This window comes from Diadema setosum, chromosome 8 (assembly GCF_964275005.1).
Source record: "Diadema setosum chromosome 8, eeDiaSeto1, whole genome shotgun sequence".
NCBI classification, from domain to species: domain Eukaryota; kingdom Metazoa; phylum Echinodermata; class Echinoidea; order Diadematoida; family Diadematidae; genus Diadema; species Diadema setosum.
This window is the reverse complement of record NC_092692.1, coordinates 10105286-10227181: the sequence shown is the minus strand read 5'-3', so window position 1 is coordinate 10227181 and position 121896 is coordinate 10105286. Positions and strand designations below refer to the sequence as shown.

General features: G+C 39.7%; 1 protein-coding gene across 1 annotated transcript; it reads right to left on the bottom strand.

Moving 5' to 3' along the window:
- Positions 1-220: 220 nt before the first annotated feature.
- On the bottom strand, positions 221-92541 carry LOC140231414 (E3 ubiquitin-protein ligase TRAF7-like). Its single transcript, XM_072311539.1, has 19 exons — positions 92433-92541; positions 85722-85797; positions 57071-57174; positions 49645-49740; positions 42334-42373; positions 41508-41688; positions 37158-37233; positions 36323-36409; positions 35014-35209; positions 17176-17217; positions 16016-16138; positions 7420-7472; positions 5989-6140; positions 5569-5608; positions 4411-4644; positions 3656-3775; positions 1908-2039; positions 1358-1477; positions 221-799 (listed from the first exon to the last, which is right to left on the bottom strand). Exons 1-19 carry the CDS (start codon positions 92526-92528, stop codon positions 788-790), a joined length of 1980 nt encoding a protein of 659 aa, XP_072167640.1. The 5' UTR covers positions 92529-92541; the 3' UTR covers positions 221-787.
- Positions 92542-121896: the final 29355 nt, after the last annotated feature.

Sequence of the window (121896 nt, the reverse complement as noted above, 5' to 3'; positions counted from 1 at the left end):
ATTAACATCACATTATTTCGTTCTGAAGTTACCTAAGACTTTCCACTACCTTTGGGTAAATGCTCGACAAAACTCTGGGGCAAAGCTCTCGGTCAATATCCTACAGATCAAACGTGGAGATTATCGGTGGGTGCAGGGGATCAGTAGAAGTCGTGGGCCGGCGGTGACCGATTATCGACACGCGACGAGTTGTTTCCATTTTCAGCATCAAAAAATATCTCTCTGCCAGCTATCGCTTTTTAATACGGGAATGCGCATCTATATTAAAATACCTTCCAACATACAAGCACAGCACACTTGCCGTGTTGCAAACACACTGCTCTGATCACTTCTTCACACACTAGCGCATATTCCAGGGGGCTGCCGTTCTACCATTCAAAGCAATATCAACCAAACTTTTGTATATCGCCTCAAGAGTGGTGAGATTTTTAAAATGTAAACTTCTGGGTGACAACACCCATGACATATAAAAGCCACTTTAGCCAATACATGCAGTGCCCTGATACACAGTGGTGATTGAAATGAACAGAATCTTTTCTATGCAATCTTCTAAAACTTGTCAACTTCTTTAAGGGTCTTTCATTTAGCTCCTGGGGGTAAAAAGAAAAAGCTCTCTTCATTTGTAGCCGTTGCTTCGTGAAGCAGTCATGTGACGACACCGGGTCACGAAATGTGACCAGGCGTCCATCATGGGCCATTTTCTTCTCTCTCGCATTCTTGTTTCATTCTTGCTTTGGCGGGGAACGATAAATTGATGGCGTAGGCTAGCAACTCTTGTGACAATATCTCACTGCCAAACCTGAAAGAAAAAGGTAAACACAAAAAATGTGTGGTATTAAAAGCACAAATACTTTTGAAATCACATTCGCAACAATATGATAAGCTGAAAGATGGTGCTCTTATTCTAAATCATAGTGCAGATAATTTGCAGGTCCATGAAAACATTCATTGGCAGATATTAGTCTAAAAATTGAATGCACGTGAGTTTATAAAAAAAAAAGAAACAATTTCAGAGGATGATATACACCTCACTTCGTGCACATTCAGAGCCAGCCAGCTTTTAGTCTGAAGAATTTGATTCACACAGCCTGCAGGCAAGTACAAATAATAACAATACCCTCACACAATTGGGTCCAACTGAATTAAAGAATCACTTTACAACAGACTTCAGATATTTTGAGTACTGTATAGCGAATATGCACAAAAACCCAAAAACGAAAACAAAAGAGTTCCTGAAACCTGATAGAAAGTTTGTTCTCTTGCAATGCAAATTTGGACTTGCATGAACTCTACAGTCGGAAATAGTAATTTAATTACCAGAACAGCACAAAACACAGAGGCTACTGTATTTTCTCACCTTGACAGAACTGTCCACGGCTCCGGAGAAAAGGCGCCCTCTTGAGACGGCCAGGCAGGCGACGCTGCCCTGGTGCCTAATGAGGGTCTGTGTGCAGATCATGTTCTCCATGTTCCAGACCTGCAAACCGACACACACACACACACACACAAAGTAGCCAATTTGACAGGTTATTCTACTGATCAGATATATGAGGTGTATTAACGGGAGATTCCATATTAAAGATAAACACATAAAACACAAAAACCATCCCCACTCTTTACTTGAAATAAACACTGGAGCAGTAGTGGTGTCCCACATGTCACTGAATTGAAGTTTGATGAAAAAAAAAAATGAATTACAATTTAGACATGCATTTTTTTTTTTTTTTTTTTAAACTATGACTTGTGATATAGGTTTCCACAAATACAGTGTAGTGATGTACACGATAATTCTCAGCTCCTGGCATTTCTTACTTCCTGAGAAGTAATGTCACCTCTTGATGTTATTGTGGTTTTTTTTTTTCTTTGTTGTTGTTGTAGTATAGAGAGAGGAGGCTGCTGTAACTTACACGTAGCGTCCTGTCGTAGGAAGCGCTGAAGACGCGGGTCATGCCGGGGGCACTGATGACGGCCAGCGCGTAGACCGTTCCAACGTGGCCGGTCAGGGTCTCCACCTGGCTGTAGTCATTCTTATCCCACACCTGCACAGTGCAAACGAGAGAGAATGCATATATGGACCCATGAGCTTAAGATGACATGGACTTTTAACACACAGACATTATACAACAGCTAAATAGAATGTAGCTATCCGATTGGTTGATTGCCAGTCACGTGACAATTAGTTAAAAGTTCCATGGCTGACATCACCCATTTCCATTGACTCCCGTGTTAAAGTCACAATTAACTCGAAGCTTTTGTTCCATCGAACGGCTCTGATGTCACAATAAACAAATTTTTGCCGCACCCACTCAACAAATACAAGTGTGTTTACAAGCGCGCACTTTTGTCACTCATTTTTGTCAACAACTTCAATCGATCAGCTAGCTTCGTGTACGTACACGTGTACATACAAAGTGACTGTGACTGTGTGGCTACTCATTCATCTTCCATGCCAAATGGTTGCCATTTCTGTGCTAAATTCAAGAATCTGTGTGGACCACATCTGTTGCTGTTTGAGGTGCTGTATAAAACAGACTCGTGCGATGGAACAAGATTTCACACTCAGCGAAAGATGGGGCACACTATTCAACTCCGCTTCGCCTCATTGAATAGAGCACCTCTATCTTTCACCTTGTGCAAAATCTTGCACCATCGCACTCGTGACCATTCACTATTTGTATAAAGTGCCACTGGTAATGACAGAGGTATCCTGTTTAAGGCTAGTCCCGCGTATACTCAAGCACGTGTCTATGGGAAATGCGTGTCGCAGCAAAATCAGTCAATCTACAATGGGTTAATAGCACGCAAAGCATCTATATTATTCCCATGTCATCTCTTGCAAATTTCTACACTGGGTTAAATTTTTCACCTGATTCCATCTGCCCTCATCATTGAAAAGTTTTTTTTCTTTGTACCAGTATGTTTGATTCTTTTTGTCATCTTTTCTGTTGACTGATCATGATAACATGGAATACAAACAGCATTGATTACTGCTGGAATTCAACAGTTTCAACAAAATCACTTACTATAGACTTTATTGAAGCTACAATAAATCTATACTGTATGGGTATTGCTGTAGAGCTAATACAAGTTTGTCTTATTTTGCTGAAGGAAGATGCACTTAAAGTGAAATTCTGCCAACACTCTCTCCTGTCAACAAAATACGATTTTTACCTTCGCCAAAGAAGGAGGTTACGTGATCATCGGCGTTGGTTTGTGTCTTTGCAAAATAACTCAAAAAGTTATGTATGGATCAAAATGAAACTTGCATAAAAAGTCGATATTGACATACGGAACACCTCATTCAATTTTGGCAGTGATCCTGGAATTTTTATGGATTTTTGAAGGATTTTTCATCTTTTGGCATATGAGGTCAACGAACTTGGGGTTCAAACTGTGCGTAATGAAGGTTTACATAGTTACGCGCCTTGCAATGATGTACTGTAAACAAAAGGCTTCTACTCTGGATGGGAAATTGCATGTGTGTAAGGGTGGAAATGAGTTGCTGGCTTGGCGGAGGTCTGCGCTTTCTGAGCGCTTTTCTAGTTTTTTAATTATTCTCTAGGTATCAGCACTTCACATATACAGAATCGTAAGAACGTGACAATTTCAGCACATCGTCATCTGGAATGTGCGCCTCCCCATCCCCATGACTCACGTGAATGCAGTTTTCGTAGGTGCCGGCGATGATGTGGTGGTTGGTGATGGCAATGGAGTACACACTGCCCCCGCTGGTCTGTAGGCTGTGAACGATCTCCAGAGTGTTCAGGTCCCACACCTAATGCCCATCGATTGGGAGTTGGAAGGGGGTTAAAAAACAATACAAGAGATGGCGTCACATTTCATTGAAGGCAGTCACTAAAACACAGCAAGGAGATCATATCTGCCTATCTGGTACGTAAACGGAAGTAGTACGGCACTGAATGAATTAATGTCATATGCATGTACATACATGTACATGTACTATCATTTAACTGTTGTCAACATTGCGATTTGAAAGACAATCAGATGATAATGACGTTCTAAATCAGCAGCAATTATATAAGAGATGATATCAAAAGCATTATTCTTTGTTTGATTGGTACATCCAACCAAATTTCCACAATCTGCCACTGGCAGAAACTGTCTACACAGATGGATCACAGAGACCCTCCTATTTACTGAAGTAGAGATAATGTGATGGCTGCAGGCACACAGGTGAATTTTTCTTTAAAGCACATCTGTAACATTATTTGCATGTCAGGAGATTTCATAAAGCTGCACATTTGATCACATAAGCAAAATATCCAGCTAAGAATTGGATAGAACGCAGGATCTTTAATGATTGCAATGTCTCATCAACTTCAATACCACAAAACTTCCAGCATATTAAGTATAGAAGGAAAATCTACCATACTCCTCATGTCAACACACCTTAATCGTCTGGTAGGAGCCACTGTAGAGGTAGTTGCCGTTGGCGACCAGCGCCCTGACCCAGTGGTTGAGTCCGGTCAGCTCCCTCTTGAGTTCGTGCGTGTGCAGGTCCCAGACCTTGATTACCTTGAGGGAACCACTGAACAGCATGTTGTTTGCTGCCACCAGGGTGCAAACCGGGTTCTCGTGGGCCTGAATTGTCTTTTCCTCCTCAAGAGCTTCAATGTTCCATACCTTGGGGGGGGGGGGGGGGGGGGGGGGGTAGCAAGGGGGGAAAACAGTTAAATCATTGCAGAAACTGACATTAACAAAAGCTAAAACAAAGATCAAGATATCATAATGGTACACGTAATGTGTGTCTAATCCATTACCAGGCCCTGTCACACAAACACATTTGTAAACTATCTACTGTAAAAGTGGAAATTTTCATGCATTCTGTGAAGCCAGATACTAGTGCAAAAATAAAAGCGTGCAAATATTTTTGCTCGCCATATGTTCCAGTAGTTGATTCCACCGAATAAAAAACACGCAAAACTCTTTTTGTTCGATTGAGCGCAAAAAATTAGTCCTGCAAAAATATCCACTTTTACGGTACTTGTTCTTGATTAGGACTCAGAAAATATTTCAGTGGCCGAGTCTATAGACATGTCAGAGACACTCAACATTTGAAGATTTGTGTTCAATTTTTTTTTTGCCACCACAGTCAGTCACAACATTTTAAACACACACACACACACACACAAAGAAGAAGAAAAGACTTTTAATAATGGAGAGAAATTTGTGAAAAGCTCAAATGGTGTGTGCTATTTTGTGCTAACACAGCTATACGATCTTTAAAATGGGATATCCTGACCAGTCTATAAACAAGCACTAATGAAATCAAAACATTTGTTTGTGCTTAGTCTCTTCCCTGTTCATCTGTACCTAAGCAATATATAATGTACGGCAATGATGCTTCTGTTAAAATCTCAAGATATTTCACAGCTCTCCACTATACTGTTCCATCATAATCATGAATACATGTTGTGACATTTCCTTAAAAAAAAAAAAGCAAAAACAAAACATAACAAAATTGTTTCCACAGGATCCTTACACAATATGTAACAACAATGTCTTCATAAACTTCACTTAAAATCTCAATTCAGACCCAAAACTTACCATGATGGTGCAGTCTGCAGATCCACTGTAGAGCCGATTCCTGGAGAAATGTTAAAAGAAAAATGAAATATGTTAAAGATGTGCCACAAAAATAAGCCATTTTGTTAACAAAAGTTTTGGCATAAGCAGCACGAAAACAGTAATCAATCAAAAATATCTAAGCTCTTGTGTGCCCAGATACTTTAACTTTACTATCCCTTTTCATCAGCATTTTTACTAATCCATACAAACTTAACCTAGTTGTAAAAGTACAAAGGTAAATCTCTATTTCATTGACAATTCGTTTTCAGACATCTGTGCTGTTTGTCAAAGAAGTATTTCGCCATGTGAACTAATCAGCGAAGTGCAGTTAGGATTATACAGCAAAATGGGAGAGTCCATGGAGGGATGGGTCGGTAAGTCTGATCTTGGGGAACCTACCCATGGGTGCAGAGGGCCAGGACGATCCCGTTGTGGCCCTCAAGCGTCTTCTGGCAGGTGTAGTTGGTGCAGGTGTCCCAGGCCTTGATGGTCTTGTCCGAGGACCCGCTGAAGAGCAGGTCGCCGTACACGCACAGGCACCACACTGGACCCTGGCGGCGAAAGAGGTCAAGGAGTCAGACAAGGTTAACAGTTTATTTAGCTTAGTAGAAGTAGGGACAGATTTCACTATTATGTTACTGTAGAAAAAGGTAAGCTTTGCAGATTGCATGTGTACATGAAAATATTTTTATTTCCGTAACCATGACAGTCCTCTACATTCCAATTTTCTTAATTTTCAGCCTGTAATAAAAAAGGTAGATAAATGATAATATGATGAAATCAAAGAAAATGAGGGGAGATTGATTGATTTACATCGAATGGCATGACAAAAATTCTTGGCAAACCATCCTCTTTCTCCTTTTCACTTCAGAAATTATGACACTGAATCATCACAGGACAGTTTGTTCCGTGAGTAGCTAGATCTCATTACCAAAAGGTTGGAGGTTTCTCCTCCATGAGAGGCAAAATATAAAGAACAAAAATATGCCCTATGGTGCCTCTCCAACATATTAATTTTTTAATTTAAACAGATCTAGAGGGGAAATCCATTAAATCTCTCTCCATTCTCCCAATCATTAAGAAAACAAAGAGCAAAACAGAAATGCATCAAATTAGACTGAAATACAACTTTATCTCAAGTTTCGTCTTCACATGATGAAGAGAAATTAATGCTCCACACGCAACTGAATGCGTGACTCCCACGGAAATGATGTTTGTAAACGTTCATTTCCTGGTACTAGACTTCGCTGGAAACTTGAATCCCATCTCAATTATTTACTCAATTTCATATCGCGCTCAAACAAATTTCAATTATATCATGACATTACGGACATCCTCCACATTGGTACAATCTTTTTCAAGGTTTCAGTCCAAACTGCTGATTATAATTCAGTGGGAATAGGCTAGAGCTTTTAAGAGGTAATTGTCTAGAATGTTCAGTTTTGACTGACACACTGCAGGAAGTTGAATATGCACTGGTACGATGATATCATTATTCATTCAAAAGGTCATCAAAGCATTTGTCAGGTTCTTTAAGGTGGATATTGTTACATACATGTACCAATAATTCCTCAGCAAGGTTTTGATATCGTTCGGGGAATCTTTACGATGAAAAGCAATTGGAATGTACAAACTTTGTGGTGAACTCTTGCATCAAAAAAATAACACATAGCTTGGTGATATGCACCAATTTTTGTTTCATCTTCACCCTAAATCATGGATCATAAGAGTACTCAGCTCTGAACGAAGAATCTTTTGAGAAAGACGTCATTGGGTGATCTCTTCTCGACTGGGAGGAAAAGATTAAACATTCACAGCATCTTTCTTTACCTGATGTCCCACAAAGGTCCCCTTGCACTTGTACACTTGCTGTGGATCGTACGCTGCAAAGAACAACAACGACAGGGTAAGATGATTTAGAAGAGAATGAAATACAATCAATCAAATCAATAAAACCTACACACACAAACAAGTTATCAAATATCCCATACTTTTTTTCGCTAGTACATGTACATGTATGCGTGCTGGCATGCTGGGCAGATATTTCAAAAACGCAATGCTGATCGAGAAAGTAAGATCTTAAAGGGAACCAAAACCCAAACAGCAATGTGGATTGAGTGAAAGCAGCAATATTGGTAGAATACATCAGTGAAAGTTTGAGGAAAATTGAACAATCGATGCAAAAGTTATGAATTTTTAACGTTTTGGTGTTGGAACCGCTGGATGAGGAGACTACTAGAGGTTATGACGTATGAGTGGACAACAATATAAAGACAATATAAAGAAAATTCCACAAAAATTCACTTTTCTAGCATTATGAATGAGCGCTTGACTAACCGCTTTTAAAAAGCAGGGGGAATAATTGCTACCCTTAACATATGTCAGGATCAAGTTGATGGAATGTGTAATTTTCATGAAAAATGAATTTTTGTGGAATTCCCTTTATATTTTCTTTATTTGGTTGTCCACTCATACGTCATAACCTCTAGTAGTCTCCTCATCCAGCGGTTCCAACACCAAAACTTTAAAAATTCATAACTTTTGCATCGATTGTTCAATTTTCCTCAAACTTTTACTAATGTGTTCTACTAATATTGCTGCTTTCACTCAATCCACATTGCTATTTGGATTTTGGTTCCCTTTAAAGAAGAAGTTGCTTTAATCACATCTTAAGACAAAACAGATACAGCAAGCTGAAGATGTATGTATAGAAAAAAAAAATGGTCATTTACCCCCTCAGCAGTCCAACAGTATGGGAGTGGTCAGAGGAAAGAGTTTATTATGCTGTTGAAATTGAGGAAAGTAGCATATCGCTTTATCACCTGGCAATTTGTAATGAGGGCATTGTACTCTTTAAAACCTCATCTAAACCAGTTTTACCTCCCATTGGGGTCTCAAAGGTGGTATTGTTGACACTACACACTTCTCCCTTTCTCCACAGACCAACTCCCTAAAGCCAGTCAGCAGAAATGATTCATGCCAATCGAAGGCGTCTTTTTAAAATCATGAGCGGGATGGGGGTTTTGACATACACGGTAACCGCGGCACAGTAATCCGATATGTCGTTGAACCCAATCTAGATCGGTCAGACGATAAACGGAGCAGAAAGAATGCTCCAAAGAAACAAAGTTTCTCTCTTTCTCCAGCGGAGAACATTGAGAGTATAACAGGAAGACATTACTGAGATGCACAGCTGATAATCTTTTCAGGTAGGAACCATGTACGTGGAGCAAAAAAAAAAAAAAAAAAATATGCATGTCTTCATCTTTCACATGAAGACGACATGACTAATGCCACTATGCAGGGAAGGAGAATATCGTGTAACGTGCCACGCTTTGCAACTTTTGCCAGATCTGTCGGTCGATAACGCAGTGATTTCTGCTGCAACGCATGTTAAGGGCACTCAGTGTTACCAAGTTCTTCTGGCCCTGGGCAGAGTGTGTGGATCAATAACATTTTCAATGATTTAAAAAGAAACACAAACAAACAAACAAACCATTGTCAAAATCTATATGATGAAAAGCAACTGCCAAAGGTGTAACCATTAGAAGTGAAGACTATCACTGCCAGCAAGTTCCCTCTTTCCATGTAGTTATACTCCATGAAATGTCACACAGGTTGAAAGTAAGATGCAAACTCGACAAAGACCATTCCAAGCAGGAGATAATGACCCAGTACAATGTACTATGCAACTTTCACTCAGTCAGTACCACCAGCTCAACATTGCTGTTTTGTTTATATCTTGATGTGAATTTGTTGTTACAACACCTCACACTATCTGCAATATATCAACTCTCCCTTGTAGACTTTGCAAATTTTGACTAAATCATGGTCTCTTTTGCCCAAAAAAGGAAAACAAAATGTGTTGAAAGCCTTGTTGGTACATGTACCTCTCAGCAGATATTCTACTTAGTCGATTAGGACAATAGCAACTGTGATGCAGACCATCACATTGATATTTTACCATCATTGTCATATATTTCACACTGTGAACATTTTTTCATACATATGTCATTCCAAGGAACTATTGCAAATAACTATGATCACACACATGTACTTTGGAAGATATATGAAATAACAAACAATTCTTTTTTTGAAATTTACAACAAGTGAAGTTCGGTCACTCGGCCCAGCAATAAAAACTTATGATTGCACAGAAATTTCCCCTCTTACACTAGACCTGCACAGGTATTTGGTTTTTTCCACCTGCGTTGCATTTGTAGCTGTTGTACACTACTCTTTACAGTATGTTTGTGGGTGTGACACTCGCAACATTCCACAGTAATGTGAATGGCCTCCAACACAAAATGTGAAATTTGATGATGGTGGGTAATACAGTACTTTTCAGGAGGCTTAACTCTTGGATTACTGCGGCTAAACAACTGAGGGAAATGAACCAAATGCCAGGTAATGTACTTATACAACGTGTTTACCAAAAGCAAAGACTGCCTGGATGTGGGGTGATTGACCTCTACAGAAAGGAGAGAGTTCATTGACCCACGGATACACAATGCAAAAAGGTCAATGAATTGGCAACATTTAGGTAACCTACAGTGTTAAGGGGTTTTTAAGGAAAAGAACCAATCAATAGACTGTCATACTGTATAACCCTAGAATCACTTTGAACAAAATGCATATATATATTCAATATTTCCCTATTGCAATTGTACTGCATGTTTACATACAACTGTACATACATGTACAATGTACATGTATGTTATAGGTAACAAAATGTGTCTCTGACAATACAGCACTAAGATATTGGAATTTACCAACTCTTATCATCTTTCTTCAGAATTCAGGAAAAAAAAAAAAATTTTTTTTCAAACTTTGCAAAAAAAAAAAAAAAAAGAGGTAAATTTTTTCATCTCTTCTTTGAGGTGAAAATGACTTGCATTTTTTATTTTTTTTGGTAATTTGCGAAATGCCCAAAACAGTAGGGCATCCCCATTCACATGCAAAAACAAAAAGGCATCAAAGCTGTGACTCATTTGAAATATCATCATCTGTACTTTGCACATGGTACAATAAAGCCATCAGGGTATTGAAGATGCTAATTCAACCAAGCATATCCAAAAAAAAAAAAAAAAAGGGGAAAAAATACCCCCATTCCCATATCACATTTCTGTCTCAAGATTCCAAGCAATTGTATACAGGAAAAACTCAGAATAAGATATTAGAGGGTACAAGTTGAGAATAGATACTCTGTGCAATTAATGTCAGATCCATTCCCGCAGGAAATCTATGAATGTGAAACTCGTATCGTGTAACGCAAGCAAATTCCTACTGCAACCGCAGAAACGTTATACACCCGAACTTTCTCAGTCTCCCCATTCCCCTCCGACTCAACATTATTTCAGACTAGTGTTTGTTTCTGAATTGTGGCAGAAATCCGACATGATCCCAGCGAGTTCAGGTAATTTCCCCCCTCCAAATGACTTATTCGCTTCTATTCTGGTCTCCTCCTAAAGGACACCATGCATTGAGAACTTGTTTCAAAGCTGATGGATGCACGACCTGCTGCAGAAGGAAAACAAAAAGTCCATTCATTGCCTACAATCTACAAAATTATGGCCTCAACTTTCTTTATCTACCTCTGTTTTTCCTTCTTATCATTACTTCTTCTTTTTTTTTGGGGGGGGGGGTTGTCATCACCTTTTCCTCCTCCTCCTTTTTCTACTTCTCCTCTTCACCTTCTCCTTCTTCTTCTCTTCCACCTTCTTTTTCCTTCTCTTTTCATTTTTTTTTCTTTTTTAAATGGGTAAGTTCATCTTGGAAGAGATTGTAAATTCACAACCCAACAAGTCATACATTGAAAGAGAACCCTGTTTTGCTTGGGACAGATGTTTAGAGAATGGTTTTATCACCACTATGAAATTCTGGAACTGTAATTGTAAAAGTTGAAATATTTGCAAAATTAAATGCGCCCAAAGTTCAGACAGATGAATTACTCTCAAGTTCTTTGCTATTATTGTAAATATTGTATTAATGAAAGTATGAAATTAATGGACAAATGCAAAACAAAACAAAACAAAACAATACAAAACAAAACATGTGTGCATTAATATTCTTATTTTAATTACTTCTTGTAAAGCACAAAAATATTAAATACAAGAAGTGTTCCATATTCCTGGCAGTGCATTAGCTTCATTGCACTTACTTTACAGTGAAGGTTACCCGCGCTCTTGAAAAGCCTTACCAGGGAAAAACAAACAAACAAACAAACAACAACAACAACAACAAAACTTGTGACTAGCTGCACGTATGCATGCAGTATAAGGAATACACCTTTCATGTGACATGCTATGAGACACGCTGCTGCAGTTGAATTGCCCAATTCACACCAACGCCTTAAACACCATTTTGGCAAAAAGCCCATTCCCACCTATTTCCTTTTTTTTTTTCAATTTTCACACGAAGAGTCAATCTCTCTTAAATCCATCCGTGAACCCTTTACAACCCAAGTTGGGTGTTTCTGTCTAAAAAGATTTTTTTAAAGTGGTCATAGTCCTGAGAGATCATCAAAGGTGATTGCCTTCTCTCAGTGACTCAGCAATTTTTCAAAAAACCAAACCCATAATAATGACCTTTGACCGATTTCCTTCCTTGCCTATCTTTTTTCTCTCCTAGATTTTTCCCCCTTCTCTCTCTCTCTCTCCCTTTTCCATGGAGTTCATGAGGAGCAAGCAATCACCCTTTTTTTCCCCAATCTGTGTCGGGTTTTTCGTCAGCTTCATGGTTGTCGCTTGTAATTAAAGTAGGTGGTGCCGAGCTAATCTAATCCATTATCACGCAATCACTTCACGCCAAATCTAATCAGCTTCAATTGTTCATTCAGCGCCAGATGATGAGTAGTTGAAGAATTTCTCTATAGGTGGGACACACATATAAAAAAAGAATGGAAGAATTGTTTTCCCCTCCCTCCCTTGTCCCATTCTCAACCCCTCCCTCTGAATAGAACATTCCACAGGGAACATGTGTCTTTTATGACAAGTTCAGCTTGTGCACCTACAAAGTGTAATTTGGAGCTATGTCAAACTATGATGTCACAACATAACTTTAATCTAATTCACCAAATCCTTTAGCACTCAGTTAAGCACTGTGCAGTTAACTGTATCTCTACATGCTGAGCCAAACAATCATTCCCAAGCAACAAGTAAAAAGTTCTTTACAAAAATCACAAATAACTTCAACTAAAGATATTTCAAAATTTTCTGTCAGAAAATGATTTCACAGAATTTTAAAAAATTACATGTACTTTCATATATTTTGACTCTCTGCTCTTAAATTTGCATTACAACAAATCTAGAGGATGCAAGAATGTCTCAGTACATCTAAACTAGTCTGGCACCACTCAAACTTATCTACAAATAAATGTAATTCAAGGCTTCCAATGAATTACCCACTTTATCAAAGTGCTTATTTCTGTAATGCTCTACCACCGTGCAAAAAGCATACTTAGTTATTACACTCTTCTGTAACTTTGAGAGAATGCAAGTATTACGTATGTTAGCCATGCCAGCCACGAAACGAAACTAAAGTCATGTCCTAATTATATTGCAACAAGTACATGTACAAGGGTCTCACATCTGACCCAGAAAAGGAAGAAATCCCTCAGAGTATGAGTCAAACTTGTTTTATCTCCAGTCTGGTCGTAGGGAAACATTTCCCTGACTGCAACACTACATGTACGTGAGCCATGTGGTGCGAGCAAACGGATTACATCACAGCGACTAATGATTTCATCCAGATACGATTACCCGACCAGTGCTCCCAATTTCGCCTGACAAGAGTTCAAGAAACAGCCTCGACACATGAAGGGGTGTGGTTCCGTTGAGGACTATGTGCTCGGTTACTTTGTGCACCAGTGCAGATTTTCTGCATTACTTGGAGGGTGTGACTACTTCACGCCAAATTACCAAGCTTTCAAACTCTTGCCATCTGTGGAACTCCCAGAGGCCCCACGGATGTTTCGCCTCATGGCAAAAACCATTTTAATTGTCTGACAGATCCATGGCCTCTCCACAAACATACTTGCAGCAGGGCTTTTGCATTTTATTTCACATATTATAAATACTTTAAAAAAATGACAATTAAAAGTTGACATTACCTTTCAGTTTAATTGTGCAAGTGCATTATTGAAAGTCTTTCAAACTGATCAAAAAAATGGAGCTTTTCCTTTCAAGAAAGAAGTCAGACCAAAATCTTGAAGCATCACTAGAATTCTTATCTTTAACTCAGTCTGTCTTCACGTCTACCCTAGATGACTGTCTTTGGTCTGAATCATTGAAGTTGTTGCCATGGCAACACAACGTATTGCATGCATCACGCTGTCTGACTGCCGTCTGAGTCACCTCTCCGTGAACTTCCCTCCAATCACAGCTGGGCCTTGAGTGGACCTGGCCTACATTGTATGCCAAGACTGCCTACTTGTCTGCTTCTACGTCAGCCCTGTTATAAAGCTGGTCCCAGCTATGGTAGGCTACAAATCCAGTTCTGTACTACAACCAAAATTTCCATCTTCCCGCTCTTTTCTCATTTTTCTCTCTCTCTCACTCACTGTATCTTCTCTATCTTTGAAACTACAATGCATGTATATCTCCCTTTTCTTCCTCTATTTCTCTATCTATCTATCTATCTATCTATCTATCTATCTATCCATCTACATCTATATCTTTCTCTCTATAATATATACAAACATCTACAGTGTACCTATCAATCCATCTACATGTATCTATCAATTTGTCTGCTTACTTATCTAACTGTCTTTCAATTTGCCTTGCTACAAATCATCCATCTAGGGTTTTTTTTTGTTTGTTTTTTGTTTGTTTGTTTGGTTTTTATTTTAACAAACTATCACATGTATGTGATAAATGGTTCTACTGAAGATTACATTCTGACAAACCCTTATAATCACGAAATGACACAAGCTCTACTTATCTAAGCTGAAACGGGCACAGGCCGATTGTTTTAACACATTTCTCATCATAAAATGATATATTCCCTGCTCTCCTTTTGAGATGACAAACATAACACATGACATATGATACACTTCATCTGTCAAAAGTCTATATACTGGTACTGATAGGTAACAAACAGTATAGGCTACAGACTCATGTGCTGCATATGACATCATCAGGCATAGTAAAAACACAAAAACAGATGACGAAGTCATTTGAGACTAGCAAATACCCCTTAATTCCGCACTTAAAATGGATTAATGTACAAATCTAATTGTTTGAAGGAGAGTTCAACATTTTTCTTCAAACAACTTCAAAACAGGAGAGGGGAGAAGATTGATGTCACTGCTTCAAATGCACGCACAAACACACATGATGAGTTGACATGGATCGGACAGGTCTCTGTGAATCAATGCAGGGATATATGTCTGAAACCGTCAAAACAAATGAACTAGGAGGACTTAAAGGGCAGATGAAGTGCAGTCACCCTGACCGATCTCAGGCGATGGGTGGTGCTTTAAACCCTTGCCAAAAACCTCATCACACCCTACACAATGCGGATTACAGGTTAGACGTGCTGGATCCACGCAGACCACATACTAGCAAACAGGGACTTTGGAAGGTCACTTTGGGGAACATCTGGGCAAAATAAGGGATCTTTTCTGACTGGAATTTGACAGGGAAGGCTCACCAGCGATGGACAAGAAAAACAGCGATGGACAACAAAAACAGGATGAAGCTGTGTCGGACCAGCCCCCAATATGTCCAGGGAAACTGCTGAGCTGTTTTTGAAGGAATTTGGGAGTAATCTAGGCCTTTCTATTTCTTTCTTTTGGTTCTCAGTGTGGGCACATGAACAACTGTGACAATAACAGGCATTAAGAGATGACACTACAATGTATGTCTTGACAGTGTCACATACCAAAACCGAAAGGTCATCAAAGAGTCATCATTCCCGTGCCGTGGGCTGTTGGCAATAATAGCATTTTGTGAAATATAAATGCCAAAATGAGTTAGCCATATCCTCCCTTCTGATTGGGCAATAAAAGCAATCCTGCCACTGTGTTGCTTGCATTACAACACAGGCCAAAATGATTATCACTAGAAAACAGGAAACTTGTTGTTGTGGCAAGAGAAATTGGCCACAATGGGTTTCTCACAGCTTTGCGTTTTAGCTATTTGAGTTCAAATGATGGCAACAGCATCTTGAAGGTAATAGATGTTCAGCAACCTGCAAACAACCATATTGTCATCAAGGAACATAAGTGCCTAACAATTCTTAGAGCATGATCAATGCACGTGGTGTTGATGGCCAACTAAAACCGTCAAACTAAGTTTTTCTCTAATGTTGCAAAAATTTAGCAAATTGGACAAGAACCATAAAAGATACTTGCATTCATCTCAGAAAATCATTACGCTTCTTTCTGACGAGAAGTGGAAAGCTGGATTTCTTTTGTTTCTCTCACCTCCAGCGGCTCCAGAGTTGAGCCTGGCGTTGATGACAGACAGTTCGTGGTTGACCATGGTGTAGTTACGGTCGTGGTCAATGAGCTCTTCCGAAATACTGCGCTGGTTTTCATCCAGCTCGACTGAAATGGCAGACAATGAGATAAAGATGATCATTCAACATATACTGTACATATACAACGGAACAGAACATACAGTATCACAGCCTTGTCTCAGATCCCCTAACTCTACATAATACTGGTAGCAGAGCAAGCAAAGTGCCACAGTCTTGTTGAGGTTTGTTAAACTAGTACAGAACAAAGATCTTTCACAATGTGCTGAACATATTGGTCCTGCAAGTACATGTACTTGAAAGGTGGGTTTGAATAATCATCTACAAATGTACATTTCATCAAAAGTACTTGTAGAGGATATGATTTTTTTCCCCCATTGGATCCTCTAGGATCTTCGGACTGAAGAATGGTCCGAGAAGTACTCAGCAAAGTCTCTAAAACCAGAATATCATACCAGATGCCTCTGCAGTCATATTGTGCAACATTTTTGTCCGGCGAAAGCCACTTTAGCTCCTTCTCTGTGGCTTCATGAGCAGTTTCAAAGGTACACATGCAAATTCTATATATAGATTGCCTCCATTCTACCAGGCAATACTGTACAGACCAAGATATTGAACTGTGCAGCAGGTGGTATTAAAGCCATTGGGAAGGTCATGGAGTATCTTCCCCACCGAGGGAGACTCTTGCACTGAGATGGGGTATTGAATCTTGAAGCCACTCAAGCAGCATGGGTGACATAGAGATCTCCACTCACTTTTCTTGAAAAACGCAATGGACTCGTTTGCTTCATTGCAGATAGTTTTATGTTTTTGGTGAAGTCTGGAGAGACTTTAACTGCGTTTGCTCATTTATGGTACTTCTCTATTCAAACTAAATCACTTTTGTATTTCTGTATGTACCTTCAAATGAAATAGGTGAGGCACAGTTGTGATTTTAATAACCAAAATCAGCTTTGTGATACAGCTCATAGAAATTCACGGTAAGAATAGCATAACAAATTATTTAAGTATGAGTTGAATCTTTCTGCTGGTGCAGTGTACTTCTATAAACCAATGAAGTGGTCACCGAGCTACATTCACACAAGATGCAGATACAGCAAAACTTACCAATGGACTTTTCCACTCGACTCATGTTGTCATCCAAGTAATCTGCAAAAGTGGAGTGAAAAGAAAAGTAAAAGATTGAATAGCTGAAATTTGCCTTTAGAATCTTTCGTCCAAGCAGGAAACTTTTTGATCACGTCATTGTGTATTAAGGGAAAACTCTGAGAGATCAGAAACTTTGATGTGGACTGTAACACAGAATTCTCTCATCTTCCAAACTGGAAATGGCGGTGTATTGTTTCACTTTGACCAGACAGAGGAACAGTCTTGTTCTCTCTGGCGAGATGGAATCTGAGGAGGAGGAGGAGGAGGACAACTCACTGCATCACAATCCCGTCTCACTTCTGGATTCTCACGGTGCTCAGAAGAGGAGCACTGATACCACAGCACAGATACCACAGCAGAATGAAATAACTTGGGAGTAGAAACACTCAATCAGAGAGCGATACAGTGACAACAGATCTGTTAATTTGAAACTCGCAGATACAATTTCTGTATGGAGATGAACATCTTTCTTGCTATACAGTTATTCAACAAAACATGGGTTGTGTATTAAGGTATCACATCTCACAAATGGCTTAACACTTGCTGGCAAAAACAGAAAAGGAGAATCCCCCTCCCCCCTCCCCCCCTCCCCCCCCCCCCAAAAAAAAAAAAAGAAAGAAAGAAAAGAAATTGACTGCCCTAATGGTGGAGCATGCTTCACGAATTAAAACATTCAGCCATGGAATCACAGTCTAAAAGATAGAAGGCCAAGAGAAGCATTGTCTACTCTGTGTATTTGAGATGGCAGACAGTGAAGGTGGTAGAGCTCTGTAGAGAAGTAAAAGTACAGTTTGCAGATAAAACATGACACAAAGCTCTGGAAAAAAGGTATATTTTGCATCATACAAATGTCTTTAAACCACTCGATCAATCCAACTCTAAGAAAACCAGGAACCCATGTATATGTTTAGCAGCATGTCTATGCCGACAGTCTTATTACATCTGGTTCACACCTGCACATACACACACTACAAAAATAAGTTAAAATGCTTCCTGATCACTTGAATAGATCTCACTATTAAAAGTGGAACAAAAAGGAAATGAAACATGTTGGTAAAGCACCAACCACCAAGATGGCTATGAATATGAAGGACTAGCATTATTATATTTGATTTTCAAAATGCAGCATGTCAGTGATAAACATGGTAGATGTTGATCTTTATTTGGATGTGTATACTAGTAGTTGTATGTGTCCAAATATCCAACGATGATACCTCCTTATGCAAATTTGCAAAATAATAGCAAAATCATATCAATTTCTTCTTGAATGACTTCTAAAATAAACTGGACAATAGTTTTAAACTCATCACATGGACTTCTTTTAACAATTCAGTGACATTCTGAAGAAAAAGAATAAGTTGCATGACAAATGAAAATAAATGTTTGAACTTCTCACCTACAAGCAAATATACACACTGAGACAAACTGATACAGAGCAAAAACGATCAAGTCTCTACCAGGATTTCAGCATGCCATTTTCAACAGTCCCTGTCATAATACACTCAGGGTGTACTCACCACGAACACAGTAAAGAAGCCACGAAAAATCACGAAAAGGGGGAGCAAAACTCAGGTAGACTCTGAGACGGAGAGGTCAGGGGAGAAACGATGAACGAAGCCTCACGTTCCCAGCCGATTTGAAAATCGCTTTCACGGGGGATACCTCCCGCCAGAAGAAAAAAAAAATAATAAAGTTGGGTCCTTAGCAACAGAGCCCTAGCAACGGGAAGACGGAGTGATGATGACGAATGGTGTGTGCGCGCATTAGTTGGTGCGCCGCAGATTGCTGCCTCTCGACGACCAATGCTACAAGCTCAGGTCGATGACACGAGCAATTATGCAAGGAGGCTGTCGATGCAAGATGGGATGACAATCAGAGGATCTCGCTCGGAGAGCGTGGACGACTTGTCACTGCCGATGCACTTTCACAGAATGATCCCGATCCAACAGACGGCAGCTATCGTCACTCACTCCAAAGAACTTCCAACGACACCCAAAAAAGGAAAAAAAAACTGAGAGAAAAAAACATATCCAGCCACGGCTTTCCCTGCCTACCACAAAGTCCGATGTCAGGGTTACATCCTCAATTTGCTGCCCCGCTGCGTCAACACACACACACACACACACACAAACACACACATCCACATGCAATTCCCAAGTGACAAAGTCGGCCTTCCAGAACGGATGAGATTGGGACCTGCCCCTCGCTCCTCTACAAGTTTTTGATGTTAACAGTCTCCAGAGCACACACACACAAAAAAAGATTGAGAAAAAGAGAGAGAAGGAGAAATTAAGAGAAACATAGGCGAGAAATCATGAGCATATATCTACTCCCAAGAACCAGCTGGCCGGAGAAAATACATTCCAATCAGAGGGCAAGAGAAACGTTTGTCAGAACTGCCAAATGTCCTTTTCGAAAACGGGCTAAGGGGAGAAGGTGGGGGGGGGGGGGGGGGCTTCTGCGCGAAGGGCGTAGACAAGCAGAGGGGATAATAAGTAAGGGAAGTGATAGATTAGCCTGTAATCAAGGAGGTACTCTTGATTAGAGCTCGAGGGATTTGGCATGAACAATAATGGGTGTGGACACCATTTCCCCTCTACTATCTCGGCCCTCTCTCTCTCTCTCTCCTCTCCCAATCTCTTTCCAGTTTTTATCTAACATTTTGGTTCATTTCAATGTTCTGCAACCCCTCTATGCCACCTCTGATTACTGCGGAAATTTGGGGTAGGCAGCCAGCATTGGTGGGGGGGGGGGGGGGGGGGAGCTCAGGAGATATTACTGATTCAGAGGAGGAACCCGATATCTATCTATGATACATGAGCCCAGCAAAAGTCTAGGTGTGCTCTCCCCAGCTAGCTGAGTATTCTTTCCTTACCAGTGTGACTCATACCTATTACTGCTATCCTTCCCTTCTTGCTTCATTCATTTATCTCTTTACCCTTTTGACAGGAAAATATATATCTTTCCAATCTAGTCAATCTAGTCATTCATTTCCATGAAGTCCTTCATGAAACAAGATGTATTCATACTAATCATGTGATAATATGTTACAAGAATATATCATTATTTTGATGTTTGTGTTATCTATGTATATTGTTTCGAAATGAAAATAAAAAATGAAAGAATGAATGAATACATTATATCTTATTTTTTCTCAAAAAATAATAATTACACATAGCAGTCAGCTCTTAAAAACTCATTACGAGACGAGTACAAACATCTTCTTTTTTTTTTTCAAGCAACATATGTACATGTACATGTGTATGTATTACATATGTAAGTGGCAAAACACATTGTGCTTCAGATTTGAACCTCTAACCTTCTGGCAGAGATTGCACTACAGTGATAAAAAGTACACAGCATGCATTTGAGAGAAAGAGAGAGAGAGAAAAAAAAAATGAAAGAGAGAGAAAGGAGAGACTGCCAGAATGATATACATGAAGAGAGAACATACTGTGAAACCTGACATTTCTGTGTGCATGAAATTTTTGCAAATATTGCTAGGAGCTACGATTCACATAAGTATTGTAAAATGCACGGAAAAGTTTTTGTTTTACATAATTCAGTACATGTAGCAAACTTGTAGTTTTTGCACATCAGCAATTTGCAAAAGTTTCATGCTGCGAAAAAGGCTGTCGGCTCCAATTCGTGTGAGTTTCATGCCGATATTCAAATGTTTCTGGTTTTACATTACAATGTAGTGTCACGGAGTTCAAGTGAGGTCCTTGAGTAATGATAATATATTGTGTTTGTTCCCCAAACTAACAAACTGCAGATGGCATCCTTTTAAGGTCTGGCCTAGCCACAATCATACACAAGTCCGAGTCACACCCCAAGAGTATCTGAGTGCGATCGCTGCGGATAGGGGGAAGTGTCCATCCTGGTGAAATTCAGCACGCCTCTCAATGCTCGGGCCACGAGAATGATCGACAGCTTCATGGCCACAGGGGGGCACGGATAGCCCCGCAGCTGATCCCTAGTCTACAACCTGTTGCCGCCCTACATCAGTCATGTCTTGCATGAACCCGTATCCCGTATGTACAGTCATACCGGAACCGAATTCATCCCCCAATTGGATTGGACGGGGCGATTAAAATCTCAATCTAAGTCGGACCACACATTTCACATACTATGGCAAGATTACATTCTTCACTCTGAAACTAATTAATTATTTATTTATTTATTCATTTTCACTGGCTCTTGTGAAAGGGAAACTGTCCCTTTCCATAAATACACTATGATTTACAAAAGCGGCATGTTCACTTCTGGGCGTGATTATCGCATCCCGAACTAAATTCAGCCCTTTGGACGCACCCATTAAAAAAAGAAAAAATCAGCAAATGAAAGAATCATGCTTGAAACTTGTTAATTTTCTGGCACATAATTTAGATTAACCTAGAATGACAATGTGACAAGCCTCATAGCATGATTTAATTTGATTCTTGCCACACACTGAACTTCAACTTTATCCCCCATTCATTTCCTAAAATTCAAAGATCTCCCTCGCAAGAAATTATTCCAACAAAAGCTACATCAGGAAAAGAGAGTCCCATTATACAACTTAACCTTTGTTGTTGTTGTTATTTTCTCGAGGAAAGGTTTGCTAAAGCTTGACAGCAGGGAATACATGTAAATATCGGGCATACACAAACACATTCTCAACTCCTCCCAAACGAGTTTAGCATCAGAGTTAATCACAAAGACAATTCAAAGCATTTTTGTTTTATTTCTACCTACCATGCATGCATATGAAAAAGAAGTACGTGTAGAAGTATGACCTTTGTTTTTCAGCCAGCAGTAAGAAATATACTACTCTTTTCCCTTACACTTTGATGAGAAAAAACAAAATCAAAATCACACAAATATTTTCATGAAATGTAATAGCACTACTCTATGATCAGTCTGATACATACAAAGTACACACACACACACACACACACACACACACACACACACACACGTTATACACACAGAAACATTTCTTGACTCATACATAATCCCAATGAAATATTTGAGGTTGCTTCATTGTCCAATATCCCACACATCAAAATGTGAAAAAAGATGATCTTATAGTAGCATCATGTGCTATAAATCATATTTTTTGGCAGGAAAAAAAAATTGGCACAGATATAAAATCACTGACACATCTCTGTGTACGGCAGACACCAAATTGGCAACCACAACCAAAGAGCATTCTCACACTTACTGGTGTCATTGACTTCACAACTTAAAAATCACCAGTGAAAAGTGCACTGTAAAGAATAATGGGTTCTTCTGTGTATCAAACCTACAAATGTAGATGTGCTTGTGTCTTCATTTCTTTTCTTTGGTGGGGGGGCATGGGGATAGGAAACAGAGTGGAAATTGGCAATTCACATTGCAAAAGTATGAAGTTCTACATTAGCTTGCCCTGATCATTTCATTTTTCTTTGGATTGATATCAAAATACCAATTGAGAAAGACATTGATATTTACATATGTCATAAAATGCTATAATCTCTAGAAAAAAAGCAAGATCACTTGGTGGAGAATTTCACTTTTGATGTCAAATTGTCCACAATAGTTTCAAACTTCTCTTTCAAAGTCATTGGTTGAGCTATCACAAAGTACTCTGTGCTGATCGCTTGTACAGTATTATTCAGAAAATTGCCTTCTGATGTACATCATTTTAAAGACAAACCAAGTCATTGACTGAACTGCCATCTACCGGTTAGATCCAGTCCAGTTCCTAGAATTATCCCAACTCTTTCATCCTTTTACGCAGATAGAGCCAGTGAAATCTTCGGATCCCATACATTGCCCTTTAATTCTCTGCCAGCGCTGAAACAGACCGCATAGCAGGAATTGATCGCTAATTAATGACAACCATCGATTGCAAAACACGCTCCAGGAAGCGGTGGCAGTGGTGTGTGTGAACAGAAGAGAGGGGAGGGGAGGGGGAGGGGGGAATTGGTGTCCTTACTCGGGTAGAGTTGGCCCCCATCGCTCCAGCGGCCGGGGTGTCGCGAGAGCGGAAAGGGTGGATTTAATTAAGTGCCTGTGAGAAAGCTCACGGCTGAAGGGAACACTGCCAAAATGGCAGCCATCTTGTCAACGACTCCAAGGCTACGAGGGGTATTAATGCAAAGAGGGGGGGGGGGGGAAATCAGGCTATCCAGGATAGGTGTGAGATTAGCAAATATTGGAAGGCAATTAATACCCTCATCATCAGAGGAGCGTCCCTTTTGTTCAGCTCGATCAAAAGTTAATGAATATTGTCAGCAGCTTCCTCACATAAGTTTGCATCAAGTGTCACAAAAAGAGACACATACTTTGTACTTGCTTTCCATGTTGTTCAGTGCTGATAACATGGTGCACTGGAGAATCATGAGACTGAATACCATTACCAACACTGTAAACTGCTTTTGTAAATACTTGCTTTTTGACAAATGGTACATTCCCTGACCTCAGGAATGTTTATCTCATTTGCATAATTAATCAACAAAAGGTCACCTCAAAAGCCTACTTTCAAAAGCTATTGACCTTTCATGCACATTCCATTCACAGAGTTTATCAATGGTAAGTAAGAGACAAAGCCTGCCTGACAGCGGGCTCTGTGGTTTGCCTGACAGCAAAAAGAAAAGTAAGACAAACCAAATGAATGGTTCGTCACTGAACTAGAGCCAGGATAATCTCTGAATCTATTAAAACTGTACATTTAATTGTTCAGTCTTCTGTACACTGCTTACCATCCTAGAAAAATTTTTTAACAGGCACATATTTCCTTTAACTCTTTCTCTTGGATATATACAATGTATGATGATTGCTCAAATTTTTAATACAAAAAGCACCTGAATGTGACATCTATTTGTACCTGAATGTTGATAAGTTTCAGAAATTTCTTTGTGAAAAAAAGAAAACAAAAAACCCACAGCAGACTAGAATAGCTTACAGTAGGTCTGCAGGGAAGAAAAAAAAAAACCATACAAACCTCTAAAACTTATTCAGTAAAAAAGGCACCGTGCTTTCATTTCTTTATGGATAAGATATCATATCAGAGAATTTTGGGTGCTGGTACACAGCCACTCTACCGCTGTTCACTCCCTCCACTTTTGCCAATCCTTCCTCAATCTTCGAACACTTAATTCCCTCATGTACACGCAGAGCTGCCGTCCATCTACAAATACTAAATTGTCCACACCCCTGGTCCTAATTGATTGCATAACGATGCTAGTCACACATGTACAGTCCAAATCTCTGCGTGTAATTTCATTCTCCAGGCGGTCTGAAAGACACTCAACAAACCAAGTGACACATACATTGTAACTGTGGGTTCGGCAGAGTGAGTAATTCATTTAGAATGATACATGAGTAGTTGCGCACGTGCGTAGACATCCTCCCCGATTCGTCAGGATCGTGGTGTGGAGACAAATTGCTCCCGCGGATTGCTACGAGAGTTTCCCGGAAAACAGGAGCTGACCACTAATTTGCATTAGAATGCCATGTTAGCCACTCCTTTGTGAAATCCTTTCTTAGGACCACTCCTTTGGGCTAGCTTAAGCAACGGGTGACGGGTCAAACCCCTCAGCTAATATGGCGCAATAGAAAGGTCCTGTACATAAGTTCATTAGAGATTCAACATTTTGATCTTCATTCCCCGCCTTCCCCCGCCCCCCTTCATCAGAAGTGCAATGACCTTTGGTGATTCTGGCATGAGTTAAAACCCTTTGATGACCTAAATATCTAAAGCAGATGTGAAATCTACACAGTGTAATGTCTCGCTGTATGAGTTCAGCCTCAAACAGTGCAAGAAACACTTGTGCCAGTTGACTCTGGAATCAATGTATCACTGCAAGGAAGAACATTCCCACATCTATAAAAACTATTTGTGAGCAAACACACCCTGTCAGAAAGACAGTGTATGGAAAAAAGTTTCAGCAAATGGGCACAAATCCAATATCGATGACAGAATAGGTCCCGTGCATGACCTACTTTTCTCTCATCAGGAAAAAATGGAAATAAAGTGCAAATATTCTGATAACATCAACAGAAAAGTATCACAAATACATTGTATGACCCTAAAAAAGAAAGAAAGAAAGAACACGTCAGAAGCATGCAACTCTCAGGATCAAAGTGCATACAATCACTGGCATCACGGCGGAACCTCCCAAACCATAAAACAGATCCGACCTTTCCCCCCGTTAATTAATTGCTAATTAATGAGACCGCTGCCGGGGGAGTCCTCGTACACGTTCCCGCTCCGCCGCCAACACCGCTCCTGCTTAATGAACTTGGCCGCATACACCCACCTTAGTCACCTCGTGCAGTCTTGCAGGGGGCGGCCCCAGCCGCAGTCACCGACATCAACGCTCATGCCTATTAAGGACTCTATTGATCTCTATCTGAATGCTTTGTGAAAAGCGTGTTCTCACCGGGCTTAACACTAATGTGTGAGTTCATGGGCCAATACGTGACAAAATCAACATCGGTGTTGTGAATGATTATATTGATTGAATATGTATAGTAGTACACTTTGTTGTCATCTGAGACTCAACAGGACCTTACATTACATTTATATGCAGAAAAATATTAAAACTCTCACCTGTATCTACATACATATATATGAATTTTACAAATATTTACACAGACATTTACCATCAAACTTTGATTCAACAAAGGATAATCATATCTTTGGCTGCCATTTTCTTTCATTTCATTGTTTATAAAGTCCTGCTTTCTAATGTATTCATTGTCTATAAAGTCCTGCTTTCTAATGTATTCATTTCAAGTTTACAAAAAAAAAAAAAAAAGTCTGCACCCGAAACTGATTTACCTGCCACAAGAATTTGTCTATGATTTTTTTTTTTCAAGTTTCTGAACATCATATTACTTGATCAAAGTTGTTCCCCTGCATAAAATTTTTTACATCAAAAGAAAAGTAAAATGTATGTGAAATGGAAGACTGAATACTGAGCGTATTTAGGAGACTGGAGTGTGAACAGACCCAGCAGGTACAGTGTTGCTGCTAATTGGGCCAGCGCCTTGTGAGTGAGACACTAATAGACTGGGATGCCTCTTAATGAGGCAGGGTTCTCACTTGTCAGCTTGTCTTAATTACTCTCAACGATTCTCCCAAAGTTGACATGGGACACATGGATGCACTATTCCTGAATCTCTGATGGAGGGGGAATGTCGCTTTTTAGCGACATCAACTCGTACCATAATGCAATATGTCAGTTTAAAGTTATTCAGTATCACATACAGATGTATACATGTACATGTATAATGTATATTAACACACACACACATAAAAGTATAACTCACAACATGAAACAAACAACACAGCCTGCCAAAATGAATCTGCCTCAACACATTTATGCAGCATTGTGCATCATTCTTAGGAAACAAAGCCCCCATCAACTGCTAATTACTGAACAAGGACATGCTATTCATCAAGTTTTATCAAATAAATTACAGTAAATAACATTAATTTTTCTAGAGAAAAGATTACAGACAACCTTGTACTGACTGATATATCTATCATTATTTGAATATTGAGGCTTCATGTTACTGCGCAGAAATTTGGACCACTTGAGCTGCAATATTTTGCCTGGGGTGTACCAAAAAACTGATCGAACAACATTTGTAATGACACAATTTAAATTCTACACTGATGAGATGGCTCCCTGAACATGACTTGCAAATTTTGCATCCAAGCCAGAAATATGGGGTGTATTTGTAGGTACAACTATGAAACCATGTCATCGTGCTCATCATTACCCTTAGCTCTCGATGCACTTTTCTCGGAAGGAAGTGCAATGGCGCGCAACCACAAGAGGGAGCCCTTTTTGTTTTCCACAGGGCTTCCAATCAAACCCCTGCCAGGATTGTAGCCAGTGCAGTTGACCTCTGTCTCTTCAAAAACCAATTTCTCTTTCCTCATCTGATTACCAGTATCTTCGTCAAAAAACAAACAAACAAACTTATCGCTATTATACAGGCACATCACAATTTCTGGGTATGCCACTGGGGGACACTTCACAGGGTGTGTGTTGCAAACAGCTAATTGCATGGGTGGGACTACTATAACTACAATTGTGCTAGTGTGTCACAGCCAGAGTATGCCGGCATGTTACACGCTTAAATGAGAATAATTGCGCTCAGCGCTGGGATTTCTGACTCATTCGAGTTAAATTATCTTTTGCCGGGAGCAACACAAATATTGGTTTGTCCCTCAAAGCCCATAGTCAAATCCTTTACTATCATTCTCATTTACCAATCATGCTAAGAATCTCTCGAGGGGATCGTGATTTGCATCCTGTGCAGCAGAGCGGGGAGTTCCAGGTCGGCATGCACCGCTCCCGACACGGTGCACATTCGCGCGAACTCTAGGCGTGGTGACCTGACTGGATTATACCGCGCTCGTGTCCACGGTGATGAGATTTTCAGCTTCGGTTGGCGAGAAACTCCCTGGAAGACCGGTGAATTTCCTGACACTGTCAATCACCTCATCGTCATTTGCGCCGCACATCGCAACATTATGTTTGATAATACTCCAAGGACCACACTTTCAAAATGTCACCGACATTCGGCATGATGAGTTCCAGATGATGTTGGGATAGGAGAGCACGATTTTGACACAGAAGTTTGACACTTATCACCAAACGAAAAAGTCATAAATGTGAACTCATTGTCCTGTCATGCTGAAGAATGTATTCTTGATTTGGATTGAAAAGAACTTGTGGGAATATGACGTGCTTAACAAAGTGGATGACTGTACTAAACAAAATATAAAAGTTGTTAGCAGTGTACACCATTTAATCACTTGTAAAATATCTCCTTAGGCTTGGGCACAGTGATTGAGTACATTAATGTCAAAAGAGATTTGTGGGATGAATTCAAACATATGTACAAACACCTTCATTTTCGTTTTCATTTTTTTTTCTCCACATGCCAACAGCAAATCACTTTATACCATGGGTTGTCTGACAATCTTCTTTTGACTGACAACCGCCATTTTCCTAAACCAGTCATTGCCTATTGTCTGTTCCTTGAAGCACACCTGAAGACAGTGCCTTGCACTGCAAAGGCTCACACACCATCAAAGGATGAGTGATTTTCATTATTCTGGAGGTTTATTAATCCAAAAATGATATAAGGTTCTTTATTCTGAAGGTTTTATATTCCCAAACACGTAAATTCTGTATACCTAGTGGTTCGTTATAATGCGAAAATAAAACAGGTTTCATTAATACGATGTATGAACATATGTGGGGTTATTCCAGAAGTTTGTTTCTCTAGAAATGTAAAGATGGTGAGTACTATCAAACCTTCAGAATTACGAACATTATTTCACTTCTTGATTAAAAAAAAGACCTTCAGAACAACGAACCCAACTTTACTCTGGGATTAACTTTGGAATTACAAACATTCTGAATAACAAACTGCAGCCTCAAAGGAGGCACTCTGTTGGAGCAGCGCCCCATATGCTGTGGGGGAGGGGGGGGGGAGAAGCAAGGAGGAAAAGCATCTTTCACACCTGCAACATTCATGAATCCAGTTCTCTAAATTAATTCCTACACAAATGTGCCAAACGCATCCTTTCCCTAATCTTGCCACGGCCGACACGGAGATGGAGAGGCTAAGCAAATCAAAGCAAATTTGGAATACCGGAGGGTTTACCCGCAAGTCGCCGGTTTCCATTTATAGTCCTCCCTCGGCTGCCCCAGATCGGACTAATCTTTCAAGATGGCACGCTGGCGCTAAAAATACACCGGATCAGCCGCCCCTACTATTATCACTGTATCTTATACACGCCAATTTTGGCGCTGTGGTAAGTCCGCCATCTACGAAGATTATAATACGATGCAGCAGCAGAGTGCTTCACTGACGTCTAAAAGTAACATGAACCATGGGTACTGTTTCAATTTGGTGTCAGTGCAAGTGCTACTTTCAAAATTTCCAGCTATGGAAAGTTGCAGCAGTATTATAAAAAAAAAAGAGAGGAAGTAATTATACAAGCAAATTTTTTTTGGTGTGTATAAAAAAGACAAGCAACAGAGCTACCACAATAATCTGACAGAACCTCAATGTGCAACGTAAGTCCTGTGTATGAGAAGCTGTAATGATGTTCGCTTGGAATGTGGGTCACATAGAAGTAACTTGGCTATCAGACCTGCCAGGAGTTGGTAATTAGAATGAACATACGAGTTGAAACGAGTTGACTGGTTCTAAATGTACAGTTGTTAATAAGTGTTACCACTGTTTGTTTGAATAAAAAAGAAAAACACACAAAAACCCCTCAAAACAAATGGGTGGATGCATGTAGTCACTGTTGAAACTGGGGAAGCATATATATATATATATATATATATATATATCATCGCTGGGGTGACAAGACCTTGTATCTGCAATTTTGGTGAAAATGACTTTTTTAGATTAATGGTCAAATAATGGGTTAAGTGATGTCCTGTCCAAGTGCGAACTGGCATGTCAAAGGAAAGGCTATCCCATTCGCTATGGTGCTTTGGCCGCCATGTTTTTTAGCTTTCCTGAACATCTGACATTTTGTAGATACGAAGTCTTGTCGCCCCAGCGACGATAAACATATATGTTGCCAAAGACAAACTGGACTTTGGTTTCAACGTGGTTTCCTCTTGATGGGGGAGGGAAGGATTAAGAGTATGGCAGTGTGGGAGAATTTCACCACCCCGTGGATGTCATGCCAACTGCATCATCTCCAGATAGGAGCTCACTGGCCGTAGAAACATGAAACTTTACAGCTCGTGGGCGAACGCATCAAGCGGTATCTCGACTCCCCATCTACTGCATGCTGTCGTGGCGTCTGTGGCGTGAACAGCAAAAGTCATGTCATCACCGCAACACTTATCTTTTTAAAATTGATGACTTCCAACATCGACTGAGCAGTTCACTTGCCTACTGCAGCTTGCATGACTACAGCTCTGTGCGGGCGGCCGAATTGGAGATTCGGTGCACACCACGTGGGCAGAAATGCGATTAGATGATATCAGATAAGCAGAAGTGAATGAGAAGTAAAAGAGACTTTTGAGAGAGGTCTTTAATATCACACAGATGCTTTTAGGGGGTAGGGGGACATGATAAATGACAGGGGTGAATTACGAGAGATCAAATTCAAGCTATTGGAAACAAAATTAGGAGTGAAAACATAATACAATAGATCAAAGAACGGACAAGCTTGAGGAAATGATGGGTTGCAGAGTGCATGCATGAGCGGTACAGCTAAAATGTTGAGAAATTCAAATTCATTGTGACAAGGTGAAGGTCAGAGAAATTAGAAGCATGTGCAAAAAGTGGAAATAAATTTTCTCTGGCCGAGGATTTGGGGTCAAATGAGACATGGAGTCTTTCCACCCTCTCAAATCGGAGATCAATCTTCACAAGTACAGCCAGTGGACACACTCACACACTCGAAAATTTGATGTTCTGAAGCATTATGACAAGGTTGACACACAGATCACTAAAATGAGGATTATATGAAGAATCAAAGACAGAATTCAAAGCAAGTGATGAATTGAGAACTCAGCACAACCATGCTTGAAGTGCAGAAATAACTTGAGAAAATATTTAGCAAAAGTCTTGTGCCACGGACAGAGGAGCAAATAACTCTGTAAGACTTTGAACAAATTTTGTGTGGCGGTATGACAGAAAGATCGGTAATTGTCATCAGTTTTACTGTGAAAACCTAATTATCTCATCAAGGTTGACAAGAGTGAATACACAGTGCTGACGCCCTGCCAAATTAAACTTAATTTGAATGAATAACCTGTGAAACAACAAAAAATCAGAAATATTACTAATACATGCAATCATGATTGAAAAACAGCTCATCTGTCATAGCTGTGTCTTATCTTTCACTACAAAGATGGAGGGCTGAAGATGACTTCTTGAGATTGTATCTTGCTGAAAATTTGGCAAAAAAACCCACAAAACTTTCTCTGGCAGACATCAGTAAATTTGTTCACATACAATTACTAAAATATGTGGTAGATAGACAGAAAGAAGGGGGAAGGGGAGGGGGAGAGGAGTGGGGGAGAGAGAGAAAGATCAGCGGATAATGGTAGATTTCCTGGTGTTCTCATCGACGACTTGCCAGCAAAGCTTCGAGCCCAGAACCCTTAAGACAGCATCAACTTTGTTAAGACAGGCTGGGAGCAGGAGCAGGGAGGGGAAGAAGAGAGTGAGTGAGGTAAGGGAGAGTATGACAAGCAGGCAAAGATACAGTGAGAGGAGGTGAGTGACAGACAGACAGACAGACACATACATGTAGGATGAGAGACAGATATATGAACAGAAGGAAGGAGAAATGCAAGAATGAAGCTTATCAACTCTCCCGGGCCCATTGTCTCACAGTTCTAATGCTATTAAACATAATATACAGGTAGTCTTGACTAATGGTACAACAGGCTTCAAAGAGAGAAAGTCTGCAAAGGCTCTGCCATGAATGAGAAGATTGCAATATCTGAGAACAGAAGGAGATATAAAAAAGAAATGAAAAAAAAAACAACCCAGAAAACATGGTCATCAAGGAAACAGCAAATTGCAAAATGTGACAAAAAGCTGAACAGTAAAGGTGGCTTTGAAGCAAAGAATGGATTGGATGAATATTAAGTGAGTGAGAGAGAGATAGAGACAGACAGACAGACATATAGAAAGACAGACAGAGAGAAAGAGAATACGGCAAACTAGGAATAATAGCAAGAAAGTCTCAGATGGAAAAATTTGCCGCTTCCAGATTGTGGCCTCTTTGAGCGTGTACATGAAGCTCTAAGACAAAATCAATTGATTTTGATCCCTGCTTGTTCTGTGGGGCATGCAAATTTGGCATTTCCTTCCAGCAACATGGACAGGGATTCAACCTCAGCAGGGCCAAACACCGACCCGATCCTCCCCCCCCCCCCAATTTAAAAGAAAAAGAAAGTTTGTAAAGGACAAAACAAATCTCTAAAGTCTCCTCTGTCAAGGCAACACAAAAAGAGAAAGAAAAAGATAGGGACAGACAGAGGCAGAGAGGGATCGGCTTGGAAGCCCCTCAATGATTGCCCCGAGCGATCAGAGATTAAAGAGGATTAGCGATATGACAGCAATCACTCTCGATATCTTTTAAACCCCCAAACCTGGCATCAAACTCCTGTTTCTGCTGCTTGCACTTGGAGAAAGACAGAAGAAAAGGAAACAAACTATAAAAGAAAATAAAATGAGTCTCTAATGCTCTTTGATATCAACTGCAAAAACACGCTTTCCTCCAGTTGAAACATAAACATGTGACAAGGTGTTATGCTTCGTCGTTCCAAAAGTTGAGCAAACTGCTGTGACAATAGTGTAACAACAACTGCTCAGCAGAAGTAAACAAACTGGCATATTGGTCACTGCTACGCATGGCACAAGTACAAATTGTGTCCTTAGTAACCAGAGCAGTGATAGTGTGAAAACTGGGCACACGCTATTGCATGCCGGCACTAGTTGAGAGATGAACCTGCCTTGAATAGCCTGCCAAACTCGGGCAAGCCAAGTTTCTGGAGAGAGGTCTTGAAATGATTTAAGCTACGATTCAAGTAGCATATTTACATACCATGGTAAGAAGTATGAATACTTTGAGGTTATAGGATGTCTATAAAGCAGCAGGAAGAAGAATTGTCCACTCAGTTGAGTGAGTTCCTACCAGAGAAACACTACATGACTTTGGTGGTTTGCATTATTTGATTGATGAAGGCAGATGTCACAGTTTTGGGGACAAAAATCACGGCTGAATGGCAGCTGCTGACCCCTTCCGAGAAATTTGCAGACATTTTTTTTTCTCAGCGCACAGAGTTTTAGCACTGCCGTGACATCAGCACTAACTTCCTCACATCCACTGCCACATCAGCGGCATTCCGAGTGAGCATTGCCCTCAATAATTTGTGGCCATCGTCACAGATTCTACCGCAAAGGTTTTGATCGTGCCCCCTCCCACCATGTCTCATTTTGAGTAGACAAGCTGTCGCCATAGGAACTCCACTACGCGGAAAATGGCTCTCACGGCATGACTACGCATGGCCTTGAAATAAAGCAGCTCCTGACGTAAATATGGGACCAAAGGTATCACCTGTTTCCCGCTAAAGCGGCTCCCCAGGATAATTCACCTCATTGCATTAATCCCCGTCTTTCTCCCTCCCACGGTTTAACATCATCTGCACAACCCATCCACTGTTTATTCTAGGGAAGACGTCAAAGATTCTCTTGCATCACAAATCCACCTCCCACCCACCATCCACAAATTTGCAAATAAAGTCTCTGCAAACTGCCTTTTCTCCGTTCTCTGGCCACCGCGGCCCCGTGGACGTCACGTCACGCACGCTCTGCCGAGTCCTTCACCGGGGACTGACGTGCCCCGACAGGTGAGAGCTGCGACGCAACACGTGGAGCTTTCCTCCAGTGGAGGGTAAGAAGGGTGCATGAAGGGGGCAACATGGAAGGTGGAGGAAGGGGGGGCAAAAGTGTGGGGGGGGGGGAGGAGGGGTTGTTCGAGGAGATCTTGGCACACTCCTTCATTGCACCTTGATGGGGGCGATTTAGAGTCCTGATAGCCTATTTCCTGAATTGCAGAGGGGGCAAAACAACCCGCTCTGCCAGAAAAGTGCTTTGACTGACAGCGGAGGATGCTTGCCGTCAAGAACATCACATTTTTTTTTCTTTCATGACATCAAAGTGAGAATGAAGCAATATGGGCACCAACAGCCATATGCCAAACAGATTAGTGTAGCCTGGTTGAATATCCCAACAAAAATATGTGCATTGACCTCACCGCTTGCTTGTAATTTTTGTCCACACAGAAAAATATTGTCACTTGTGTCAAATTTTCCCACAACATAGCACCAAAAAAAAAAAAAAAGGGAAGAAAAATCGCAGATGAAAATTCCTCGCCCAAAGGTTTAACAGCACAGAAAAACATGTGCTTTTATAATCACATCATCCTCATGGCAAATTTCTCATCAAAGATGATTTGCTTTAGAATGTTCCCAAGAGAGTCATTTCTGAAATATCTAATTTTCAATTTCCTCTTTAAGATATCTACTAGGACATCAGGGAACTTAATGGCACACATGCAATCCCATGTAAATGTCAAATAGGAAAAACATTCCATCCCTCTGATAAGACATAAATCAAGGTTCAGTGAATAAAAACGTCACAACTCGTGCATTTAAGATAGTCCACTACACTTTCTTGCAAAGAGCAGGACGCAACCATGATAGCACAGTTTGTCCCACGCAAACCGGGAAAAGGGGGCAAACACAACTAACCATTTACAGTCAGCCAGAAGCGGCTAGAAATACTTAGCTCAGGATATCAAAATGTGGCATGTCAATAATACAATTTTTAAGCATTTAATAAGGAAAGAATTCACAAAAGAGAGACTGCATGCTGAGCATGTTTAGAAAACCAGGAACATGACATCCAGACAATATAACAAGGAATTCAAGATGGAAACACATCCAAAGTTTCTCCGAGTTCTCTGTGGGCACCATTTTCTACATGTGCACAAACATCTTGATTTTTACCTTGGCTCTTTTGAATTTGGAAATATGACACAACAATTTTCATGCTTGCTATGCAACAATGACAGATGAGAAAGATATATGGGTGGACAGATCCACTGAACAGGCAAGTTGTTTGCTGCTAGCAAGATAGAAAGAGAGACAGACAGACAGACAGACATGCAAAGTGAGTAAACACGAATTATGGAAGTCCGACAGAAACTAGCAGATACGGAGTGAAGGAGGATCGGGAGACGGGACTCACTGATCTTCATCTCCATCGACTTCTCGAGGCGGTCCATGCGCTCGGAGAGCTTGCCCAGCATGGAGCGCAGGAAGCCAATCTCCTGGTCCTTCTGGTGGATTGTCATCTGGAGCTCGCGGATCTTGTCGTCGGAGGCGCCGAGGAACTCCTTGATGCTGTCGTAGGGGCACTGGCCCTGGGAGAGGTGCTCCATGACCTGGACGGACAGACAGAGAAAGATTCAAGGGATGGACAGAACGACAGATGAATGAATAGGCAATGGAGTACTCGGTATCAACGCATCCCAGCATATTTGCATTTCACTTTTGGTTCGTCAACAGGATAGGGAGTTGTTTTTGTACGTACGTAGATTAAGAACATAAGACAACAAAAGGTGGTTCGAGGTCATCGTCCTCGAAACCACTACGGGTTAAGGATTGATAAACTATCAAAAGAAGTTGAAAATGAGGGGGGAAAAGAGTGAAACCTGGCATGGGTAATAGGTGTAATAATTGTTCATTAGCCCCTGGATCAAAGCACATCATATACAGGGGGGAGGGAGATTATTCTTGCTAACTTCTGTGAGCCGTCATTGAAAACAAAGTCAAGGAAAGACGGTGGCCTCACGCAGCGGATTAACAAGACAATATGGGGAGAGTGACAGAACAAAGGGCGTAAAGTTATTAAAGCTCGCAGGGAAACGACTGCCAAGCCCCATGACACACACAGTCTGTCAATATCTGTCCCCATGTGAGCAGGGCCATCTAAAATTGACTGGAGATCAAGTTGAGAAATGAAAGAGCAGAATGATACATGCCTTAATTCACGGGGAGCCAGTGGGAGACCTAAATTTAGACCACATCATCAACGGACACGCCCCATCTGAGCTTTCGAAATCACTATTTATATGTACAACATTTTGTTAAGTATACTTAGCTTTATCATATAGGAATGCTATGTAATAAATTGCCTGTGCACATCACAAAATAATGCTTGACTTGTTTAAATTGACAAACAAAGTATTTGCTCAAAACATCCTCACACTCAATGACTAAGGGAGAGCCTGACATCAAGCGATCAATGATTCAATATGAACTTTGACATAAAGCGTGAAATCCCTATAGATGTGGCATGATGTGCTCAATGCTGCAATTAGCTGTGATCTGTGAAACCTTGAGCAATTTATAATTATTGGGTTTTTTTCTTCTCCATGCATGAAGGAAAATGAGTGTAAGCTCCACCCTCGAAACCTACACGTCATCCCCCTTATGACACACAAGAAGATGACAGAATGGGACCATATCGCCATGATGACAAACGGAAGACCTACCTGCTCTCGGGTGCCCACGAAGTGGCAGCCATACCGCTGGTGGTCGCATTTGCACAGGTTGCAATTCAAAAGATGGGACTCCAGTTCCTGCACAAATGAGTTGAAGAAGCACACACAAAAAATTGAGAATAATAACTTTGACAAGGAGACTTATACCAGCACATAAAGGAGAGTTTGATTTGGTTTCTCGAATAGAAATCTCCTTTCGCCACTCAGTATCTTATTGTTTTTTATGCTCAGAGTGATAGGTGTGAATGCAGGCACAGTAACAAAGAAAGGCACTGCATACATACTATGTATTAATGGCTGCTCTTGAAGTACAAACGTACATATGATTTTGAAATTTTCCCTCAAACTTATATGCATATATATATATTATCATATGTACAAAGTACATGTACCGGCACATGAATCAATCAATCCAGTACATTAGTTTCTACGTGGTAATGATAACATATACATTTTGTGAAACGCTTCAAATAGCAAATTTTACAAAAAGAAATAAGAAAATAAAGATAAATGCAGCAGGATGTCTGGCAAACGAAATCTTGATTCATCATGTACACACCGTCTTAATCTTAAATCTAAATGAGATATGAACTTACAAAGTAATACAAGCCCAGAGCTTACAACACTTACATAATACCAGTCCATGATGCGAGGTGATTTCTCCTTCACTCAGCAGCCAACTGGCTTTCTCAACAAACTCCTCCAACTTTATGACAAATACTTTCAGAGGCAGGGAAGGTCAGAGTTAATTTCTCTCACTGCCTATTACACAGTTCGTTTCAAGAATACAGTATTAGTCCGCGGTCCAATCCAATGATTTTCTTACCATCTTGAGCACGAGCGGGCAGTCAGGGTTATTCGGGCATCGGACACGGGCATAACCGCACTGTGACTCGTGGTCTCTATGGAAACGCAAAAACACAGACAAGATGTAAGTTGTAGACAAAGGGAATCCATCCGAGAGCAGATTTTTTTTCGCGGGGACAAGGGATCTAGAGCGTGAAAGAGATGGATCGGAATGAAGTAGGACATAATTAATGACGCGACCTGCCTGCGGAGCCGGGCGAGCGTTCCGAGGCGTGTGCCCGACCACACCCAAGCTGCAAGGTCAGAGTGGAATTGGTGTAGGCATTAATGGTAATCCAGCAAAACGACGGTCGGTTTGGATATCAAATAATGACCGCATCCCCATCACAGCAAACAGGAATGTGTATCTCAATCCTCTTTCTCTCTCTCACTCTCTCTGAAACAAATGCCCTCAGCTGATCGGGACACTCCGAACACACTGCTCATCGGATTCCGCTTGTTTTGACGTCGGGGTGAAAACTCTCTGCCCTTGAACGCAATGACCACGGATTACCTCGAGAGTCCCCACGGCTTTGGCGTTCGCGCTACCTATATCCCATGTTTGTAAGACCATTTTCTGGATGAAACACATCACAAGATAAACAGGACTTGCCAAGGGCAAGAACAGCAATGTACAATCATGACTTGTCATTGGCAGTTTTTAATCAGTGTTCATACTGATGAGGCAAACACTTCTCACATTGGACCCCAGGACAGAACATTTTTTTTTTTTTGAAACTGATAAGTCAACTCTTTTCTCACATCAGATTAGACTAAGAAATTGTAAAAATTGCACTTCCCCTTTTTCAGTTTCTGCTGTGAATAATTCCTAGAAGAAAAAAAATGAAGAAGAAGAATGAGGTGTCTAAGCCTTTAATCTTGAAGACAAACACATTAAGACAAATGTTGTTTTGTGAACGCTTGCAAAAGCATCAAAGCTTGACAATGCAAGGAATGACGCATAACCACGGAAATGTGGTGTAAGTGCACACACACACACAAAAAAAGAGTCACACAACATCCCAACATTCTTCATAAGAAAATGGAGTACATTTCTTCGAATTTTTCCATGTTTAAGCTCATCAACAAGTTCAGGGTTGATGACAGGATTTTTTTTTTGGAAAGTTATCACTCAAAGATTTTATTTGTTCACATTTGAAAACTCTGACGGGAGCTTTGTCCTGAGTAATGGGGTAGGGTGGGGGTAGGGGGGGGAGGGGTTAGGGGATGAACAGAGATTGGGGAAATATCAAAATAAATCTACACAGATTCCCGTAATGCTAATTTCCTACGATCTGAAGCTGGCATCTGTCAGGACAGGCGAGGGGGCTGTTGTAAGTGACTATCTCGACTTGAGAAGCCACTTCCTGTGTTGCAACAGTACTGCTTGTGTGTGTGTGTGTGTGTGTGTGTGTGAGTGTGTGTGTACGTGTGTGTGTGTTTGTGAGTGCGTATGCATGCGGTTGTGTAGATGTATATTTGTATTATCTGTGTGTATGCATATTACATGATTGTATGTATGTGATGAGTTTGAACATTTACAGTTGGGCAGCTAGCAAAGATGGTGTATGCTGAATATACATGTGGCAGTTCAGTTCTTTTCTCTCTTTTTTTTTGGGGGGGGGGGAGGGAAGTAGGTGGAATTTGGGGGTTATTTTTCACTTTGCCTTTCTTTTCATTGTCTTGTTTGGGTGTCAAGGGATTTTTTTTTTTTTTTGGGGGGGGGGAAGAAAAAACAGAGAAGAGTATTTAAGAGATAAAGCAAAAAGCACAGAAAAAAGGTGACATTGGATTATTATGAAGACCACTAATAAATGGTAAACCGAGAGACAAGAATTCCCTGGAAAAAGGGGCCACAGTTTAAGGAATGGAGCAACAACACAGCAAAATGTGATGTAAGAAAAAGAAGCATAGAGCATATGAAGTACAAATGGTAAAAGAGATGTACTGTATATTGATATTTACTATAAGAAGCTGTTAAACTGACGACAGGGTACAGAATAATGGAGTCGCCTCAAGAAAGGCGTGGATAGGACTAAAGGAAACGTAACTGCTTGATGACCAAGGGTAGCTTATGATTGGCGTCTGTGGCATGACCAGTCATTCACGCATATGTGATGTCCTTGTTGCCCAGGCAATAAATCAACACTTCTAAACCTAGCCTCGTCCAATATAATCACACTAATCCCCTTTCCACCAGTGGCCCATATTGTGCTCAAACTGACTACAAACAACACACCTTGATGTACTCAATGTTGCCAAAACTTATGCAAACTTTGATAGTCCTCTATCAATACAAAGTACTTGTTGGGGAAAAATGCATTAAATATGAAACATATTTTGCAGTCCCCAGTTGTTCATGTGTTAATTGAGGTTTAATCTTCTTATCTTCTAATCTCCTCCTTTTTTTTGGGGGGGGGGGAGGGGGAGGGGGAGGGTGAGGGGGACTGGGTTAACAAATGTTGCACTTACTGATAATTTGTAATTATGGGGCACCAAATGTGAAAGATATTAATTTCTATTTGCTTTGATAAATGTACTGTAAAAGTGGAAATTTTTGCGGTGTTGAAATTTTTGCGCATTTTGCACAACCAGAAACTAGCGTGAAAATAAAAGTATACAAATATTTTTGCCTGCTGCATGTTCCAGTATATGTGACGTCTTGATTCCATGGAATCAAAAACATGCGAAACTCTTCTCACTGGCCGAGCCAGAAAAATCAGTCGCACGAAAATATCCACTTTTACAGATAGTTCCCTTCTCAATAAAGTCAGTTTCCAGTAAAACTGTGCAACGCTGCCAACAAATTAATGGTCATATTACAAAATACTGACTGTTTATAACAATGCTGTGGATTAGTCCAGCAAAACACTGCACAGGCTTTTGTAAATGAACACATTCCTATTTCCTGATTTTTCATTGGTTTAAAAGTCTTTCTCTGTGTGTCCACTATTCAATTACACACACACACACACACACACACACACACACACACACATGCACACATCTCCTTAGTGTAACATACATTGTAAATGTCCCATGGCAGTGATCAGAAACAAGGATGAATCTACATCAAAGTCTATGAGTGGGCCTATGTTAGAGAGGAAGGAAATCACACAGACAAACAAAAACAAAGAATACAAAAACAAAATGGCGAGAGGGGAGAGCAGTGATGTAATAACCATGCTCTATCAGCACAAGAACTTGAAAGCGACGATGTCACACCGAGTTTCGCCAACAAATCCCGCTTCCGAATAATGGGAATTAATCAGAAGAGAGGGCTGATTGCTTAGAAACACATGGCCGAACTCGCAGAGGACGCGTGCGGCGGAGAATGGTCGTTAGGTTCAATCAAATATATGCCGGCCCACGGTACAATATACCGTAGCTGCCCCTGTGAGACCGAAGCGCAGGTTGCCGAGATGTACGTCACGCCTCCAACACTCTCCCTTCTCATGTACTCCAACTTCCTCCTTCCCTACCAAGCAGTTAATGTCTTTACCCATTTCTTCTCGCTCTCCCACACACACACATACAGACATAATCCAGCGATAAAAGTGAGCGAAATCCACACCAATGACCATTTCCCACAAGAAATGAACGACGTCTCCCACTATTTTACCCCGGCCGACAGAATAGGCAGCAAGATGAACTTCTAGACTGAGTTCAACGCATCAAATCCTGGAAAAATTTTGCTGCAGAAATCATTATGCTGTCATCAGTATCTTGGTAACACTGAATTTCAATGCAAATCTTACATCCAAAAAGAAATTGGATTGAACTGGTTCTTACTGTACTACTATACAAAGTTACATGATCAAATAACAGAAATTTGCTTTCTGGAAATTAATGGGCTAAGGCCTGGGGTCTGAAGCCATCAAGGTTTTTGAACACCTATGTTATGTTGTCTAGATTCATACACTGTATGCACTTGCATGCAGCACAGCATTCACAGCGATTCACACTGCAAGCTTGGCACTACACATGTACTGTACAGGTGAGCTGTTTGTTTTCACTCCAGCCTTGCTGGAAGTGACGTATACCTGATAATGAGAATACACTGGCATTGTACCGTGAACGTTTCTGAAAACATGGAAATTTTCGCAGTGTTGAATTTTTTGTGCATTTCGCGCAACCAGAAACTAGCGCAAAAATAAAAGCATGCAAATATTTTTGCTTGCCATATGTTCCAGTAGTTGACATCTCGATTCTGCGGAATTAAAAACATGCGAAACTTATCTTTACGCGGCCGAGTGCGAAAGATTAGTCACGCGAAAATATCCACTTTTACAGTAATGTCAAGGGGGCGGAGTCATAGACAGTAACTCACCTTCTCTCGCTGAAGCGGATGGTAAAAGGGCAACCCTCGGGGTCCACCTCATACTCGCCCGGGTTGGTGGTGCTCGGCTTACAGCCGTACATGCAGTGGATGAAGAGCTCCCCCACCTGCTCGTTGACCGCGATGTTGTTGACGACAACGGCCAGCTTCATGTTGTCCACCGGGCACTTTTCTGCATTGATGGGTGTGGTAGGGCGTGGTCAGTGGTCAAGGGGACAAGGGACAGAGCATCAGAGATGTAACAGAGGAATGAGAAGAGGCTTTACATTTTTTATGTGACACAGAAGATGTTACCACCTGAAGTGCTCACTTGTTATAAATTCCAGGTTAAAGAGCTTTCCCCATTCTCTCGTACTGTATGAGCTGAAATTTCCGCAGTGGTTTTATTTTCGCGAATTTCGCGAATCGCCTTTGAACCGCAAAAATAACAACACTAAAAAAAAACAACGCGCAAATAGTTACGTTCAGTTAGACCGTCGCAACCGCGAAATTAACAACAGCCTGAAATATCTCTGTTGTGAAGTAGCACATTTTCTTGCATTATGTTACGCCTGCTGATTCTTCTTTTCTAAGGAGATGAAACATATCTCCATCATCAATTCATGCTCATGAGTAAATACAAATCTCTATGTAACTGAAAGAAAAAGCAGTCATAGAGGAAGAATCATTATTTTCTCAAGTATTTTGTGCAATGAAACTACTATACTTGAATGTACATTTTTACAGTTTTACCAGGTCAGAATTCTACCACGAGAAGGGTAGGATTTAGCTATAATTGAACAAGTGTTAGTTCAGGAAATTGCAGCGTGGATCTTACCGAACTGTCGAGAAGTGACACACTTGCGGCAGTATGTATGCTGGAGGGGGTGAAGGAAGAAAAGATGAAACCAAGAGGAGTTAAATCAATAATAATAATAGTAACAGTAATAGTAGTAATATTAATAATAATAATAATGATAATAATAATAATAATAATAATAATAATAATAATAATAATAATAATAATAATAATAATAATAATAATAAGGATAATAATAATAATAATAATAATAATAATAATGATAATAATAATAATAATAATAATAATAATAATAATAATAATAATAATAACAATAATAATAATAAATTCACATCAACAATGGGAAATTCCATGTTCCACACTCTATGAGTATCTCATAAAACATAACAAAAAGAAAACGACAACACAAAGACAAAACCAAGACAACAAAAACAAAACCTTTGCCACTCCAGCATACCAGAACCGTTGATATTAAAGTTTAGCAAGCACACATGCAGAGTGAATTTAGGTTGTTGTCAAGGGGCTGTTTCATAAAGAATTTAAGTTGTTCAAGTTAAGATCAACTTAAAAGAATGGTATGCCAGTGATTTCCCTGTTCAGTTTTATTTGTCTTTCAGAATCCACTTCAAATTGCTATCATCAAAATCTCCAAAAGAAATCCTTGCTCACCTACAACGTATTCTACATTTAAAAAGTCTCAAAAAAAGGTTCATTTTCATAAGAAAGTTAGAACACCATTGAAGGCAAACACAGCATACCATAATTTCCAGTTGATCTTAATTTTCACAATCAACTTAGATTCTTTGTGAAATATCCCAAGGGATATCCTGTTAAAGCAGACCATGTTTGATAATTTTTCTCCTTTCGGATCAATAAACCTGTTTTTCTTCTCAGATCAGATGAAAGAGGTTTCGTATTGAATGTGAAGTTTTACAGCCAAGCCTCAGCTTGTCTCTTGATTTTTCCCATCACACACAAAAAAGTCACATGTTCTCTGGGAAAAAAAAAAAGGTCACATGTGTTCTCTGCAAAAAAGAATGTCCGGGTATGACATGTTAAACATAGACATCACGCAAACAAGTCAGCCCGTCCCCGCTGATAATCAAAACGAACCTAATTAGCATTGATGACAAATAGAAATTTCCTGCAGGAGGTGTTGGGGAGGCTGTTTTAACTCCTCCCCAGGGATTGTCCATTATTTCCACAAACGTCATTGGAAGACATTATTATTCCGAAAAGTGCAGGGAGTGGTTGAACAAGTCCATCTGCCCTGTATAGCTGTTACAATAGCACGATGACTTTTAAACATGTGACCTCCCAAAATGGGACTCCCCTAGTGGCCATCAGGCCATCAACATGAGACTCTCAGTGATAATAAAACGAAATCAAGAGATGATCTTGATAGCGCTTTTTCTTTCTTTTTTTCTTCTCCCTTTTTTTCTGTTGGTAAACATGTTTTGAGCGTTGGAGCGCAAATTTCAAGTCCAATATTTTTCAGCCACTGACTGCAGCCACGTTTCTTTGCTCTCAACCTTGCACGCACAACACTGACCCCTACATGTTTTCTTTTTGGAATACATCCATCGGTATGATAGAAACTGGAGGATACACTCACTTCACCTCAATTAGAGATATGTAATCATTCCCCTGGGAACCACGTCCTCATGCGTTTCATGAGTCGGTCCTTCATTCTCGGTGGTATGCAATGCAAGCGAATAACATGTCGCTATGCGATATCCGAGAGCCATCATTACTCTGTGACGCACAGGACACACCTTGTGGGAATATGAAGATGATGCCAATTGTACAACCTCCATTCTTTTCAGCCATTTTCTACTATTTTTTTTTTCTAATGCTCAGAGACATTTCATGTGATAATGCGCTAGATAAATATTGTGAATAATCATTTTTATTACTTTGCATAACAACTTCTTTTGGCTCTTTTCTCCTACTCTACAAGACTAGTATATTTTCCTATCTCTCTCTCTCTCTCTCCTGCTCTCTCTGTGACTCTTACTCTATCTGTCTATATATTCCTATCTCTCCTTTCCCAGTTCATTTTGTCTCTATTTATCAATTTTGAAATATTTCTATCTATCTCTCGTCCCCCTTCTCTTTCCCTCATTCTATCAAACATTGCTCATGACCGGACAGAAACCAGATACCCCCTGAGAGAGTTTGTTGCATTGAAATAAGTCTTTGTTTGTTGTTGTTTTTTCAATGTGCAACAAACTTTATGTTCATAAAGCTAGTGACTCAAAGTGACTGAGTAATAGAAGACATAGGACAACAACAAAATAAAAACTGATGGGGAGGGGGGACAGAAACAAGGCAAGACATGAAGAAATGATGCTATTGGGGCTTGGATGATGTGTTGACCTGCCTCCAAGCAAAAATTCATCGCTGATTTGCATCATCAATTCCCCGGTTAGAGCAGACCTGGAAGGGGAGGGGGCTTGGTTGGAGATTAAAGGGACGCCATAGTATTGGTTGAGGTAAATATTCAGCCTTTAACTTTTTTGCAAGACACTAATAGAAACCACTTTATGAAATGTTAAAGAGTTAACAATTCTAAAAGGAATTTAAGTTCATTTGATGAAAATTGGTATTTGAAATGGCTGAGATATCCAAAAACAAAGTAAAACAAAACGATTCTAATACCACCTTTTATTAGAATAGCTTTGTTTTGGATATCTCACCCATTTCAAAACCAATTTTCATTAAACTTTGAATTCCTCTTATAATTATGTGCTCTTTCATATTTCATAAGAGATTTCTCATCATCTCAGAAATCATCATAGAAAAAAAAAACCTTGGAAACCTGTAGCATCATCTAAACCGAAACTGTACCATCCCTTTAAAGCTAAAACTGGACATATAGAATGCATACATGTGTATTTCCCTGTCTTATTTGGTGCAGATTTTAACTGTTTTATAGGGTAGATATAGATCAATGTGTGCACATGAAAGTATTACTTTTGAGTACAGAAGCAAATCAAATCCATGTCAGCACACACATTCGAATGCATTGCTCAGGAATTCTCTCATAGTCAAATTTGTCTCTAAGCACACTACCCCATCAGTAAGAAAAGAATTTACAACCCTTTTGCAGTGCAATGACCACTTGAAATGTAATCATATTTGCTAATCAGTTAATATACTGTAAAACACAATATTTTCGCGGCATGAAATTTTCGCAAATTGGAGCCGACAGCCTTTTTCATGGCATTAAATTTTCGCGAGTTGCCTCTAACATTTAATGCACATAGTGTAGACAAGAACTTTCGCGTGCATTTTAATTTCACGAATGTTGGCTCTCGCGATATTTGCAAAATTAAAAACGCGCGCGAACATTCCTCATTCTACAGTATGACATTTCCAGTTCTACTGTTTTCTGTTGTCTTCTTCTGAGTATAAATATTACGACAACATTTAACGAGTAAAGACAGAAAACGAGTATTACACATGGCACAAAACGTGTAAGATATCATCATGCAAAGTAGAATGTGCCATAAAAGACTATGAGAAAAATATAGAGTGTCAACAGGTTATCAATGTTTAAATCCCATGGTGAATGAACAATCTACTTTGACCTGACACACATCCGAGACAAAGAGCATCACCATGAATGCTGTGCAAGCATTTCGCGTGACACTTGTGGACTCATTTTGTCCGTGGTCACGGTTAACTTTGGGCAAACGTCCAACATTTCCCTCGCGTACGTCTTCAGAGAACATACCACAATTCGTACAGGAAGAATGGTCAACTGGAACAAACAACATTAGACATTCTCGCTCACTCTCTCTCTCTCGTTAAATGATGTTTCATCAGTAAATTTATCGCAGGAGCCACAAAAGAAGAAGGAGTAGAGGGAAAAAAGGGGGATGTTCCTCTTTAGGATGGCGAGAGAATGAACGGATACAGAGAACAGACACATCTACCACTTTCTTTCAATTTTCTTTTGTCCGCCTGTCAGCTCTGATTTGGATTGAGCTGCTAAGCACACAGTTCCTGAACAGGCTGAAAACGATAAAGAGACGGTGCGTAAATTTGATCCAAATGGGTCAAAACTGGATCCAGCAGTTCCCGGTCGGCTCATGCTCCCGACTCCAGCAAAAGGAGAGGCAGCGAGGGATTTGGTTGTGCCCTAATATATTTCTCTGTGCTCCTATAACTTAAACAATATATATATATAAATATATATATATATATATATATATATATATATATATATATATATATATATATATATATATACATATATATTTAATTATATTCATTTTCTTGTTATCTATCATGTTTCCTTCTGTGTGCGGACACGGGGGTACATCACGGCTCAAGATCACTGGCCTATATCTAGGAATACCGAGGTCCAGTGGGATTGGTGAAACTTTCGAGGAGTTGTATAGCAGGAGGAAATGGGTGTGATGAGGAGGGTTTTCTGGAAAGGGCCTCCCCTAAAGTAATTCTTCTGTCCCCTTTGCCCCCTTGCTTACCAAGAAGCCACGTAGACACATGATATCCCGAATCACTCCATTCTATTATCATGCTACACATGAATGTGATTTGATGTCTTTGTCATCAGGCTTTGGAACAATACCACGGGAAAGGGCAAGACTGACTAACGGTGTATCACTGAGATGACATTTTTGGTCTACAACTTTTATGCATTTGTATATTTTCGGGTCTTTTTAATGTCTTGCTTTTGTAAACAGATAAAGAATGAACACTCAACAGGGATGCAATGGCATATGAATATGCAGTGCTAGGCCAGGTATCTATACTGCAGGTATGTACTTTGAAGCTGTTGACATATCCATGCACAAAGAGTTAATGCTTTTTTTGAGGAAAAAAAACCCAACATATTTCATGTATATCCAAAAATTTGAAGACACATCAAAGATATCTCATACATATATTAATTGCTAATCTATTCATCGATTCATCACACGTCTGATTATCACTTCATTTACTAGATTACTGCTTAATCTCTGATGAAACCATGCAATGAGAATGGTCAACATATCATGAAACAATATTGTTTCTTGTATATGAAAATAACATAATTATCTTTTGAATAATGATATACAAAAAAGGTTAAATTTACAATATCTATTTATTCTGCCTGGGCAAGATAGGTAAGAAATGTCATGTGATTTCAATAGACATGGCAATATTTCAACCAGATAGGTACACTGTATCTCCAAGTACTGCAAAATAGAGCAACTTTTATGATTCAAAAAAGCAGGTGACTTTATTAGCTAATCACATGGTATTTGGTCAAGGAACATCGTGGATTGAAAACACACTGTGATGCTGACTTCATTCTGCTGTGGTTTATAAGGGTTCTGCAGATGCAGTGCACAGGACAGTGTTGCATCTCACTATACCTCCACTCTGTGCATTCCTTCCCCCGTTTATTAAAGTCTTTCAGGGCCACCGTATGTCCCACTACGTTACTGACGCTATACACACAAACTGATCGCCAACAGCAGAGGAAGAGTTAATACCTTGCGGAATCAATATATGGAACTGAGAAAAGAAGGACAACGGTAGAGAAGGGACAAAAATAGCCTTGACTTTGCAGAGTATGTGAGTAAGAAGTGGAGCCCTGCTTCGTGGTCTCCGAAATAACTCTTTAATTCTTTACCCCATTTCCAGTGGGAACAGCTGTTAATTGCATCGATTAGGCAGACTCAACGTCTATCTTTTGTAATTAAATGTCCATGGGCAATAGAAACCAGGGAGTGTGTGTGTGTGTGTGGGGGGGGGGGGGGGGAGGGGTGAAGTATTTCATGGTGAGAGTTTACCTGTCTACTATGCACTCTCCTCCAAAGAGATTATTTCCTTTCCACAAAAACATTGTCGGCCAAAAATAAAAGACCGTGGCGTCAGCATGGTGCCTCATGGTTACTTCACTATATTAGAAACCTAGTATGCACTATCTGTTAAATGTTTTAGGTCAGCACGCTAAAAGGGCCTCTTTGTTTTTGAAACTGTTTGCCACAACAAAACTGCCCCGTTTGTCCAATTTTTGTACGACTAATTACGGAGCGCAGCACTCTCTTTTTGTCAGGTGATCAGTCCTGTCCGCGAATGTTCGCACTCAGGAAGAGCCATGATTGATGGTAATGAATGAGAATGTGAAAACCTTACCCAAGTAATGTAATAACATTCTGCCTTCACAGGGGGCTTGGGGCTCTCCTCCCTCATTATGCCAATATATATTTGTGGGACTGAGGGAGACCTTCACAGTATAACTTGATTTCAGTATCTGTTGGTCATCCTTCCAGGCCCCCTCCCCTCCCCCCCCCCCCAAAAAAAAGAATGTGACCATTCGCAAAGCTCAATCTCCTCTTCAATGCACAGTCAGAATTGGCCTTAGTTCAACATGGGATGAACTTTCTGTTTAATTTGTTTTCACCTATTAAAATTTTATAGATCTGTGCGAGCAAATAAATTGGTATATATTTAATATACCAGTAATATTTCACTTTCATGTATAATTGTAGTATTAATACCTAGTGCGTGTTGTTCACTCATTTTTCAGCATTCATTTTGGAGCTAGTGCTTCATGTTTTGTGTAGTTTTACTGTTTCAGCAGCAACACAAGTGCTGCATATTACTGGCCAAAAATATAATCAATCATTTCCATGAGACATTTTCTAGGGGCTATAAAATATTTTTTTTTGCCCACCAATTGCTCTTCTAATTGGACATGGTACACTGTATATTACACATGAGCTGTAAAAAGATACTTGAATCTCCTTCAAGGAATGTAAAGGTATTTGATAGGCTACTAGGATAGTAATGGCAGACTTCGCTTCACATGAGTGTGTGGCTGCACGTTCAAGTAACTTTTTTACAGGGTGTACTTGAACTTCTAAACTTTTATGCGAGTTTGCACCCCTTGATTTTGCTGCTCCTTGCAAATGGCTGCTCATATGCTATAACATGAGGGGTCTGTCTAGCGTCTCACATTACTCCGCGCAATGAATGTGCACCTCGCACATTGCAATGCTAATACCAGCACTAAGCTAGATGTGACAAATATGATAATCCCTTGAGGCTCGTGTTGGCCAGTGGTGGAAAAAGCATGTAAATTGCCCAAGAACACAAATTGGAGGTCACTTATAGTCGATGACTCTCGACACCAAGCCTCACACTAGCTAACTGAAATATGTCATAATTTTGAGGTCACCCTGCTAACACTGACAGATTTCAAGTTCAGTTTTATCGCTGGTGCTAGTGTCAAGACAGCACTAACATTAGCACTAGCACTAGCACCAAACAGTATTGAAAGATTTAACACTGCATATACACACTCACCCCACACTGGGTAATCACTGGGTCCTGGAAGACTGAGCGGCAGAGAAGGCAGAACAGGGTTCTGTTTGGGGGCTCCACAAAGACGAGGGCCTCACTCTGTGCATTGTGGGAAGGAATTGGAAAAAGAATAGAACACAGACATCGTGAGACATAGAAACACACATAGGCCTTGGATATTCCACGAAGTAAATTTTTTTTTTTCTTTTTAATTTCATCGCAATCAAAGAACCAACGGTTCTTGAGTATGAATGGGGCTAATGTTTAAATAGAGGTTAGGTTCGTATAGATTGTCTTTTCCTTCTAAAATCATGTGAAAGGAAATATCACAGGACATTTCCATGAAAGGTTTATACAAGAAATTCAATCTTTAAAGGACAAGTTCACCTTCAAACCTAAGGACTGAGAGAATGTAGCAATATTAGTAGATCACATCATTGAAAGTTTGAGGAAAATCGGACAATCCGTTCAAAAGTTATGAATTTTTGAAGTTTTTGTGCAGTCACCGCTGGATGAGAAGACTACTGCAGTGTATGATGTCACATGCGTACAACAATATAAGGAAAATATAAAGAGAATTTCACAAAATTTCATCTTTTGAAAAAAGCACACATTTCCTTGACTCGTTACTGACATATGTTATGAGAAAGAGGCAAGTCAAGTGCTCTTTTATTTTGCGAAAAAAGTGAAAATATGTTAAATTTTCTTTATATTTTCTTTATACTGTTGTACTCATATGACATCACGAGCCTTAGTAGTCTCCTCATCCAGCGGTTCCAACACAAAAATTTTAAAAATTCATAACTTTTGAGTCGATTGTCCAATTTTCCTCAAACTTTCACTTTCTCTCAATTCTTATGTTTATGAAGGTGAACTTGTCCTTTAAATATAAAGCCCCCTTTGGCTGTTTTGCAATAAGCTGAAAATGCTGAAGTCTTTTTAACTGAAATTTAATGACTTTTCTTTCACATCTTGCACACATTTCAAAGCCCCATATATGGCAGTTTCAAATGACTTGTGTGTGTACAATGTACAAGTTTTACAAGAAGTGTCAGATAAGTGTTTTTTCCTGATTTTCTCAGATAACATCCCTTTTGGTTATCATTAAGTATTCGAGATGAAAATAAACAATAAAAAACAAAAAAGGTTCAGTTCAAGATGTAAATTCATTTTAATACTGTATAAGTTTTCACATAAATTCATTCATAATACTACAAAGAATATTTTAAACAAAACATTAGCCCATTTAAAGCTTTATTTAGAGGATAAGAGCCTAAAATCTGATGGACAAAAATATTATGCATAGATAAGCATAATTAGCATAATATAGCACAGATTACCATATTTTTGAAAATCACAAAATCCACAGAAGACAATGCAGGATAGACAAATACAGCAGATACAGCAGAAAAAAAAATCACCATAAATACAATTTGCTTGTATCTTCCCACAAAAACATCTATTGTAAGATCTAAAGAAGACTATAGCACAGCTGACAATTATTGACCACGCTGCACAAAAACATTGAATACAGAAAACAAGATCAGTGATGTTACATATCAACTGGAATCTGTATCCATACAGAAGAGTAAAAAAAAAAAAAAAAAAAGAGTGGGGGGGGGGGGGTAGCATGGCATAAAAGTAAAAAAAAGGTGAACTTCTTCCAAAAGTTTGAAGGCATTAAATAAGAAATGACTACCTACATTGTAAATCCATTCCCAGAAATAGAGAAAGATAAGGAGAAGTACATGAATAGAATAAATAATGATCACAATAATGAACAGTAATAATCATATTCATTACAAAGATTACAATCACAATCATAATAATAAAATGTGACATGAAAAGAATTGACGATGAAACTGACTCTGTATTTATGAACTTTTCACATTCTTTTGATCATTTTAACAAATTTGACATTTACATTTGTCCCCAAAGCAGGCACACATGAATATAAAGACACAATTCAAGCACATACTGAAAAATAAAATGATTATGTGAAAATGTGGTATACTCTGCCATACTTTTTCAAAGGGTTGGATGTGTTGTGAAATCTAGTAATCTCTCTTAAAATGCATGTCTGATCTTGCACTTCCGTCTCACAACAATCTTAATCCCTGATATCTCTCAGAAGCCCAATTTTAATCCAGTACAAAACAAGAGCACTGGCATGAAATATGGGTTTTCATGTTTTTGACACTGAAACAGTGCTTTTATATAATTCCACAGAAAATTAATATTAATTTACATAACTATATAGAGGCAGATACTGTAAATGCGGGGTTTTTTTTTGGGGGGGGGGTTTGGCGGTTGTTTAATATTCGCGAATAGGCTCTTGACTGCGAAAATAACAACATGCAAATATTTGGTAACAAACATTCGCCACTCACACACTGTCCAGGGCCAGCACAATAGCACTGCAATATCAAGTGACTACCAGTAATATTACATTTTACAGACAGATATAATCCAATTTCAAGTGATGTTTTAACAAAACAATTTGTTTGAGAAGTCACTCTTTCTTCTGATTGTTTGTGTTATCATTTATTTTTTGCAATCATCATGATAATAATAAGATCAAACTTAAGAACTCCAGAAATGTCTGATCAACTGCCATTCTAAAAAATATTAGCATTTACAGTAGAGTGATAAACAAATAGGTGTAGGTCCTACATGCAAACACACTTGTACCTAGAAGTAAAATGATTATATCATACTGATGTTTCATAAGTAAGTTCATATACGCATATATTGCATACATATACATTTGTATAGTCATGCAACTTCAGTATTGAATGAATTATAGTGGCAAGGTATTGATGTCATCAACGGTTTTCGGTGCTGATGTTTACAAAACGTTTCTATGTAGTTTAATTCACAACGATATACATCCGTGTACAAACTTGTATATTCATGCAACTTAAACTAGTATTATAATAGCAACGGGTATTGATGTCATCAAAGATCTTTGGTGCTGATGTCTACAGAATGTTTTTATACGTGTACATTCATGTTAAATGGGATGGCTAGTAACTGATCAGTGGGAATCAGTGGGAAAGCTGGGTGATGATTGTTCCAATCCTTGTGGGATTCATTTAAGAGTATATTATGTATCTATTGTTGTGTGAAAATTATTTGCTTCAGAATGGTCTCATATATTCAAGTAATATGCAGTTTAATTGCCCCATCACTGTACAGGCATGCCAACCTGGAAACATTAAACTGCACATTACTTGAATATGAGACCATTTTGAAGCAAATAATTTTCACACAACAATAGATACATAATGTACTCTTAAATGAATCCCACAAGTATTGGAACAATCATCCCCCAGCATTCCCACTGATTCCCACTGATCACTTACTAGCCATCCCCTTTAATATATAATGTATACCCATATACAAATTTGTATCATGCAACTGCAGTAACTAGTAAAATACCTGTACCAGAATTTGTATATTCATGTACAAGGTGTAGCTTCGGTAGCAAGTAAATTATAGCAACAGGGTGTTGATTTCATCAAATATGCTGATGTCTGCAAAGGCTAATGAAATGCATAGACATTTCACATGCAGTTGTACAGGCTGTACACCCATTTCCCTAATCTAATGTATCACAACATTCATGGAATTGTGTCATACTAAAGTAAATGGATTAAACATGGATTCAAGATAGTCCTGGGTCCCGTTTCATAAAACTTGTTATCAGTAACAACTGCCACATTTCTATGAAAAAATTGCTATCAGCCAATCAGATGCACGGATTTCAGCAGCTCATAACATCTTGGTAACAAGTTTTATGAAATGGGGCCCTGATTGAAAAATGGTTTTTAAACAAAATTAGTTTGCATTACTCTACACACAACTGACAAAAATGCATGCAAATTACAATGTACTACACATGCAAATTGAATCTGCTTGCCACAAGACTTCAAGCACAGAATATTTTCCTGCAACACTAAATCGTACTGCTGCACAGTCACAGAAATACATGTAGCTGCTGCAAAGCACTAAGTGTTGTACATTTTCACTACTGTTTAAGCTGTTATTTTCGCGAGGGTTAATTTCTGCAAATTTTGCCAAGCACTCTTGCACTATGTGCTAGGGTAATAGTACACTTATGATAGCTTAAGTTTCCATTTGCGAAAACAACATCTCGCGAAAATGTCTGAGACCTCCTCATTCACGAAAATATCTGTACGTGAAAATAACAGCTTATACAGAAAGGAACACAGGCAGAGAACAGTACATCTGACCAACCATGACCCCAAAGAATACTTACTTCAATCGTCACTATGAGGCAGAAATGCCTTCACTTATATTACAAGGAATTTTAAAAACGCTAGAAACATCTTAAGGGCAATTCCGCAGTTAGGTGGACATGACATGGATAAAAGAAATGTGCCTCTTTACCTTACTCCTTGATTTAGGTATCAACTAATGCCATGGATGTTCATCAATCATTAAGGTCTTTCAAATTCAGTAGATTTTATTTTTCGTATTTATAGATTTCGCGAGATCTAAAACCATCATTTAAAATGTACATGTGGGACTGGGGATGCTAAAATTCACTTAAATGCAAATTACAGTGGGTTCCTTTGAAATATTTTCCTCAAAGTTTTGCTAAAGAGTAAAAGTAAATACTCCAGAAGTCATGTGACATTTTGTCAATTACAAAAGGGTGAAATGACCTGCGGAATTACTCCGGACAAATGTAACGTTACTAACCGTAACGTTACTAACCATGCTTTGGGGGGTCTAGCTAAGAAATTATTGGTCGAACTCCTAAAACATTGTGTAAACATTTGTCATGATGCAATAATGGAAATTTATGCAACACTTTGTTTGAAGTAACTTGAATTTTTGCACACTTTTTGTTATACAAGACATTGATTTTTTTGTCATGTCCTTTTTTCGTAACGTTACTAACCAGCCCTTTTAGTTGCCATAGCAATTCTAATATTTCTTGGATTGCATTCATTCTTTTCTGTACCATAAACCTGGGAGGGATGAACATGTTTTTGACATAATTTTGACTTAAAATGAATAAATTGTAATTTAGTAGTAAAAACAAATATCTAAATTTGTTCAAATGTAACGTTACTAACCGCGGAATTGCCCTTAAGCTTATTACTGTTTGTAATACAATGTAGTTGCAATGTGATTGATTTCATTGAATCATCAGTATAAACTATATATTTATAAAAACATTCAAGACAGCCTAAAATACCACCAAAATTACAGAAACACACCTCAAGGAATCCAAGAAATTTGATATTATTGCTGTGCACTGTCTCTTTTAAAGCCTATTGAATTCCTCCATAGATTCACTCATCAATTTGCCATTGAGTGACACGGAAACTACACATACAATGTACATGTACACTGGCAGACCAAACCTTGGGTGCAGAAGGTCGCTGTTGCAGGTGCAATCATACAAACAGAGAGAGAGAGACAGACAGACAGACGCATAGACAAGACAGCCGATGCTACAACGTACCTCTTCTTCTTCCAGGCTACCCATCCTGGGTGCCTTCAGCGGCAACACCGTGGGCCTGGCCACGCTACCCTTCCCCGGAGCGCAGCCGTCAGGTTTCCCACACAACTTCCTCCGCTGCTCCGACGCGAGAAATCCAAGGAAAGGGGGCAAACGAATGCCGGCATTGTTACATGGCCGCACTTGCCAAAATTTGTACACACATTGAGGGGGAGATACACTTGCTGCAGTCAGTCAGATAAACGACTGAATGACAAATCTTGATTAATAATGCCTCCTATTGTAGCAGTCTCACTCTCAACCAAACAGCTGTTTGTCAACTTTTTTTTTCTTGTCTTCTCTTTTTTCTTTTTTTTTGCACAGGAGAAAACAGGAAACACAGCAACGGAATGCAGACTGGGAAAATGTCATGCATGAATTTTACAGGAAACGTAAAAAGCGCTCGTTCGTGGAAGTTGGAGTAAGGCGAAAATGTGTAGCTGAGTAACTTCCCCCTCACTCACGCAGTAAACGCCGGCTCAAAGTCTGTTTACCACCGCCGTGGGAATGAGTGAATGAGTTTTCGGTACTTCTCCCTTTCTATTTTTTTTTTCCTTCCTGCGCCAAGTGGGTAAAGCTCAGAGGGGAAGTTACTCACCCATATTGCTACGACGCGTCGTCGGTATTTAGCGTGACGACGGCAACCACACGAGAGACCTCAGCCGGGAGGGAAATGGTGGGTAAAAACGCAAAGGAAAGGTGTCCGGTGAGTGACACAGAGGAACCATATAAGATATGCCTCACAAAACCGGGGCCAAATCAGCTGAAATTGGCTGAAATTGGAGTGGGTGGGAAGTACGCCGGTGACGGGAAAAAAAATAGAGAGGAAATAAGGCACCAATAAGTCAAATTCTTGACTGGGGCAAGTGCCAGCCAGAGGAAAAGGAGGAATTGTAGGAGCACCTGATTTTAAAACGGAACTGGAAGAGGGGATCACTTTAATTTCCTCAAGAGCTAAACTGAATTACAGCCAGATAAACACGCTCAGCGGCAAGTCTGCAAGCCAGAGTTCTGGGCAGGAGTTTGAGGATCGGGGGGGCTGTGGGAGAAGATATTTTGTCAAACGTGGTTGGTAGGACGCGCCAAGGCATCTATCATGAAGTGTGGAAGGTCCTACATGTGTGCATATATGAATTTTCAGAAGTGGTTCGAGTCATTATGTGTTCAAAATGTTCAAATCAAACCTAAAAAGTCTTCCGTATCTTAACTGATGATCATGAGAAAAAATAAATTTACAGAGCTGTGATCATTTCTTTGGTTGGTGAAAGCATCTGCGAAACATGCCGTAAAAGAACATTGCATTTTGCTGTTCTCATTATAGGTTTTGTCTTCTTTTTTTTTTCTTTTCTTTTCTTTTTTCTGCAAGGGAGGGGCCATTAGGGATAATGAACAGGTAAGTGCGGGGCAAACAAATTGCTAAATGAGAAACGATAATCGGTTGTGCCTTAAAAGTGGACCTTTGATTGACAAAAAGATCCCTCTCTAAATCCAGTGAACACCACTTGTCACAGGCCCTTTTAAAAAACAACACGACAAAAATAGTTTATAAAAAAGTAATGGGTACAGCTTACATTACTCATTGCTTTAATCTAAAAAAAAAAAAAAAAACTAGAAAAATATTGTTGGAAATCTAAAGGAATACTTGAATTTCTCACAGAATTATAAAAAAACAACAACAACACACACACACACAGTTTAGTAGATTGAGCAAAAATGTAAAACATGTGGATCTGGCACACTGGTACTCTTTGGATGATGCTTGGTAGAAAGTGGTTGTGTGTCGTTTTACCCAAGAGCCATTACCTCTGATGATATCTTCTGTGTAGGGGTGATGGGGGGGGGGGGGAGAGGAGATGGAGGGGAAGGGAGAAAAAAAGAGACTGGTATACTTACAGCACTGTCCATGTCTTCATTGTAGGACAGACTCGAAGGGCTGCGATTCTTGAAGCCGGGGGACGGAGGGCCCAGAGCGTTGTTGGCTAGATTCTCTCCCAAACCTGGAATTTTTGAGATAGAGAAAGACGGAGAAATTTTTTTAAGATCTGACAGGAGGATACAGCACTTGCTGAAACTGAAGGATTAGTCAAGTCAAAGTATGTTATAGAAGTGGTAGGAACAATTTGGAAAATTGGGCACATTGTTTTTAAAGAAGTCAAAAAAATCTTACATGGTTTCAAACATATTCAAAATGAAAAGACAATACATTAATAAATCCAACTAATAAAGCCTTTTGATTCAGAATCAGTGCATACAAGTCATATGAAAATGAATTGACATTTTATAGTATAATGATAGTTTATTGTAAACACAGATGCAGAACAGTAGCATTTAACAACTACACAATAAGGTCATACTTTCACGATACATTTTGATATCTAAGTATGGACTTTCCCCTACAATGTTCACACATTTACATGATATGTATGGATATTTCCTCTACAATATGCATCCACATGTGAAAACAAGCGAGAAAAGGGAGGCATAATATCTGTCTTGTAGGTTTTTTTGTCATCTGACAGAAAAGTCCTATTTGCAAGATACTGTAAGAATCATTCATCAATTATTTGTATTAGCATTTCCCCGGCACACAATGAACTCAAAATTTTCCCTGCTGCAAATGAATTCGCACACACTCACAATATATTTCTGCACAATATCCAACCCACCGCACTAACAGACAACCATACATGTAGTGAACATGCGTACTGTCTTCTCAAACATGGTCCACACTATGTATGAAATCACACAAGCAAATATTTTTATCAATATCAACCACACTAAGACATTATTTAGGGAAACTCACAGGAATTACTCTAATCATCATTCACATATAAACTTGATGGTCATTTTGATGCTACTGCTAGCATTTATACACAACATTTGAACGTTTACAGATGAGCCACAGAAAAAAAAAGTAAACCGATTATACAAAAAGTCGTTAGCAGCAACAGATTAGAATATGGATGAGACACAAATATTTCAACAATATCAAAATCACCATGATTTTTAAACCTATTGACAGCTAAAAGAAAAACAAAAATTAAACACTTAAGATACAAAGTCATGGCATCGGCAATTAGAAATATCTATGAGTCACAAACAATCTTATATCAAAATCATACAATCTGGATCTATTGGCAGATCTTACATGTATGCATTTGTCTTATCCAGGGTCAGAATTGTTGTAGTAGTAGATATTTTTTTTGTCTTTTTTTTAAAACAAAATCACTGAAAATCTGCTACATTGATGAGGCCTGCAAAAATAATTACCGAGTGACATGATACTATGAAATCTGAAATTGAAAGTCAGCTCCAACACCATGCTATTGACACACACACAGGTTAGCAAAGAAATGGAGAATACTTACAGCAGGTACATGTACAATCAAATTCAGTCAGTTACACAGTCGAGCACGGCCAATGCGACTCACAACACACGCATCAACTTGGCACCGGGCAACAACTCCCCCTCGCAACGTCTTGGCGTTTTACGTTTCAGTGCGAGTATTTTTTTTTCCTTCTCTCTCTCTATTTCTCCTCCACTTTCTATGCAGCGGTGAACCATGAGCAAACTACATAATTCCCATCCTATCAACGTTAATTATGCTAATCGCCGAAACACTAGGGCTAGATTTACTTCCCCCCTCTATTGTTAAAAAGCGCCGTGCCACTCGGTTAATGCACCACTGACATCATCCATACACATGGTTCACGCAACTCCCGTACTCGGTGACGAGGGGGAAAAAAAAAAGTCGTTTTTGTTTGGCCCGCTTCCAAGTATACCATGCATAATGCTAGGAACACGGTTGAGCTAGGGAAAGAGGATGCCAGGAAAAGACAAGGAAAAGTTACCAAAAGAGGACGGAAGGACTCCCCTCATCAAAATGGAAGACCCTCCTCTGTGCACTCGGCACAAAAAGAAAAAAAAAAGTATGTGAGAACACATTGGCATGCATGTGTGTGCGTATGTGTGTGTGTGTGTGTGTGTGTGTGTGTGTGTGTCATGGCACAAAATTGCCCATTTCAGCCAGATGAATGCTGTAGACATGTGTAATGAGAAATCAAGAGAGAGAGAGCACAAGCGCAGCTCCAGGATTTACGACAGGAAGGACAATATTAGAGGAGAGAAAAGACCCCCACGGTGGTTGCGTACATGACGGCCGATCTCACAGTCACGCTCGCGGCTCAAGCCCGCCAGATTTTCACAAGACGAGACAGATTATTGTCAATCGCGGTGAGAGCGAGCTCCCCGAGATATACACTCTTCCCTTTGCTCATCCCCGATCTCAAACCGCCTGATGAGATCAAAAGTTTTTTATCGATCCCTCAAACTCCCCAAGCATCTCTCGTAAAAAACAAGATCACATTCCTCCGCACACTCACGCAGGCCCGGTCATTCGCGGACCTGTCAGGGTGTTGTATCATGAATTGCACCCCTATTACTAAACTGCATCAGTTTACCACCCTATACTGAATATTAGGACAATCTTTACTACCAGTGGTTAATCCTCTGTATAAAAATAAAGTCCAATGTATTAACCATCACATTTGAATGGTCACCATTTCACTCAGGAATGCCATCTTATCAAGATCTGAAATAAGTTATTGCTTTATTAAGTCTAAAAATGCATCAGATTAACAGTAAAAAAAGAAAAAACACACACATAAAAAACTTCACTTAAATTTTATATTGAGAGAACATTCACATGTATATGATGGTGAAATGTCTTGTTTGAAAGTTTGAAAAAAAAGTCAACCGTACCTGAAAGGCAACCCATTTTATTCCCAGCAGTAAAGCGATCATTCCAAGACCATTCCAGAAGCAAAGGTTCTCCGAATGCACCAAACTGGGTTTCTATGACTGATCAGTTTAACAAACTGTGCAGGTGCTTACGAATATCAATAGTACATCATATTTGTAAGCATAGGTACATGTATTTTAACTTTTTTTTGTCATTGTCTGGACTTTTCCTTGGTTGATGTTGTTGTTGTTGTTCCTCAATCCTGTTACTTTATGACAGTACTCCATGATCTAAAAGGAAAATTGATCTCATTCTTCAAAGTGTAATGACTCCGATGACCTGTCTTTGCATGTAATGATACTCTCCACAACACTAATTTTTATCATCACTGAAGTCAATGTGTTTGTGTGTGTGTGTGCGTGTGTATGCGTGTGTATGTGTGTTTGTGTGTGATAAAGTGAGACCACTTAAGTCCCCTGTTAATCCCCTTATTGGTCCAACTGGCCTCGGACTAATACATGACAGATCACATGCCTAACAGCGGCGGCGGCAGCTAGGTCGCACCGGGCAAACACAAACAGTCCTCTAGCTGCACCGACCGGACCCGCTAAGGCACCGCGCGGGACCGCAGCCCGGCAGTGGGTCCCGGCAATAGCTGTGCGAGAAAAAAAGGGGTGTGGTGGGGGACATGATGTCATATGATTGGCGGGAGATCATCCACATTTCCTGTTTAACACCAATCCACCCCCTCACCAACAAATTCCCATCCCATAACCCCCCTCCATCATCCCCCCACCCATCTCACCCTCCCCTTCCTACAGTCATGTTTGCATTTCCATGGTAATTGTATTGGGCAGGGTGTGTTGCTATTAATCATGACGTATAATCTCATGTTGACACCAGAGTTGCATGCACCGCTTCGCAGGTGTTCCTTCTAAACCACAACAAAAATGGTACACCGATTTAGAGGTAAAGAAGATCTCACAAAACATTTACAACTTACTTTTTGCCTTTGGACTTTTAGGGGTAAGGAATAAAATTTTCATGTAATCATGTAATCATCACACAAAAGAATATATAGGGCTCAACATTAGTGGTGACCACTAAAAATTGAAGTTGGGCTGTGAAATTTCCAAAAAAGTTTATCTTTTGGTGGCCCAATAGAGCGACTACAAAATGTACAATTTGGATTGTCATGTTTCTTTTTATTTGGGGCCAATACATTTTTTTTTGTCACCAAAATTTCAGATCTAAAGATATTTATGTGTATATCGACTGAAGGTTCTGCTATTACCTAATCTTATTTATACAAAGAGTTGACTGTTAATACCACCTGACAGCCAGCTCCTTCAAGATGATAGCAATAAACTTGAAAATCAAAGTGCACTTAAGTACTCAATGTTAGAATATAGGCTTTAAAAAAAAGATAACTACCAGGTACTCCCTTTACAAGAGTCTTCAAGTCAATAACAAGTGATCAGAGCTCTTCAAAACCACAGTGATACACTTGAACCTTTAATGGAAATTTTTTTGCAAAAAAAAAAAATGTCTTGTCTGACAAATATGTTGATGTTTGGCGGAAGGTTCCAGGATGAAGAGTTCATTAAAAGTGATTCACACAAGAAAAGACCACAAGCCACTTCATTTGCCACAATATTGTCACTATCAACTCCTTGGTTAATTGCCGGCTTTGTGGCAATGTGCCTATGTGCAGTGAACATGATTTTCTTTATCATCTCTGTACTAATTGAAAGCACAATTAATTTCTCCTCTTCTTTATGGGGGTGGGGTCTTCTTTTTTTAAGTGTACAAAAAGCGCACATACAGTGTACTTGAATAGTGAATTAAATGCCATGATTTACCACATATATATGGGCATTAAGGTGTGAATTTTCTTCGATTTGTCTCCCTCTAACAAGGGAGACAAATTGAAGAAAATTCACGCCTCAACCTTCACCCCTCAACTTAATATTCTCTTGCTTTCATATATTGGCATTGTCAGAAAGAATTTGAATTTTGTCAATATGAGGAGATATGACTTTTCAGAACTAATTTCATGCATGTCACTTTAAGAAACCCAGAGAAAGGAACAGGGGACATGACTGGAAAGGAATGTGATAAAGGTGATGACTTTTGACAAGTTGAAGTGCTCAAAGAGACTTGGGCAAAGTTTTGTGCGTTCAGCTGAGAGTTGTTTGAAGCACTTGCAGAATTTCTGCACACATCCACCATGCCTACAGTGCGTATTACCAACACAAAAGCTTACCTTGTGAAAGCATGCCAGAAAGTTCATTGACTTTCCGGGTAGTGCAGCTTTCGACAAAGGTCAACTTTTTGGCTCGCGTACACGTAGGAACCCGCAAATCAGACGTTGCTACAGTGTCGCAATTTAGAAATGGGGGAAGGAAAAAATATCAGTACTCAAAAGAAAAGAAGTACATTCTCAACCTTTGTTTCGGCTTGTCAGACACAATTAGCAAAACATTGTATAGACCACGCTAATTGTAAACCACTTACAAGCTGTTTTTTAATTCCTTGCTGATGGTACTGACTGCACTTTTTTTTTTCTCCCCTCACATTTCTCAGAAACACGTCTGAATCCACTCAAGGGAATGTGGTGTGTAAAATGCTCCAACCGACACATGCAGGCTCTCGGGTGCTCTTATAGATCATGCCAAATTACTTCGGAAGGCATTTCTACTCAGAGTGGCATTTCAATACTCAATCAAAGCTTAATCAAATTACCTGAGCAAAATTTATGTAATTTTAGATATTATGAATGAATCAAAAATCAAAAGTTCATTTGCCTCTTGCTATTGTAGACATCCTGAAAGGGGGTCCATCACCAAATATATAATTATGTAAATATATAACATTATAATTCATGATATGTTTGTGAAGTCTATTAGTGTGTAGTCTTGAATTTACCAGATGTCTTTAACTGCCTTATATCCAAGGATGCCAACTGTGTAAACAGCATTACAGGATTCTGAGGGCTGATAAGGTGTGTTTTGGTAGAAAAACAGTATTTTTACCTTTCCTGGAATAGACATACATGTGAACGTGATAAAAGAAAAACATTATTTTCCACAAAACTTGAAGTATTTTTGGCAAAAAAAAAACAAAAAAAAAACAGTACAAAATACTGAAGGAAGGTAACAGAATTTCTGTAAATCCTACTTGCTTAACTGCAATGAAGTTTCAAAAGACAATTTTCTCAAAACCGTTCAAGAGTATACTTTGGGAAAACACAGTGGGCATAATTCTATTGATAGCCTAGAAATAAAAATATACCATATTTTGCAAATCAAATCAACATTTGATGGCTTTACATTGGTTATAGTAATGATGAGTCATCATATGAAATACTGGTGTTTTAGCATGTCAAGTAATAAACAGATAATTTCACTGAATAACAATGTCTACATTTTAAAGGTGACTTCGAAAATCTTTCCATCACATTGTCATGTTAAAATACACTTTTGTTCAGATCAGAGAAATCATGGCATTTAATAGCTACCACAGAATGCCATATGAATGAAGAGATAGAAAGCATGTAATCTGACGGAAATGTATTCTAATATATACAATCGCCACCAGTTCAGATAGGTCCTAGTTGTCCTTGACTTGACTTTCACACAAGTACAGCGGATCAGATTAATTCTGATTGATCTTCTCTTTTGAGGTTAGTACTCTCTTTTTGGTTGTTGAATTTGCTTTTTCCTCTTTAAAAGATGGAGAACACAAAAGATCACATGCTTGGCCATTTAGAAGGGGGAAAAATTAATAAGAAGGGAAACCCACATGCAGAAAACAAATTGGTTTGCACAATGGATACCTTCCTCCCTATCATCCTGCCATTGGTGTGCACAGAGATAACGGAGGGATATTCATGTCGAGTTTCAATCTCCTCATCTCAGATGGCAGAGGAAGTTACTGCCTCTGTGGGAGATGCTCAAACTTTTAGCCAATAGTCTTTTATCTGCTACTATCTGTCTGTTTGTCCGTTTCTGGCTGTTTCTGATGAGAATATCTGTTCTCCACCCCCCCCCCCCCCCCATCAGCCCACCTGCTAGGGATGACTGGAAACGTCCGTATCATGGGGAGGTGTCGAATAAACGCCAGTGAAGGTTCGAGCACAGCGGGAAGGGATGAACTTCGGGAAAACCACACAGTAACACAATAATGACAATTTCCAGTCATGCGGGTCACAAGAGTGGCAATTATACAGTCAAGTTTTCATTCTTTTCCCCTTGCTGTTTTTGTTTTAAGTCTCTGAATCACAGTTCCTACTTCGGGTCACTGAAGACACTGAATCAAGTGTTTCAAAGGAGGTAAAATCACCAGAGGTAGACAACACGCTGGGCCTTTCTGAATGAAATACCTCAATGTCTTGACAGTTTCCATGACAACACACTGGGCAACTTTAATGAAATACTGCCATTATGATCATCTCCATGGTAACTATTTTGTCTCCTTCCGATATCATCACCTAAAATGTGCCCTACTCGGCCAGCAGATAACTCGAGTTTGAAAAGTTCATAAAGTTGGCAACAGAGAGGCTCTTGTGTCCTAGCTGGCGAGATTGGTGAAACAGGACTCTATCAAGATGGAACACACTCTGAGAGCTGGTTTTCCAGCTACAGCTATTAAGAAATTGTAAGGACTACATAAAACTACTTGGTACCCAATTTTAAGATGTAATGTGGGTGATTCATCTACCTCCAGCTGTGTCAAAGCGTGAGCTTTACAAATATTGTATCTTTAAGTGGAGTGTTGTGCTACATTTCATGAGACACAGTTTCGCACTACCATCTTTCTGTATAGTGTTTGTCTGAACCAATAAATGTGAGCTTGATAGCTCGGTGCTGTATTGAATTCAATTCTTCACTTTACATGAGTACATGTGACCCTTGGTTGTTTTTCCATGTTCTGTTGGGAGTAAACTAAGCTTGAAGTTGAACCTGAAAATAGGCAATTTTTCACTTTGATGACTTGCTTTCACCATTTTTTTTCCTTTGTCTTTTTACAGTTCAGACTTAAACAAGGGGTAAAGAGGTAAAAGTGGGATTAACATTACAGGATATCAGGCATGATGACTTTTGGTCTCATCCTATTCCGATAAAAGTTTTACAACATCCCATTTCGCTTACGGTACTCGATTCAAAGAGCACTGCACGAATGGTTTTCATTCATGGTGAGAGCATGACTTCAATCTATATGCACGTGGCATGGTTTTAGCAACTGCTCCCAGGGGTGAAGGAGACAAAGCAAAACTGTGAAAAGTGGCGACAGTGTATCTTCATACATATAGCACCCTCCCAGTCCCGCATGTGTCACTGCATGCGCGTTTCTTGCTCGACACGCTCCGCTGACAATGTTGTTGATGGGGGGACCCCCTCGACTCATTAAAATGTGCCCTGAAAACTGTACGGTTGGGACACTCTTCCGGATCAAAACCAAACACTTTTAGCTCATGAATGTTAAAAGGCGCTCACTCTTTGTACCCCTTTTTGAGTGGCATGGTGAAGAGAGAACAAAACACTTCTCCAAGTTCCAGTCGCTGGGCTTGGTCCCGAGAGCTTAGCCGGGTGGGTGATATGACCCTTTCACCACTTACAGATAGGTTTCACCCTCATATTAAAAAATTTGTGTGCTCACGTTTTTGAGTGTTTTGTGTTTTTTTGTGCTTTTTTTTTTGCAAAACTTTCGGTCTTTTCTGCAGCATGAGCTGAATTTCCTTTAATAAACTATGCATGAGATGTTTACAACTCTCTGATACATGTATGGGGGGGGGGCACTAGAAAGTTGCCCTGAAGACCAATTCTTTTTTTTTTTTTTTTTTTGCTTGTTAGCTGATGAAACCCCAGAAGTGGCACCAGAAATATAAACTGACCCCCCCATCCCCCACTCCCCCCCCCCCCCAACACTTTCAAAATCGTGGCATCGGCTGTGGAGAAAACATATTAAAATTCCCCCCACAATGGGTAAAGGCTCACTGGAATGCAACCTTGACGATGCACGTATAAAATACAAGAAATTATGCACGTATAAAGCAAATGAGTCATTTCATTGGATTCCTTGCAATCTTGTCAAAAAAAAAAGGAAACATGATTCGTGGATCTCTGCATCACTAATACTCTATTTCAAACAAAATTAAGTTTTCAGAAATTTAACGGAAATTTCTTTTCATTGCTATCATTTGAAAGAGTCCCATGACTGAGTGACATTATGAAAAGCTCATTCAAGAAGCCATCTGCTGAAGTAAGCAGTGAGTAACTTTTGATCACTCTTCTCAGAAAATGGGAACCATTTGAAGGTTCACAATGTTTTGATTTCCCACCCACTTCTATTCATCATTGGGTGCTTGATAGATGCTAAAGTGGAAAATATGTTTATAAACTTGATGGGTGATTACAAGGCATTGGACTTTTGATGACAGTTATTCCACATATTTCCTTGGTGCAGTGATTCAATGCACAATAGATTTTTTCTGTCACATGGATGATAATTTTTTTCTGTGGTACGAAATCTGCACAGCGTGTTTGGAAGTTGCATGCAATCTGAACTCAAGTATTCTTAAAATGAAGTTTTACAAGCATCACTCATACATTTAGTGCAGTTTATTTCATTGTACTAATATCCCATCTATTAACCCAATTATTCCTGTGGGAATTGCTGCAGAAATCATCATTGTGATCAACATTACTGTAAAACAAGGAATGTTTGCGTGCATATTAACTTTGTGAATTTTGCAGGAGCCAAAATTTGCGAAATTAGAATGCATGTGAAAGTTCTTAAATGTCTACTCTATATGCATTAGGCGCGGTCAGACTGGCAAAAGAATCAAGAAGTTTAACATCGCTATTTTTAAGATCTCAAACTTTTGCCAGTGTGACCACAAACTTCCCACAAAACTTCGAACTCGAACTAGGGATATTTCCCTCACCCCCATCAAACTTCTCGATCTGTTTGCGGGTGGTGTCTCTGAAGTGCGAGGCCATTGTCATGTACAGATGTGCATTGTTACATCACAATCACTAGCCGTCGAACAGCACACTCTTTCTTCTTTCTTGCGCACGCGTATCAATGACCCAAACTTCACGATCTTAAACTTTTCGATCTTTTGCCAGTCTGACCACGGCTATTGAATGTTAGAGGCAACTCGCGAAAATTTCATGCCACGCAAAATATCGTGTTTGGCAGTAAAATTGGTAACTCTAGAGTTCCATTGCATACCTCCTGTTAGAAAAAAGATGAAATGTGACTTTGCATCACAAAACCAACAAAAAGTCGCACTTCCTGATTATACTCGAGTGTTCAAAATAGGTAAAACAAGTCAACCCATTCAAATTTTAGATTTTCATATTTTCTGAAAGAGCAATGCTTAATTCTTCTACATTATTCTTAAGTTTGGGACCATAGAACGAATGGGAATTTGCATTTTCAGCAGTTTTTCTCAAACACTTATTTTGTAGAATAGTGTGATTATGCCTTTTGGTTTCTCAAAAGTCCTCTACACACTCTTCACTTTCAAGTAACTTTTGACAGGACGATGCTACTGCTTCGAATGTTGGTATCAGTAATGGATAGGATGTGTTAATTGACCATGCTCAATTTCAGTTTGAGTGATGCCTCATTTTAAAGCTTAAAGTGCGCTCTTTAAGAATCTGCCCCTAAACTTAAAGGACAAGTTCACCTTCATTAACATAAAGATTGAGAGAATGTAGCAATATTAGTAGAACACATCATTAAAGTTTGAGGAAAGTCGGGCATTCCGTTCAAAAGTTATGAATTTTTGAAGTTTTTGCGCAGTCACCGCTGGATGAAGATAGAAGACTACTGCAGTGTATGATGTCACATGCGTATAACAATATAAGGAAAATATAAAGAGAATTTCACAAAATGTCATTTTTTGAAAAAAGTACACATTCCCTTGACTCGTTACTGACATATGTTATGGGTAATATTATTCCCATTGCCTTTAGAAAGAGGCAAGTCAAGTGCTCTTTTATTATGCGAAAAAAGTGAAAATATGTTGAATTTTCTTTACATTTTCTTTATACTCTTGTACTCATATGACATCACGAGCCTTAGTAGTCTCCTCATCCAGCAGTTCCGACACAAAAATTTTAAAAATTCATAACTTTTGCATCGATTGTCCAATTTTCCTCAAACTTTCACTGATGTGTTCTACAAATATTGTTGCATTCTCTCAATCCCTGTGTTTATGAAGGTGAACTTGTCCTTTAAAAAAAAAAATGTCTAGTGACTTTTTGTTGGTTTTGTGATGCAGAGTCACAAATGGAACTGGCAAATTTCATCACAACTGCACAAATACAGGGGAAAAAAACATACAAATTTTGCCATCTTGAGACAGGAAAATCAACTTTAATCATCTTGATGCATTGCCGATTTGAGGATCAGTTTTTACATCAATACAATTCTGAGGCTTTTTATAAGTCTGAAACTGAAAAACTACAATGGTATATAACCAGATGGACGGCTCATATGAGAAAGTTCCAATTCTACCCTATGAAAAACTGGCAATGAATGATAAAACAATACAGCATCAAACAGCAAACAGGTGGTTAATTCTGGACCCTTGATGGAGTCAGAATCTCGTGTTCATCTCAGAGAAGGAAGTTCGGATGAAGACTGCACTCTTGACCTGCACTGAGATATGCTTCAGGCATTTTATGCTCATTTTGATTTCTTGTCTCTCCTGTTTCATTTTTGATTTATTTCCTTTCATCTCATTTCAGTTCATTCCATTTCACCGAAGAAAAAGAACAAGGAAGGCTGTAAAACTAGAAAAAAAAAAGAAGAAGAAGAAAATAGATCTTAAAGACAGACAAAAAGGAAGATCATTCTTCCTAGGAGCAATTTTGAGGGGTTAAGGCGGGACAGCCCACTATTTCCGATTGGTAGCAGCACTACTGCCGCTGCGCTCAGTCACAAGCACGATTTGAAACAAGTTCCAGTTGCAATGGATTTTTGAGGATGACTAGAAATTCTTGATTTCACTTGTGGACGCGTCTCTGGTAGATCGGAGGCGACGATGACTGGCTTTGTTGAGAGATGTGCCAAGTTGCAAGCCAAAATACGAAACCGAAACAAATCCAGGATAACATCTCTGTCACAATCTTTCCCTCCGTTTCCCTTCATTCTCATTCTTTCTCCCTTTTTTACGCATTTGACTCTAATCCCACCTCCCCCTCCAGCAACATCCGCGCCACGTTGATCAGAGTTGCACACAAATTAATCTCACATTTTGAAACGTTCAGAGCGGATTGCGCGATAGAGTCGCGAGATTAATGCTTGATGCGAAAAGCCTGACACCAGAAGTGTGAATAAGTTCCTACCAGTGGATGGGCCATATCCCGTGCCTTTGTTCTGCGAGGGCGATATCAATCAAAATCGCCCCACCTCCAGGAAATCCAAGGGAACGGGCACGATGATGGGATGCATCTTGGTGAAATTCGCAGCACGTGTGGAGGGTGCTCATGCCAAGGCGTTCAGTTCACTACCCCCAGACCCTGTGTCTGTAAACGCTGCATCATTCTGCTACAGTTACTGATCAAAGCATTGTACTGGTCATCTCAATGAAAGGACAGAGTTGGATTTTGACAGGACATCACTTAAGTGATTATCTGACCATTTACATAATACAAGGTCTTGTCATCCCTGTGACGTTATGAAACTGTGCCTCTTGCTTGAAAGTTCTCAACATGAATCGAGGAAGGAACAAATATCAGGAAGATTGTATACTAAAGTCTTACAGTCTATAGATATAAACTACAGGATATAGATGCTAAGCATCTTTTAATATCACTGTTGTCTTTAAACTCTTCTTGTACTGCATCTGCCATAGTGATTTAGGAATGTACCTTCAAGGGAGTAGGGCCTTTATGATTTTCTTTAGACCTCAAAATTCTACATATGATTAGAGCATAATACTAGTAGTTTTTTTTATTTTTTATTTTTGATATGCACAGATTCTTTTGGGGTTGATCAACCTCAAGATATTTCATAATGCAGAGACTGAAGGTTAGAAAAACCTATTATAGAATGGGCTTTAGAATCTCTGTAATCTGATTGGTCAATTGTCATGCATTGATTTTTACTGATCCACACTGAGCCATGCGTCCAATAAAATCTGAACATATGACCATACATCCAGTAAAATCCGAATGCATGGTTCAAGTCTTGTATAGTGTTGTAGGTGTACCAGATGCATGATAGGGCAAATGGTTGTATTTCATGAATTTACGGGCTCATTTTATAACACAAATGATGCACAGGCCTATTTCGTGGATCAGTGAGAATTGGATGCTCTCATTTAACTTTGGAAGGGTCTAATACCCACGAGCGCAACGAGTGGGTTTAAACAATTCCAAAGTTAAACTTGCGCAGCCAATTCTCACCGATCCACTCTAAACCTGTGCATCATTTGTATACTAGCACACTTTAGCTGAACTCACTCTAACCTTACAAAAAGGGGGTGAAGTACATCATAAAATGGTCTGTACATTTTCCAAATTTTTTGTGCTGCAAATTTCATGTCCTCTTGCCCAAAACACACTGTGATGAGGAGGTTTATGCCACTTGCCTACACCATAAAAGCCCATGTCACTTGACCACGCCCTTTAACAGCAGAGTTTGCTAGTGATAAATTCATGGCTGCACCAACGGTCGGCACGGTTGCTCTCTACGTATCATGTAGACTCTTGAGTTGGCAACAATAATCCCATGGCGTTTACGTCGTTCTGCCTACTGCGCCTCTGCTGTCATAGTGATATTTCAAAGTCATTACCACTGTAAGTAAAGAATATAAACCTAGGAAAATAACATAACACAGCTCATTTACAAAATTAGAAATATACTTATCCAAGAAGGATCCCTTCAAAAGAATTGTCTTACAAAATGTTCAAATTGTTGCAATCATTTCTAGGATTTAGCAACTACTTAAAGAAAAACTCCTCTCCTCATAAAAACATCATTACTAAATCATTAAAATTCTAGAATAAGTCAATATGGATAAATTACTAATTTCCTTAAAAATTCAGTTAGAACAAAAAAAATTGCAAAAGATTTTTTTTTTTTTGGTGCAAATAAATGATAGAGCTGTACAGGCTACAATCATATAGTCACTCTGTAGAGATTTTACAATGTAGACTATACCCCGCGGTTGGCTTTACCCCGTAGAGAAGTAACCATGTTGCAACTATTCCCTTTAGAGACTATATATGCTCTGTAGAGACAACACCGTTTATAGACTATGCCCTCTAGTTACTATATCCTGCAGACTATACTATAATTATGTAGAGACTATACTCTGTAGATTATAGAAGACTTTACCCTGTGGACTTGAATTTGCACAGACTATACCCTTTACATACTATACCCTGCAGAGACTATTCCCTTCAATACTATGCCCTGTAGACCAACACTGTGAAGATTTTACCCTGTAGACTACACCGTGTAGACTATTCCCAGTATATCGTACTCTACAGACGATGCTACGTACAGTCTTTCCTATCCTGTAGGCTATACCCTCTAGACTATATCCAGAGGACTATACCCTCTTTCAAAAACCTTCAGGAGACTACATCTTGAACTGTTTACCTTGTTTAGAGATTATCAAACGCAATTCATTAAGGGTTGTTTTTCATTCTCAGCTTGTACAAAATGACATGACCTTGTTAAATGACTGGTTAGGATCAAATACCACATGACAATTAACATACAATCCATCCTTTAAAACAATGACATACACCGGCAGTTGCTCGTATTTTGCACGAGGTCGCTGAACACTACAAACAAATTCTCGATCTTCGTGAGATTAACTCGGCCATCAACCACAGTTACACCACACAGCCCGAGAGTGACAAGATATTTTGACTCTTGGCGGAAAAGGGAGTGGGCACGGGGCAAAGCTGTTTGTCTTTAGCGTACCAGGGAATCGGCATCCGCTGTGGAAAAATTCTGATGTGAACGTGAGTAATAACTCTAAAGGATTTTCCTTTCTTATGTGTGTATTCTTGTGTGTGTGTGTGTGTGTGTGCGTGTGTGCCTGTTTGTTTACAGACAGCAAATATGTTTTCCATCTCTGACATCTTTATTACATTGTGTGAGACTAGTCTGTGGAAACAGCCAGCCTCTCCCAAAACTCATAAAAAAGAAAAATACAATCAATCTCTTCTTCTTCTTCTTCGATCTTCTTCTACTTCGATCTTCTTCTTCGATCTTCTTCTTCTTCTTCTTCTTCTTCTTTCTCTACTTAGCCAGACAGCATTATGCAAAAAAAAAAAAGAGAAGAATGCCTTTAAGAATGTTGGAATGGTGCTTGCAGTAAGAGCAAGATTTTTTTTTCAGTGATTTCTCATGCAAATCTGCATTCCTTGCACAAGTCTGCCCATGATATGGTGATAACAAAATGGTACTTTCTGATTTTTTTTAAAAGTATTTAATACAAATTGCTCTTCAACGTACAGGGAGAAAGAAAAGTAAGGATGAGAAAGACGCTGAAACAGAATTTGGAGAACATGACACCTCAATGGGTCAAATGATGGGCCATGTGCCTGAAAAATCCTCCAAAACTCCCTCTCCACAGACCCCCAATTTCCCTGACAGAAGACGCCAATCTTAGTGGGTGGGGCTGTGATAATTTGACATTTCCCAGGGCTGTGCCAGCACCTGGCATCGACTGACTGCTGGTGGAGAAAGAGACAACTGGACAGACGGACAGACATGAGAGTATGTACATCCATCAAGTACAGCTGACAGACACACAAACAGGATAAGGAATGGATATTGGGAGTGGGTGGTGTGGAAGGAGGCACACATGTTGGAGTGGAAAAGATACACACAAAATTTATAGAATATCATAGCAACCTTAAAAGCTTATTTTCATTTTCATACTCTTGTCACACCTTGCACTCACACATTCTCTCTGAAATGCAGCATTCTCAAAGATTCTAACATCAAGATCCATTTGCAGACCTATTCAAACCTTTGCAGAACAACATCGGCAATAAAACACACCCATATAGCAGGTTTGATATAACATCCAATTGCCCATTTGCTCAGCACAGCTACAGCTCATTGTCCTGCAAGTGGTAAGAATGGGCTCTTATCCATTTTGAGGGTACTGTACATGTATATGCCATGGGAGAAACATCTATTGCAAAGCCCTGACAAGGTCTTGAGAAAATTACTATTCTCACGCACTAGCGTCTGTCCATCTTGGTACAACAACATCAACCACAAAAAATCCCTCAGCATCTCCAGTTACTTGATCGTTAATTTGTGGAGTCTTTATCTGATAAGTGACAGTAATTTGAATTCATGTGCCCCCCAAAATGAAGCAGTGCTCCAGGGTTACCAGGAAGAGGAGAAAGACGAAAAAGTTCCAAGAGCGAGCCTAGCCTCTTTAAAACTTTGGGTGAGTGGGAAACTTATCATGTGTGTCACTTCGGGACCAGGGGAGTGGGTAAAGGGGCACACATTTGAGGGTGACAGCGCCAGGAATTGGGTGTTAGAAAACTCGTTACGGGGCGGAAGGGCAAATTGTTCAAATGTCGCTTCCGCGGCTGGAAATTTCTCCTCCAACAGCCCCGGTTGGGAGGGCAAAGGGAGGAAACTGCTAAATTGTATTTCAGCGCCAGCTCCCTCCACACGCCAAGTTTTTTGGGGGTCCCCATCTGTGTCGGCAAAGTAATAGATGTTGACTGGGAAAAATTCACGAACAATGTTTCTTCACAGACAGAGGCAGTACGAGGCGTCCCTTCAAGATGTGTAGCTTATTCTCACGTCATCGGCAATCATCAATTTTTATCCCCCTCTTGTCTATCTGTCTTGAATGCTTGAATGACCTCATGTTAAGAAGTTTGAAAGCTTCAGCAGATTTTAGTAATATAATACCCCTTTCAGTAACCCTCCTGGCTCCGGCCAGGCCCCAGCTAAGTCGTAAAATGTTGAGTTTATGAATGGGTCGGGCCAAAGTGGTCCGCGCCAGGCACAGACTATTTTGTTGCTGCTGCAGCCTAGCACCAGGCACAGGCCAGGCTCGTGCCTGGTGCTGATCGAAGAGTTTATGAACAGTAGCAGCGCCAGGCTCGGGGCCAAAATTCCTTGCATGGTCAAAGGCCACAATTACCTGGCCATGCCTCTGCTGGAGTGCACGTTCAGTTACCATGGTAGTTATCCCTACTGAGCGCAATTTTTATTGCTTGGCGTGAGCCAATTTAGCTCGGGCCAGGAGCTGGCCAAAAGTGCATGAGTTACTGAAAAGGGTATGATTTGCTATTAAAAACCCTGAACCTTAGCACTGAAAGGATGACAATGTATCAAAATACACTCATTCAGAAGATGATATTAACTCTCCATTTTTCTGTTGATAAATTCAGGAATATTTGAGCCAATAAAACAAGAAAAATCCTCTCTGTATAGTTAGGAAATTTAGAAGAAAAAAAATTGAGTATCAATTTCACACCAACCTCTTTCCAACTTACAAAATCTTTTGAGGATTCTGAGTTGCTTTTCTTCGCCCACATGCAGCACCCATTCAAAGGATCAAATTTGTGACAATACCTAGATCCTGTTTTTGGCTCATCTGACAGTTATTCTCTGGTGATATTACCATTGTTTGGAATATACCACGCTCACACACATTGGGGCAAATGGAAGTGCACAGTTTCAAACAAGCGCTGTTGAAAGCTCTTAATTTCTATGGACCAAGAACTGAGCCTTACAGAGAGAGAGAGACCCTTTTTGTTAAAGGACTACATTTCATTCCCTCTGATTTATATCTGTTGATCTGTATTACCAAGCAACCATGTATGTTGGAAAAAGGAACCAGTGGGACTCAAACCTGTCATCTACTGCTTTCCGAGCAGCGACACTACCACCAGGGTATCCCTGGTTGCCGGCAGTGACACGATGAATATTACAGATCAGCAGTTGCGATCTTAACAAATTTCATTTGTAGAGGGAGACAAATTGAAGAAACTCACACCTGAACATCAACATTAATGACATATAATGTAGAATCATCATTTTGGATTATATTAAGAAATTGTTAAGTTTTGAAAAAAAATTGTATTCTTTATATTAAAAATTGAGTAAGGAGAGATTTTAATACATGGGTCTTGTTATCACCCCACGGACGATATGCACTTCCTTGTGAAAGAGCTACTGACTATCAATGAACTTTATATAAACCTCAAAACGCTATTAGCAAGAATACTTTGGCACAATGAACTGAAAGATGTACGCTGGTAAAGGGATATCATTTGTACTGACCATGGATGTGGTTTGTCATTGAATTAGCACATGCTTGCATTACCACTGCCACGACCTATGATCTTGGCTCAGTTTATATACTTCAGGTTTATTCTTTGCCACATAGTAGAGTGGTGCTGATATCTGTAATCACTGTCTTGTGTTTTTCTTTTCTATGATTGGTCCGTTAGGACAAAAACATTGCATTCACAAAAGGGGTTACCCCATCAACATAAAACAAATGAATACATAAATAAAACAATGAATGATGGAATGGATGAATAAATAAGTCATGCATGAATTTAAAAAAACAACAACAGATAAACACTGTATATAAATACACAAATGAATGAATAAACAGAAGAAACATAGAATTAAAACTTGAACTCAACAAATGCCAGTAGACCATACAACTTAAAGGACAAGTTCACCTTCATAAACATAAGGATTGACAGAATGCAGCAATATTAGTAGAACACATCATTGACAGTTTGAGGAAAATTGGACAATCGATGCAAAAGTTATGAATTTTTAAAATTTTTGTGTTGGAACCACTGGATGAAGAGACTACTAAGGCTCGTGATGTCACATGAGTACAACAGTATAAAGAAAATGTAAAGAAAATTCAACATATTTTTACTTTTTTCACATAATAAAAGAGCACTTGACTTCCCTCTTTCTAAAGGCAATGGGAATAATATTACCCATCAAAAGATGAAATTTTGTGAAATTCTCTTTATATTTTCCTTATATTATTGTACGCATGTGACATCATACACTGCAGTAGTCTTCTCATCCAGCGGTGACTGCACACAAACTTCAAAAATTCATAACTTTTGAACGGACTGTCTGATTTTCCTCAATCTTTCAATGATGTGTTCTACTAATATTGCTACATTCTCTCAATCCTTATGTTAATGAAGGTGAACTTGTCCTTTAACTCCTGGAACACTTCCCTTTATGCACTGCTCCCCCATTTCTGAAACGTATGTAATTCCCTGTGGTTTGGCTTGGCATTTGTCAGCCAACCTAACCAGATGTCATTGACTTGGCATTCCTTATTCTTTTAAATGAATTTCCTTATTGATTATAGCATTGTTGGTACTTTAAAGTGAAGGGTTTAAAACAAGGCTATGGTATTCTAAAAACAGGTGGCGAGACCCAACAAATGAAGCAACCATGGAAGGGCGCCCTCTCCTGTCTGCACGGTGGCAATCTTGAAGCAATCCAGGGTGGAGAACTCACTGGCTGGCTTGGTTAGCCACACAGGTGAGGTAAAATGGCCAAGTCATGTGGATGCTAGGCACAAACTCCCTACCCCTCCCTCACACTCATTTCCTGTTTAGAAAAAAAAAATATTAAAAACACCTTTTTCATTGTCATGCCGAGACCACATGAACAAACAAGAAAACATACCACAGCCGCATCGAGAATTCATCCCCGAGCATTTGCCGAAAAGCTTCATAAGATATGAAATCACTGCTCGCCACAAGATCCCGCCTAGAGCTCAGCACGGCAAATAGCTCTCATATGTGTAGAGGTGGGACATAAACATTCAAACACTTGTTCCAGGTTTAACGTCATGTGTTCTCTGAACATGTTTCCGTCACATCAAAATAGGTCTTCTGGTGAATTGTGGGAATTAAGTGACAGGAAGCGGGAGACGGGAAAAAAAATACAGGAATATGAGGAGGAACTCTTCACTTTGCTGTTTTCATTGGTGAGGGCGGTAATCGCACGATGAATCGAAATCTGCAAAGTCATGTTCTCATTTGAAGATTTATGATTAAATGGTGGACTTAATCAACAAACAAGAGGTCAGCTACAGTGTATGGTCTTCATGACCACAATCTGGTGGTAAGTATGCAAAGGAGAGTTCAAGTACATATTGTATTTTGTTCATTTTTTTTTTTTTGGGGGGGGGGGGGGAGCAGGGCGGGGTAAGTGTCACCTGAGGCTCCGCCCTGCTGTCCTCTGAAGATTACTCCAGACTTAGCAGAATATCAACACAATAACAAATATGCATGATATACATGCATTGTACCAGTAAACACATACTACAGCATACATTATGTGGAGCCACATATAAAAATGCATAAACACACACACACATATCAAAAGAAAAAAATAAAAACATGAACTCACACACAGGTATATACACTGACAAACACATGTACACACACTTGCAACTGCATACAAACATCTACACTATATACACAATACATTCAAAACATACACACGTACACACGTACCTGTACACATGTATACATATGAATGTACACACTGTCCCATATATATAAGATACATATAAATGCATATAACCACACATAAACACACATGCGCATACACACACAAACACAAAAACACTCCTACACTCTACTCACATTCCAAAAATATTAACATGGATTCACAATAAGCTCACTCAAAAATGTGAAAAATCTTATGCCTCTGATGGCAGTAACAGGTTGTGGTAATAAAATGTCATTGTTCGTCACACATATCAAAGAGGAGTAATCATACTGATATGGTGTCAAGTTGCCCTATTCTATACTTCATCTGTTATGACTATACCAACATTGAATCCATTCTTCTTCTTTCTTTTTTTTTTTAAGATTCAGTAATACTGCTAGCAAAGTAACCTGCTGAAGCAAAGGGTACTGAACAGATTATGAAAAAGTTTCATGCATAATACATACTGTATGCCCTTATAACTGTAACATCCCTAACTTAGGTTTTAATTTGGCCGCAATACCACAAACATTCACTACAGTATCAGATTAGAAGTATCAAACACCACATTCTAATGCTATTTTCTAAAGTGGTAAAGATGCATGTCTTTGAAGAACACATGATAAATAATTATTGTCTTTTTCTTTCCCTGCATTCTTAATCATCATCACACACAAGTGATGACATGGAGGCTCAGTGGTATGATGCATGAATCTCTTTGAATTGAAGGTCCTGGGTTCAATATCCAGTGGAGTGCCTATGTCCTTGCACAAATCATTCTTTTGCTCATGATCTCCCTCCTCTCAACCAAGATGTACAGATGGGTACCTTGGTGATGCTAAAGTGATAATGATGGGAAGACCCTTTAGTAGAGGCAACACTGGAAGGACTACCTTACATAAACAAGGCCAACCCTACATAAACAAGGCCAAGACCTAGAAAAATCACTAAGGTGTTTTTCAAATCATCAAAATCTGTTCATTAGGAGAGTAGCATAACATGATAATGTTTTGCTACAGTACCTTTCGATACCTGGCACATTAACACAACTGATTTCTCTTTTGCTCCTCCCCCTAGCAACTTGCCACGCCTCCATGTCTCCGCCCCCATCCTTCAATGCAAAGAATAGTTGTGTAAGACCACTTGGGACCGCATATTCATATCACCACGCAACTGGAACAATTTCCGCAGGCAATTTTGACGGGCAACTGCCTGCCTGTCTTCTTTCACAAATGACAGAAATGGGGGGGGGGGGTAAAAAAATACTGTCAGGTCTAATCACCAAGTCAGCAACCACTGGCAGTCTTCAAAGTCATTCAAAACAAACAAAACAAAATGCTTACACCATTCTTCAAAGCCAATCTTTCTCACCAGAGTGGGGAATGCAGTACAATTACGTGCAATGATGGGGGTGATGTGCTCTCTGCGATAAGGAGACGTGTCAGATCATATTAAGTGGGCCAGGACAAGCCTATGAGACTTCTGGCCTTCCCTCATAATTGTGGAGAAACCCTACACTTGAGAGGAGGGGGTGGAAGGGGGGGGGGGAGAAAGAAAAAGTGCAAGCCCACGTCTCCGGGGAGCGAAGAAGACAGCACATCAGGTCATAACAACTCCCCAACCTTGACTTTTGGTTTCAGCTTCAAGATTTTAATTGACATCTCTCTCTCTTTTTCTCTCATTCCCCCCCCCCCCCATCCCCTCTTTTGATCTTCTCGTTAGTTTGATAATGAGTTAGAGCTCCTTGTGGTCCCTGAGAAAAAAGATTATGGTATCCTTTTATGTCTTCAGAGCAGACGACCAAGGCTAATCCAGGGCAGTGGTAAAGAGCTAAGATTCATACAGGTTAAAGCACTGATTGATGACACAAAGACTGCGGCTCTCAAGCTCCTCTACAAAATAAAATGTCGTGTATAAGCTGTTATTTTTGCGTACAGATATTTTTTGTGAATGAGGAGGTCACAGACATTTTGGTGAGATGTTGTTTTTGCGATATGACACCCTGGCTATCATTAGTGCACTGATGCCTGTCAGTTCAAGACATCTTTTTCGCATGTTGTTAAATTTGCAGTCCAACAGTGATTCGCGAAATTCACGAAAATTAAACCCTCACAAAAGTAACAGCTTACAGTTCCAAGTTAAATCTAGCCTAGTTGGAGAGGAATGTTAGAATGATAAAATGCCCCCCAAATTTCCTCAATCATTAGGATTGGTGGTCACAACCGATATCGCTGCACAGTGAATACATGTAAAAGTCAAGATAGGGCTTCAGATCTTTCTGATTTCAAGTCACATTGTTACAAAACTTCTGGCATTCTGCGTGTCTTGCCTCATTTAACTCTGTTCATCACAGTCAACTTGATTGTTGTTCAGAAATGCAGTTCAATTGCACCATCCCTCCCCCTCCCCCCCCCCCATCATGTCCAGTAGACATCCTGCCATTGGATTATTCTTCTTCTTCTTCTTTAGAAGTGCATCCTTCATAGTTGAAGATCAGTGCATTGCAACTTGAGTGTCGGTTATTGAAATATGCTCTAATTACATATGTATGTATGGTTGCTTTCCTATTGTATTTACAGAACTGAGAAAATGAGATTGCAGTCATTTCACCATGATGCAAATTACCAAGAGAGTCTTTGGATGGGAGGAAGTCCCGTGGACCTTAATATCTGGGTGAAAAAAAAAAGGATGGTATTTGACAGTATAACATAATAAAACCAACCCCACAGTTTGATATAACAGGTAGTTATGGGATTTTTTTTAACTACAGTGGAAAATCAGTATAACGAGATTCTTGGGACCAAGACACTTCGTTCTTCATTATAGCAGATATTTTTCTATATCAGTACTAAATAAACAATAAAAAATGAAGGAAACAAATTCATTGGGACCCAAGAAATTACATGTAGTTTGTTATATAAGGGAGTTTGTTATATATCAGATCTCTTTATATCAAGTTTCCACGGTCTCAATTTCCTATCACGTTCGTCACTCACTGTTCATCACCTTGGTACTGGACGAACAGAATTCAACCCAATTCACATGTCGCAAACTCTGATCACGGCACCTGTAGGAAAAAAACTTTTTTGTGGATTGCATAAAGTCTGTCATATTCAGGCAAATGCAAGACTACTTGTTGATTTAATGCAATGATGAGCTACAGTTCCTTTTCAAAATACCCTTCCCTAATCTTTGCTACTTCAGACCCTTGGAATGCTGAAGAATAAACGCAGAGTGTAAATCATGGGGAGGCTTGAACCATGACAATATACTAAACAGTATCAGCCACAGTCACCTTAAAAAAAAAGACTGGTCTGCCAGTAAAAATAAGGGTCTCTGAAAATTTTGCAACTGAGATGAACTATTACAACCACAGGATTGCACTATTTTCCCAAAATTCTGCTAGTATGAAAAGTTGGGAAATGACTTGTGACCGCCAAGGACGTTTGGGACTTATCTGATAAACTGCGCATGTTCATACACACACACACAAAGTCGACTGTCGTAAATCTTCTGCATCATATCATCATATCAATGGCATCTGTGCAAACAATCTGCACGAGATTAAGGCACATCAGTCAGCAACTGAGTTCTACAAATCAGATTTCAACCCGCAAATCATAACTAGGAGTTGCCCGACTGTCACAATGTCAAACGCCATTAGCAGCCCAGTAGCACAAGCTGTGTCACGCAAAGACATCTGTCAGCCATACGACACACGGATCGTCCAGGTCACAGCGAGCATGCACTTTTTTCTCCAGGCCCTGATACAAGCATGTCCACCAAAGCACAATTTACATATCTAGCCACAGAACACAAATTTCAATCATTTGGTCCTTTATATCATTTTTATTAGCATTTTTTTTAACCTTTTTTACGTACCAATGTTTCAAAAAGGTAGAAAGAAAAAAAATCTTTCAAAGAGGTTCTTTCCTCAAATTCACAAAATTCTTCTGTTGAGATGTTTTCATTGCAACTGGTCGATGTAGGGCAATTTGTAAATAAGTTGCACAGATTCTTTGTTGTTAATACATATCTGTTTGTGCCACTTGCAACATTTTCAGAGACCTTAATATATCTGTTTTAACTTCCAACATTTTCAGAGACCCTTAATTTCTAGATTTTCAACAGATTCTTGCATTGCCGAGCCATTTTTGAGAACATTAAACATCCAGTTTCTCTCTTTAGTTTGCATTTTTTAATTCAATTTCTATCTGATATTGTGTGGATTTGATGAATCAAATATCCATCTCCAATATCTTTTTTCAAACATGAGATATCCAGTGATATTAAGAGGTGCAAATTTAATAAGAACCTTTTGCAGTAAAATTGACCCATGACCACACAAAAAACCCAACAAAACAACAACAACAAAAGACAAGATAAAGACTGCCACCACATACAATGTATACTGCATTCATGCAAAGTTAAGGGTATCCAATTCAAATACATATGTACACGCACGCACATGCATGTAGGCACACAGGCACGCATGCACACACATAGACACACACACACATAAACATAGTATGCACATATGCACACATCAACACAAACACACATGCATTCTCTTGGGTATTAACACAAATCTGTTTAACAAAACAAAAAATCATAAGGACACGGTGACTTCATACCAAGACTCTAAAAACACTGCCAAATCTTTTAACGAAAATCTTTCACACAAATTGCAGATGACACGGTCCTCGGGGACGGGAGATAAGCCATGGAACTGCCGAGGGTCTCGCACCCCTAAGGACTGGACTTTAGAGGGACTCGTGTGGATGGGTAAGGATTGGTTAATCCTGCGTGGTCTTGGAGGACCGGTACTGGTACGCCGCCTCAAATTACCTTCAACGTTGTCACCCTCCTGTCTCACGAGAGAGAGAAAGAGACATCTCCAAGATTCCTCTAGATGGTGCTCTTTTTTTTCCCCTTTTTTTCTATTTTTTTTTAGGGGGGGGGGTCAAACACGTCTCCCTTCTAAAATCTCTTGAGTTTACCACCATGCAACAGTCCTCTCTTTTCTTTAATGATTACTGTGTCATCATAATCAAGGTCCCACTGCATGTTACTACATGAATGATAAAACAACTATTCAACAATCCAGCCCAACTTGAACCCCTTCATTATTATTATATTGTTTTGTTTGGTTTTTTTTTGTGTGTGTGTGTGCGTTTTGTGTTTTTTTGTGTGTGTTTTTGGTTTTGTTTTTGTTTTTGTTTTGTTTTTTTTGCTCTTCAGTTCCAGCCTGATCAAGAATTTGGATATTTCTTCTTGGGGCTCATTACAGAAAGATGCTAGCACTTATCATTTAAATGCTATAGTTGAGGCTAGCTTAATTTAACAATGACTGAGACACTCACAGCTAATATATATTGTTAGAAAGTACAATTGCAGATACACTGTATCAGTTTTTTGTTTTGTTTGTTTGCTTTAGAGTTTTTGTTTTTGTTTTTTGCTTTTGGCCTGTGTTGATTGGTGTCTTGCTCAATTTTTCTTTTGCTTTGTGATTGTTTGCTCATTTTAATTTGTCTATTTCTTCTTCTTTATTTTGCATTGTAGTTCTTATGAACAGCACCAATTGGCTGGCCAGCATGTTTAGAATTTGGGACCTACCTTAATCGGGAAAAGAGCGAGAGTGAAACTTAATAAACGGTTCTGAAACAACCTTGGACGAAACCCAAGAAAGCAATACACACACACAAAACCCAATTTCACCGTCTGTCTGGGGAACTTTCAGGCCAATTTCTGAGTCTCTGGTGACTTTTGACAATTTGCTTTGGTTTGGACCAATCCATCAGAGTCTGATAAAAGAAATGAAGTTCAGATGGTCAGTACACAAATCTAGATGACTGGGCCAAACCGATATCATGTCCACATAATATGGTCAAATTTGTCACAAAATACACCCCGCATTCATTTCCTCTTGGACTGATATCTATTCTATCATTTTATCTCCTTCATCATTCCCTTCTCTTGCTATCTGTTTTATTATTCTTTATATGATATATATGTGTATATATATATATATATATGTATATATATATATATATATATATCATATATATATATATGTATATATATATATATATATATATATAATATATATATATATCGTCGCTGGGGTGACAAGACCTCGTATCTCAAAAATGTCAAAAAATTTTTTTTTAGCTTAATGGTCAAATAATGGGTCAAGTGATGTCTTGGCCAAATCCTAACTGCCTTACTCCAAAAATGAAGCCACCATGACATGTCAAAGTGAAGGCTTTCCCATTCACTATAGTGCTTTGGCCGCCATGTTTTTTCGCTCTCCTGAACATTTGACGATTTTGAGATACGAGGTTTTGTCACCCCAGCGACGATATACATATATATCTTTCCACAGCTTTTGTTTATTGTATTCTTTTCATATATCTTCTTTTTAGCTTTTTTATTTCTTATCTGTCTGCCTATTTTCTATCTATTTTCTATAATGTATCTGTCTACCATAACCTGCCTCAACTTTAGTTCTCAATCTCTACCTCTCACACACAGAAATAGACACAAATCAAATGAACACAACACATTAATCTCATTTTTAATTCAACATACATGCACACAAAAACTTAACATTTAACATAAATAGATAGATGCGTATGTATTGTATATACATATATTTGTATGTGTGTCTATTCGCATAAATATACATACATATGCCAGGGCTCCACACTAACTTTTATTTTTGGTGGCCCGAAGGCAAACATCCGACCTTTTTTGGTGGCCCGATCAGGCCACCAAATTCTTCATTTCTGAAATTTTGGTGGCCCGACTTGCATTTTTGGTGGCCCCGGGCCACCGGGCCACTGTTAGTGTCGAGCCCTGCATATGCACACTTCTATCTTATTCTCTTTCAGCCACATGCACACACACACACACATACATACACAAGTATGCATGTCAGGTTACGCATGTTTGTAATTCTAACAGACCTCTGCCCATGTTGAGATTCAAGATAAAAGTTCTCTTCACAAAGTGCAAGGCCGACAGACAGGAGGATCGCATTGTATGGCAAGCATTATTTCGGCAAATTAATGACTGACAATTTGCTTTATCGGATCAGATCAAACCGGGTTGCAGGTGGCATTTACAAAGAGCGCCGAGAGTTCGTTCGCTTCCCCCACGAGTTTCCAATCAAAACACGAACCAGAGAAACAGGACGGAGGGATGACGGACGATGGCCAAAACCGTGACAAAAAGAGAAATCGGATAAATGTCCAACATCTGCCTGCGACCTAGATAGAAACAAGTTTTGACATCACAATGTACGGGGACTGCCCATATTGACTTCATTCTGATAAGAATGAGGGGAGGGTGATTGGCCAACGAAGTAGGGTACAACCACGTGTACCCCCCACACACAGACACACATCTTCTTGGCAAATGAGCGTAAAATAAAGTCTGCGATCACCGACTCAAGATTGAAAGAGCTCAGCCTAGAGTTTCACAAGCCACTCAAATCTTCCTCCTACATATAGCATGGGGCAGAACACGTGCCACTGAAAACCTTCTAGTGTCAAAACCTGTTGTGACAGGCCATTATATACATTTTGTACTTGCTTGCACAACAACATTTAGGAATTTTGTGCCGAATCAAAACCGATCTTCTCGAACATTGGTGGTACCCATCATCAGCAGGGTGGGTATGAAGATACAGGAGAAGGGGAACTGTTTTAATTATTGTATACTGTAGCATAGCTTTCTCATCTATAAAGTATTATATCTTACAGCATCAGGGTCCATGAAATATCACATTCACACATAGAAAAATGAAGGGAGGATGATATCCCTCCATACTATCCACTGGGGCATCATGATCTGATAATGGAACAGAATCTGATACCAAAGCACCATAGTATGCAAATGAAACTTTGTGGAACCCACAAGTGGAGTGCTCACTGCTGAGAGCCACTATGCACGCATTTCTGAAAACAACAAAGACAAAAACAACATCATCATAAACAACAACTTCACATTATCATCATTACAATCATTGTTGTCGACGTCATCATCATCATCATCACTGTCATCATCATCACCATCACCATCATCATTACCATCGTTGTCGTTGTTATCGCCATCATTGTCATCATCATCAGTATCGTCATCATCGTCATCATCAAATGACAGCGGGCAGCACTAATCAAAATCACATCTAAAGCAGCATCACCTGCAACAGATTTCTCAAGACGCTGAGCACTGTGAAGTGGTTCGGAGGCTACGTGGTATACCTTTGTAGGCTGCTTGCTTACCTTGGTTGGGAATATTGATGGGTGCCGTCAGGGCAACAGTAGGGGCATTGGACGGTGAGGTCACACTCAGCAAATTCTACAAGGCAGGGGACGAAAAAGAGAGAGAAGAGAGGGGAATAAAAATCGCGGGGTTGTTGATATCATGATATCTTCTGGTAAGAATGGAAATGACAGACTGACAGAAAAAAAAACAACAATCAAAGAGAAAAAGAGAGAGAAAGAAAGACATAAACTGTCACAACATAATTGAGGTAACAAGAAGCATGACCTATTAAAGCCCCTTGCTAACATTTGCAGATAAACAAAACACAAGACAAGACAAAACAAAACAGCTTCAGTGCTTCAAAGTACAATGTAGTTCTAAAATGTGAGTTAGGGATAAAAATAACCAACGTGAAAATGTTAATTAGTATAATCAATATTAAGCAATGTTAAATATACAAAATGTGAATAACAGTTTTATCACAAATTGTTTTTAGAATAAACCATCATTGTAACGGTTTATTGAGAAAATTGGTGATATCTCCTATGATACATTTGTGGCTTTATTGTAAAATTTGTGTATGGTACAGTATTTTGTGATACAACTGAACTATACATACGACTCAAATGTGATTAGTCAAACATTTTTTGAAATCGCTACTCCCAATGTTGAATAGTGGCTTTAAAGGATAAGTGATGGATGGAAGATAATTCTATATAAATATGATGTCATTCCTGATCATTCATGGACACTCGTCCAGTAATCATCAGCTTGTACAACTATCTGTACAATTTCAACCAAATTCTCAGTAGTATTTCATTGTCTGCAGTGTTAGGGGCAATTTTACTTTCAAGAGTATTCCAGTGGACAGACAACAAGAAAACTGTAAAGATGCATTTGTTGAAAGAGATCTACAGAAAACATGGACTAGACTTTAGGATTTCTCTAGTGCAGGAATTTTGTGTGGAAAGATATAAAGAGGTAGAATGTAAACAAAGAGACCCAGGGGTCTCGTGCTCACCTGTATATCACAAGTTCACCTTCCATACATTCTGGCAGACTCTTAAACTACAGTATATAGTATTAACTTTATAGTTCTATCCCTTCTGGTTTGAGAGAAGGTCTTTAAAGATTCCTCTTTTTTTTTTGAGGGGGGGGGGGGGATTGGGCACAGCTAGAGAACCCCCCGGAAGCATGCTGCCATCAGCTCAGGTGAGTGAAAAAGGGATAAGATGATGATGGAAGGTAGAAATGATGGTTTTAGAAAAGTGGAAGGGGAGGAACTGGAGATGTGAAGAGAATACGAAGAGAGAGAGAGAAAAAAAAAAAGACAGGCTGAAGGAGAAAAGGTGTAGAGATGAAAAAAAAAAGAGACATATTCAAGGAGTGGAAAAGGAGGAGTTGGAGAAAGTTGTGAGAGAAAAAGAACTAGACAAGTACTCGGAGAGTGCAGACATCGACCAAGCAGCCCATTTCCTACAAAACATGCATGCTGAAAAATCGCACAATTTCCCAATGATAAAGAAGCCGTTGTTTACCTCATTAGCTAGTTTCCTGCATGCTATGCAGCACCTTCAGCAGCTAGCAGAGTACAACTGTATGTGCTTTAGTGCACGCCTGTGCAAACCTCAATTATGTGCGGCTTGAACTCCTAAGTTCATTGACCCTATTTGCCAAAAGATTGAAAAACCCTTCGAAAATTCATAAAAATTACCAGATCACTACAGAAATTTAATCATTCATCTCTTCCTTGTGTCATTTTCAACTTTTCCTGTAAGTTTCATTCAAATCCACTCACAACTTTGTGAGTTATTCTGCAAACAGTCAAACAAACAAACAAACAAATGCCGATAAAAACATATTAACCTTCTCGGCGGAGGTAAAAATGGAGATAAAAAAGATGGAAAGATGGAGAAATGAGAGAGAGAAGGCAGAAGAAATGAAAAGATTATAGTTGACAGAGATTGTGAGGGCAAAATAGGTGAGGGAGTGGGTCACACACATAAGAGGGTGTTGTATGGTCACTCCATGGGAGAACAGAAAAAGCTCAAATGGACTAATGCCGCAGATTTGTCAGCTGACCACACACCACTGGCAAGAGCCCCAAAGTTCTCCAACCATGGACTGAGTCAGAGGCAGGTTTGTGGCTAAACTTAGCAACTCTACATGGTTGAGGACAATCGGATTAAAGCTGGCCACACCTATCTCTTACATCTCCATGATATATCAATCCCCAATCACACACATGCATGTACAGTTAAACTCGCATAAGTCGATCTTCTCGGGACTGAGCAAAACACATCGACTTAGGCGAGTTTCGACTTGTGCGTAAGTCGAAAAAAATCGACTTACAGTTACACCACGCGTACATATGTATAATGTACATGTATGTTGTCTATACTCTGGAGCCGAGAGCTGGAGCGGAGTGCCCGATATTTGCCCGTCAGCAAGACACTTTATCCACATTGATGCAGGCCAGGGCTCCACACTAGCTTTTATTTTGATTGATTTTTTTTTTTTTTTTTGGTGGCCCGAAAAAAAAAACAAGCAAAACTAAATCGGTCCTACTAAACATAGAAAAATAAATATTAAGTATAACTGAAGTGATACAGGACGGTACCCACGTCTGAAATAAATAAATAAATAAAAAATTTAATCATCTTATACCGTTATTCTGAGTTCTAAGATTTAGCAAATAGGCTTATAAATCATTAAAGTTGATGCCTGTTTAGGTGGTCAAAATTTACGTTTGAAATGAGAAAGTGGGAGCATTTGCAGACATTTGTAAATATCCGATATTTGTTTTAGCATCGTAAAGAGCCGAAAGTTACCGTTGTTTATTTCTGATTGTAAAAGCAATCATCCACCATTTACAAGTATTTTAACACCTTCCGGAGCCGAATGTTACCATTAATCATTTTCAAAGGTAAAAACAAGCAACCGACATTCATTCTTTGATCTTACGGAGCTGAATATCATCCTTATTCATTTCCGAACGTGAAAGCAAACATGCGCTTTTAATTTTATCATCTGAGCCGAGTGTTATACTGTTAATCATTTCCAAATGTAAAAGAAACAATCTGTTACTTATTTTAGCATCGTACGGAGCAGAATATTACCGTTATTCGATCTCCAAATTCAAAAGCAAACACCCGACATTTATTTTATAATCGTAAGGAGCCGAATGTTACTGCTGTCCACTTCCGAAAGTGAAATGAATCATCTGACAATATCATTTCAGCATCGTAAGGAGCCGAATGTTATACTGTTTTTCATATTCGAACGTCAAGGCAGACATCCGACATTCACTTTACCATCAAACGCAGCTGAATGTTATTGTTATTCATTTCGAAATGTTAAATAGCAAATGTCTGATATTCATTTTAGCATCTTAATTATTGAGCAGAATGTTACTGCATCACTTCCGAACGTAAAAGCAATATCATCTGACATTTATCTTAGTATCTTCCGGAGCTGAATGTTATTGTCATTTACTTTCGAACGTAAAAGCGAACATCCGGCATTTATTTCATCATCGTTTTGAGTTGAATACTATTGTTATTCATTTCCGAATGCCAAAGCAAACATTCAACATTTATTTCAGCATCTTCCGGAGCCGTATTTCATCCTTATTCATTTCCGAAAGCAAAATCAAATATCTGACATTAATTTCAGCACCGTACGGAACTGAATCTTACCATTATTCTTTTCCAAAAGTATAAGCAAACATCCGACATTTATTTTAGTATTATACGGAGTCGAATATTACCGTTATTCATTTCCAAAACTGAAGGCAAACATCCGGCTTTTTGGATGGCCCGGCGTGCGTTTTTGGTGACCCCGGTCGCAAATTTACCATTCGCGAAATCGTGATTCTATTCGCGAAAAGACTCCGCTAAATATAAGGCATAGATCGCTACACTCGGCAGGGGCTACGTCGTCCTTTCACCAGGACTCGGTAACGGAAACCAAAATCTCTCGTGAGTTCTTGCGTTACCTATCGTTAATGTCAACGAATCATCGTTAATTTGCGCTTGGGATCGTAACTCATCGTTACTACAAACGTTAATTTTCCCGATCGTTAGTTTGCGTTACTAACAATTCAGGTGAAACCGCTTGCGTTAATGAAACGTTAATGTTGATGAACGCAAAGTTTCTTTTGGTATATACTGTATGTAAACAAAAACTGGCGTCTCGTGATTTTGACAGTGATTTATTACACAATAAAATCTTATTCGACTTAGGCACAGTGAATTCAATGGTTTTTCCGTGAAAATGTTCTTGGAATTTAATCGACTTAGGCGAGTATTCGACTTAAAAAATTCGACTTGTGAGTGAATTAATACACGTAAGTCAATGGGGAAAAATCGGGACTTTTTAAAATCATCGACTTGCGCGATTATTCGACATATGCGATGTCGACTTAGGCGAGTTTAACTGTATATATATCTATCTATTTATATACATGACACATGCATACAGTATACATGCATATATGCACATACATATCATATACATGTGCACACTTACTTTGACAACATCCCATAGTCAACCATTTAAAAGGTGATGCCAGGGACAGATAATGGGTTCACAATCATAAGGCGTGTCTCCATCAGCCTGAAGTTCAAACTAGCGGGATAATTTGCAGTTTGGGAAAATAGCCCAATATTGCGAACATGCATTTTCATCAGCTCAAAACAGCCCAATTGGGAAAATTAGCCCGAAATTTGATGCATTTGACGCTCAATCGACTCACTTTCATTATGTTAATCTCGATCTTGTACACATGTAATGAGCTTTCAGGTCTTTCTACCATTCTGTTGGCACATTTGTCTGCAAATCGTATCAACATGGACAGCTTTACAGGACACCATATCCTTGATTTAGTAGACGTAGGCTTCGCCAGGAAGCAATACGTCCGACTCGGGAACAGTTCTTTGCCTACCTAACTAGGAGTATGATGGGATCGAGAAAATTTCAGGCTGATGGAGACACACCCCAAATAGCGCGCTAGTACACAAACTAGCCAAAGATTTCAGTGGAAATTTTCCCGATCAAATAGCGCGCTATTTTGACATTGGGCTAGTTTTGTAACCGCAAAAATAGTGCGCTATTTTGAAACTTCGGGCTGATGAAGACAGGCCTATAAAGTTTCAGTTCTGAAGCTAAGTCACAAGACCTTTCCTTTCTTTTTTTAGGGGGGGGGGGGGTGTTGCTCTTCTTGCTGCTCCCATAAACATAAAAACATCAAAATTGGACATCAGACTGAGACCTTGTGAGGTATATTAGAATCTATGCATTAAATCATACCTACTGTATCTGGGTTCTTCTATCACTATTATCATCAAGCTCTCTCTGTATCATCTCTGACAAGATGGTGTGGATAACTCTTGTATCTGTTAATTTCTTTGATACTTTGACAAGTTCTTTACTAATATCAGCCGGTATATCCTCTACTAATTTGCCTGAAAGCTTTAACACTCATCTACTACTAAGTCCCTCGCCTCTTAAAAATACATTTTATCCATGAATTCTACATTAAATTATGATCATTCGGTTTAGTACTGGCGCTGAGTAATGGAACTTTCAAATTCTCTCTGTATAACATTAATGAGGAAAGCACTTGTATCTGTCAATCAAAATCAACCTCTCCCACATTTTGTTTACCATGCTTTCTCAGCATTTGTTTACCTTGGTGTTTTGTTTGTTTGTTTGTTTGTGTTTTAGCATGTATGACTATTCACACTTGCACAATTTGGCATGGATTCCTACTCCATTCTCGACGCTTGCTCCCCACCTGTTGCGCCACATTTGACAAATGGTACAAAAGCGACATTTGTCAACGCCGAGTAGCCAATTACATGCCGAACAACAACAATAAAAAAAGAATACACACACAGTATATATTGTTGAGTCACTCTGGCATCTAGAGTATTCAGCACTCGTAGACTTCTGGGCAGTGTAACTTTACATGGCGCCAGATTTTATCTAATTCTTGTTTGCAGTGACAAAACTTTTTTTTTTTTTTTTGCAAGCGTTCTTCACAGAAAACATGTGCCTTGTCACTCCAGCTGTCAATCTCTTGAGTTGGTGGGGGGGGGGGGGGGCGGACAAAACACCTCAGAGAATATTTTCATTGCTGTAAATTTTAACCACATCACGTAAGGGTCTTGGTGTCTTGTGATTTGACAGATCATGAAGCAAACAAAGCAATTTAGATATTTTTCTCCCCTGTCTGTTGTAAGGAAATGCAGCATGTATACAATCTAGAAAGAGCTAATAAATGACCAAAAATATAACAATTTTTTTATACCCTGATTGTACTGCATTTTTTGCATAATACACAGGAATACATACAACTTTTAGGGTCTAACCACTTGCTCCCCCCCCCCCCCCCATACTAGCCCGGAAGTGGCATTTTTAAAAAATGTGGTGAAGCCTTTTTTCTTTGTTTTGCTTGTTAGTCGATGTTGATTGGAAGGTAATTGGAAGTTGTACCAGAGTTTTTGTTTTTATTTTTGTTTTGTTTTGTTTTGTATTTTGCTAGTTTTCTTGCTTGTCGGCCCAAGAAACTTGGAAGTGGCACCAGAAATATAAACTACTCCCCCCCCCCCACACACACACATTTAAGAACATGGCACCACTGACCAGCAATGATTAGAGTAACAGTGAGACTCTGAACAGAAGGCTCTAAAACGGGGACAGGGACGGGGGAGAGGGATGCCCACCTGATCTTTGGGCGAGATGATACGTGTACTGCTCATGCTCAGGCCTCGTACGTCCTCCTCCAGATCATTCCCAGCATCCACCGAGGAGGCCGCCATGTTGAAAGATGCGTAGGCACTGTACAGATAAATATAGAGAAAGACAGAAGGACAGACGGAGAGAGAAGAGAGAGAGATAGGGAGAGAGAGGGAGAGAGAGAGATAGGGAGATATAGGGGAGAGAGAGATATATCCATTAGTTTCTCCTTCAGAAATATATTATTTATTCACTGTCTTGCAGTCGGTTACCAAGAACGAAACAGACAAGTTTTGATATCACAAGATCATCAATTTGGAAACTTACAGGAAGGCTTAAACTTTCAATTATACATTTATTTGTTTGCGCAAAGTTACATCACTTGTGACTGTTTGCATCAAATTGTTCTGAAACAACTGGATAAAGATTTTAGTTTGTGAATGTCTTTTTTTTCAGTTCAGTTCTTTTCTACACATGTTTACATGATAACCTCTTGTCTTTTGATCTATATCAGATTCATGTCAAATAAACTTCAAGAAGCTTAGCCAGTGTGACCACAGCTACTGTCACACTGTAACTCCACAATGTCTGCAACTGTGATGACACATTTCAGGCTTTGTGCTGCCTTGCAGCATACATCAGGAATAACAAAAAAGAGTGACCAAATTCATTTTTATGCTCAGGCATACCATTTTCTTCATTCATACAGTCATCATGAACTATCACATGAAGATATGGACATATTAACAGAAACTAGAGGATCTAAAGGATATGCATAATTCAATCACACTGCAATTTAAGGAAGAATTCTTATTTTTTTTAAAAAGAAAAGAAAAGAACATCCCTTCAAACTAAAAAAAAAAACATATTCCGGGATTATGTAATACCCATGACCTGAACAGACACCAGACCTGTGTCCTAATGGCATAGAGTCACAAAGTTACAGACTGCATGTACAGACTTTTAGAATTGATCTGCACAAGACTTCAAGGCTACATCTAGTGAAGGGATCAGGACATGAGCCAAACACATTCTCCCCCAAAAACTCAAGGGGGCGGGGTAATCGAGGAAGCTCTAACATTCGGGGTCACGGCATCCACGAGCACAGCACCCCCCATGCGTGCGCAACGGGGGCGCGAGTGAGGCCGCGGGATATTGGATCGGATGGCCAAGGTGTAAAGGCGGGAATAGCTAAAACAACAAGGCCAGTGTGCACTGAGGAAACATATAAGAGCCGGGCGGGAGAATACCAGGAAATTGAGCAAAGACGGAATCAATTATTCCGCCCCGAACCTGTTCTTCTCGCGACGAAATACGGGACAACAGGGTGACTGAGCAGGGAAATTTTAAACGGGACTGCTGGGGATTTGTTCGCACTGATCGTGAGATAAGAAATAAAGAGAGACATACATAGAGAGGGAGAAAAAGAGAAGCAATATGTTACCTTACATGACAAATGATGAAAAAGACAAAAACCGCTTACTGATGCACTTTTACGAAATTATTCTTTTTATTGTCACTACTAGCTAGGTCCAAAAAAAAAAAAATCTAGAGTCTTTGATAAATGCACAAGGGATATGTTCAAACTCAAGGCTTTGTAGACACAGTGGCACAACACATTGTCTATGTTGTTGTTTTGTTTTGGTTTTATAATTTCTCAGAGAAATTATTCACTAACTGATGGCAGCATGAAACTTTTGGAATACACTTTGCCCAAACTTTGCACCTTGCATAGTCATTGAAGTACGATGAGCAAAGTTTCAAATGCATGAAATAAGCGGCACCTCAGTTCTAGGACAATTACCCCCTGGACAATTATCCCAGACCCTTCCCCTGACCCTAATCCTAATCCTAATCCTGAACCTAATGCTAACCCTAACTCAAACTCTAACCCTAAACCTAACCCTAACCCTAATCTTTATTTTATACGGGCACCTCCAATGATCAACCCTCAATGCACCACATAACTTTCCAAACCAGGACAAATGGGCTAATCATCCAGTGCAAGGGTCATTTGAAGACCTATGTCGGATAAGTATCAATTGTCAACTCTTGCAAAAGACTCATTAACCCGTTAAGGACGAGTCCCGAGTATACTAGGGCAAATGTCTATGGGAAATGTGTGTTGTAGCAAAATCAGTCCATCCTAAATGGGTTAAACAGGCAACCAAGGGTGCTGAGGAACTACAAAATTGTACATAAACGATAAAATCATTTATCCATACAATACAATGCAACAAGATCAGTTGGATGACACAATGACCATGCCAGCTGTGTTTAAAAAGAAAGAAAATCAACGACACTGAGCCATATGCTAGTAAAGGTGAGCGTTGTATATAAAGATGCCCTGCGGGCTTTTTAGAACATATGCCCATGGTAAACACAAATATTACAAAGTGCTAAAATTAATCTCAGTCTGTGAATTCCTTGGGAACATGGAAGATATCTCATATCATTTTTATAATTCAAGTAGAGGGTTCTACCTTTAATCCATTCCCTCCCAGTTTGTGATAGTCTTGTTGACTTGGCACACAGGCCCACCAAGTTCCAGCAGGTAAAGGATTAAGACAAGAGTCTGACGAGTTTCAGAGGTCTCTCATTTTATCTCATCAAAATGTCAAATTCTTGAAGTGGCTCCTGTGATGATATGATTATTGTATCAAACAAAAATAAAATACCCACAAAATATCCCATACTTCAAATATAAAAAACGCACAGTGGAAAGAGAAATTAAATATATCTAAAATAGCTCCACGTAGCTTAGAAAGTCATGACGTTGACATCCAAAGTGTGCGCAGGATCAACTTAATGAAGAACATAACCAGACAAAGACCCAAATTATCAAAACAAATGCCGAGTTGCCGAGCAACCGAGACATGCTGAATGATGCAATTGGCTATTTAGCCGCATCACACACCACACACACACATACAGTAATGATGAGGCTTGACAGACGAGACCCTAAGATGTGAAACCTATCCCCTAGGGACCAGCATCAAAATATCTGCAATTTCCTGCACGAGATGAAAAAAAAAAAAAAGCGACAGGTATTTTCCATAGCGACTGACCAAAAAATGCAAAAAAAAAATGACCTTTACACGAATTGATTCACAAAAAAAAAAAAAAAAAAAAAATTAAAGACCACAAGAGATGGATTTTGAAAAGGCATTCGGGAGTTTATGTATATATTACTCTTTTTTTCTGCTTGTAATACAGCTAACAAGAGAAAATTTCAATGCGTGTCTTTGTTTCGCACAGACAAGCTATGGTTTTAAGTTGGTCACATCCGTTTAAGAAAACACAGATGGAAACCACTGCTTCTGGTTCTTTTCAAAGTTAAATCACCCAATTCCCGTTTCTTTAGTATTCATCTTCAAAAGGATTGCTTGGCTCTTTAAACGACCACACCTTTGACACATACACTTGCCACTTGGAATTTATCACCATGCTATCGATTTTAAATCAATGCTTCATGGCAAGGGAAAACGCCTCCATATAAGGCATGAAAACGGCATGAATACGAAACACTATAGTTGATGATTTTGAAGCTAATTGACGCTTAAGCTGCTAACATTCTGCAGACATGCACATTTGTTGCAAATTCCAAGTGCGTCCTGCGAGGTGCACGCGTCACTGTGGAATGTTTAAAGTCGCTCATAGGACGAGAGTTCCGCACTATAACGGTGTCGATATGCCATGATCAGTGCGTCGACCATTCATGTGGGAACACCCTTCATAATCAATTAGGTCATGGAAGAGTGACACTGCTTGTTCAGCGTCAGTGTGCAGAATGTAGAGGAAACGCGATGCGACTCGTGAAACCGCATTTCCTACATCGCATCGCTGATGGATCAGAGGTGACAGAAAATGCCTTTGCATCCATTGTTCGTGATGTTGATTTCAATACGAATACATTGTATGAATAGAAGAAACAAACACATCACAGCAAGCAGTCGTCTTCCCAACCTGAGAGGGCGTTGCGGATACTAGTCACAAATGAGTCGAGGCCAAGGCTACTCGAGTTCCACCACATCCACTGGGAACATGAATGCAGGTCACTGCTTGTCACAATTCTTGTGAACTCTATGCGTTTGCACAATGTTTCTGCTACAAGTGCACTTCACATCATTTCACGTAACAAATACGCATATCAAGCATGTCATATGCAATTTCAGAAAAAAACATGTTTTCTTATTTTTGACATAAAAAGAAGGAACACACTAAATATCACACAAGCATCTGTACGCGTCAGAAGCTCTACAAATACAGTGTTGTAGGAGGAATCCTAATGATACAAGTCCATTATGAAATTGAATGTTTTTTACCATTAAAAAAATATCAATATATCTTTGGAAATTGATGTCATAACCAAGTTATCATCAGCCTTATAACTCGCCTGGCAAGCTAAGAGTTAAAGTATTTGTCTACTCGTCCTGCGACACTGAACCACGGATGAGCACACCGCTGGAGATCAGCTTCTGTCGTCGCACCGGCAAAAAGCGACAGCCTGCCAGTGATCGCATCTCCTCAACGATGAAGGTGAAGGTGAGATGATGAGGGAAAAATAGAGTAAGTAGAAATGAGAAAGAGAGAAAAATACTGCCCAAAATTGTCTGTCCTACAAGGACGCGAGCCACGGTTGGCTGCTACAGGGCAACGGTTCAATGCCCAGCTGGGGCTGAACGGCTCTGTCAGCAACACCTCCATGGGAAGGTGTACCCAGATGAGAGAGAGGGGGGGGGGGGAGGGGGAGAGAGAAGGGGAGGGGGGAGGAAGGGGGAGGGGTATTACTTGAAAGTGGATTTGCATCCCAATTTCTTTATTGACAAGGATCCATGGTATTAACCAATGATGATGAGAGTGAAATGACAATAATGATAATAATAATAATGATAAAGAGAAAGATCAGATAATAACAAGAATGACAAGAAAACAAAGTACCCTATGTAGTTTCAAGATTGATTGCAAAAGAGTTATATGATATACACACCTTTGTATTGAAATGAGAAAACTGGGATTAAAAGTACCATGTGCAGGTATCATTGCATTTGATTTCAGAGAAGTGTCAGCTTGCCTTTGAAACTATTTGATTTAAGTACAATTCCTCCATGATATCAACTAGTAAAGTTTGAGATTTTGCTTTGAGTTCTTACTCTACTCATTAAGGACAAACCACTCATACAGATGCCAAGCCATGATTCAAATTTGTGTCCATGGTTCATAACTATGAGAATGTGAATTCGTGGCAGTTTAATACAAACATCAATATTGCTCACCACATATGACTAATTTGATTTTGACCACACCCCCATATCTTTGCCAGAACATTTGCCTGTGTGCCTAGGAAGAATGTGGTTAATCATTGCTGGGAACATGATAAAAATTACAGAATTTAACATGCCTTTTTACTGCCAAACTTGCCCTCTAAGAATAAAATACAGCTGGGGATATCTCCAGAGTTACAAGGTTTTGTAGCATAAATAGAAATAGCACATGTTTGACCTGATAATCTGTAGAGGAAAAAATATGCATCACAAATATGAAAATATCTCAGGTTGATTTCACCCCGTCAATCTACTAAGTTAAGATTCATATTTGCTCAGTGTATTATGAAAGATCTGTGCAAAATATTCAGCATGTCACCAGTGTCAACCATGCGAGAGCTTACCTAGCGGTCCTCCATATTAAGGCCTCTTTCCTTCATCATGTTCTTTATAAATATTCCTAAACTTCACTTTCTACTTCTTCCTCTTGGAGATGACATAGGACTACAAAGAAGTTTCTTTTCTTTTGTTTGATTTCATAATCACGCAAGTAGACAACATTAAAAAGATGATGAACACTGCTCTGGAACACACTACCCATAGATTTGTTTTCTGAATATTTCAAACAAGTACAGAATGCCTCGTAACAAAAAGGCAAAAAAAAAAAGAGAAAAAGAAAAAAGGAGGGAGAAATATGTTGATAACGTGTTTATACCCTCAGGCTCATCGCACGTAGTCTGTTGGCCGAGGGGAGAAATTTGTCACAGAATTAGCAGACAGACACTCCACAGCGGGTTAACGACCCTATCAGGAACGACGGGGGAACGCACGGTTTCGCATTACACCGCAGCTCAGGGCTAACTGCCGCATACGCTTCACTTGCTGTGCGCGTGCATTGCTCAAATGTATCCAACTCTCCAGAAGGAACAACGTCAGAAGGACATACAAAAAAAAAATGGAGAAAAAAAAATGGTCGTATCTATTCAGGAAAAAGAGGGGGAGAGTTTTTCGAGTTCGCCAAGCCTGCGATTAGATGTTGCACGGATGGTTTGCGACAGGAGTTCACCCGCACTGAGTGAATGACATGAATGTCAAGAGGGGAACGAATCCAAGAAAACAACAACAAGAAGTCAATAGACTGAAGAGGAAGAATAACGTCAAAAAAAAAAAAGTTTGGATGACAGATTAAAAAAAAAAAAAAAGAAACATCGAAAATACGAGGGTTGCTCAGGGAGTGCAAACAGGGAGAAAATGCAGATAGATTAGAATTGAGAATGACATGTACGGAATACAAGCTAGTGAGATAGCTTTTTGTGTACAGTGAGTTTCAAAATCAACTACAAACAAACTGCACACACAAAAATAATTAGAGGATGCAACAGAAAGGAAAGCTGGAACCACTGAAGTACAATGTGTAAAAGAATGTTCAAAGTCAATAATGTGATTACACAGAATTACCATTTTAAAGCGTCTTTGGCATTAAATATGTCATTGGGATATTAAAAAAAAAAGAAAAAAATCAACAAAACTGAGCAAAATGAAGGGTATACAATAACAAAAAATCAATAACAAAAAAAAAAAAAAAAAAAAACGTAATTGGCCATTACCATCTACAATTTTGGCTCTTGTTTTGAAAAGTCTATATCTGCCCTAAACCAAACACAAGGTTGGTAAAACTAGACTCAAAGCTTACAATCATCCCCTTTTTATCAATATCCCCTTATAAATCCAATGCAAAAAAAAAAACACCAAAACAAAACAAAGACAGAAGAAGAAAGAATTGGCTAAGGACTCTTAAATTGGGTCATTTTTAAATGAAGAATAAATATTCAAGAAACAGATCAACATTGCTATGGAGCAAGGAAAGGGAAAAAAGGGAGAATTACTCTGCTTCCCCCCCCCCCCCCGAAACATAATTGGTGGTCAAAGTATTCACATCAACATACCACATTTACACTTAAACTCAAACCAGCACACCACATTAACCCATGGAAGCCATTACTTGTCACACAACGGCATTGTCGTGACTGCTGCAGGGTCAGTCTCCAGTTTCAATTTCTCTTTCATCCCCGACCACTCGCTGACGTCAACGGGAAGCCGTGACACGTGTGAACAAACCCTCGGTTGACGATACATCATAAATCCTACGCATCACCTACACACCATGGACCTACAACGTTGTAGGTCCATGTACACACTAACACACAAACATGCACATCTCAATACAAAGTTTTGTAGATGATGCCTGTCTCAATGAGAGAACAAACACAATTTTCCATCAGAAAGGTAGTCTACCATGCCATTGATGGATGTTAAAAAGTCCTGAAACAAAGTCAAGGGACCTTAACCCTTTAAAGACTGGTTCCGATCATACTCGGGCCGGTGTCTATGGGAAATGTGTGTTGTAGCAAAACCAGCCCGCCTTCAACAGGTTACAGAACCTCCTGCACCAGCTTAGTCCCATTAATAGGGGATTCACACGTATGCAAATTAGTGCATTACAAACCTCACGATCTGCAGCGCAATCGCAAGCATCAAACAATTGCATATCAACGGGAAGGTCTCAAATGAAAGAAAATTTTTTCAATGCTACCAATAAAATTACTGAAATAAGAATTGGAGAGCACTAAACCAAAGATATTTTGATTTTCTGGGACTTCATGTATTGAAGGTCTCCTACTGCTCACAGCATATGGAAGTCATTTTCACTATCGTGGACCAGCCGGACGTATCCTTCGTGGGATGTGGCAAATTCGTGATTGTCTGCGGCAGGTTCGTTTGGTTTCGATCAAAATGCACTTTTTTACCCCAAAGTTTTCTCTGGGCTCGCTTGCCACGTTCATTTTGTGTCCAACACTACGATATCATAGTAGACTTAGACACACGGCAGGGCACAGAAAAAAACTCAAAGCCGCTGCTGAACAGGGAGGGAGGAAAAGGAAAAAGTAAACTAACAGGTGGGAAGGGCTCTCCCTTTTAGGAGGAGCTTCTGCCTTTCTTTTTCTCTTTTATTCTGTCATTGTTGATCAGTAAAAGCACATGCACGTGACTGACGTCGGGGATTTTATCCTAGAAGCGCGGCCCCAGGGCTCGGATGGTAGCATTGTCGCATTTGGCACATCAAACGACCGTGTTGCCAACTTATCAGCAAGATGAGATGCACTTAACCTTCATGGGTGAACATACATATATATATGGTTGAAAGAGTAAGCCTATATTACTTTGTGCCATCAGGATGCAGTGAGGAGAATGATAACTATTTAATCTATACTCTTTATTTATCTTTTTAAGGACATGTATTTTCACCAATTTCCCATCCAGTCTACTTTACAACACTGTACTTCCCTATCCTGTATAGAAATGACATCCCTCTAAAGTTCCAGAACTTTCAAGTACACTTGAGAAGTGAGAGAAGAAGTAGCAGTACCTCCAACAGATTGGCACGGCATTATCTTGAGATGAGAGATGAGGGAAAGGAGGGGAGCAAGGGGGGCGAAAAGGAGAGGGAGAGATAATACGATGAGCGCATCCCAGTTTGACGAGGAGAGGAAAGGTGTACAAGAGCAGCACGGTTCTCCCGACAGGAAGCATCCGACAAGTTCTGAAGGTCATCTTCCCTCAAGGATGGAGGTGGTAGGAGGGGGGTTGGGGATTGGGGGTTGGGGGTTGGGGGTTGGGGGTGGACTCAAACCTATTTGGCCATCGTCCCACAGGACCGGAGACCCAGACACCGCAGTTCTGATCCACCTTGGTGATGGAGCACGGAGTATTTTGGCAGTCGCACCTCACCTTCATCAAATCAAGCTTTCCCCCGGCGACAGATTTCTATCCACCTCAGTAGAAGATCCACCGAGCTGGCTAGTTTCCATTCACATCTTTGAGAATACTCTAACATTAACCCGGTCCCGAGTATACTCGGGCATGTGTCTATGAGAAATGTGTGTTGTAGCAAAATCAGCCTGTCCTCAACGGGTTAAGTGGAGGTCCCATGTGTGAGGAAGTCAAGACTCACTCACATAAAAGATCCCACTTCATTCATTCATTCCAAAGAGCAGAGTGCTCACCCGCTGAAGTGGTCCACCCACCTACCCACACCAGAAAACAGGGGAATGATGCCAACACCTTGTGGTTTACCCAAGGTGAAAAGCAATAGTCAGTAAACAGTGTCAACCAGGCACATTGTGACACATGAAAAAGGAAAGGAAGCATCATCACTTGATCTGAATTGCATTTATACTGTCGGTGCATGGTATTGATATCAATATCAGTTTTCTATGACTTTATTTATCTTTTTAGATTCTAATGAAACTTCTACCAGAGTGTTGTATCGATTATCCCTTGTCTATGTACAGGTGCCTTTATCTGAAAAAAATTTTGGGGGCAGAATCACGATCCTTAACACATTTGAGGCATTTTCGGGCATAAAATAAACACAAGTGTGTTTTCAAATGCGTTTAAATGCTGATTTGAAGTGGCATTCAAAGGCTGATTTGAAATGTGTTTGAAGACCACTATCGCCTTTCTGTCAACAGTAGACTAACGGAATGCCACTTTGAAACATCTTTATACCTCGGAGCTGCCAAGGTCAAATTCCAACTGTTCTCAATTGCGGAGAAAGCATATGCGCCATTTGTGTTTTCTACCCATTGTCTGAATGATGAAGGCATGTTTGGTGGTTTGTAGTTGGCCTTCGATCTACTTCCCAGGTCGAACGGTGCAAAGCAGCTGCCCAGTATAACAACACATGAATCGCGATTATGTAATGGTTAGATAAATATAACACCTTAAGAATCGTGTTTCAAACCACGTTCATAAAATGCTATTCAAAATGTATTTTGAAACATGATTTTCTTTCTCAAGTTAGATAAAAGCACCCTAAAATCACTTTGAACATTTGAATGACTTTTCCCCACTATGGCAATCTATTCAAGGGGGTAGACGGTGGGAGGGGGAGCCACACAATGTGCCCATCCCTTCTATTATGAGGCAACGGGGCGGGTGTTGAAGGGGTGCAGCTCCTTCTAAAGATGCTCTCTGTGGCACAGCTCAGTTCTGGTTAACCTTCTGCAACGCTTCATACGACGACGTGTCAATCAAACAGCCCGAACAGTTCACAGGTCGCATGCAGACATGGACCAGATCTCTATCTGTTTAGTGCTAGCAGATGTTAGACCAACATGAACCAGTGGAACCCATTACACAGGAGCCACAAAGCCAGCCCCAAAATTGCTGACTCATACTCACAAGAAACCCTGTTCTGTTCACATTCCATCTGGTCTCATTCCTATACATGCAAGAGAAACATATCATATCTAAGTGTCTAATCTATTATAGACAGATAGGACAAAATAGGGACATATTCAAAGAGTGAGAGAGAAAGATAGATATAACTCATTAGATTCTACCTACATGTATTCTGCAGTACTTTCACTTAAAAGTTTGAGATACTCCTTCAAAATGTACACATACTCAATTTCGTTCAGAAAAAAAAAAAAAAATGTGTGGGCGAGATGACACACAAGGTCTCTAACTTAAAAAAAAAGAAGAAATAAGTGAATTAACAAAAACTAAGGCACTGAATGATCAAAGTGGAACACTGCCCGAAACGTTGACCCGAAAATGCAGATCCGAGAGCAGAGATAGGACAAGGAATCGAGCAAAGCTGAAAGACGGTGCCCGGCAAATCAGGCCACAGATTCGAGATGACGAAAGAGGCGGAACTGGACCGCACAAAACGAAAAAAAGCGAGAAAAAAAAATAAACAAATTTTGGAGAACTGATACAGCAGAAAGGAGACGCACTGGAGGATTGGAACAATTACAGCTTGGACTTATAGAATTATGTCAGGAAGTGGATTAATGGGTCAATTCGACCACAGACCGTCATGACTCAGTGAAAAAAAGAAGGAAAAAAAGGGGGAGACGGGGTGCAAACTCTAAAGATGGTGATGAAGTTGTGCATGAATTAGGAGACAAATCTCACTTGTTATGGTTTAATTTGCTGTAATATAGAAAAGAAGAAGTGGGGTAAAAACTGATTGAGTCCAGAATACAGACATTTGGTTCCCATTTGTCAAAGGGTTGAATTAATCCCTGCAAATATTCAAGCACGAACCACAGAGCTCTCTCTTCGAGGGGAAATCCTCGTAAGCTGCTCTTGAAAGCAGCATATCTTCCGGGGATCGTTGAATCATAGCTGGGTTAGTCCAAACCTTTGTCGAGGTGTTCATATCATCAGCAATAAAACATCTACTTTTATAATAAATTCATCATGGCACTAGGAAAGACAAGCTTGAAATTGTCTTTGATAAAGAAGAGGTCTGAGTTAGAAAGGGCCCAACGGAAGTAAACGAATGGGACTAAGAGATCTTTTCAAGAGCATGGCTACCTCACCGGAAGACCACTTAACAAGGTTTTGGACCTGCCAATGAGTCAATAATGCACTCATAGCACTAAACAGACAAGGCTCTTATATGATCCTATGTATCTCTAGCTGAACAAAAATTTCTGATACTTGCACTAGTTGCAGACTTCACAGCTTGGGCGCTGCAGTCTGACTGCGCAGAACTCTCCGTAGAGTTCTACTCCGTAGAGTTCTGTGGCTGAGAGAGTGAGCTGAGTAATGATGCAAAGTATGTATTAACTTTGGGCTAATTTCCTATTAAAACAGGCTGGTTTCGAGCTGATGAGGCACATTCGTAATATCAGCCTATTTTCCTAAACCACAAAATAGCCCGCTGGTTTGAACTTCGGTCTGATGAAGACACAACTATAGCACTCACAATAATGTGTTTGTTTGTTTTTTGTGTTTTTTTGGGTGGGGGGTCGCGATCAGGATTGCGCCCCAAACTTTGAAATTGATATAATGGATATGTGGGTACATCCAAAAGCTGATCCTATAACAGCAAGTGACATATGATTCCAGTGGAAAACTCATGTTTATTTTTATTACACTTTCTGTACGCCTCTAGATTGCTGCATTAAAATTCAAGCCAGTTCATACACCTGCAGAAGGCAATTGAAAGCAATATGTCCTCAAAATTTCTTTTCCTCTTTCTCACATCAGAACATTTTGACCTGGAATGTAATGCAGGATCTTCCGATGCTACAAGCCATCCCGACAAACTATTTTGAGACTCAAGAAATCCTGCCAAAAAGAAGGGGCAACCATTTTTATTAAGTCAGCGACTTACCAGCCCGCCCTCGGTGTGTGCGTCCAAACACACACTATCAGACTCGAGTACTGACTGAACATTGTTCCGTTTCTTCGCCTGACGCTTTTCGCAGTCGCTGCTGCTGTCGAATTCGATTCCCAGACACTCCAGCCGGACAGGTTTGGACAGCCAGGCCTTCCTCACAACACTGCATTACATCAGACGGAACGCGTAGAAAAACTGCTCTCCCCCCGTCCAACTCCTGCCTCGTACAAAACACACGCACACACTCAGGCGGGGCAAGGAGAGGGGGAAATCGACACTGAGAGTCCAACAAGAGTTTCCACTTCTCCACAATAGCTGCAGGAGACCACAAAGGCAGAAAAAAAAGGGGGCGAGGAGGAGGAAGAGCAGGGAAATTGTAAACCCGATTGTTCCCCACTACTCTCCGCACGGCTTCCCCCTTCGCAAACTACGTTTCCCTCCCTCCGTTCGATCACTCAATTTTCCGAACCCCTTCCGTGCTCTGGCTCGGAGACTTGGCACGGCACTCCACCGTTCCCGGCTGTTTCTCGGGGAGAAGCCGCACGCCATTTGCTGGACTCTCGGCGAGTCAGCCAGCGCCGCCCCGATCTGATCGGGCCAGGAAAAACCCAACTTCCAGGCTGAAAATAAGACCGGTCACTTTTCCTTCATCATAAACATCTGGGGGAAAATGAAAATAAACTTTTCTTTTTGAAACCCCATCTGTGTAGACGAAGACACAAATATTGTTGTTGTTGTTGTTGTTTCCGTGTGAGCTATAAGGACATTCAATATTTCCATGCACTTCGCTGACAAACCATCCACTTGAGTTTTTCTTGAGATCTCTGATGACTATGATATGGGGAAAGGGGAAATTCTTGACATACATCAAATTTGTGGCCCAGAATTCAGTGACAGGTTACTTCCAGGAAAAGTGCTGTGCAAACTTACTTCCAGATGAAAAAAAAAAATTGCAGACACTAATCAAGCCATAAATTACAGCAGTCCACACATCAGATTTTCATACCCCCCAAAAAAAGTCTTGAAGTAATAAAAACATTTTTCTTATATCAGAGATATAGCCATCTGCAATTTGCCAATGATCAACTCTTCAGGAAAGATTTAAATACACAATGGACCAATGGACTGATCATATCAGCCAGTGTGATCTGCGGAGTATGGAGCCTTGGCCAAATTCATACAGGGTTTGAGTCTTAAAGTGGTAATTTGCATGGTAGGGATAAAACAGAAGACAAGGGGTATCCAAACTTCATTCTTACTTTTTGTTTTTGTTTGTGTGTATTTGCCTGTCCTTAGTACAATGCCAGAGAATACATTCTTTTCAAGAGTGATTAGTCATTCGACAAGCAATTCTTTGCTAAATTATGCACCTATTGCAGCACACCAGTTCTGCAGAAATATACCATAGAAAAGGAGAAAGAAATAAGAATGTTCTCTGACATTATCAAGCCTTGGACATGAGGACTAAGGAAAAAAAAATCAAAAGGGGAATGAACTATCAGCAGCTTGCACAATATAAAGTAGCACAAGAAACTGTTCTAATTATTCCGAGACCTGGATAGGCATCTATTCTGTGTGGCCAATTTCAATTATGAAGAATTCTCTACTCATGTATGGCAAAGGGACATCATGAACCTCAATTGAAAACATTGCTGCAATTGTCAAAAATGATCATTTTGTATTCAAACACGAGCAACCTTGGCCTACTATTCCATATTTTCCAAATCTTGAGAGGAGTCCGTCGATGGCGCAGGGTACGACTTGACGATGCCGAGAAGAGAAGAAGCATGTGGTACGTGGAAATGAGGTGTCAGTTGTGATGAGTTCGGCATGAATCGAGGCGGACAGGCTAAGCTCATGTTCCATGGCGAGCGCATCTTTTTGATGAAACTGTGCAGCTGCGATGTGAAGCATGCTGACATTACATGCACTTCTTGCCCATATTTCTCTAGCTTCTCCACTTTTTTTTTTCATAGACAGCAGAGGAAGGTACCTATATTTTGGACAGTGTGTGATGGTCAAAACCAAGAATTTACAGCACAGGCAATAGGCCATATCAGAGGGAATAAGCACAAAATTGACAGTGCATATCATTGCTTAAATATGACGCAAGAGCACACAGTACACTATTGTGTATGTATTCATCATTTGAGGAGCACAACAGTACTGTATTGACTTTGGGGCAAAGTGAAAGGTGGGGGGGGGGGGGGGTCAAACACTGACCCAAGAAGAAGAAGAAGACAAAAAGAGAGGACATTGATAAAGATGTGTGCACATAATTCCACAGGACACTTCTGCTTCACCTTTTTCATCCATCAAACAAAAGAGCTCCATGTCTAGCTCAAGGGACAGCTGACAAAGGTGCTGCTTCTTGTTTTATAAAATCTAAATGCCATCCCCCCCCCCAAAAAAAAAAAGAAGAAATGAAATAAAACAAAGTAAAATAGAATGACAGGGGAAAAGACAGACAGGAACATTTTTTGGCACAAATTTTGATTATTAAAACATTCTAACCAGCAGTTTCTGGGACACTAGAAACTCAGCCAGCATGCAGCATTATAAAATATGCATGAATAAGATATCCAATCCGATCACGATAAACAATATGGTCACCATCTCTATGTATGAAAAGAGTTTGACACACATTTGTCTCCTCAAGGGTTGATATTGTATCATCAATATACTGTACAACCAGAGATGTTGGCATGCATTTTAATTTTGCAAATTTTGTGAGAGCCAAGATTTGCGAAATTAAAATGCACACAAAAGTTCTTGTCTGCACTACATACGCGAACGCCAGTGGCAATTCGCAAAAATTTCACACTGCGAAAATATCTTGCTTTTAAGTATACATTCAATTGCAAACAGTTTCTTGATTTTTGCTCGCAAACATGGTATGATAACATGAGCATGTTATCCTACAATTATAGAAATCAGCTTTAGCCTTGTTCCCTTCCCACATGTTGCTGCTGGAGACTTGATTTGTCACAGATAAAGCTGGGGCTGATCCTTTAGAAAAACTATCGAGAAGACCATCATCGGCCACATGCTTCATAAGCCTTTACACCACGCTGCCATCCCCCCCCCCCCCAACACCACTTCTGTGGCTTGATGGCTTTACTCAGCATGGTCTTCGGTGCTCCTGTTGCCATGGCAATGGAGGTTGCAGTGGCTTGCATCCATGCATGCAGGCAGCATTAACAACGGAAAACCTCCCAGTACTCTTACATTATCAGCGCAAATGCTCCCGTTATCTTCCCAGAACACCATGCTACCAACGGCACACTTTCTAGACTGATCCACTCGCAAAAAGGTCTGCTCACTACAATGTTACAATTTTTTTTGCATACACAATCTTGCCAGTCATTTGGCTAAAAGACAAACAAACGAAAAAACAAACAGTGAGGCCGATCCTATAGTATGTCATCTGCAAAAACATTGATCTAAATCACTATTAGTGACTGAAGGTGCAGACAGACTCGTGTTTGTGTATGATGATGATAAAGATACCAATACTTACTTTCTTATATGGTGTTTGTCCGCGAAGAAGCAGAGCTCAAATGTTTTGGGGAACATATTCCTCCACTCCTCTGGGGTGCATTCCAGCTAGGTTACCGTTTGAAACGGTAACCTAATGGTAACGCTAACCTGTTGTTAGATTTCAGTATCATGTGTATTTGCTGTGAAACTTTCACAGCAAATACACATGATACTGAAATCTAACAACATTAACATTCACATTTCCTCTTGAGTACCCACTATTCTTGTTTTCTTTTCTCTTTTATTTTAGTTTTTACAAAGTGTCAAATGCCATAAAGTCCTCTAAAATTAATTACAGAATGGGATAACTTGAAAGAAAAAATAAAGGGAGGGGAAGACTTTTTTGGGGGGGGTGGGGGGTGGGGGGTAACAAATCAAGATACCGGTACATGGATGACTTGTCAATTGAATGGCTACAGAACTTGTTACGTGAAGAATCCATTTTTATCTTGCGTAAAAGATTTCCTTTTTCCGAGGAGTTTCATGAAATTATAACACATAAAAAAAGGATAAAAAGAAATTGTGGGATGGCCGGTAGGAGATGATGATTTAGGGATCATCGATTGGGGAAGTTCTGCGAAAAGTCGGAAGTCTCGACGAGTATTCCTGCGGGATCATCAATTACACCTCTGCCACTCACTCTCTCCTCCCCCACCTGTCGGAGGCTTATCAACTGTCTTCCGCTCGCTGGTCATCTCACATCTCCTCCACACATCTCACACAAGGCTCATCTCGTATCCCTGGAAACGACAGCAGGATGGAGGCAAAAGACACTTACTTTAGCACCTGTCTGCAGCATCTAGAAATTTTTCCACCTGCACACATTCCCACCTCCTGCAAGAATGCTGTTGCCAACATCAGCATCATCAGCAATTTGATCTGAATACTTGAGCTATTTTTCATATAGTTGGTGCATTTTCATATTTGAAAAGAATAAGAAAAACCTCCAGAAAAGTACAACTGCGATGTGTCATGTTTTATTTTATTATTTACAAGCACCTAGCAGATGATTCCAATCAATATCTGCTTGGAAGTTTTCTCTACAACTCTGCTCATTGCATGTCCAGCATATTAAAACAAAAATTTATTTAAAAGTTACATCGAGATGAAAAAACAGAAAATTTTTCCAAAGCATGCCTACATTGCAGTCTCAGAATAATGTGGCACAAAGGGGGTTTACACCATGATGCATTATTAAAGAGGTAAGAAGTTGAAGTCAAGATGGAGAGCAAGAGAGGGGAAATGATGTAACGTTGGAGGGAAGATTGGGATAGAGATTGAAGAGGAGAGAGAGAGACAGACAGACATGGAAGAACATCTCAGCCACTTCCAGCAGCACATCACCATCCACCTCGGATATTGAGCAGAACGCAATTAATGATCTCATAATTGGTATGAAAAATCTTCCCACTCTTACATCTCCCTCCCCTTTCTCTCCCTTCTCTTTCTCTTTACATCTCTATCCTTCTGTATCTATCCCTGTCTCAGGTTATCTATCTATCTTTTTCTCCCTTTCTCACTCTCTTTATATTTCTCTCCTTCTGTATCTCTCCCTGTCTCAGGCTATCTATCTCTTTCTCTCCCCTTCTCATTCTCTTTTATTTCTCTCCGTCTATATCTCTCCCTGTCTCAGACTATCTATCTCTTTCTCTTTATATCTCCCTCCTTCTGTATCTCTCCCCGTCTCAGGCTATCTATCTCTTTCTCTCCCCTTCTCATTCTTTTTATATATCTCTCCTTCTGTATCTCTCCCTGTCTCATGCTATCTATCTCTTTCTCTTTATATCTTTCTCCTTCTGTATCTCTCTCTGTCTAAGGCTATCTATCTCTCTCCTTCTCTCCCCTTCTCTTTCTCTTTATATCTCTCTCCTTCTGTGTCTCTCCCTGTCTTAGGCTATCTATATCTTTCTCTCCCCTTCTCTTTCTATCTCCCTCCTTCTGTATCTCTCTCCCTTGCAATCCATATATTTCTCTTTCTCTCTCCTCTCTGTCTTTCTCTCAAACGAAGCCCGAGCGCAGTTTCCTCCTCACTTTCAATAATACTGGTTTTACAACATCCTACAAAAATACAGCAGCTCCAAATACCTCTCTGAAAGCTCCAAAAATGATCAGCTCCAATGATGCTCATCTCTAGTAGCCTAAAGACATTGTTCAACAATGTTTTCCATGGTCCATGGAAAAACAATGTTTTTTTCTGCCAATTTTCTACTAGAGACCTTCCTTTCTGAATCCAGGCTCTCATGTTCCATGCATGCACACACGCATGCACACACACACACACACACACACACACACACACAAAGTTTGGCTCGGGGACGTGGATCCGGGAACCAATCTTCTGGCAGCTGGGTCTCACTTGGCCGCATCACGTCAGTGTGACAGTGCACTTCCTGATAGAACTCTTGTCCCGGGTAGAGAAGGAAACATTCTCCTTGGCAAAGGGAAATTTCTGTGGACAAATGCTCGACATTGACATTAGTCTGGTAAGAGCATGATGCCAACATCTGTGGAAAAAGGATGTCTGTCTGGCCTTAACAAAAAAAAAAAAAAAAAAAAAAAAAAAAAGGACTGAAAACTCCCACAGCATCAAATGTACAACTGGCAAAGTGCTCATGGACAACATTGCTACAGGTCTTGCTGAATGCAACACTGCGCAATCTGTGCAGCATGTCGTACCACACCATACAAATGTACATCAAACTTTTGGGCATTTGAATTGTTTGGTGTAATAATTGTTTGGTAGTTTCCAGTAGATGGCAATATTACATGCAGCATTGTCTATAAAATCTGCCACAGACTTTTATGGGCAAAAAATCAGGCAAAGGACCAACTATCAAGTCAGTGGATCAATGCCTTTATGAAAAATTGACCTTGTGTCACGAGTTTGAGATGCAGGGTATTTGTGTGACAGTGCCACCTTTGTTGGCACTTGATGACCACCTTACAATGATCTAAAGAAGTAATGAGCTTTAAAGGTGCATAGTCCTGGTAGTGTACAGGGCGCTGTTGATGATACTGCCGATCATCGCTAGCGTTGATACGAAGATTGCCGAAGTTGAGCTGTCTTCAAGAGTAAAGCTCGTAGGTGTTGCTAAGTAACGTTGCCTCTGTTGTCTTCTCTGCGCATCACGCAGTCTGTAGTAATGCCAGGGTGCGTACATATGTGTTTCTTATTATGACATCACAAAAGAAGTTTGCTAAAGCTGTCATCCCCTCAGCCGAATCATGAGCCGAACTGTGATCGGACCACTGACTACACTGAATCGGACTTCTTCGGACTCGGGGAAGTGGGCCACAGCGTAAGCGCTAAAGAGGAGTCGATAGCATAGGTCTCTATAGGAAACTTGCGCCGTGCGCCCGCGTACGCATTTGACTAAAACACAGGGACCATGCGCCTTTAAAATCGCTAATTACATACAATATGAAATCTGCAGCTCAGAATGAACAAAAACCGAAGGGAAGCCATCAGCCAGAATGTGGAGGTCATGAATGCCAAATGTGAGACACGAGTTGGATTCTAGAATGTGAGAACCATGTAAATCGTATGCGAAGCCAAGAATAAAATCAGATCACAGCTTTCTCAAGATGGCGTATTAAAGACATATATTTTCACAATTTTAGGCTTGTAGGAGAAGTTCACGAGTGGTGAAATTATGCTTGAGAACCCTAGTGAAGGAATTGGAAGTATTTTCTTTTTTCAAAGAAGAAGAGTTATTGACATTTACTTCAACTTGGAGATGATATAGTTTGCATATATCTGTTATATGTTTCGACTGCAACATACCTTTCATACCTACGCAGCAAACTATATAGCTACTGTACCTTGTTTTAAACACTTTCTCCAAGTTGATATTGAAGTCTAATGCTTCCACGGCAACTGGAAAATCCTCTAGAGCCACTGTGGGAGGGACGACAATTCTAAAGTCGAGTATGGGTACACATGAACAGGCATGTGTGAGGAGGCTAAGTGTAATAGGTAGCTCGAGAAAGGAAAGGTCTCAGCAATTATTTTAGGGGTCTCGGCACCCGACTGTGCAGTCACAGCGTGGGTAATTTGCCATCAAATTTGCCACTTCCACCCCGAAACGATTTGGCTGGAGGTGCCCTGCTAGATTGCGTTCCCTTAGTCCCACCAGCTGCTTATTGCGTTAGGATGCCCAATTCTCCACATTAGAAGTGACCTTGGCTATTCACATTGGGCTTTCCTGAAGAAAATAGCATCTTCCGTAGCACCCCCTGTTAACCAGCAAGTGGTACCCTTAAACAAAATCATTGTGACATAATCGTTTGTTTACTAACGTATTCTCTGGTAAAAGTGCACATGGTCCTCATCTTCTTAAACCTAAATCTCTTTCTCGTTTGTTTTGTGCAAAGGAAGATGAAACTAGTTATGATATGTAGGGCAGCAAAGCTCTCAAAAGTAGAAGTGGGTGGGACAAATCGTTGGCCAGGCTGGGGGGGGGGGGGGGGGTTGAAGTTGAGGAAGGAGGGGGCACTAAAATAAGAAGGGGTATTTCAGGTCCATGATGATGACGAAACTTTATCTGGACCACTGATGTATAAGGATGAGGCAATTGGGAAATCAGATTTTACCAACAGCTGATGTTTTGATTAAGTTTTCCTTTTTTTGTAATGAAAAACAGTATTTCTTTCTTAATATACTTGTCTTTTCTCTGGGAGAAAAAAATAAGAAAGCTTACCAAAAAAAAAAACCCAGAGAAATACTTTCAGGAAAAGTACAGACAAGTTTTAGATTTGAACTAAAAACCTGTTGTCTTCTATCATGAATCTGTATTATGCATGATATTTTCACAATTTTCCTTAGACATTACATCAAAATTCAAACATATTTTCAGGACTTTTTGAGGACAAAAGAAAAATCCAGGCACTTTCCCAGGCTTGTACAAATCCAAAAAACTACGCACAATATATACACTGTACTACATGTTGTAAAGTTCTGTATACATCACTTCAGAATTGCATCTTCCATCTACCATGTCCCAAGTTTGCGGTTGACAGGTGTGATTTATGACTCACCACCACAAAACCACCTGTGCGTCATCTCATGATATCATTTTTTCCCCCCAGATTTCATCATTTTCAGATAGATAAATCTGGCCTAGGCTGTGGAATAGAAGCATGGCACATCATGATGTAAGTGTCATGAACGACAAGCCTACTGTACTTGATCAAATTGGAACTTTAAGGAGGGTGGGGGGATGGGGCTACAACTCTACTTCTCTTTCTTCAAATTGTGAAAGTGCATATACTATTCAAGAAAAAGCAACACAACACATAAACAAAAGAACACACGTTTTGTAAAAGTTTGGATAGGAAATTTGAAAAAAGCTTTTGGAATTTAAACATTTTAACTTAATGAAACCAAACAGTGATATCTTTCACACTGATACAGTGAAAGGAGTTGTAAGGCAATATAAACATGTTACAGTATGTTTATGTCACTAATAAATTTTGAAAGTGTATCAAACATTCCTTTCTATCTTTTCAATTTCATCTACAGTTAAAGGGAGGGTATAGCTTTGGTTGAGATAGAGATTCAGCATATAACTTTTTTTGTGAGATAATCATAAAACCATCTAAGAAATATTCAAAAGCATACAATTTAGAGAAGAATCTGAAATCTATCTGATGAAAATCGGTTTTGAAATGGTTGAGATATCCCAAAACAAGGTAAAACAAAGCAATCCTAATCAAAGGTGAGTCCAACCTTTTATTAGGATTGCTTTGTTTTGGACATCTAAGCCATTTCAAACCCAACTTTCATTAAAAAAAAAACAACTTTGAATTCCTCTTAGAACAGTATGCTCTTTCATATTTCAAAAGAGTTTTTTTCATTATCTCACCAAAAAAAACTGTTGGAAACCTGAAGCTCCATCTCCACCAAAACTATATCATCCCAATAATAGTAGGATGAAGCATTTACATATCACTGCTGATCATGTTATCTTTCACACGGAAATATATAGAGGTCACGTTAAGTTGTTCACCATGATTCTTACTGCATCTCTTACAGTGTATGATCTTTCAACTCTTGAAACTAGATATTCATCAGAACCATACGGACCTTTAATGTCTATTCCTGTTTGTATAAATATCACATATTATGAGACGTTCAAAATTATTCATTACCTGTACCTTATACAAATCTCTTCCTCAACTACACACAAAATTTTGAAAAAAAAGGAGGTTCCGTATGTATATCATATCCACTTCACAAACAACGTGCAATACGAAAAGCAAATAAATGAAAGTCGGTAAGATTGCCGAGTTTGTAAACTATGGCAAACAAGATGTCAACTATTAATAGGAGAAATACGAGCCTCCCCATAAAGTACAACTGTGTTGTCTGTTAGCACAGCTGCTTGGAAGTGCTCATAAGATCCACAAGATTGTGAGGGCATGTTACATTTACGGGTTGCCATGACAACCATCTGCCCCGGCCAATGAACGAAATAGGACGTGCGATTGATAGATGAAACGCAAGATGTGCAGTTCGAGTTTGTGACTCTGGCACGTGCTGCTTTACAAGTTTCTGGGAGTGAATGTGCTTTAGAATTTTGTGTCGCAGCAATGAGCGTATGAAACCCGATAGGTAGCGAAATTGATGCTGTCAGTTGCACAAAGTGTAACTTGACAGTCTTGCAATAATGTCTTATTTCCTACAAAAATTACCTGATACTCCATACATCCTGTCCGTGAAATGTGACATAAGTAAATATCCATGTCTCTGTTGTTCAAAGGTGCCAGTACAAGAGAATGATTTGAGAGTTGGCACAACAATTACTTCATTTTTAACCGCAGAGACTTTTGTGGTTTCGCTAACCCTTTATACTCTGGCTGAGTCTAGTCACTGTTATTAATTCGTTTTGACATAAGGAGAATCAATTTAGCATATTATGTTCCTCAGTCACGTAAGCCAGAGTAACTCGAATGCACAGTTAGAGAGCAAACTTACACAAATTCTTTGCACAACATACCCTGCAGCACACCAAGATTAAAGTTACAGTTGGAATTCAAAAGACATTTGACCATTTCTTCTAGAGTTGCAAGAGCAGTTCTATACAGTTTATGAGCTGAAGCTAGCAATAATTATATTTCTTACAAAAAAAAATAACACTAACACCCTAATATCTTTTCATCCTATAGAACTGACTTGCACATGAATGCAGGTCAATTCAATTCACACATTTGTTAAATTTCACAATTATATTTTAACCTATACTGATGACATGTAATGCATTGCTCTTTCCATTCATATCTTAATGTTTACAGAAATGATGTAAAAAAAATTATCATAGAATTAGTTGGAAGTTGAAGAGTTTACTCACTGTCACAATGCATAGTCCCATACATGATTATGTGTGTTGGATAAGCAGGTGACTCACTAGGTTCGAAAGACCATGATTCGGTTGTAGTGGTATATATCATGGGCCACGCCCCGAATTTTCTGTAATACAGTACGTAGGTTGATGTGCACTAATCAATGTTGAGAGTTAGAGAAGATAGCATCATAATTACTCAACGTAATCTGCCAATGCTTCATATCAAGCACCTTCACGGATAATTTTCCAGCCTTTTAGGCATTTTTACACACCTCAAATCCGAAAAAAAAAATTAAAAAAATTGAGAGATTATGTCACCTCGTCCCTATCAAGGGTCAAATCTTGAGGGTGGACGTCATGGGGAAATACTTGAGTGCCCACTTACATGCGGTGATGATAACCACACTTTGGACCCCTGTCACACTCGATTCAGGAGGAAACGCACTTGGAATACACCACCGACGAGATAAGACTGCCGGACCTCACAAATGGTGCTGGCCATCAACTTCACCTCTCCTCGCATCCATCAACCATGCATGAGTGGGACTATTGGGAGTGTGGTGTGATAGGAAGGACAGGGAAGCTCCACAAAAGGTGGGGGTGGGGCACTTGAGGTTTGGAGGGGCAGTGGTAGAAGCAGATGTACTTGAAAAAGACTAAAACCCATCAATCGTTAGGGCATACACATAGATTTTCATCATTATCCACAGATGAGTATACCTACTGTACCAGAGTATCAGAGCTTTGCTGCCTTCTTCTGGAAAAGCTGCATGAAGTGGAACAGCCGACTACTTTATTTTAGTGAAAAAAGATGAAAAATAAGATAAAAATGAAGTGTGTTTATACTATATGAATTCTACAGTCCGTGTGGGTAAGAAACCATTCTTAGCACACCTGAAGTAATTTGAATTACCAATTATGAGAGTCAAAAGAAGACCACAATGTAAATAAGAGGAATTTGTTACATCTTTCTGAAGACAGATACAAAACAAAAACGAAGAGTCAAAACAGAAAGTGGAGTGAAATCAAACACACATGACATGCTGATTTCCTACAGATAGTTTCCTCCCGAATGCAGGGACTGACTAATCGTAACACTGATGTTGTGATGCCGTCCAGATGGCGAAACTAAAACAATTCCCGTGTCGGACAAGAGGAAAGCGAGACGAAATGAAAACATTGCAGCCATTTGCAACAATTGTGCCGACAAATTGGCCCGCGGAGTCCAGTCGAAATATTTTATCGAAATGGTAACAAGACTAGTCAGCCTGCAGATAGACTCTTCAACTCGCATCATAGACTATACACGTCCTTCACATATCCTGATTTCATTATGTCACAGTCTAGCGGTTTCCACACCCTGTGATGGTACCCCGCGATGAATCGCTGGTCAAAGCCCCGACTTCAAGCCTGAACTCCTTAAGAATCCTCTTGACAGAAGAAGGGAGGGGAAAGGGCGGTATCTTGTCTTCTCAAACACCTCCAGCTCTTTAGAATTATTTTCTTTTATTTTAAAGAGGGTTTATACTTGTACCTAAAGGGCGTCAGAAGAATCCCGATGCCCAAAATGCATCCCAAAACGAGAGTGAAATGAGACATTTTTGCGCTCGCTTGGTTGTGAAGTGGGAATATCACTGTGCTTTACTCCATCCAAGGCCACCCAGCAACACAAAACGAAACAAAACAGAATGATGTGACGGAGTGCAGAGTCATGATAAACTGCCTATAGATGATGATAATTACATTCACCTTCATGGACAATGCAACATTGCAATTGTAGATCACAAGTCATGGGCACCAATTTATAGTCACTGTGGTACAGTTATCGATTCTGCCTAAGTGTGATTGCAATGATGAATATCAGAGGGATTATCAATAGATGTGACCCTGAATTCTTTCGGTGACTGAAAAAGGAGAGAAAAAAACAAAAACAAAAACAAAGAATCAAACATTTGCTTCTACATTACAATACACTGATTATCTACAAGCTGTACCTGCTCTGCTGTTTTAGAAAATCCCAACACAGAGAGGTACAAAATGTGGATGTGTAAGTATTAGCCCCACAGGCCGGTTGAATACAGAATCTCCACTTCGGGATGGATGCATAATCAAATCATGGCTAGTTGGAAAATATCTTACCTGCCAATATCCTTCAATCACCACCTGCAAAGTGATTCAAATTATGAGGTATTAAAAAGCAAAGATGCAGCACAAATATACAGCAAGTCAGGCATATAAACCAGAGATCAGGCACTGCACTGATCTCATGCCGTCATTTCGCGGAATGGCAAAGGAAATGCATCATTCAAATAGAGGAAGTTTGTATTTGGCCCTACTTTTTCATAATGAAAAGGATACTACTCAAAGACTAAAAGTCCCTTTGACCCATCAGGGAACACTCTCTCAAAGACCCATTGCTTTTGAGTGTGATGGTCTGCCTATGATGGGTGTAATAAGGTCAAAGTAATCACCTTGAAAGTTGTCCATATATGAATGCAACAATTTGCTTGTAATTCTGGCTTGGGGTATTCATCAAAGATAAACAGATGGTATACACTGAATACACTTGTACACATTGGTATAACATGATTTTTTTTTTTACCTTTCTTTGAACATGGCATGTAGTGGGTTAAATCAAAAAAAAAAAAAAAAAAACTCATGGAAGGGGCAGGAACCCTGGTAGTGTGCCTTGAATTTCAGCGAAAAATGGCGCAGATTAACGAGCGAGATACCCATGTCGAGGTGTTTGACAAGGAAGCCACGTAATTAGCCAATTACCTCAGTTGATTGCGAAACAAAAGGATGGCATCGAATCCACGCAACATTGCTGTCACATCACCCCATAAAAATTACTGGCAGCGGAGGCATTTACAATCGCCTCGAGCTGATTCAATCTACCATCGACAGTCGACAGAGTGTGGTAACGGTGAGCAAACCACTGACAATTTTTTCCAGGGTGGCAGTGGTAGGGATGAGAAACTGAGCTGGGTATCTGCCCAGCCGCTTCTCGCCTGACAATCAAAACATCCCATCACAGTTTACGCTGTCAATCAATGCATGAACACTCTTCTCCATGCCCCTCCACACCCCCTCCCTATTTCATGGCGATATATGGCAACAAAACTGCAAAAACTAAAATAACAGCACAAACACTCAACACATGAACATCGTGCGGGGCAGGATGTGAACGAGGCGGAGAATGCTGACACATTATGACAACGAATGACAGTACCACAATCTCTATTTCGGTGCCGAGTTCATTAGTTCCCGCCCAAGGATGAAAAAAAACAACAAAATGTCACGACAAGATTGCAGCAAAAGGATGAGCCCCATGCACTGACATATAACTGGTGTCTACATTATGTATATTGCATCACACAACAGTGGTATCAACGAAATGGCTACCAGTAGTTCAAAGTATGCTAAATGTAGCATACATGATATTAGACTAGAAGTACGAAAGAGCAAAGAAACGCTATGTTCAACTTGAACCTGATAAAGACAGAGGATGCATGCAAACAGCAGTTTCATAGAGATTTGACTAAAAATCAGAGATGCTGCAGCAAGGTAAAAGCTGGACACGTTTTCATACGACATTGACGGTGAGAGTTAGGACCACATTATTATTATTATTTTGTTGTATTGCAGTTAACTGATACACTATAGCAATGATGATTTGCTAATTTGCATAGCGATGGCTGTGATTGATACTGCTACTCAGAGAAAATGTGAAACTTTTAATAACATTCCATAACTCTCTTATCTTGCTTCAAATTTTGATTAAAACCTTGGTGGTTCAATTCAAGGAGTGGAATTACTGTAAAACCAAAAGCCTTCCCAAAATTGAGCTGACAGCCTTTTTCATGGCATTACATTTTTGTGAATTGTCGCCCATGATGGTGTGTGGCACTGTACTGGCATTCAATGCATTGCGTAGATAAAACTTTTACGTGCATTTTACTTTCGCAAACCTTGGTTCCTCATGAAATATGTGAAGTTTTCATGCACGAGAAAGTATCTTGTTGTATGATACACTTTGAATAAAAGCGAGAGGTAAACACTTTTACGCATAGGTATATGTACCATCGTCGTAAACTATACTGCTGAATTTTTTGCCGTTGATGGATGCGCAGCAAACAAGTTTTGTGACTTGTCTCCAGACGCACTTAATTACTGACAGGAATGAAAGCCGAACTTTGTTCCAAGGCCGACTATTCGGTCTTGTGAAGAGGATCGTGAGAGAAAGCATCCTCCGGCGTGCGATCGCCAACGACCCAAGCACGGAGATGACAGCCCATGTCATCTGAGGGGCTGGGCGTGACGGGGAGAAGAGAAGAGGCAGGCCACGGTGACAAGTGGAGGGGAGATGGGACGGACGCGGAGAGGTTACGTGGTTCGTTTGTCACGTAGTGGCAGAGTCTCCTGCGCTGTTGATGGAGCGGTGGGGTGGGATCATGATAGGACCAGGAGGATCAAATGCATGGGATGTCGGAGAGCTCTGCCCCATGGATGCAAACATTGAAGGGGTTAATGGAAGAGCGCTCACCAATCAACACCAGATTTTACTAGCCATGACATTTAATAGTCTCCCACCCTAAATTTGATTATGTGAGGATAGGGCTATCTTTATTGGACCTTCAGACAAAATCTCTCCTTACAGGTGAAGTAGGGCATTCCAAACATGCTCCCCCCCCCCCCTTCAAATTTTGACCAGCAACCTTTCAACAACAAGATTATGTGTCATATTCAAGTGTTTTGCAACAATCCATTGCCAGAATTCATTAATAATTTATCAAATGATATCATCTTTCAAAACCATTTGCCACTAATATCTGGTATCCACATGAAGTTTCCACTTTTAACACCATGTGTCCACTCCCCCCCCCCCCCACCCGCATGATCCTCGCCATTATTCCCAATACATGCAATAACACTTCAATTGTGTGATACATGTACATGTATGTGTACTGCTGAGTGTGACATTTCGAGTGCAAGGCTTAGCACAATTTCCGCACATTAAAGAACCCTCATCATGTTTCCGACTATGGCCATCCTGCCGCTAGGAAAGAAAGTCTTCCCACTTAATCACCAAAACCACAAAGGATCCCTTCTCAGTTACCGACAGTCTAACTCTACAACCATTACCACTGATATCGCTGTTGATATAAGATCACTTACAATAGCCATTATTTCCACGTTTAGTCTTCAAATCCCTAAATCTTATAAAATGTCATCTGAAAATTGGAATTTGGCACCATTGTGTCACTTAATTGTGCCTTTACATTGTGCCAAATTAATGGGGGAAAAGAGCTATTGTTCGACAAACAGTTTGCTTCATTTCCACACAGTACTTTAATAATACATAAATTTACAAATGCATGAAGAAAAGAAGTTCTTGGCACTGATCTGATAATATCAATAAAATAAAGTCCGCAGGAAACCTAGCTTTTTCAGCGAGGGATACCCGATACAAGTCCTTTACGCACAAAAGTTTCTGTGTGTGCCATAAATACATGAAATGAGTTCCACATGTAGGCTGAACTTACTTTTGAGACATAATGTATTTCAGTTTCATTTTTTTTTAAAGGAAAATAAAAAGCTACAGAACTCCCTGCATTCATTTATGTTACTGTTGCAAACACCTGCACTGGAAGACACTGTAAGTGTGAACAAATTAGCTGTAGTGTCATAACACTTGTATCGCCGTGGCAACCGATGACAAGGGCAGGGAGGAGGATGATGGGCTTTAAAAACGCTTCAAACTGTCTGCCCTTTCTCACCTTTTGTGTCCCAGTCAGGATCAGGTGATGATAGATCACCTTCTGTGTGACTTGGCACAAAACAAGGGAAAGAACAAAAAATCTTGGCAGAGTGCAGAGACAATAAGAGATTGTAATCAGTGCAGAAGACCTTCCAACTTTGAATCCTGAGAAGAGCAATTTTTTTTTTTTTTTTTAAGGGTTGTATCATTCAAGTCTTGAGTATCATCTTGACCAAACAAGTCTCCTGAAAAGATTGGGCTTTTCAATGAAATCTTTAAATACAGAGGATTACTTACCCTATTGTGTAATCTACCACAGAGTGATAAATGCACTTTAACATGACA

Bases quoted from the DNA above. Each gene is read 5' to 3' on its own strand.
- LOC140231414 (XM_072311539.1), bottom strand. From the start codon at position 92,528: ATGGCGGCCTCCTCGGTGGATGCTGGGAATGATCTGGAGGAGGACGTA. The intron at 57,175-85,721 runs GTAAGCAAGCAG...CAAAAATTCCAG, and splicing joins CATCAATATTCCCAACCAAG to GTTTGGGAGAGAATCTAGCC. The intron at 42,374-49,644 runs GTGAGTGTGTAT...CACCCCCTCCAG, and splicing joins CAGTGATTACCCAGTGTGGG to CATACATACTGCCGCAAGTG.